The following is a 142,490-nucleotide window of genomic DNA, read 5'->3' as shown; positions in this document are numbered from 1 at the left end:
CAGGCTGTGAACAAGTCAAAGGAGTACATTGTAGGCCTGGTGGTGACAGGTGCCGTAGACAACATGATGGCCCTGTCCTCAGAGAGGCCCCCTCTGGTAGGAGAGGTTGGTGACTCATCTTTGAAAAGGATGAACATTAACAGAGACTAACGTACAGGACAAACCAAGGATCTATGCGTGCCCATCGAAGACTGCAAGAGAGTGGAGGACGGCCAAACGGGGCGCTTTCTAGCGGAGGAGGTAGATGTGGTTTGGGCCAGGCTTTGCTGGACAGAGTGGGAAAAGTAAGGAGAGGGCCTAGATGTAGAGGTCACAGGGCAGGATGGGGGAGGTGTCTGGTGGGGCCTGGGAGTGGGGATGGCTGGAGAAACTGACTTGGCCTCAGGGTAGGCGGAAGGGAGGAGGTGAATGGGGATGAGGACATTTTCCTAAAGGAAATCAGACCTGAATATTCATTGGAAGGACTGATGCTGAAGCTGAAGCTCCAATACTTTGGCCACCTGATGCAAAGAGCTGACTCATTAGAAAAGACCCTGATGCTGGCAAAGATTGAAGGCAGGAGAAGGGGAGGACAGAGGGCGAGATGGTTGGACGGCATCACCAACTCGATGGACATGAGTTTGAGCAAGCTCTGGGAGATGGTGAAGGACAGGGAAACCTGGCGTGCTGCAGTCCACGGGTTTGCAAAGATTTGGACATGACTGAGGGACTGAGCAAGACAAGAGGACATTGTAGGAGAGGGCAGGGGCTGCCCCCAGACCCAGCCCTGAGGCCTGGCCTCCAGGCCGTCCCTCCCACCCTGCCCCACTCCTGGCCTTCTCTCTCCCAAGCGAGGAGGGGACAGACTCACTCTGGAAGTTCTTGACAATGTGCTGAATGCAGAGCTCTGTGAGGAGGGGCACGATGGCCAGCGACCACTCAGCATCCTCAGCGATGATCCTGCGCATCCGCCGGACCACAGACCCAGAGCCTGGGCCCGTGGACTTGGCCAGGGGTGGGATAATCGGGGTAGGCTTTGAGGGCTGTGGGGCTGTGCTCGAAGTTTGGCCCGCAGTGGAAGACCGGTCCTGGGTGGAGGTTGAGGACCGGCTGGGGATCGACGGTGACTCTATTGTCTGGGTCTCCTGCATGCTGGGGGCTGGCAACATAGGGACAGCTGGCCCCTTCTTGATGGCCTCGTGACAGGGAGCTTCTCAGACAGGCAGATCCTGGGCGCTGGCGGGAACCTGGAGAAAGAGGAGCAGGGAGAGTTGTTATTTTGGGAGGTTTCAGTGGGCATTTACCAACAGACATAGCACAGGGTGGTTCTGAAGGGGCAGTCTCTGGACTAGAGCAGGTCCAGGTGCAAACCCCACCAGCTGGGTGGCCTTGGGCTGGTTATTGAAGCTTTTTGAGTTTCAGATGCTTCCCCTGTGAAATGAGGATAGCAGTTACCAATAAGATGATTGGGAAGAGTGACTAAAATAATGCATCCAAAGAGGCATAGCTTTCTGCGACACACGAAGCTGTAGCAAGCAGCAGAACCACATTTCAGACAATAATAGCTACGCAGTAATTACAAGCAATTGCTGTATGCTGTCCCTTTTTTAGTTTTTTATGTATATCAGCTCATTTGATTCTCAAAGAAGCCTTTTTGAAATAGGCGCTGATGGACTAATTTTTTTCTGATGTGAAACTGAAGCTCAGAGAGGTTAACTGAGTTGCCTAAAGTTACACAGCTTATATATAACAAAGGTGGATTAAAACTCAGGCTATTGGGACTTCCTTGGTGGTCCCATCGTTAAGAATCTGGCTGCCAATGCAAGGGATATGGGTTCTATTCTTGGTTGGGGAAGATCCCACATTCCACAGGGCAGCTAAGCCCGTGTGCCCACTCTCCACAGCTAGAGAAAGCCCCAAAGACCCCATACAGAAACAAAGACCCCATACAGCCAAAAATTGGTACATAAATAACAACAACAACAACAATTCAGTCTATCAAGTTCAGCCAAAAGGCTGAAGTATGATAAACATTTAGTTCAAAACAGCTCCTTGCCACTAAGCATTTTACAGAAAAACAACTGCCTAACCAGGAGGAGGGGATGAAGAACAGTACTGGCCAATTGAAGTATAGAAATAGAAATAGAATGGCTGCCAAAATGCAAGCCACATAGGCTATTTAAAAATTTCTCCTATAGACACTAAGAAAGGAAAGAGAAAACAAGTGAAATTAACTTTGTGTTTAACCCAGTATGTCCAAAACATTTAAACATGTACTCAATATAAAAATTGTTATATATATAATTATTAGGTATATGTATTTAAACCTTCAAAATCTGATGGCTAATGACTACTGTTTTGGGCAGTGCAGGCCAGAAGGGAAGGCTAGGGAAACCAGGCCCATACCCTGCCCAGGGCATCAGCACCTTCTCCTCTTCCCTCAGTGGGCTTTAGCTTGCCGCTCCCTCAATCTCCCCATCCCAGTCTTCCTATTTCTCCCAGGCTCCGGGCATTCCAGACAGCAGCAGCGGGAAAGTGTGGGAGGCTACAAGGCAGCTAAATCTGGGGCTGAAGACAGAGGATATATCCGGGTGTGCCGTCACCCTGTTTGTCCATTCCTGCACCCGTGCTGCAGTGTCCCCTCCCCAGGACCTCGGGAAGAATAGGGTCTGCTCAGCCCAGCACGGAGCTCCCCGACTCCATGCACTGGGTAGTGGCCGGTGGGCAGGAAGGAACACTGTGAACCAGCAAAGGTGTCCTTGGCAGATGGAGGGGACCAGATGGTGCTCCCCAGTCCTCCAGGCATCTCAAGGAGGAAGAGCCTGGCTATGTGAATGTGTGTGTGTGTGAGAGAGAGAGAGAGAGAGAGAGGAAGGGATGGGGAGAGAGAGAGAGAGAGAGAGGCAGGAGGGGGCAGTGTAAGGAAGATATCTATGTATTTTGGTGACACACTTATGCAAATCAAATGCAAATTGACAAACAGATTGGGTCCATGCATTGTGGGACAAGCAGCTGGCGCTTTTTGACTCATGGTCCCTCCGAGGGTGTGGCTGGGAGGGGATGCTGCTTGGAAGCCCTGGATGACTTTGCATTTCTGGCTCTGCCAGGCACTTGCTGTGTGACCTTGGCCAAGTTACTCGGTCTGAGTGCCAGTTTCCTTATCCATCAAAGGGCACAGTAATATCTTCCTCTGCAGGCTTTGCAGAGATTCCCCTGAGATAATACTTGAATCATATTCATTATATTTGACGAGTGGGACTTCCCTGATATTCCAGTGGTTAAGAATCCGCCTTGCAACGCAGAGGACACGGGTTCGATCCCTGGTCGGGGAACTAAGATCCCATGTGCTCTGGAGCAACTAAGCCCGTGAAACCACAAAAAAACAGAGTCTGTGTGCCGCAACGCAAGATCCTGCAGGAGGCAATGAAGGTACCGTGTTCTGAATAAATAAATAAACATTTTTTAAAGTATTTGGCAGGAGTACTGGAGTGGGTGTGTGGACGCAGGCATTCTGAGGGACAGCGGTTTGGGCTGGGGAGGTAAAGCCCTAGAGACTTGCTTCTGAGTACTAACCTGAGATGGTGTCTGAGTGAGGTGCTTCCCTTCATCCAGGGGACACGTGAGGGCAAGGTGGTGGTGGTGTTCAGGTGTGGACAGGACGGGGTGGGGGTGGAGGGCTGGCAGTCTGGGCCGGAGGAGGAGGGTAGGGACAACACACCAGCCCTGCTCACGCCAGCTCCGCGTCTGGACGCCTGGGGCTCCCTCCACAGTTCTGGTCTAACACATTCTGGGATTCCCCTTGGTCCCAGATGCAACCCTGGACAGCCTTTGGGCCATGCCTGTGGGAGCAGAACCTAGCGTGGTTCTCCAGGCCTTTCTCACAGAACTGCCTGGCTTCACCATCCTGCTCAGTGGTCCCTTCTTCTTCCCGGGAAGCCACATGTTGGGAGACCCCAACATGTGGCTTTTTGACACATGGTCCCTCCGAGGGTGTGGCTGGGAGGGGACCTTGCAGGGTACTCCCTGGAACAGGGTCGCCCTGTTCTCACCGTCTAATGCCTCACTGTCTTAGAACCTGGCTCCGCAGGTCTGGTCCTAACTGCCTGGCCACTCTTTGGAGCCCGCAGCCTTCTCTGGTAGGACGCTGCACGACCTGCCTGGGGCTTGGTCCAGGGCCCTGAGCCATCGCCTCAGAAGGAGGGGACAGGGTGGCCCTGCACGTGCTCCACGTGCTTGGCTGGTGTAAACAAGAGCCCCTACTGTCCCGCAACATTCACAGAGACCTCCATACCCCTAGGTCTGATGTCATTTTAAAGGCAAATGTTGATAATGTTAACCTCATAATAAGGTCAGATTGGTAGTTTTCACTTACTATGTCTTGATTTTTAAAAAAAACTCAACATCACAGAAATATTTTTGGCAAGCAAATTGTTACCAGACAGAGGATTCTTCTAAGAAGGCTTTTAGTTCCAATTTTTTTTAATATATATACCTAAAAGAATCAATCAAATATAAAACAGAGTATGTTTCGAAGGATAATGAGCATGATGAACTCTTTTCCTGCCAGTTACTAATGTTACAAAGATGGCATCAAGTCACGTGACCAAACCTGTTCTCCTCAACCACTGCTGGGCTGCTGCTCTCTCACTCTTCCCCAGCCTCTCGGACATTCTCCAAAGGCTTCCAACACAGGCTCCTCTGACTCTGCCCACCCCTCAGGGTTGCGCCTTGCCTGCCCTGTTTCTCTTCTTGCTGGGCTGCAGCTCCCCCGTCCCCTCTGAGCTCCAGACTCATGGCCACTGGCCACCTCGGGGCGCCTGTAGACTCAGGCTGCCCCCCAAGAGCACTCAGTGCCTCCATCAAGGCTCTCCTCCTCCTGGCTGCTTGCCTTGGCCAGAGGCACCAGGAGCCACCCAGGTGTGTGAGCCCGGAAGCTGGCGACTCAGCTTTCTCCTTCAGTACCCCCCCTACCTGGTCACTGCAATTTCCCCTCAGTCCTGACTCCCTCCCCCACGGTCCCTCCTCTCCCTTCCTGCTGTGGCCTCAGCTCAGGGCCTCATTGTCCATTGTCCTTGTAGCTGCAGCTGCGCCGCGCCTGAGTGTGTCATCCAGCACCCAGCCTTCTCACAGGTGTCCTGGCAGGCCTCTGGGTAAGCCCCTGGCTCCTCAACTCAGTGCAGAAGGCCCTCCATAGCTGGATGCTGTGTTTGAAATAAACCCCTCTCTGCATTGAATATGGCAGGCTAATCTGTGCCACCTAGCCTTTGCTCAAGCCACTCTTTTTGCCTGGAAGGCCTTTCCCGCAGTCTCTGCCTGGGGAAGCAGACCAGCACTGGTGTCCTGAGCCTGAACTCAAGCACCGTTCCCCCCTGGAGCCTTCGGCTTTCCTTGTCTCCCCTTTCCCTTTGTCAGATCCCTAGTACCTGTGTCACTTCAGAGGGCTAACAACCCTCTCCTCACACCCACACTGGACTGTGGGCTCCTCCAGGTGCGGGGACTATTTCTATTTTTTTCTTGGACTGCGCCGTGTGGCATGTGGGATCTTAGTTCCCCAGGTAGGGATGGACCCCAGGCCCCCTGCGTTGGGAGCGTGGAGTCTTAGCCACTGGACCGCCAGGGAAGTTCTCTTTCATACTAGTCTTTTTCTCTCTAATCCCTAACCTGGTGTCAGGTCTGCCAGGGAGGCAGCTGGCCTTCTGGGCTGCCCCACCTCCCTCTGATCACAGATTCTGGCCAATAGGAGTTCCCTGTATTGGTTCAGGGGTGCACCTGATATCAGCCAATCAGAGTCCTCCCTGGGATTTGTCCAAGTGGAGGTAGATAGAAGGACACATGTCCTTGAAGGATACAGATCCCCTGCTGCTGGAAGCTGTTTCCCATCACACGGAAAAGGTTGGTCTGCGGCAGCAGGAGGAAGTGCCGCCTGGCCGAGACCAGCAGAAGAGGGAGGGGGACAGAGGGCACCGGGCACCTCCTGTCCCCAGCCCTCATCGCTGAAGGCCCTCTGATCGCCTCCTTCAGTTCTGAGACTGACTTGATGGCCTTCTAGCAAGTCTCTCTTGCTGAAGCAAAAAACTGGGTTTCTGCCCCTTTGTGACCAAAAGGTCCGCACTATGTGGATAAGCTTACTGTTTTGTGAATGAAATTATGGGAGCAATCCCAAATCCGTAGATGAACTAGTTCAACAGGATGGCCAGAAGCTGCCTGGCTGTTCCTAATGTCTACCTCTGGTGGCCTGTTCCTCTCCTGACCACCTGAGCCTCCAAACCCACCTCCCATCTCTTTGCTGACAGCGTCATCAACATACAACGGCTCAGCACTTAAAAGTTACAAGCTTCTGGGACTTTCCTGTTGAGCCAGTGGTTAGGAATGTGTCCTGCAATGCAGGGGACATGGGTTCGACCTCTGGTCAGGGAACTAGGATCCCACATGCTGCGGAGCAGCTAAGCCCATGAGCTGGATGCAGCCAGACAAATAAATATTAAAAAAAAAAAAAAGTTACAAGCGCCTTTCAGAACGTTTCTCTTGTTAGAGTCTTATTCTACACTGGAGTCAGGGCGGGCTTCTCAACCCCATTTTATGGATGAAGAAGCTGAAGACCAGACCGGGAAATAACTGGCCCCTGGATATATAGGAGGGCTGGGGCCGGATCAGGAGCTTGGCTGCCCTAACCACAGTGCCCTGCTCTCCCAGCCACTTTTCCACCTTCCACTAGAAAAGAAAAAAGCCTGTTCTTGTTCCCAGGGAAGCAGGCATCCTGTCTTCACTGCAGAGAGGATGTGCGAGGGAGGGTCTCCCCAGGCTGGAAGAGCGACTAGGTCCGTGGCACCCCCATGATGGGGATTTCAGGCCCCTGACAAAAGACATGCCTGTCATAGTAAAAGGCATTTCCGCCCTAACGAAACGAAACCCTAACAGTCCGTACATGTGTGTACACATCCCTATGTGAACCCTGCACTGCTGCTTACTTATTTTGTGGCTGCACAGCGTGGCTTACGGGATCTTAGCTTCCTGACTGAGGGAGCCAAGGGGCTGAAGCCAGGCCACAGCTGTGAAAGGGTTGAGTTCTAACCAGTGGACTGCCAGGGAATTCCCGAGTGAGTGCCTCCTGTGCCATCATCAGGTATGCCCCTCGAAGGGCACACCCTGCCCTCAGATGGGGCAAGTGGGGGCAACCAGTGACCCTTCATCTCCTGACACCGGTAGGTCATGGACCTATGGGGCCTCACATGCTATGTCGCCAACATCAACCCAGCCACAACCCATGAGGAAAGGTGACTCCTCCTCCCCCTCCCCCAGTCCCAGCTGTGTCCTCAGGACCAGCATCCAGGTCCTAAAATAACATTCAGTTCTTAACTCACAGGGTGAAGTGTTAGGGTCTGCTCTCTACATGCCCAAACACAGGCAAGAGAGAGGGACGAGATGTCCTAGTTTGGGCAGAGTTGTCCTCATTTTTGATGGTGGACGAGTGTTCTGTGAACCACCTCCTTGTCTATACATAGCTCTGAGTTATTGTATTCTAGGCCAAGTGGCTGAGTGGTAAAGAACCTACATGCCAATGGAGAGGACACAGGTTAGATCCCTGGGTCAGGAAGATCCCCTGGAGAAGGGCATGGCAACCCACTCCAGTATTCCTGCCGGGAGAATTCCAGGGACAGAGGAGCCTGGTGGGCTACAGTGCATGGGGTCGCAAGGAGCTGGACGTGACTGAGCACGCACGCAGCAGCAGCAGGGCAGGCCCTCAGCAGGGTGTGCTCAGGAGGAGGCAGCATAACAGCCAGGCCAGGATTCGGGAGTTACGCCGCCTGAGGCCCAGTCTCCACTCTGTCCCCAGCATCTGGGAGAACCTGGCAAGCCATGCAATCCCATGAAGCCTCCATCTCTTCATTGTAATATGGGATAGTAACTGGGGTTCCTACTTCATAAGATTATCCAGAGGATTAAAGGAGCTAGTGTGTATGCATGCTTGCATGCCAAGTCGCTTCAGTTGTGCCTGACTCTTTGCAATCCCATGCACTGTAGCCTGCCAAGCTCTTCGGTCCATGGAATTCTCCAGGCAAGAACACTGGAGTGGGTTGCCATTTCCTCTTCCAGGGATCTTCCCAACCCAGAGACTGAACCTGCACCTCTTGTGTCTTTTGCGCTGGCTGCTGCTGCTGCTGCTAAGTCACTTCAGTCATGTCTGACTCTGTGCGACCCCAGAGACGGCAGCCCACCAGGCTCCCCCATCCCTGGGATTCTCCAGGCAAGAACACTGGAGTGGGGTGCCATTTCCTCTTCCAGGGATCTTCCCAACCCAGAGACTGAACCTGCACCTCTTGTGTCTTCTGCGCTGGCAGTCAGGTTCTTTACCGTTCCTGCCACCTGGGAAGCCCTAAAGTGAAAGTGTCAGTCGCTCAGTCATGACTGATTCTTGGTGAGCCCATGGGTGATAGCCCACCAGGCTCCCCCATCCCTGGGATTCTCCAGGCAAGAATACTGGAGTGGGTTGCCATGCCCTTCTCCAGGGGATCTTCCCGACCTAAGGACTGAGCCTATGTCTCCTGCATCTCCTGCATTGCAGGCAGCTTCCTTGCTGTCTGAGCCACCAGGAAACATGTGTGAGACATTCTGTATAGTGTTGGGCCCAGAGCCAACACTCAAGGTAAGTGTTAGATATCATGACAAAGATGTTAGATGCTGTACCTATATAAGCCTATGAAATCTTCAGACTTATTATTGACAAATATTGTTATTATGACACCATTATCCTCATTTCACAAACAGGAAAACAGAGGCTTAGAGAATTTAAGTAGCTTGCTAAGCATCACATAGTAAATGGAGAAGCTGAGCTCTGAACCAATGTCTGTCCAAAGCTGTCCCTCACTTCCCTGCACAAAAGCGGAGACAAATCACGGGATGTTGGGATTGCTTCCTAAATTGCCCAGACTCGGTTGTTATAGCACTTTTCCAGTGGGCCTCCCACTCTCTCCAGTGGGAGCCTGGGGTCACCCTCATTGGTGCTGACCTGAAAAGCCCAGGCTCCCTCACTCCCTGTCCCTTCCAGTCACAGGGCCCTTCTGCAGAACTGATGATCACTTCAGCTTTTGAGGCCCCACGAGGATCCAAGAGATACCGCAGAGCTGTGCTTTCCTGCCCCGTGGCCCACTTTGGGCCCTCCATGTTCCTTCCAGACCTAGGGTTCAGTGCTCAAGTCTCCCGCACCTTCCTTCCTCTCAGAAACATCTCAGACCTCCTCCATCTTTCTCAAGTGCCTAGTTAAATCCAAACACTTTGGGCAGAGGCTCCACCTGCCTGCCTAAATGGGAAAGTTGAAGATGCTAGGGGAGGGGAGTCCTCTCTCCTTTCTGCTCACCACACCCCTGGTCCTCACCTCTCTTTCTCTGAACTGAGAAGCAGAAGTGCCAGGCCTTCCTTAGGTTCTCTGAGGACCTCTGTGGCCTTGGACATCCCTTCTTGGGGGCTGGGCTTTGACGTCCCATATCCCCCAGCTTCTCTGATGGTGCTTCCTGCTTTCTCAGTCAGCTGTTCCTCGGGGCCCTGGCTTTTGTCTACATTTCCCCAGTCCCTATCTTGCCTACTGTGTCAGACTCCACCTCAGGCCAAGTCATTCCCATTTGGGAATTCAGAGTTTGCGGAATCACAAAAGAGGGGCAAAAAAGTCTCCCTGACAGAGTTCTGGCCTAGCACCCCTGGTCTTTTGCTGGTAAGACAGTCTGCACACTTATCACACCCCTGGGCCAGGCTCTCCTCCCAACTGCGCACTTAGGTCTGTGGTCTTAAAAAAAGAACTCCACCCTCATCCCTACCTTCGATTCAGACACCCCACCAGGGAAGCTCAGCTCCAAATGCTAGCAAGTCCCTCCCCCAACCCGCCTGGGGTGAAGGGGCCCTCCTTCTTGGTGACCAGGGATAACCAGCTTTGTCATGGGAGGGAGGGAGGTGTAGAAGTGTCTAGACCTGCGGGAAGGACTGCAGCCCCAGGAGCTGGGAATAGAGGTCTGTCTTTCCTGGAAGGCTGGGGCCCCGGAACTAGGGACTGCTCTCACCCATGACCGACTCTCATTCCACTTTCCCCTTCTCCATCTCGGGTGACCCTCCCCTGACAGAGCCAGTTTGCAGTGGCCGTAGGGAGGAAGGGGGCACGGTCAACTTCATATGGGGGTGGGGGCCTCCCATAGGTACAGGCCGGCCCTTCCTTCTCACGGGAGCCAAGGTCACCTGCAGACTTCAGCCGGGTGGGCTGACTCTGCGGGGTGCTCCCATGCCCTGTGGGGAGAGCGGGGGCAGAGAGCTCAGCCCGCTAGGGGAGACCGGGGTGTTCTCTCTCCAGAGGTTACCTCACCGCTCCCGAGACCTGGGCTCTCACCTTCCCGCAGGTTCCCACGAACGCAGGTTGTTAGGGACGCCGTGCGTCGCTAGGGGGCGGGCCCTCAAGGGCGGGTGCGCATGCGTTCTCCCTCAAGCTGGTTGCTATGTGTTGTGCGAGGGCAGGGCTGCCGGACTTCGACGGTTGTCGCCGCACGCCTTGGCCCAGGATCGATGCAAATACGTGTCCCCATCTAAGGCACTATTTGGAGCCCAGAGCGGACAGTGAGAACTCTGGCATCGGGACATGCTTTGTGCGTCGTGTGGACATGTTTAGGAGCAGTGGGTTTCTGCAGGGAAAGGCAGGGAGCTGCGGATGCGGCAGGGCTCCTGGACCACTACGGGGCTCTGCCTTCTCCGGCCTTTTGTGTGGAAATGGAGGTGGGGATGACGAGTGGGAAGACGGTCCAGGAAAAGCACCAGTGGCCATTCCCTTCCGGAAGAGGACGATGGAAGGGCACGTGCAGTTCTTGGAACTCCCCTGAGGCCCTCAGCTGACCACTGGCTGCAGCATACCTTTGGAGCCACCCTCAGCCTTTCTCCAGGTTGTCGGCAAGGCTGAGCTGGCACCAGGCAGGAAGACCCCAGGCCTCCACAGCGCTCCCTCCACAGCCCTAAGCCTGACACCAGGAATGACCAGCTTCTGTGAAATGACTAGCTTTCATAGAAAAGGAAATTGTCCTTCAGGAGGGGAAGAGCAACCAAGGGTGGTTGGAAGTTTCACTAGAAGCAGAACTTAAATTTCAGTTCTGATGATTACTAGCTGGGTTACCCTGGATAAGTTACCACCTTAGAAGCTCAGTTAACTCATCAACACCCCCCCCACCCCCAAACCCAGTATCCTCACTGTGGTGACTATGTGTTAAGATCCAGGCTTTTAGTCAGTGTACTGAACAGTGGCCCCTGCCACAGTAGCTAAGATCCACAGTTGCGACCTCTCAGGACTGCAAGCAGCCAGAGGCCAGGGGCTCCAGGCCCCTTTCAAGCCCTCATCAGTGATTTACCAACTAATCACCACTGCGTCAATTAGAATGAGCAATCACGCAAGAAATGCTGTCAGGAAGGCCTGCTCTGCTCTAAAATTTTGACTAAATGCCCCCAGAACTTCGCAGCCAGGGAGGCTCTGACTTGGGGATGGGTCCCCCGAGTTCCCCTTCCTTCATCCAGCAACAGAGATCTTCGAACAGAGGTGGAGCTCAGGTGTCTGGCTTGGTCCTGGGTGGATTCACTTTGGGAGAGAAAGACAACTGCCCTTCATTCCACACCTTCCTCCTGCTCTGAGCTGCCAATTTCAGCTTCAGCTCAGGTTTGGGGCAGGTGCTTTGCAAATTGTTTTAAAAGAGAAGGCTTGGGACTGCTCTGGTGGTACAGTGGGTGAGAATCCACCTGCCAATGTATGGATTGAACCCCTGGTTCGGGAAGGGTCTACACAACACAGAACTAAGCCTGTGTGCCACGAGTGAGCCCATGTGCTGCAACAATGAAGCCCTTGTGCCCCAGAGCCCGTGGTCCACAAGAGAAGCCACCGCAATGAGAAGTCCATGCACTGCAACAAAGAGTGGCCCCTACTCACCCCAACTAGAAAGCCTGCAGGCAGCAATGGCAACCCAGCACAACCAACAATAAATGAAACTTTTAAAAAAATGTGTTTAAAAAAAGAGTAGGCTTGCTTTGGCTCTGTTCCCTTCTGAACCCAAGACCTGCACCTGCCCCTCAGGCCTCTGCACTGACTCTGCCCTCAGATGTCCATGGAGCTTACACCCTCCCAACCCCAGTCTGCTCTCTCCATAGACCTCATCCCCATCTGATACCTTCTTCTTTCTCTTCATTGCTGTTTCCCCACGGGAAGAAAGCACCACAAGAGCAGGAAGTTCTGTTTGTTTCTTGCCATAGTCTCAGCAACTGATCAGCACTTGTTGGGTTATTTGTTTGGCTCTGCAAGGTCTTCGTTGCAGCATGCAGGTTCTTCAATTTATAGTGTGGCATGTGGGATCGTAGTTCCCTGATCAGGGATCAAACTCAAGCCCTTTGCATTGGGAGCTTGGAGTCTCAGCCCCATCAGGGAAGTCCCTGTTGGCTCATTTTATCAACAAATCATCGGAGCCTTCATGAAAATGAGAAGTTGTTAATGAAATAAGTAACACCACAGAGGGTCTGCCCAGCTCTCATGACTCTCCCAGGGCAGTTTTCAATCTTGGCTAGGGAGGCCTTCGTGGGTGCTCAGAACAGCTGGTACAGCGGGCTTGGCCAAGTGCTTGTGGTGGTGATGAGGGGAGTTCAGATCTGGATGCCAGGTGGCCTTTCAGTCCAGTGTGAAGGGTCAAATTGGGGATGGGGCACCCGTGTCAGGATGCTGAGACGGGAAAGGTTGCTTTTTTTAGGTGAAAGAATGTCCTGGAGCTTCCTGTGTGTGTGTGCTAAGTTGCTTCAGTCGTGTCTGGCTCTTTGCAACCCTATGGACCAGAGCCCGCCAGGCTCCTCTGCCCATGTGACTCTCCAGGCAAGAATACTAGAGTGGGGAGCCATTCCCTTCTCTAGAGGATGTTCCCGACCCAGGAATCAAACCTCGGTCTCTTACGTCTCCTGCGTTGGCAGGTGAGTTCTTTACCATCAGCCCTACCTGGGAAGCCCTCTGGAGCTTCCTATCTTGTGAAATACTTTTTAATGAACAATCGCAGCCAGAACAGCCATGTACGTCTTCACCTTCACCTCGCCGGGTCTATGTTCAGGCTCACTTCTGTCTTCCCCAGCCCCCACCTTCTCGCGTCTGTGCAGGTCCCAGCCCAGGGCACCCTCTTGGCTCAGCTGCTTGGCCTCCAGACTTGAGTCTTCTGCTGAGCCTCCGGGGAGGTTCTGCTGGCTCCTTCAGGGCTGCAGGCACTGCCCTGGCCGCAGTCTCTTCAGCGTGTGTGAGCCCCTGCGTGAGCCTGCTCAGAGCTGGTTGAGGGCATAGGCTCGGGCTGCACTGAGGGCAGCTTCCAGGTCAGCAGTGCTTCCAGTGCCCTGGGCCACCACTCGAGAGCCCCAGGCTTTGCCCCCCATGTGGCTGCACACGGCCAGCGCCCAGGCCTCTGCTGTGAAGGCTGGCGTGGCACTCTGGGGACAGAAACAGAGGGGGCAGTGAGGCAGAGCAGCCCTCCCTGCCCCTCCCACTCAGTGAACCCTGGAGAGTGGAGTCACAGTGAGCAGAGCCCTCTTGCAAGCTGGCACATGGTGGGGGTGGGTAAGTGGGTGTGGAGACAGGAGACGGATGGGCTGGGAATGCATGTATAGAGGTTGATGAATGGCTGCTACCTATTTGCAAGAAATATGTAGCCTGGAGGGTGGGGTGGTGGGAATTGAGGGAATCCTTTGAGGGTGGGGTGGGAGGGCGTGGGTTAGGGACAAGGAGGTGGCCCTGTCCCCATCCTGGGGTATCTTCAGAGATCACCTCTACCCAGTCGTGGCTCTCTTGTGTGGGAGGAATAAAAGACAAGGGATCAGCAAGCTGGACTAGGAGATGAGTGGGGTGGGGCTGCCCTCCCCACACTCACCTGGGCCACCTGACAGGCACACAGCACCTGTCCCAGAGGCTGGGGGCTGAGGAGCAGCACGGATGTGCTGGGCGCCTGCTTGCACAGCTGCCGGACCACCTTCACCAGCATCTGCATGGGGGAGGGCAAATGGCGACCTCAGAGCTCCCAGCTTCCTCCCCGCTGGGACTTTCCCCTCTCCACACCCTGGGCCCACCCCACGCCCAACGCTTACAGAGAGGGACTCTGTGGAAACTGTGTCCACAATCAGGGGCCCCTCCGTGTGCCGCTGGAGCAGCTCCTGGGTTTTCTGTGCAGCCTAGGAGGCAGGAAGAACAGCGCAGGGGTCGGGCTGGGAAGCAATCAGCGCCCACTTCTGAACTAAGCCCCAGTCCAGAAATCCCCTCCCACGCCCTCCGTCCCCCAGCAAAGGTGCCAGGGGTTCTGCCAAGAATGGCCGCCTTGTTCTGGGTCCCCTCTGTGTCCTTCCTCTCCTCCCTCCCTCCTCCCTTTCATTATAGCTCCAGGCCCCTACACATGGGCCGCTGAAGGTGAAGGGACTAAGCCTGCAGCACAGATGGGCGAGGGGGGCGGAGGGAGGAGGAGCCACAGCCAAGGAGCAATTAGGGCTGAATGGCGTAATCAAGTCAGCTTCCTGGAGGGAGAGTCTGAGCCAGGCTTGGGAGTTGGGGGAGAGACCCAATTTGGCAGAGAGAAGTGTGGGAATGACCTGGTGATGGCATCCAGGTGGCAGGAGAGGCAGCAACTGCCACCCACCCCCACTCCCCGCCAGGCCTGGGGTGTCTCAGCGTGCGTGCTAGAGCATCTCTGATGCTCGCCAGGTGTGCCTGCTATCTGCCCCGTGGGGTGCAGCCGCACCCCCTCTCACCTGCCCCATTTCCAGTTTCCGGACGGCAGTGTTGGCACGCCGCTGCAGCGCCTTCAGTGTGGCCTGAAGCTCCCGCCGCTGCCACTGGGGCATCGTGGCGGTGTCCACGGCCTGTGGTCAGAAGCAGCATCTCACTCCCTGGCCCCACTGAGTCATGGTCCCTGAGGCAGGGACCAGCAGGGCCAGGGAAGAGGTCACACCCCCCCACATGCCCGCCTGCAGACAAACAACAAACATCTGGGCTGGGGATGCTTGGGGGAGACGGGCAGGGTCGGGGAGGGGAACAGGGCCAGGCGGAGGGGGCAGCTCACGTCAGTGAGTCGCCCTATGTCCTTGGACAGCCGATGCGCCTCCGCCACATGCCGGCTGCCCTGACTCAGCCGAGCTGCAGCTGCTTCCACCTCCCGGGCCAGGCTCTGGCCCACCTCCCGGGCCTGTAGGGAGGGCACAGGGTGGTCAGGGCAGTGTGGCATACCTGCCCTCCGCAAGGCAGGGGTTCTTGACCTATTGCTGGGCAGGGACAAGTTAGAAACATTTAACAATCAAGACTCATCAAGGTATCGAATGATGACCACAGATGCCAGCTGCCAGCAGCCTGTATATGGCTTAGTGCACAGGTATGAATCCCGGTCTGCTGCTGGGCATTCCCCAGCCCGAGAGCATCAGCTGGGTGCTCCCTGAGCCATCCACACCCAGGGAAGCCTCCTGGCCCCGCTGGTGTGCTGACCTGCTGGGCCTGCTCCCCAGTGACTGCCAGCAGGCGGGTGATGCCCTTGACGAGCTGGCGCTCTCCGATGATGACCAGGTCTCCTATAGCCCCTGTGCGAAGCAGGTGTCTGGGGGCAGAGGGGGCGAGGAGGAAGTCTGCGTGATGATGGGAGACAGAAGAGCAGCTGGAGCTCCAAACCAGGGGCTGGTGGCTCCAGGGACGAGGGCAGGGAGGAGGTCCAGGGCCCCAGGCCGGGGTGGGCAGAGAGGAGTGACTCACGTCCCACAGCATAGCTCCACAGAGGTGTGCAGTGCGGCCCGGGAGGCGGGGTCCAGTGCATGGGCTACGGGCACGCCCACGGATACCACCCGCACAGGGTCTGGGTATACCTGACGGTGAGAGGCACAGGTCTGTTAACAGGCCTGTGAGTAGGGGGGGCGGTCACTCACACGGGGCTCCCCCAACTCACATCTCCACCAACGGGGCTCCCCCAACTCACCTCATCCAGGGAGCGCAGCCCAGGGACGTGGGCAGCGCGTGCCAGGGCCACCTCCTCCACGTACACGGCCTCATCCCGCCCCACGGCCTTCTGCACAGTGACCTCCACTGCCCGGAGCTGCTCTGGGGTCAATGGGGCCTGAGGGGTTGTGGGGGAAATAGACCGACAGGCAGTCAGCCCTGTGCCTGGGAGCGATGCATGAAGAAGCAGTCAGTTTTCACTGAACTAGCCCCAAACTGGTACACAACAGTCAGCAGTGCCTAGTACACGTACTCAATACGTTTGTGGAGCTGACAGTTCTTTTCCTTAGAAAGCTACCCAGGAACTGGCCTATTGGAAGCAGCAGGCCTTTCGTTAGACACTGAAAGTTGATAAAGAAATAGAAAACAGAGGCTCTGTACTTCAGGAGCTTACAACAGAGGGCGGCCGGGGAAGAGAAATACAGCATGGTGGACACGCAGGAGCAAGGAGGGAGTCATCAGGCAGAATGGGATTCAGTCAGTGCGCACTTCCTGCAGGATTTGACCCAGATGGACATGGGGACAGGATGACAGATAAGGAAGAGGGCAGCTCGGCTTGTGCAAGAGCAGCCTGGGCGACAGCAGGGACAAGGAAGCCGGGCGGCTGGAGGCCAAGAGAGGACTCCGGACACTGGCTTGCCTGACCCTCATTGGTACAGGAGCAGCCTGATGGGAAGGCCCTCTTACGGGTCAAACTCCCACACCACCAGACTCTAAGCCCGTCGCCTCGTGTGAAGGCTGCCTCTCCGTGCCCAGCTCACCTGTGTGGCCACATCGAAGCGCAGCCGTTCGGGATTGAGGTGGGAACCTCGCTGCTCTGTGCTGGGGCCCAGGGCCTCCCGCAGCGCCCAGTTGAGCAGGTGGATGGCCGTGTGCTTCTCCATGCAGCTTAGACGCCAGGCCTGAAATGCTTCTGTCACCCAGGGCCCTGGGTGCGGGTGGGGTGGGGAGAGAGGAGGGGCTGCAGGACGCGGAGGACAGACAGCGGGGGTGGGGTCCTCACCTCATCCACATGCAGCTGCACCTGGTCCCCCACCCTGAGGCGCTCCAGGGCCGCCACCTCATGCAGGATGAAGCCTCCACAGACCTGGGCCCGGGCCACTGGGAAGAGCACGTCCTGGGGAAGGGCAGGGCCGAGGCACTGAGTGCCTACCGCCTCTCCCTCCCCTGGCTCCTTCTGGCTCAGGAGAACTGGGGAAACTGTGTGTGTATGTGTGTGTGTGTCTGTGGCAGGTGTTGGGTGGGGGTGGTGGTCAGTGGGGGCTCACCTGCTGGCCCACCAGCACCAGGTAGCCTCGGTCGGAAGCCTGGCCTCCCTGTTCAGCGTAGAAGTTGGTTTTGTCCAAGAGGAGGCCACAGCGCTGGCCGTCCCCCACGGAGGCCACAGCTGTTCCATCTTCTGTATACAGCTGGAGCACCTGGGCCTCACAGGTGCCGAACTCTGCCAGGGCCGAGACTGCTTATCAGTGCCAGGCAGGGGCTTGGGCCTGCGCCTCCCTTGAAGCCAGTCTGCAGGGGCAGGGGGGCACTTCCAGCCGGGACCCACAGCGACCCCTGGCGGCTCCCCCGGGGAAGGCACAGGCCTGGTGGCTGCTCTGTCCTCCCAATCACGGTCAGGCAAGTCGGTGGCCACCCGCCTCAGCCCAGGCTCTCACCGTAACCGCCGCCAGGTCGCAGGGAGTAGCTGTACTTGGGGCTGTCATCGGTTGGGGGCACCCCTCGGCGCTGCAGCTCTCCCAGGGCGTGGACGTTGAGTCGCAGTCCCTGCTCCTGAACCGGCTCGGCCTGCAGTGCCCGGTGCTGTGGGACAGGCATGTGTGCAGGAGGGGTTGTGTGGAGACCTGCCTCCGCCACACAGCTTGTGCACCTCGCACCCCCTCTGGAATAAGCCCTCGGGCTGGGCTGGCTGCTGGAGGCCCTGGGCTGGCTGGTGAACCTTCCCTCATGTAGGGGTCTCAGGACCAGGAGCCACTGCGGCCCCCGATGGGCCCTCTGAGGACTCGCACCAGCCTCTCCCCTTCTGCCCCTCTGTGTGCCCCACTGCACTGGCCTTCCTCTCTGCGGGCTGCGGGTGGGGGCTGAGCGAGGGGACAGACCCTACCTCAGCCTCCTGTTTCCCTCTTCCCACAAGATCCCAGGACTGGGGGAGAGGCTGTGACCCAACAGAACCGGTGGGGCGGCCCAGCCAGTACCTGGGCCTCCTCCTGGGCTAGCCGCTCCAGTCCAGCAGTGTCCAGCTGCACCCCCTTCTCCTCCAGCATCAGCTCCACCAGGTCCAGGGGAAGCCCCAGGTTCCCAGACAGTGACAAGGACCAGGCCACTTCGGCTTTGAGGGAGGAAGACGACGGTCATCAGGGCTGGTGAGGGAGGGAGTGGGGAGAAGTACGGGCCAGGGCTTTTCTGCCCACAGAAGCCACCAGATGCCAAGCACACGGGCCCTCTCCCTGCGCTGGGCAGGCCCCAGAAGAGGGTCACCTTCAGGCTCCAAAGCAAGAGCTGGGGGTAGCCCAGGGTCCTCCCTTGGCAAATGTCATTTCGGAGGAGGGCAGTGCATCCGCGGCCTGCAGCCAGCCTTGGAAAGCAGAGACCAGAGGCGGGGCCAGCCTGGGCATAGTGAAGTGAGAAGCAGGGTGGTGGTGGAGAGGGCAGGTGAGAGAGATGTCGGGCTGGGGACATGAGGCCTGGGCTTGGCTCACTTAAGTGGGGCCCTCAAACAGCGGCCAGGCATCCTGCTCACCTGGGAATACATCAGAAGGCCCCAGGCGCTTCAGGGTCCTCTCGATGACCCGCCGACCGCGCTGCAGGGAGGCCAGGAAGGCCGCCTCATCTTCCGACACCAGGCTGGCTATCTGAACAGGGGCAGGGCAGGGCTGGAGCCGGGCCTCCTGAGAGGAAGAGCCTCTCCCCACCACTCTCGTCAGCCCTTCCCTCTCCCACCTGAGTCCAGTACCTGGGCTGAGCTCCTCCGCAATTCCGGGTAAGCATCTCCCTGGGGACAGTGCAGAGGCCCGAGGCAGGGTCAGAGGCAACAGGGCCCACTCTGTACCTCCACCCTGGCCCTCTCTGGGGACACCTGCCTTCGGGGCTCAGAGAGGCTGATGGATGGCGGAAGGTCCAAATGGGTAATCAGCTTTTTTAGGGAGGGGTGGGCGTGATACAGGCAGAAGGGGGTCCTGAGGTCAAAGGCTCAGCAGCCTAGGCAAGGAGGCTCCCTGCTTTCTGTAAGCTCGCTGAGAAGATGCTGGGTTAGACACTTAGGGTGGGGAACCAGGGTAGGGTCACTGTTTGGGTTCAGTGACAGGCTCTCCGAGTCTCCTGGGAGGCCCAGGGAAGCGACGAAGCTCTGCCCTTACCAGTGTCTCCACCACTACAGGCACCAGGCTGCCCAGGAAGCCAGGTGGTGCCTGCAACACCTCAGTAGAGAACCGCACAGCTCGACGGAGGATCCGACGAAGTACTAGCCTAGGAGGGGTCAGAGCCCAGATATGAGCCCCCAGAAGCCCTGGGTCAGCAGGGAGGGGAGAAGGGAGGGCAAGACGCAGAGTGTATGCTCCCTTCCTCCTCCGCCTGCCATCTCAACCCCACTCACCTCTCCATCCCCTCCCTCCTCTCCCCTGCAGCCCGCAGCAACCCCTGCCATTCACTGTAGCCCTTCTAGACTCATGGGGCGCCTGACATGTTCACTGTAGCCCTTCTAGACTCACGGGGCGCCTGACATCCCAGGGAAGACGCCGTCAGCGATGCAGACACTGAGTGTGCGGATGTGATCAGCCACCACGCGGTATGCTGTGTCTATACGCCCCTCATCTGCTGCCCCAACGCGGCCCGAGTAAGGGGGTGCCCCGCAACCCTGGAAGCAGGAGAAGAGACACGGCTGCTGGCCCTGCCATTCACATTAGTGAAGTCAAGAACCTGGGGGCCAGCCTTGACTTGGCTCTGCTCTCTGCATCTAATCCATCAGTAGAGGCTTTTGCATCTACTTTTCTCCACTTCCTCTGCTACGAGCCTAAGCCACACCTTGTCTAATTTGAACTATGAAACAGCCTCCCAATTTCTCAGCTTCTACTCCAATTGTCCTCCAGCGCATCCTCTGCACAGCAACAGGAATGTCTTTTAAAAGTGACGATCAGGGACTTTCCTGGTCAATATAGGGGCCTGGGTTCGATCCCTGGTTGAGGAACTAAGATCCCACATGCCACACTAAGTACATGCACCGCAACTACTGAGCATAGAGTGAGAAGCAGTATCAGGCTGTAAACGTGAACTGGAGCCTCACATTCTCGGCTGCTCACTGTCCCCGTGGGCGGGAATACTCTTGAGTTCTCAACAAAGGGAGAAAGCAGTGGTGGTGAGCCCTGAGGACCGCAGGTCAGAGTGGCTTCTGGAAGGGAAGAGGCGGGTTTACCTGGTGTATGGCGTCGAGCAGCGGTGAAAAGAGGTCGGTGTCGTAGGTGGAGAGCCTGCCTTGCAGCACGGCCACCAGCCTTTCCAGGCCCATTCCCGTGTCCACGTGCCGCTGGGGCAGGGGCTGCAGGCTTCCATCTGCCTCTCTGGCCAGGTGTATGGGAAAGGTGTGCAAGGTGAGGCCCGCCCCAGGATTGCAGGCATGATGCTCAAGTGGCATAAAGGGATGAGGAGGGGATTAGGGGGGCTGACAGTGAGAGGAACCAGTGGGCAGTATCATCTCACCCCCCTCATCCCCCAAAGCGGACAATGATAGCCTTGGGCCCTCTCCTTTCTCATAAAGGGTGACTGGGCCGTCGCCTGGACCCAGACCTCCACTTTCTGGGACACAATTCTTTGCTTTATAAAGAGGCATGTCAAAGCTGGTAAAAAAATCTTAAGAGATTATCAAATTCAACTCCATCTTATGATAAGAGAGCAGAGTCCAAAGACCCACAGTGTCTAGTTGCAATGTCATGGGCAAAGAAGAGGACTAAATTGGTTACTATCTGAAAAGAGTTTAGATATATGCCTGAAAGTGAAAGTGTCAGTCGCTCAGTCATGTCTGACTCTTTGTCACCCCATGGACTGTAGCCCGCCAGGCTCCTCTGTCCATAGAATTCTTCAGGCAAGAATACTGGAGTGGGTAGCCATTCCCTTCTCCAGGAGATCTTCCTGACTCAGGGAATGAACCCAGGTCTCCTGCATTATGGGCAGATTCTTTACAATCTCAGCCACCAGGAAAGCCCCCAGGAATATGCCTGGCACATTGCAAATGCTGTTTAAGTATCTGTTTTCATAACAAATGGATCAAAGTTTCCTGACAGCCAACTTTTTCACTTTCAGTCAGGGATTTCCCTCCTCCTCTAGCAACCCATTACCTGTTGTGTTGCATGAAGACCAGATTCCAAAGCTCCACCAGCTGGGGGGCTCCAGCCCCACCAGCCAGGTCATAGTGTATCTCAGTGCAGGGCCCACAAGGCCCAGTATCCCCCATCTCCCAGAAGTTCTCCTCGGGCCCAAAGGAGAGCACGCGACTGGCAGGCACCCTGAGAAGAAAGCCAGATGGATAGTGGGAGACAAAGGCAGAAGCCAGGGACTCCCCCACACCACCCCCGCTATCTGCCAGGAGAGCCCTTCCATTAAGCTCAGCAGGAGGAGGAACATGGCTGACCCTACAGTGTCACAGGATACGCTAAGACTCTGAGGTCCAGTGTTGGTTATTTTCCAGTTTTCTTGTGCTCCAGGAGTGGGACATAAGTGGGGGTGGACTCACCCTAAGTTGAGCCAGATGTCCCTGCTCTCCAAGTCTGGGCCCAGCCCAGCCTTGGGGTCACCACCAAAGTAGGAGACCCAGAGCCTGTCCTCAGGGATCCCATAGACCTGAGTCAGCAGCTCCCAGGCCATGCTGCAAGCCTCCTCCTGTAGTGGAAATCCAGTGGGAAGAGGAAGACGGGTGAGAAGGCCCCACTGACGTGCCCATCAAGCCACAAGAGTTCCACCCTCAGCTTAAGACAAGACCATTTCCACTGCCCGCCTGGTTTCCAGAACAAGCCATGACTCTTTCTGCTTCTGAGATTTTCCTGCATAGACAGTGTCCTTACTTCTAAATCCCATTTTCTTTCAGGTACCACCTTCTCCATGAAATCCCCTACCCACCTCAGCCTGAGAGGACTTTTAACTCCTGCATTTGGACAATTTATTTACAATAATTATTATTCAGCCATTAGGCAGGGGGCATAGTCCTGGTCCTCAAGGAGTTTACAGCCCAACCAAGGAAGCGAGACACATTTCTATTATATGTATCCATTGAGTACTGTGTCTGGTATAAGGCCCTGCTTAAGCCAACTCTAACAGTAGAGACAGGATTAACCTTGACTCCTTTCTTGGCTGACCACTGACCCTTTCCTAGCTCCAGGGCTTCCTGGGGACTCACCTTAAAATATTCACCCCCAAAGGCCCAATTGCCCAGCATCTCAAAGAAAGTATGATGGGAAAGGTCTCGGCCCACATCCTCCAGGTCGCTGTGGCGTCCTCCAGCCCTCACACATTTCTGGCTGTTGGCTACCCGCCGGAAGCCTGCCATCTCGCTTCGTGGATCCACAGTGCCCAGGAAGATTGGCTTGAACTAGAAACACAGGAAGGGAGAGAAAGACATCCTAATAGAAGGGAAACGTAGGGAGTGGGCATAGAAATGGTGATTCGGATTGAGGGCTGTCCATGGCCCCTGAGAGTACAGTGAAATCTTGGCCCGGGGGTGGGGGGATGGGGCGCAACTTGGGAGCACCCATCTCTGGTGGTGTCTGAGCAGACAAATAAGTCATGAAAAGACTCTGCTAGTAAAATGAGAACGAATGTGTTGGTGGCTAGAAACAGGGCAAGTCTACAGAGGGTAAGTGGTGCTCAAAGTCAAAAGCTCAGAGCACATAGGCTAGCACAGTAGCATGTACTCAACAAACATTTATTTTAATGAATGATACCTTTATTTTAAAAAAACTAATGAATGAAGCCAGACTTCCCCCACCAGTCTGCCCCCATGGGACTCCACACTCGCCATTCCTGGAACTAAAACTCAACCTTCACCCGCCATTCCTGGAACTAAAACTCAACCTTAACTCAGAAGTTTCCGATCAAGTTCTCCCCAAGCCCTAATTTGCACCCCAAACTCTGCCCAATCACGCACAAGCTCTCTTTCCCCGAAAGGCAGGAACTCCGCCCTTTGAGTCTCTTGCCCAATCCCGCAACGCCTTTCTCTAAGGAAAAAAACTGCAAAACTCCGCCCAGCCCTGCGTGGTTCAGCTTCTACCTGGTTCATGCCTGCATTGACGAAAAGCAAACTGGGGTCGCCGCGGGGCCTCACGGAAGCGGAGGGCACCAAGCGGTGGCCATGGCGGTCCCGAAAGAAGCTCAGGAAGGCGTCCCGCACGGCCGCGGCCTGGGTTGGAGGGGCCTCCGATGAGAGGGCCCGAAGGCCCCGCCATGAGGGCGACCTTCGAATGGCCCGCCGAAGTCGCCCAGCTGCGGCTGCCACCGACGCCGCCATCTTAACTGGGGGCAATACTTCACGAGGTCAAAGGGTATCGCAGGGATGGAAGTAACGAGAGAAGGCCCGGCGTTTCCTACAGCGACCCCTGGCGGCAGGAGGACTCAAGACCGCTTCTGGCTCACTGTAGAAGTGATTGGCAAGAAGGCGCCTGCAGGAGTCCACCTAACTACTAATAACACAAGCGGCCTGGCGCATTCAGTTCAGTCGCTCAGTCGTGTCCGACTCTTTGCGACCCCATGAATTGCAGCACGCCAGGCCTCCCTGTCCATCACCAACACAAAGTCATGTCTATCGAGTCGGTGATGCCATCCAGCCATCTCATCCTCTGTCGTCCTCTTCTCCTCCTGCTCCCAATCCCTCCCAGCATCAGAGTCTTTTCCAATGAGTCAACTCTTTGCATCAGGTGGCCAAAGTACTGGAGTTTCAGCTTTAGCATCATTCCTTCCAAAGAACACCCAGGGCTGATCTCCTTTAGAATGGACTGGTTGGTCTCCTTGCAGTCCAAGGGACTCTCAAGAGTCTTCTCCAACACCACAGTTCAAAAGCATCAATTCTTCGGGGCTCAGCTTTCTTCACAGTCCAACTCTTCACATCCATACATGACCACTGGAAAAACTAGCCTTGATAGATGGACCTTTGTTGGCAAAGTAATGTCTCTGCTTTTGAATATACTATCTAGGTTGGTCATAACTTTCCTTCCAAGGAGTAAGCATATTGTAATTTCATGGCTGCAAGTCACCATCTGCAGTGATTTTGGAGCCCCCCAAAATAAAGTCTGACACTGTTTCCACTGTTAACCCATCTATTTGCCATGAAGTGATGGGACCAGATGCCATGATCTTAGTTTTCTGAATGTTGAGCTTTAAGCCAACTTTTTCACTCTCCTCTTTCACTTTCATCAAGAGGCTTTTGAGTTCCTCTTCACTTTCTGCCGTAAGGGTGGTGTCATCTGCATATCTGAGGTTATTGAGATTTCTCTCGGCAATCTTGATTCCAGCTTGTGCTTCTTCTAGCCCAGCATTTCTCATGATGTACTCTACATATAAGTTCAATAAGCAGGGTGACAATATACAGCCTTGACGTACTCCTTTTCCTATTTGGAACCAGTCTGTTGTTCCATGTCCAGTTCTAACTGTTGCTTCCTGACCTGCAAATAGGTTTCTCAAGAGGCAGGTCAGGTGGTCTGGTATTCCCATCTCTTTCAGAATTTTCCACAGTTGATTGTGATCCACACAGTTAAAGGCTTTGGCATAGTCAATAAAGCAGAAATAGAAGTTTTTCTGGAACTCTCTTGCTTTTTCCATGATCCAGTGGATCTTGGCAATTTGATCTCTGGTTCCTCTGCCTTTTCTGAAACCAGCTTGTACATCAGGAAGTTCATGGTTCACGTATTGCTGAAGCCTGGCTTGGAGAATTTTGAGCATTGCTTTACTAGTGTGTGAGATGAGTGCAATTGTGTGGTAGTTTGAGCATTCTTTGGCATTGCCTTTCTTTGGGATTGGAATGAAAACTGACCTAGTAGGCCCTTAATTCTGGGATTCAACAAATATTCATCGAGAGCCTGTTGTGTGCCAGGCATTTTTTAGGCGCTTAAGGTACATCAGTAGTGAAACTGACAAAAATCCCTGCCCTCTGGGGACTTTCCTGGTGGTCCAGTGCTTAAGACTTTGTGCTTCCAATGTAGGGGGCTTGGGTTCTATCCCTGGTGAGAGAACTGAACTCCTACCTGCCATGCCCTGCAGCCAAGAAAAAAAAATTTGAATAGTCCCTACCCTCTAGAAATCTGTATCAAGTAATTCTCATGTTCATTGATTTTGCAGGGTCACAAATGGAGTTGCAGTGGACGGGTGTGGATTCCGTGTGGTGTAGGCATGTGCGCGTTCAGTCCACTGGATTGTGTCCGAACCTTTGTTGCCTCATGCAGTGTAGCCGGCCACCCTCCTCTGTTCATAGAATGTTCCAGGCAGGAATACTGGAGTGGGTTGCCATTTCCTCCTCCAGGGCATCTTCCTGACCCAGGGATCAACCCCCATCTCCTATGCCTCCTATATTGGCAAGTGGATTCTTTATTACTGAGCCACGTGGGAAGCCCTGATGTCTACCTGTGTGTATTTCCAGGCTGAGAGAAGAAGGCAGAGATGGCTAAGGGAGGTGAAAGCAACATTCATTCAACAGTCATGCAACAGATACTTGAAAGTAGAGTCGCTCAGTTGTGTCCGACTCTTCACGACCCCATGGACTGTAGCCTACTGGGCTCCTCAGTCCATGGGATTTTCCAGGAAAAAATACTGGAGTGGGTTGCCATTTCCTTCTCCAGGGGATCTTCCCAATCCAGGGATTGAACCCGGGTCTCCCGCATTGCAGGCAGACACTTTACCGTCTGAGCTACCAGGGAAGTCCTAAAAAATATTTGTTGATACCTAAATAGTATGTGTCAGGCACTGTGCTGGGAACTTCTCATTTTCCTTTGCCCTTGGCATTGGAAATGGCTATTTTGTTCTTAGGGGTTGAAGCAGAAGTTTAGTGGGGGCACAGAAGCCAAGCAGCAGCTGTTCCATTATTAATTGCTTAATAACATTTGGTCTTTTAATTTGCCTGGGGATTAGAGGGAATCCGGGTTGTCAGGGCTGATAGCTGCTGAGATTTCTCTTTCTCTCAGCCTCCCAGTGCCCTAGGCTTTTGTGTGTTTTTGCTTCAGGATAAGAGAGATACCCTCTCCACTTCCCTTTCTGTCTTTCTCTCCATGGTAACAACTTGGACTATGAGGCCAACACAGGCACTTGTAGGTGGAGCGAGGGTCTTCACCAGGCTTCTCTTGATACCCTCTGCTCTTGGTTTGGGAAATTAACCAGGTCAAGAGGAGAATTTGCCTCAGTTAAAGACTAAACAGCACTGAGGTTAATGTGATCATCTCCAAGGCTTCAGCTAACCAGTGGGTTCTTCTGGCCTCCATTCTTTGTGAGTTATGTTATTTAGGGACTTTGAAGAGAGTTAGCCTTGGGAAATGTGTGGTCTTTTTTTGGACTTGAGTTTCTATAGTGACAGTGAGTTCTCAGCTTTGTATTCTGACGGAACCCAAGACATCTATCCTGTTTCTTCCCTTGCCCCCTGTCTCCTTGCCCACGCAGATGAAAGGTGTTGTTTTGAAAGTGTGTTTTGCCTATGTTGTTTTTCCACTGTTTTTGGAACAGGAACCTAAAGCCAGATGGGGATTTCTGTGAGATTCATGGTCTTGAGACAAACCTGTGAAATTCTTCCTCAAATTGAAATGGGAGTATTTTGCTAGAGAAATCTAGCTAGGGCTTCTCCTCAGGACTGACGTCAACTTTTTTTTTTTTTCCCTTCAGAAAGTCTGCTTTATAGTAGGAACTCCTTATTTTTAGACTATTGTGGATCTAGAGTGGAGCCATGGATTTTTTTTTTTCCCAAACAGGTTTAATGAGATATAGTTCACATACCATACAATTCACCTACTTAAAGTGTACAATTCAAATAGCTTTTAGTACATTCACAGAGTTGTTAGCTGTTTATATTTTAGAATATCTAGATCATTTTCATCACTTCTGAAAGAAACCCCATACCTTTTTACCTGTTAACCCCCAATTACCCCATCCCTTCCAGCCCTAGGCAATCACTAATTACTTTCTGTCTCTAACGATTTGCCTATTCTGAACATTTCCTAGAAATTGAATCATACAAAATATATGGTCTTTGTGACTGTCTGCTTTCACTTAGCATGTTTTCAAGGCTTATCCATGTTGTAGTATGTATCATGGATTTTATTTTGGGTTGTTTCTCCCCGTCTTGTTGTTTGGTCCTTGCCATTGAAAATGCCTTTTTTGAGTACCATATCCTCTGGTAAATCAGTCTCTTTTTAATATTTCCCAGTCGAGCCACGTGGTTCTTGTAGGACTGGGCTCTGCTTACTCTGGTTTGCCACTGTCATCAGATGAGGAGGTTAAATTTATGGTCTGCAGTTTCTCAGGATAGATGAATACAGGAGAGAATGTGCCAGACTGGGAAGTTACTGGCCCGGGGAACTTCTCTCAGGAGTTCTCATCCACTGCCTTAATACTCAGAGGAATTTCACTTCAGGTTTAGAATACAAACGATGTCTGTTTCCTGGGAGCTCTTTAGCTGGGTTTGGGCAAGGTCTTCCCTGGGGAAGGGATTGCCCTATGTTGCTGTCTGACCTCGGCAAGGCCAAGGGCGCCTACTTTTGAACCTTCTCTTTCCGCCTTTTTCATGAGAAGCAATGCCCTTATTCTGGGGATGGAAACTGTCCTTCCCGATTTCCCCATTGACTCCAAGAGCAGGAACCTGAGGTCAGTGATGCATTCCATCCTAGACTGATGGTCAGAGGAGACAGGAGGGGATTTTCACCCTTACTAAGCAGAAGGAACTCGGCTCTGAGAACTTCCACTTGTAAACCGTAAAGGCTGTGTTTTAGTGTCTAGGTTAGAAGTTCAATTTATAAGAGGTGTTCCTATGTTGATTTTTTTTTTTTATGGCTTTGCCTTATCTGGATTGTGAAAGCTACACTGTCAAATGTTAATATGCGTAGGGATCTCCTGGGATCTTGTTCAACCTGTAGACGATGATTAGGTAGGTCTACGATGAGGTTGAAATTGTGTATTTCTGACAGGTTCCTAAGTAGTGCTGTTGCTACCCATGGTCTCCTGGACCACAGGTCGAGTAACAGGGGGGTGGTAGAGGACTTGTGGGAATAGCAAGGACAAAGACTTGCTTGGGACTGGGCGTTCTGGGGATCTTCCCTTTCTTCCAAAGTGGGGTGTGTGAGGCTGGCAGCTCTGTGTGCGCGTACTTGCTCGCTCCCTGCTGCCCTCCGGGAGTCCTAGCGGGGATGAAGTTGTGTCTGCCTGTTGCTAGGAGACGCGGAGGCGGCGCGGACCAGAGGCTGCGGATCCCAGCGGCCACTCAGAGCTCTGGGGAGCTGGCTAGGGCTGGGGTCGCTGATGGCGGGGCTGGAAGGGTCGGAGCCGCCTGGGATGGGGAATCCAAGCTTTAGTGGCGTCCAAATGCTCGCTTTTGTCCTTGTGTATTTTCAAATGGTTACGTTTTAGGTGGTAACGTAAGGACCTCCATAATCTCCGTGATTTTGCCTCTTGGCCAGCAAAATCTAAAAGACTGCCTGGCTCTTTGAAAAAAGTTTGCCGATCCCAGACATTTCTTACCCCAGTCTTGGAATCAGCCGCTTCCAAAAATCATAGTTACTTTTAGTGAGAAATGATAGTTCAGCACTACTAATTAGGTGCTGGGGATGCTCATTGCTACTGGGTTGGTCTTTGTTTCTAGGTTTTTATAGAGGACAGAGATGGGGAGAATATATATATATATATATATATATGTACAGATAAAATGTTCCGTGAGACAGTTTTTAAGCAGAGGAGCAACATCTAATTCACACTTAAAAAAAATTATCTGGATGTGTAGGGTCTTAGTTGGGGCACAAGACATCTTCATTGAGTCATGTGGGAACTTCGTGGTTTTGCTCAGACTCTGGTTGTGGCTCGGCTGGCTTAGTTGCCCTGCAGCATGTGGTATCTTAGTTTCCGCACCAGGAATCGAACCTGGGTCCCCTCTGCTGCAAGGTGGACTCTCAACAACTGGACCAGCAGGGAAGTCTCTGGTTTACACTTTTGAAAGATCCTTGTAATGGGAGAGAATGAACTGTGGGGGCAAGAGGGGAAGCAGGAATACCTGTGAGAACCTTGTTGTTCAGGAAAGAAGTGATGGACAGGAGCTCAGCAGTGGTTGGATTCAGGCTAAATGTGGAGATTTTACATATATATATGTATGTTGCTGTTTAGTCACTAAGTCATTGCCAGGCTCCTCCATCCATGAGATTTCCCAGGCAAGAATACTGGAGTGGGTTGCCATTTTCTTCTCCAGGGGATCTTCCCCATTGAGCCACCAGGGAAAGAAAAGACTAACTTCTAAGTTTCTGACCTGCCGCTAAGTAGCTAGTGTTGCCAATTCACTGACCTCCGAAAGCCTGAGGAAGAAGCAGGTCTGTGGAAGGGAAGTCAAGAGTTTGCTTTGGACATAATAAGTTTAAGTTTAGACATCCAAGTAGAGACGTCACTCAGTGGATATAAAAGTCAGAAGCGCAGAAGAAGATCAGGGCTGTGGCTATAGATTTGGGAGTCACTAGGAGAAGGAAATGGCAACCCACTCCAGTGTTCTTGTCTGGAGAATCCCAGGGATGGCGGAGCATGGTGGGTTGCCATCTATGGGGTTGCACAGAGTTGAACACGACTGAAGTGACTGAGCTAGTACACTGGTGCTCCTGGATAAGTGAAGATCACCTATTGGAAGCGCAGGATGGAAGAGAAGAGGGGAGAGTTATGTCCTGGCCTGGTATTCTGAGGTGCTGGAGGGAAACTTGAGAAAGTGATGAGAGTCAGGAGGAAAACTGGAAGAAGTGAGGTCATACCAAAGCCTGGAGAAGAGAAGATGATATTCCAGTAGGAGGGAGTGGCGGGTTGCATCAGGTGCTGCTGATGGCTGAGCAAGATGAGAGCAGGGACCTAATGAATGGACTGGGCAAAGTGGGAGAACTTTCAGTGGGATGGAGGGATGGAAAGGCCAATTGGAGTGAGTGAGAAGGGGAGATGAGAAGGCAGAGAAAGGAAATAGAGCCAACTTGGGAGTAAGTTTGCAGAAAAAGAGAAGCAGGAAAAAAAAGAGTCTGGAAGGGGCTATGGGCTCTAGGAAATGTATTTATTTTTAAGAACAGCAACATTGAGTCTTTGTATGCACATGGGTGTGATCCAGTACAGAGAAGAAACTGACAAAGCAAGAGAATGAGAGCATTATTGTAGTAGCCACGTTTTTAAGCACTTGAGGGGATTGAAAAGTTCAGTACAAAGTGTAGCCACAAGCAAGGACACTCCTTCCGTTACAGTAAGAGGAGGAATGTGGATACAAATGCAGTAGGTCAGCGGATCTAGGGCTGGGAAATCTAGAGAGGACTCATCCTCAGACGACTGTTTCCTCATCAGTATGCAGTGAGGTGAAGAGGTGAAATTGCCACCTGGAAAGAGAGAAGATTTACTAAGGAAGTGTGGTAGGATTAGATGGCAGTGTTGGCGGCTCATTTACGATTTGAGGTCTGTGATTTAAACTGAGACTGATCAGCACAATGGGATTTTCTCCATCCATGCTTAGCTGCTCAGGTGCATGCACAGAGCACGTAGATTGCTGGGTGTAGTTAGGGCTGGGATTCTGCCGTCTGAGTGTGATGGAGGGAGGGTGCTGGCATGAGTAAGGTCATTTGCAGGGAAATGGTTGCCTGAAACTTGGGCTGTATTTGCGCTCTAACGGCAATCCGTCTAGGCCCTTATCTCATCTAATAGTCTTAGTTAGTCTCATGTCTCAAAGCTTAAAACACAAACCTTAAACAAAAACATAATGATGTATATATGTGGCCCCCCACCCTCCCTCCTTTGGAAGCTCGATATTTTAAGGTGAAGAAAAGAGACAAGAGACCGTTAGCTTGCTGTTTTTCAGTCACTAAGTCATGTCCGACTCTTTGTGACCCGATGGTCTGCAACATGCCAGGCTCCTCTGTTCTCCACTATTTCCTGGAGTTTGCCCAAATTCATATCCATTGAGTCGGTGTCTATAATATTTTAAAATCATGTTAGATAGCCACAATAGAAGCCAGAAGACAGTGGAAAGGCATTTTTAAAGTACTTAAAAAACAAAACACCTTGTCAACCCGGAATTCCATATCCAACCAGTAAAAACCTTTTTTCTTTTTTTGACGGAACAGTACTTCAAATAAATATCTTCTAAGGATAAAGACAAAAAGAGAGTGTGGGAATTCCCTGGTGGTCCAGTAGTTAGGACTTGACACTTTAACAGTCAGACTTGATCCCTGGTCAAACTGAGATCCCCAAAGCCATGTGGTTTGGCCAAAGATAATACATAAATAAATAACTTGGTGGTCCAGTGGTTAAGAATCTGCCTGCCAATGCAGGGGACATGGGTTGCATTCCCGGTCCGGGAATATCCCACCTACTGAAGTCCACACTCCCTCGAGCCTGTGCTGCACAACAAGAGACGCCACTGCAACGAGAGTAGCAGAGAGTAGCCCCCAATCGCTGCATCTAGAGAAAGCCTGTGCACGATAATGAGGAGCCAGTGCAGCCATAAATCAATAAACATCATAAAAATAAGTAAATATGAGTGGCCCACTGTGCCCAGATCATGCTAGCCCTCTTCACAGGTGATTAGTACACACACCAGAATGAGGAGACTTGAAAGTGCCAGATGGATCAGACACTCAGCCTTTGCATCCTGTCTTCCAGGATCATGAGAAACAAATGTCTTTGAAGCATCTTTGATGAGCACAATAAGGTACCAAGGGGAGTGCGTGGCTGACATCACTGACTTAGGGTGGCAGATGCATGCCTGCAAATCCAACTGGAATGTTCACCTTGGCCAGACTTAGCATATACTCTCCCCTGGAAAGGGCTGAAGACACTCGCGTTCTTGGTCCTTGGTCTTCTCCTTTGCGGACCCCATGCTTCTAGACTCCATGCGTCTTCTGCTGACAGTTCTTTTCTTCATATGACACAATGAATTAGGTTGCGACATCTCGAGTCAGTTTTCCCATGGCTGTTTTCCATGACTTCCTATTTTTTAAAAAAATTATGTATTTTTGGCTGTGCTGGGTTTTTGTTGCTGCACAGGCCTTTCTCCAGTTGCAGCAAGCAGGGGTTACTCTCTAGTTTGGTGCTGAGGCTTCTCATTGAAGTGGCTTCTCTTGTTGCAGCGCGTCGGATCTAGGGCACACGGGGTTCAGTAGTTGTGGCTCCCAGGCCCTGGAGCACAGGCTCAGAAGTTGTGGCCCAGGGGCTTAGCTGCTCTGCAGCATGTGGGATCTTCCCTGACCAGGGATCAAACCCGTGTCTCCTTCACTGGCAGACAGATTCTTCACCACTGAGCTACCAGGGAAGCCCTTCCATGACTTCTTAGCCACACCTTTGCATGCCACTTGTAGCAAGAGTCAGAGGTACATAAAATGACCTGTGATTGGGGGCAGGAGGTGCTAAGAAAGCAGAAGAGGTGATGATAGAGGTAAACAGCCAGTTAAGCACTCAGACTTTAATTCAGACCCTTTTCAGGGTTTCTGGTCTCTGTGGGTCTGTTTGGGTTTTAATCCTGTGAGTTTTTCATGTCTCCCATTTACCCTTCCCAGCTGGACTTTGATAGCTCGGGGCATGGCATTTTTCTGTGCACTCTGTCCTACAGCGCATCCTTAAGCGGAAGCAGGACCTCTCATGTTGAGTCTTATGGGCTGTTCGCTCATCGTCTCAGCTGCAGCCCCTAGCAGAGCAGTCTTTACCTGATTGGCAGGTAGGAAAGAGCACAACATCACTATCTTGGGGTACTGAGGTATTGTAAGTGTTTGTCGAGACTCATGTCAAAGCATTTCATGGTGAACAGAAACAGACTCACAGATACAGAGAACAGACTTGCGGTTGCAAAGAGGGAGCGGGTTAGGGGAGGGGTGGGTTGGGGAGGTTGGAATTGGCAGAGGCCAACTACTGTATAGAGAATGGATAAACTACATGGTCCTACCGTATAGCACAAGGAGCTATATTCAGCATCCTGTGATAAACTGTCATGGAAAAGAATATGAAAAAGAATATATATACATACAACTGAATCACTTTGCTGTAGAGCAGAAATCAACACAACGTTGTATATCGATTTAACTATGCTTCAGTTAACAATTGTACAGTTTATAATTTAAAAAAAACTAAAGCAATTTAAATCTAGTTGATATGAATACTGAACTGTTGGGGTAAAGTGTTCTGATATCTGCAACTGACTGTGAAATGCATCAGAAATAGGATGAGGGAATTCCCTGGTGGTCCAGTGGTTAGGACTCCATGCTTTCACTGCTGAGGACATGGGTTCCATTGCTGGTCAGGGAAATAAGATCCAGTAAACTGTGAAGCCTGGCAAAAAATAAAAAAAGAATAAATTTAAAGGCATTTATTTTAGACAGTGGGGAAAAGGACTCAAAAGTTGCAGGTCATGTGTAACAGAGCACCATCAATAAGATACTGATTTTTTTAAAAAGCAGTATTTATTACAGGCTTCTCAGGTGATGGCTAGTGGTAAAGAACCTGCCTGCCAATGCAGGAGACATAGAGATGCAGGTTCGATCCCTGGGTTGAGAAGATCCCCTGGAGGAGGACACGACAACCTACTCCAGTATTCTTGCCTGGAGAATCCCATGGACGGAGGAGCCTGGCGGGCTGCAGTTCATGGGGTTGCAAAGAGTTGGACACAACTGAAGTGACTTAGCAGCAGAAGTATTTAATAACACATTTCTCTAATTTTAGAAGAAGAGCATGTATATTGCAAAGCCTCTGAAGATTAAGCAGTTTCATTTCAGCGTGGTTATGAATGATGGGGTAGTGTCATGGGCCCGAGATGCCTTGGTGCTCTGTGCAGAGGGAAGAGCAGGTAAGTCGTACAGGGAGCGTAGCAAGGAGCCCAGCCCTGTGGCTCGGCAGTGTGCCTGACTAGCCAACAGTGGTCACTGAGGGAAGTGTCTGGGCAGTTTTCCTAAGGGCTGCTCAATTAAGAATCCATTCTCAAGCCAGTCATCTGATGATGGGCACTTGGATTGCTTCCACGTCTTGGCTATTCTAAATATTGCTGCTATGAACATTGGGATGCATGTCTTTTTTTGAGTTAAAGTTTTGATTTTTTAGAAGATGTGGTACAGGGACTTCCCTGGTGGTCCAGCAGTTAAGATTCCTCGCTCCTAATGCAGGGGACCTGGGTTCAATCCTTGGTCAAGGAACTAGATCCCACATGTTGCAACTAAGAGTTCTCAGGCTGCAACTAAAAAAATCGCACATGCTTCAAGGAAGATTGAAGACCCCATGTGACACAGCTAAGACCCAGCACAAACAAGTAAATAAATAAGATGTGGTATGTGTACATGAAGAAAAGTTATGACCAACCTAGATAGCATATTCAAAAGCAGAGACATTACTTTGCCGACTAAGGTCCGTCTAGTCAAGGCTATGTTTTTTCCAGTGGTCATGTATGGATGTGAGAGTTGGACTATGAAGAAGGCTGAGCGTGGAAGAATTGATGCTTTTGAACTGTGGTGTTGGAGAAGACTCTTGAGAGTCCCTTGGGCTGCAAGGAGATCCAACCAGTCCATTCTGAAGGAGATCAACCCTGGGATTTCTTTGGAAGGACTGATGCTAAAGCTGAAGCTCCAATACTTTGGCCACCTCATGCGAAGAGTTGACTCACTGGAAAAGACTCTGATGCTGGGAGGGATTGGGGGCAAGAGGAGAAGGGGACGACAGAGGATGAGATGGCTGGATGGCATCACAGACTCGATGGACATGAGTCTGGGTGAACTCCGGGAGTTGGTGATGGACAGGGAGGCCTGGCATGCTGCGATTCATGGGGTCGCAAAGAGTGACTGAGCGACTGAACTGAACTGAATGTGTATATGAAATATTATCCATACAAATAATGAAAAATTGCCATTTGCAGTAACATAGGTAGTCCTTGAGAATATTATACTTAGTGAAGTTAAGTCAGACAAAGAAGGACAAATAATATGTGCTATCACTTATGTGGAACTAAAATATAATACAAATGACTCTATGTACAAAACAGACACAGACTTACAGAGAAAGCAAACTTAAATAATTACCTTTATAGTTACCAAATGAGAAAGCGAGGGAGGGATTAATAGGAGTATGGGCTTAAAAAAGCTATTATACATAAAATAGATAAACAATAAGGATTTACTGTATAGCACGGGAACTGTATTCAATGTCTTATAATAACCTATAGTGGAAAATAATCTAAAAAATACATGTATAACTGAATCACTTTGCTGTATGCCTGAAACTAGCACAATATTGTAAATCAACTGTACTTCAATTTTTTTAGAAAAAGAATCCATTCTCCTATCAGAGTTGACCAAGGCCAGGGGTTCGTGTGTAGTGTTTTTTCCTTCCTTGAGAGAACGTGGAATAAAGAAATTCTGTATGAAATGCTATGAGAAGATCTCCAAAATTGAAAAGAATAGTGTGAGTGTATGCTATTGCTGTGTACCACAGATGGGAAAGAAACACACATCTGTATTTGCTTGTAGTGCTCCGAAAGGGATATGAAAGGAAGAACAGTGGTTTTGTGGGAGCAGGTGAGGTGGGGCCCGTTTCAGTCATGGATACAGTGGGAAGGAGGCTTTCCTTGTCTTCTTTTAAAATTTATTTGTTTTTTCACTTTTGCATGTGCTAAGTCTTCATCTCTGCACTCAGCCTTTCTCTAGTTGCAACAAGCGGGGGCTACTCTCTAGTTGAGGTACAAAGGCTTCTCATTGCAGTGGATTCTCTTATTGAGGAGCACGGGCTCTAGAGTGTGGGCTTGGTAGTCGTGGTCCACAGGCTTAGTTGCCCTGTGACATGTGGAATCTTTTTGGACCAGGAATCGAACCCATGTCCCCTGCATTAGCAGGCAGATTCTTAACCGCTGGACAACCAGGAAAGCCCTTCTTTGTATACTTTTTCAAAGTTCTGGTTTTGCAAGCCATGTGTGGTTAGTTGCACAGTCGTGTCCGACTCTTTGTGACCCCATGGACTGCAGCCTGCCAGGCTCCTCTGTCCATGGGGATTCTCCAGACAAGAATACTGCAGTGGATTGCCATGCCGTCATCCGGGGTATCTTCCCAACCTAGGGATTGAACCCAGGTCCCCCGCATTGCAGGTGGATTCCTTCCCCATCTGAGCCACCAGGGAAGCCCAAGAATACTGGAGTGGGTAGCCTATCCTGACCCAGGAATTGAACTGGGGTCTCCCACTTTGCAGGTGGATTCTTTACCAGCTGAGCTATCTTTTTATGGTGTTTGCAAGTGGTGTAAGTGCATTTCCTACTGAAAAATTAATAACTAAAATGCAAAATAAGAAGCTATAAGATAATATGAGACAATTCAGTCCAGTTCCTTGGAACACATCAAAACAGGAAATTTTAAGGCATTGACATTCCCTGATTAATCGGAATGTCAAAGACCAGCGCTATGCTGTGAGAGTCGGGACTCTGTGTCTTAATAATGCACATGTGTCTTATCAGGCACATGACTCTGCCATCAAGGTGCTTTATTTTGATACTACTTTTACTTCTCTCTGCTTTTTTATTCTTATTTAAAATTTTTATTTTGGCTGCCAACTCACAGCTTGCAGGATCTCATTGCCCTGATCGGGGATTGAACCCTGGGCCACAGCAGTGAAAGCACTGAGTCCTATGCACTAGCCTGCCAGAAAACACCTCTGTTTGCTTTGTTTTGTGCTTTGTGTGTATTCTAAGGGCTTCCCAGGTGGCGGTAGTGGTAAAGAACCTGCCTGCCAATGCATGAGATGTAAGAGACACAGGTTCTATCTCTGGGTTGGGAAGATCCCCTGGAGGAGGGCATGGCAACCCACTGCAGTATTCTTGCCTGGAGAATCCCATGGAGAGAGGAGCCTGGCAGGCTACAGTCCATGGGGTCTCAAAGAGTCGGACACGACTGAAGTGACTTAGCATGCACGGACACGTTCGACAGTTAAGTTTGTCATCTTCTCTTTCCCCTTTCACAAACGTATTTGGGTACATCCTACCTATATGTGGGATTTGGGGATGCAGAAGTATGTTGCCTTCAAGAACACATCCCAAAAGACTGGCATCCTGTAATGGCTGCGACCCCACTCACTCACCAGAGCGTCTCAGTGCCCCGTGGCTTCCTTGCTTCTTGTCGTTCAGGCTTTTAGGGACAGAGTTGGTCACTCTGGCTTTGGTCTAGAGGCATATGATGAGAAGCCCTTTCTGCAATAAGTGTTTAATAAATTAGAACACAGGTTTCCATTATCCCTTCCCGAAATGGAGCCAGCCACTGTCTGTCTGTAAGGATGTCTGCAGAGTGAAAAAGTAAACACAGAATCAGGAATCTTATCGTTAATGCAATTTGCCTTTGCTCTCGGCTTCCTGTGCTCATCTTTGAGACGCCATTAAAAATGCATGCAGGATGTGAGTGAGATAAAGCATATCAAAATTCAAGCTGATTCCAGTTCACTGTGACACTCCATTTCTCTGGCCCTCTGGCTTCCAGCGGGCTTTAGCCCAGATCCTGGGGATGAGGGATGAGAGCCTCTGAGCAGTGAAAGGTACTGGCCTAAAGCTCATAAAGCTTAGTTCAAAGGAGAGTTGGGAATTCCCTGGTGGTTTGGGGATTCCCTGGTGGTCTAGTGGTTATTAGGACTTGATGCATTCACTTCGGGGGCCTGCAAGCCAAGCAGCATGACCAAAAAAGAAATAAAACAAAAGCAAAAACACCACCACCACCACCAAAGAAACCAAATGAGTGTCTTTGCCACTCGACCTGTGGAATCAATAACTTACTTCATATTAACAATGATAGCTGGCCCTTCTTGGGCATATGCTGTATACCAGGTAAGCTACTTTATGTGTAAAAACTTATTTAGTCCTCGTAACAGCCCAATGAAGTAAGTTACTATTGTTTTCCCATTTTACAGATGAAAAAAGTGAGAGAGGTTAAGTGATTTGCTTAAGATCACACACAGGGAATGGTCGATCAGGAATTTGAACCCACGCAACTGGGCTCCAAGGCCCATCTTATTAACCACGTCTGCTCACCTCCCATCTGATGTGTGTGTGTGTGTGTGTGTGTGTAGCACATATAATTCTAAACAGTTGCGGTGGTTGGTTTTCTAGCTCTCGGCAGATCAAGAATTAGGGCCACCAGAAGCATGTGTATAACATCGGGAGACAGACTGGGGACCTAGTAGGGTCTGAGGAACCAGTCGCCTCCAGCAGTCTGATCTCCACTAACGAGTCTTTCTCGCACATTTCAGCTGTCCTTTCAGGAACCACAAAGCACAATAGAGGAGCATGATTCCATTTACCAAGACGGTTGTGGCAGACGCCATCCCTAGCATTCAATTTCCCTTTCTCTTAGAAATGGAATCCCCAGGTTTTCGATGGACCACGCCACTGGGTCTCGTACTGCAAGGCTTGGCCATGTAGCCCTTGGACTAGGAGCAGAAGTGGGATGTACCAGATCAGCAAGCTCTGCCCTTTTGCTGCTCCTCCCATGGGCTGGGATACAGTCTCAGGGGACAGGGAATCACCCAGCGGTTACAGGGAAGGATGTAAAGAACTCGGGTCCCCGCCCCTGTGGAGTCACCAAGGGCATCCTGGAGGAATAAATAAAATACCAAAACAAAAATCTCTTAAATTTTGCTAAAATTTTGAATTTCAATTATAAATGAGAAGGCTTTGATTTATCCTGGATAAGTTAACACTGTCCTCTTTCAAATAATAGATAAATATGTTGAGTAGTAACTATTTGTCATGCTGTACTAAGTACCTGAATTTTAATCTAATCTCTCCCTAAAATAAAGGTATAACATTGCTTCCTGATGTTAATAGAGAGAGAATGAAATCCATAGCATAGCCTAGCAAGCGCCATGTCCTGAGCTCTGGACACGGGAGCTTGTCGCATGGGAGAGAAACCAGCTTTCTCGTTGAAGCTCTTAGTGCAGCAAACTCACAAGCTGATGAATACACCCAGGACATCAAGGAGAGGTTACATTATGTTTGCTGTATTTTGTTAGTAAGGCAAGGAAATATTCAGAGCATTTTAGAAATAATTCGATAACAAGTTTTGAGGCCTAATGGGAGCAACTTTAATTATTTGGAAACATCCCCAGAAATTTTCAAAATGCTGGCAGGAAAAAGAACACACTCCGCTTGGTTGATGTGATAAAGAGAGGATGTAAATTCAGTTCAGTTCCACAAATATTTATGGAAAAGCTACTTCATGCCAGGCAAGGCTGAGGGCGCCCTTGTCCTCAGGGAGCTGACACCTGGGCTTGGGGATCAGGGGCTCGAGAACAGGGACTGATGAGCAAGTGGATATAAAGGTGATCAAGCTGATGGGCACACACCCTGCCCTGACTTGAGCATCAGGGAAGGCTCTTAGGAGGAGCAATCAGGTTTGCTGGCTGCTGTTCCAGCTCTTGGCAGGGTTAAGTTTTCCTTAAAGAAACAAGTACTTGTGTCTTGTGGAGGTTGGACCTGAAAAGCTTGTTTAGAAACTTCTCTGCCTTGAGAGATGTGAGCCAAGAAACTGACACCTTGAGTTTCCCCCTTTCATCTTTTCTTCTTGTTCCAAGCTCCTCGTATCTTCGGGAGAGACTCCAGATAACCTTGGGTGGTCATGGTGCCCTCTTGGGATGTGGGTTAGAAAATACTCCCTAGAATATACTTTCCAGGAATCAGAGGGTTTCAGCTGAATGCCTTTTCTTTCATCTTTATTTTTTCAAATTTTATTTCTAAAAGAGCAAAGACATCCCTTTGCTGGCAAAGGTCCATAGAGTCAAAGCTGTGGTCTTTCTAGGAGTCAAGTAGAGATGTGAGAGTTGGACCATAAAGAAGGCTGAGTGCTGAAAAAATTGATGCTTTAGGACTGTGGTGCTGGAGAAGACTCTTGACAATCCCTTGGACTGTAAGGAGATCAAACCAGTCAATCCTAAAGGAAACCAACCCTGAATATTCATTGGAAGAACTGATGCTATTGCTGAAGCTCCAATACTTTGGCCACCTGATGGGAACAGCCGACTCACTGGAAAAGACGCTAATGCTGGGAAAGATTGAAGGTAAAAGAGAAGAGGGTGGCAGAGGATGAGATGGTTGGAATGGCATCACCAATTCAATGGACATGAACTTGGGCAAACTCTGGGAGACAGTGAGGGACAGGGAGGCCTGATGTGCTGCATTCCATGGGATCACAGAGTCAGAGATGACTTAGCTACTGAACAGCAACGTCTGTTTATTTTTGGCTGTGCTGGGTCTTCATTGCTGCGAGGGCTTTTCTCTAGCTTTGGTGAATGGGGGCCACACTCGCATTGCGATCCACGGGCTTCTTAATGCGATGGCCTCTCTTGTTGCAGAGCACGGGCTCTAATGCATGTGGGCTTTAGTAGTTGCAGCAGCTGGGCTCAGTAGTTGCAGCTCCCAGGCTCTAGGGCACAGGCTCAATAGTTGCAGCACCCAGACTTAGTCATTCTGCAGAACGTGGGATCTTCCCAGACCAAGGATCGAACCTGTGTCTCCTGCATTGGCAGGCAGATTTTTCACCACTGAGCCACCAGGGACGTCCTACTTTTTATTTTTTACTAAAATTTTTATATGGGAGTATAGTTGATTAACATCATTGTGTTACTTTCAGGAGTACAGCACAGTGATTCAGTTATACCTATACAAGTATCTGCTCTTTCTCAAATTCTTTTGTTTCATCTTTAAATAGTGGTAAAAGCAGAAGTAGCCAGGAGCCTGAGAAATTGAAACAGAGCCCACAGGGAGCAGGGTCAGCGCTCCCTCCCCCCGCCCCGCCCCGCCCCTCTCTTTCTCTCACTGTCTCTTCCTCGTCCTCAGTGACAGGCTGATGGATGATGGGCTAATTATCGAAGTCTGGCTGTCAGTTCTGTGGATGGTGATGTTACCCTTACCCTAGCAGGGGACTGTGAGGATGATAAATTGGAGGTATTAGATGGCACTTGGCAGACAGAGAGAGTCAGTAATTAAAGACTTTGGAGCAGGCTTGCAGAAATATTGATGCTTGACAGACAGTTGATGCTTTATTTTCCCCAGAGAGTAGAACTCCGGGAAAGAGTCCAGATTATGGTAGTTGGGGTGACTAGTAGAACACAGAGGAGAAGCAAGGAAAGATGAAGCAGGGAGGTCACGAGAACTCTTTACCCGAATGGTGATTTGAGGCTGGCTTCCTTGGAGTCTCACTCCAAACATTTTCCTTACCTCTTCAGTCCCCAGAGTTAAGACCTGGCTTTAATTTTAGCTGATTTTAGTCAAAGCCAAAATCCAGCAGTTTATGCTTATAGAGTTAAAAACATTGCCTTTAATTTTGTTAAGGAAAATTGTTTTCTTTCACACACGTGCATACACACACATAGACACGTATAAATGTATATACACATATGTATACACACACACATATATATACATGTGCTGTGCTGTGCTTAGTCTCTCAGTCCTGTCCGACTCTTTGTGACCCCATGTACTATAGCCCACCAGGCTCCTCTGTTCATGGGATTCTCCAGGCAAGAATACTGAAGTGGGTTGCCATGCCCTCCTCCAGGGGATTTTCCGAACCCAGGGATTGAACCCAGGTCTCCTGCATTGCAGCCAGATTCTTTACTGTCTGAGCCACCAGGGAAGCCCAATATGTATACATATCAGTATTTTATTTGATTTTTAACAAAGACTGATTGTATTTGTTTTTTATGCAAAACTTTGTGATCAGATTAAAAAAAAAAAACACTAATGATGGAATAAATAGAATACCGAAACAAAAATTTCTTGAATTTTGCTGAAATTTTGAATTTCAATTATAAATGAGAAGGCTATGATTTATCCGGGATGAGTTAACAGTGTCCTCTTTCAAATAATAGATAAATATGCTGAGTAGTAACTATTTGTCATGCTGTACTAAGTACCTGAATTTTAACCTAATCTCTCCCTAAATTAAAGGTATAAAATGCTTCCCGATGTTAACAGAGAATGAAATCCATAGCATAGCCTAGCAAGCACCGTGTCTTCTGCCTTTCCCTCCTTCATGCTCTGTTATTTTACTTGATTTGATTGTTTTCGAAGCACTTCTTTTTTTTTTTTTTTAAAAAAAACAAACTTCTTATTTTGTATGGGGCGTCTCTGGTGGCTCAGGTGGTAAAAAATCTGCTTGCATTGGAGGAGACCCTAGTTTGATCCCTGGGACAGGAAGATCCCCTGGAGAAGGGAATGGCTACCCACTCAGTATTCTTGCCGGGAAAATACCATGGACAGAGGAGCCTGGTAGGCTGCACTCCATGGGGTCACACAGACATGACTGAGAGACTAACAATACTATAGCCAGTTACTAATGTTGTGATGGTTTCAGGTGGACATCGAAGGGACTTAGCCCTACATATACATGGATCCATTCTCCCCCGAATTACCCTCCCATCCAGGCTGCCACTGAGAAGAGTTCCCTGTGCTATACAGTAGGTCCTGGTTGGTTATCCGTTTTAAATATAGCAGCGCATACAGGCAACTAAGTTCACACAACACTTATTTCTGTCTCTCATTTTCGTACTTATTTCTTTGTTGTTCAAAGAGGTCATTGAAGGGAATTCCTTTGCAATCCAGTGGTTAGGAGTTGACACTTCCATTGCTGTGGCCTGGGTTCAGTTCCTGGTTGGGGAGCCAAGATCCCACAAGCTGTGTAGTGCAGCCTTTGAAGATATAGACTCTAAACTGGTGGTTACCAGTAAGGAGGTAAAAGAGGGGCAATACAGGGGTGGGGAGTGGAAGGTACAAGGGGTATAAGATAGGCTCAAGGATGCATTGTGCAATGTGGAGAATATAGCCAGTATTTTGTAGTAACTGTAAGTTAACCTTTACAAATTGTGTCGACAATTAGAAAAAAAAAATTTAAGTCATTGAAATACAACATAGGGGTAGATAAGTCCACTGAGGTGAACTGCTGGGTAGATTTTTCTGGTGGTCACCGACTTTAAAAATATGTTTATTGTAAAATATACATAACATTTATTATTTTCGCCATTCTTAAGTGTAGTATATGATTCATTGGCATTAAGTTCAGTTACACTGCTGTGCAACCATCACCCCGTCTGTCTCCAGAACTTTTCCATCATCCTAAACTGAAACTCTGTACCCATTAAAAAACAACGCCCTGTCCCCGCCTCCAGCCCCTGGTGACCACCGTTCTTCCTTCTGTCTCTATACACTTGGCCACGCCAGGGACCTCCTGTATGGCTGTGGATGTTCAATATGAAGTGGACTGGCTGTGGTCCCGAGACCAGACACCACGTGTCACTCATCCCTTTTTATTCCGTGTAAGTTTATTAATGTCCACCTGTGTGATGGCAGTCCCCGGCTAGCCATGGTGCCTTGAAGACTGTTCTCATGGATTTTTCTCTTATTTTCTGTCATCCCCATGAGAAACTGCTAGGCAACTAATGTCTCAGTGTCAGACCACAACCTCCAGCGTGAGTAATAGAAGCTGCCAAGTTCACAGTTAACTTCCCGTGCCCGTCACAGTAATAAGTGGGTTCCTTCCCCCGAAGTGCATTCGGTTAAGTGCTCAGCGGTGGTGCAAACACCATCTTTTAGAATAAATCTAAGCCTTGTTTGAAGGATGCTGCTTCCAATCATGATGATTTCTGAACGTTTCTTCCTCTGCTCTGAAAGACTCTTCTGAATCTGAGGGCTTTGTATCCAAGAGTGTCTGTTTAAAATCAAAATGTGTTAAGTATGCAGTCCTGTCTCTTTCTGACCTGACCCCTTCCCTGAATCTGAATCCTGTCTAGATGAGGAAGGAACATCTGGAAGTCATCAAGGCCTGTTTCATCCAGGAGAAAGGCGCATCTAATTTAGAATATTTCTGGAAAATGAAAAAGCAGAATAGGAATTTGAAAAGATTGGAGTGTGTTGGAAGGACATGTCCATGCCTTACTCTAAAGCATAAACATCACAAGGTTGTTTGGTGTGAAGGAGCAGGAAGTCCTGCAGCCAAGGCCTTACTCTTGCCAAAGCCCCATTTCATGAACCAGTGAGGAGTGCAGGCATCAGAAAAAATGGACTATGGTTTGTTATAGGAGCTGGAGATGACTGAAGAGGAAGATATTTTGTACGGTAACAAGGACAAATAGCCTCCTAACCCCATGGATGTTTTGGAGGAATGGCTGAGGATGCACATGAAACTCACTGGATGAAATGATTGTTCTCGGTTCATCAGGCCCTCCCTGTACTTGGATTATACATCCACACTCTGTACCACAGGACTCTGTGTTGTCCCCCACTGGGTGTGGATGGAGTACACGTCCTCACTTTAGCGATTTTGAGTTTCCCCACATAATTTGCTCTCGTGCTTAGGCCATTTGATATGAGAAGAACATGTCTCGTGTGGACTTCCCTGTGGTCCAGTGGCCAGGACTCCAAGCTCCCAATGCAGGGCACCTGGGTTCAATCCCTAATCAGGGAACTAGATCCCACAAGCCACCACTAAGGGTGTGAGTGCTGCAGCTGAAGATTCTGCATGCCACAACGAAGATCTCGCACGCTGCAACCATGACCCAGTGCAGCCAAATAAATAAATTAAAAATAAGTATAAAAAAAGAAGAACATTCCTTGGGGAGCTATGAGCCCCAGGAGAATGAGACAAAGCCTGAGGAATGAAGCTGAATCTCACGGACACCCTGGAGCCAATCTGATCTGCAGCCTGAAGTAGATTGATGTTAGCTTACCTCTAGACTCACGAGTGATAAGAATATATGCCTGTCGTAGGTCACTGAGTTTGGGGGAAGTTTGTTACAGAGCAGTACTGTGGCAATAGCTGACTCATACAAAGACCAAAATGTGGAAGCAGAGAGAAAAAGGGCAAGTGAAGTAGGTGGCTGACATATGAGTAAGGAAGGAAGCGGTGGTGGGGTTTGAGGAGAGAGCGGGTAGGGAAAGCCCTCTGAGAAGAAGAATGAGGTGGACAGGAAGTAAAGGCGTACTGCAGCTGCAGTTCCCTCAGGTGCTGGGATACAGGCAGTGCAATAGGAGTGCGTGCACGCACGTGTGCCACATACACACACACACACACACACCCCGTGCCTCTGATGAGCACTGCACCTTTTTGCTGTCTTTGTTCATTGTTGCCAATGTCTGAGAGGTTTCCAGGGAGTACAGGTTTGATTCCTAACCTGTCTAGACTTCCAGTTTTGGGCTCTACCTAGGCTTGTATCAATGGAGCAACAAAAGAATCTAAAAAATACCAACTAGTGAATTAACAAAAAAGAAGCAGACTGGCAGATAGAGACAGCAAACTAGTGGTTACCAGTGGTGAGAGAGAGGGAGGTACAAACTGTTGGGTGTAAGATAAGCTACAAGGGTGTATTGTATACACAGTGGAGTATAGCCAGTATTAATGTAAGAACTCCAAATGGAGTGTAGCCTTTAAAAACTGTATAAAACATAAAACCAGCAAAAAAAAAAAAAGAGTAAAAATATAAGGACAGAACTTTCCTGAGTACGTTTTTTTTTGAAAATTATTTATATATTTGGTTGTGACAAGTCCTAGTTGAGATACTCAGGATCTTCGATCTTCACTGTGGAATGATGTTTTAGTTTCGGCATGCAAACTCTTAGCTGTGGCACGTGACGTCTTTAGTTTTGATATGTGAGATCGTTTCCTGACCAGGGATCAAACCCCGCACCCCTTGCATTGGGAGCTCAGAGTCTTAGCCGCTCTTCAACAGGGAAGCTCTTCAACAACTTGCAAAAGTGAAACTCGCATCTACTCTTTTCTCTCTTCGCCATTCTCTAACAGAACAGGCCAGATGCTGTTCAGCTCCTCTTGCTTCAGATTTGAGTTGGCGCTTCATAGTTAGAGAAAGCAGTCACAGAAGGAAGTGCTCTTAACAAAAGTGCACACTTATTGGCTTCTTACCATGTGCAGGGTGTGCTAAGTGCTTTACACGTGTTTATTCATTAATCCTCTCAATCACCTTGTGAGAGCACACACTAAGAAGGCTCCTGGGGACTTCCTGGTGGTCCCGTGGCTAAGACTCCACGATCCCAGTGTAGGGGACGTGGCTTCGATCCCAGGTCAGGGAACTAGATCCCACATACTGCAACAAAGATCCTAGATCCCACATGAGGCAACTAAGAACTGGAGCAGCCAAATAAATACATAAACACATTTTTTTTAAAAAAGAAGGTTCACAGTAGTGAGGGCCCCAGCTCTGAAACTAGAAAGACCTGGCTTAAACTCCAATTAGGAAATGGTACCCCACTCCAGTACTCTTGCCTGGAGAATCCCATGGAGGGAGGAGCCTGGTAGGCTACAGTCCAGGGGGTCGCAAAGAGTCAGACACGACTGAGCGACTTCACTTTCACTTTAGTGGGCTTCCCAGCTGGCGCTAGTGATAAGGAACCTGTCTGCCAATGTAGGAGACTTGAGACATGGATTCGATCCCTGGATCAGGAAGATCCCCTGGAGGAGGTCATGGCAACCCACGTTAATATTCTTGCCTGGAAAGTCCCATGGACAGAGGAGCCTGACAGGCCACAGTCCATAGGGTTGCAGAGTCTGACACAACTGCAGTGACTTAGCATGCGTGCAGTGGGACTAGTATTTTACCCCCCTGAGTCTGTTTTTCATCATCTGTGAAATGGGGATAATTCTTATAGCACTTTGCCATTGTGAGCATTAAATGGGATAATGACTGTAAAGAGATGGGCACATCATAGGTGCTCAGTTGGAGAAGGGACTGGGTTTTACTCACTTTCAAATCCCTGCCCCTAGCACAGCGCCTTGCACATGGGAGGTGCTTGGAAGCTATTTCCTGACCTGACCTGATGGGAAGTCCTTGAGGGTTTGGGAGCTGCTGGTGGTAGCAGGTTCTGAGGTACAAATGCTCCCTCCCAGCCACCTTTGCCAGGCCCCCTCTGTCTACCACTGAAAGTTTTCAAAGACAACGGTGCATCAGTAATCCACCCCACACCCATTTCCCCAGCGCCCTTTTTGTAGGAGGCTCTGTGATTTTTTTTCATGTCCTGGTTTACACTGCCCTCTGGTGTGTGTTTATGGGACATGCATGTCAGGTGGGTTTGTGGTGACTTTTTCCTATGGTCATGTATGGATGTGAGAGTTGGACTGTGAAGAAGGCTGAGCACAGAAGAATTGATGCGTTTGAACTGTGGTGTTGGAGAAGACTCTTGAAGGTCCCTTGGACTGCAAGGAGATCCAACCAGTCCATTCTGAAGGAGATCAACCCTGGGATTTCTTTGGAAGGAATGAAGCTGAAGCTGAAGCTCCAGTACTTTGGACACCTCATGCGAAGAGTTGACTCATTGGAAAAGACTCTGATGCTGGGAGAGATTGGGGGCGGGAGGAGAAGGGGACGACTCAGGATGAGATGGCTGGAAGGCATCACAGACTCAATGGACGTGAGTCTGAGTGAACTCCGGGAGATGGTGATGGACAGGGAGGCCTGGCGTGCTGCGATTCATGGGGTCGCAAAGAGTCGGACACGACTGAGCGACTGAACTGAACTGAATTGAACTTTCTTGACATTGGAGAAAAGAGGTTCCCATATATGCACTGTTTGCCATGCGGCTGGGGGGAGAGTTAATGTTTAAGGACCACCCCCCGCCCCGATTTAGATGGAAACTCTTGAGGTTTACCAGACACAAGAAGCATTTTACCATGTCCCTGACCGCTTGACTATCACACAATGCCCTCCTTCTAGAGTCAGGCTTCTTCCCTGTGTTCTGCTAAAGGCCCCAGAGGAACAGGGGTAGAGTTTATTTCATTCCCTCTCTGCTGTCTGGCTTCCTGTAATTCCCTAGGCACCTAGTTCTTGGGCTGCCCAGGTGGCACTAGTGGTAAAGAACCCGCCTGCCAATGCAGGAGATGTAAGAGATGAGGCTTCAATGCCTGGGTCAGGAAGATGCCCTGGAAGAGGGCATGGCAACCCACTCCAGTATTCTTGCCTGGAAAATCCCATGGACAGAGGAGTTGCGGCGGGCCACGGTCCATAGGGTTGCAAAGAGTCAGACATGACTGAAGCGACTTAGCATGCACCCACCTAGTTCTTATCATTGCCTCACTATTTGTTCTAAAGGGTCTGGATTCAGAGCAGGCCAAGCAAAAACCCGAACTGGCCCTCCCTAACCAGTGTCTGCAACACCTGCCTGGTTTACCTCTTCCTACCAACTGCCTCGCTCTGCTGTCCCTTCTCAGAGCCGAGCCCCCAGTCAGTGACTGTAAAGTGAGGTTCCACGGGGCAGAGGGGCTGGTGGGACTAAGGTCTAGCTCACCTTCCTTCCACCTTGCCATGTAACCTCCCAGAAGTATTTGCCTTTTATGGTTAGGTTGGATCATGAAAATGTTGATATACAACAACTTATGATCCACAAAAACATTAATTAAAAAAACCCTTATTTAGGCACTAGACCCTATATGTGCTAGTGATGGCCCTGCGATCCCACTCATTTGGGACCCCTCCTCCCTCCCCCAGCTCATTCAGACCCAGCTCATGGCACAGCAGGATCCCAGACTGCAGAGCTGCAAGGAGGGCCCTACAGCCCTCGAGAAGGTTGATTTCAGGGCCCAAGATGGGCCCGCTTTCTGCATCAACCCTCCGTTTCAATGTGGATTCTGCGGTGACCTCTGGGCCAGGCTTGGTCTGGGGGGATGCAGCCAAGAGAGAGGATGCTGATGAGAGCCCCCAGATAAGCCCATTTTGCTGGATGGCCCTCGCCCTCTGGGCTATACACACAGACTTTTCTGGGAGCTTCAGGAGGCCTTGGGCTTCTTGATACACCGGGCGTCCAAACCCTCACCTCTACTGCTGAATCTTGGCAGCCAGGCAGCTTCTGGAGCTCTGCTGCCCCCCAAAACTCCTTAGGATGACTCCCAAGCCCTGCCAGACCTCAGCCCAGGGTGGGAGGCATCTAAAACTTGCCCAGGGATGAACGCAAAGTGGCCCAGGAGGTTTTAAAGCTGCAGAGTAAGGGAGGGTTTAGGAGTTGCAGTGCGCAGGGCCCATCTAGGATGAGTTTTGGCTCTGCTGTCTGTCCTGATGTCTTGAAACTTGATGGTGCAGGTTAGAGACCTGGTCTCTTTCCAGAAGGATGAAAACAGAAGAGAGAGTAGCTCAGCTCAGGCCACTGAAATCCATAATCCATCCACCCATTTATTTGTTAAACTGATTATCGAGTGCCTGTATGTGCTAGGCACTGTGCTAAGTGCTTGGTGTATAGCAGTGAACAAAACACAAAAATCTCTGCCTTCATCACAGCATCTTAATGTTAGCTGGGCAACAATACTTTTAAATTTTTTTTCAAGGTTTCTAGAATGACCACTTTGTTTTAAAATCAGTAAAAATTTTATTAAAATAAAAACACAGTCTAACTTTTTTCCACTTCACCAAGGCAAAATTGCATCAGAATTTGAACTGAGGGACATAAACCAGAGTCGGAGAGAAGGTTTGCCTGCAAGATTGATTAGTTGCTAATAAGAATTAAGTAAGATAATTTAAGTTGGTATGATGGACAGAGTGGTAGATTTGGAGTGAGAAAACTTGGAAATGAATCTCAGTTTTCTGGGTGACCTTGAGCAAGCCCTTGCTCAAACTCAGCTTTCTATTTTGAAAAATGCAGCTGGCTGCTTAAGGAAGATAACATCCACCAGGGCGCCTGGCCCAGAAAAGAGGCTCTGAAGTGTTAGGTGATCTTGTCCAATCAATGCCAGTTATAAGACCGCATCTGCAAGCTTTTTTGGAGGGCTCATCATTCACTGCCACTAGAGGCTACAGTCCTGATAATGAAAATTGCCCGGAGAAGAACCACAGTTTAAAAAAAGTATTTGTTTACTTGGCTGCACCGGGTTTTAGTTGCCTCTCACAGGATAGTTCCCTGATCAGGGATGGACCCAGGCTCCCTGCATTGGGGAGCGCGGGAGTGAGTCAGCCATTCGACCACCAGGGAAGTACCCACAGTTCTTGAAAAAAAAAAAAAAAATTCAGAAACACAAAGCCACTTTTCCATTGGTCCTTGCCCACCACGCCCCGCCAGGGCTAGGGACTCTGGTTTTGCTCCTTTAAAAGACTCCATCACGTGCCCAGAGAGCCGGGGGAAGCCAAGAGGACCGGGAAGCACCGCCTGGCGGGAGGCGGCGGCGCGCGTTGCTGGGCTGGTGTCCTGGCAACCCCGGAACGCGCCTCCGCGGGTGAAGCAGGTGGCCGCGGCGTCCCTCTTGCCCTTGGCTCTCGGATCCTCGGCCTGCAGTTCGGCAGTTCGGCTGCCGGTTGGGGTTGGTGCGTTGATGTCGGCCGTATCATCCTTGGAGGCCTCGGAGCGTAGAGCCAGGCCTCCCCTGGGGGAAGGGGTGGACCACCCAGCGGAGGAAGGGAAGGAGCATCTCGGTGGGCGGGCGAGGGCCCAGGGAGCTCGGCGGGCATCCGAACCAGGAAACGCCCAATCAGAGAAAGCGAGGGAAGCTCTGATAAAGAGGCCAGCCCTGCCCTCTAGACTTTCGGTGGCCCCTGAAGTTTTGTTTCCTTTGATTGATGCTTTTTTTTTTTTTTTTTTTAAACAAAGGTCTTTTCTTTGTCTCCGGCTCGCTTTTTAATATTTAAATCAACATCTGCACAGCTGAGTCCATGGACCCTGGAAGCGGTCCTCGGGGCTCTCGTCTCCGCCTCCTCTACAGCAGAGACCTGAATAAGGTTCAAGAGAAAGGAGACTCTGACATCACCACTGGAGAGAAGAGATACAGTTGAGTTTAAAAAATCAGGAGGGCTGACTGGGATTTGGTTGCCCCAGCCAAGTACACTGAGCCAGAAGGCATCTTTTGACATTTAAAAGAAGGCTAGTTTGGGACCCTGTAATAGGGACTATTTGTATTGATACTGTCTGTATTAACCCAAGGTCTGCTAAGGCAGAGAGCAGCATCCAAGCAGGCGTTCTCATAAATGACCTCCCTGGATCTCCTAATATATCTCACGGAGAGGTATATTACAAAGAATGAAGGAGGACATAGGTTTGACCTGCCCAGTGCGTCAGTCAATAAATGATAAAGCTGGGATTTGACATGAGTCTTCCGGTCTCCAAACCCAGGCCCCCACTTCTTTTTTCTCTTTGCTCATATATCAGATTTGTGGCACTGTTCATTGGATGGGACAGCTCAGGTAGAAATTAGGAACACTTTGATGAAAGGTTTAGCTTAAACAGTGGATGGGAGCTCTGTGATTGATTTTTATGGCTGAAGAGAATGTTTAGGGGTATATTTGTCTTTAGAGAACAGTGCTTGTGGAATAGAACAGCCAGAGTCTCTCAGAAAACCCCCAAGTGAGTACATGTAAGTGGGTAGCCTTCAAAAAGAGATTGTAGTACATTCCATCTCTGCCCATTAGAGCTGGGTCTTTGGTCTTCTGTATTCCGGGTCTGTGATCTCTCCATTTACAAGTGCAGGGAGAGGGTGGCAGTATGATTTACTACCTGCCTACAACTGGGGCTCCCCTGGTGGCTTTGACAGTAAAGAATTTGCCCTCAATGACTGGGGTTCAGTCCCTAGGTCGGGAAGATCTCCTGGAGAGGAGCATGACAACACACTCCAGTATTCTTGCCTGGAGAATCCCATGGACAGAGGAGCTTGATGTGCTACAATCCATGGGGTCGCAAAGAGTCGGACACCACTGAGTGACTCAGACTTTCACCTTTTCTTACAAGCAGGGGCCAGTGGAGCAATAGAAATTAGAGCCACTAATTGCCCAATGTGGCTAGTTCAGCAAGGAGAAAAAGGTTCTGGGATTCTAGCTTTAAGCTCCAGAATGTTCCGCAGTTTTCAGATTGACCAGGCCTAAAGAAGGATGCTGCTATTTTAAGGGTGGGTAAAAGGGTTTCAGGTTTCTAGGTTAGGGCTCCTGGAAGAACAGCAGCCCCTGAGATTGCCACACCGCATGGCTTCCTTTTCTGCTGGAGAGTGGTATCCACTCAGGAGACCACATCTGAGCTCAGCTTCACATGGAGTCCACAGGTTTCAGTAAGGAAAGGAGCATGGATCCATGAACCAGCATAGGCCAAGTGCACAACTCTGGATGTGTATGCATTTTTCCAGCAGAGAGAACCCAGGACTTTCTTTATTTCTTGGGGGGAGTCTGTGATTCAAAAAAGGGTTAAAAACCACTGTCCTAGATCTTTCATTTGTTTGTTGAGCAGATAGACAGGGACTGGAAACCAAGTGTTTGGTTAAAGAGTATCCACAAGAAGCTAACTTGGCTTGCTGTGTTATTTTCTCCCCGCCAGACAGTGCTATTGTGTAACTCAGCTGGGATGACAAGCGTGTGAAAGTGCCTTGGTTATGTAAGGTGTTATTCCTGCCTAACGGAAATGGAAATAATTATTGTGAATTTCACAGATGGTACCAAAGAAACAGACTTTCTTCTGAAACAGACTTTTTTCCCCCTCGATTCCTTTCTAGTCATCAGAACTTTCTCTTAGGTTGGACCATCTTTTTTTTTTTTTTTGTCTTGAAGTGTTTTGACTTAGGATTTTCAAGTTCATGGCTCACTGGGTATCTTTTGCATTTGCGTAACAAGGAGCATGATAAATGGTGACCCTTTCAAGAAGAATGTTCCTTAACTTACCGTGTCTCGCCTCAGGCTACAGTGCTAGATAGAGAGGTGGGGCAGGCATTGTGAGCTGGGCACAACAGGTCACTGACTTGCTGAAAGTAACTTGATGTTACTCTACACAGCGGAGGCATCAATATCAGGATGGGAGGGTTCGGACTTGAGGGTTCGGTCTTGCATTTCCAGCGCTCTTCTCCCCCCTGGTGGCTTAGACGGTAAAGCGTCTGCCTGCAATCAGGGAGACCCGATTCCTGGGTCAGGAAGATCCCCTGGAGAAGGAAATGGCAATCCACTCCAGCACTCTTGCCTGGAAAATCCCATAGACGGAGGAGCCTGATAGGCTACAGTCCATGGGATCGCAAAGAGTCGGACACGACTGAGTGACTTCACTTCACTTCTCCCACCTGAGGAGATGTGGAGAGGCAGCCTGGGGTCAGGCTTAAGTGTCTCCAGATGATGTTTGAAGCTGAGTTTCTTCTAGGAATTTCCGGAAGCCAGCCAGGTTTGGAGAAAGTGCCAGTTGAGCAGGCAGACCCCTCTTCCAGCCCTTGCTGGTCCGTCTGCAGAGTCTGCTGTTAGGGCAGCTGCACGCTGCTTTCTAGAATGTTGCCATCACAAAACTTCTTAAGTAAACAGGGAAATAGGCTAAATTTGTAGATGTGATTTCACTGGCTAGCTGCTTAGGGTTGCATAATGTATTTACATTTTACCTCTGAAAAAAAAGAAACCCCAAAACTTGTGAGGGGGCCCCCTCTAATACCATCCTTAGCAAACAATCCTTGCTTTGGTGAATTCGCCAGTCCCCCTAGTGGCCGAATACAATATAGAATGTGAACTATTTAGAAAAGGCAGTCTCTGTTAAAACCTATGGGGCAAGTATTCTCATAAGTAAATGCTATGATAAGTAACTCAGAACTGACATGAGTCTCAACCCAGAAGACATCTCTGCTCTTAATCTTATTTTTTCCTTTACATATGTGGGTCCTTTCTGCATCTTTATATATACATTTCATACCTTTTTCGTATATTACTGAAAGTAGAACCTTGGAATGAAAGAGCAATTCTCATAGGTTTTGGAGGACATCAACGGCCAAATTACTCTTCAGTAAGATGGAAGTTTTTTCAGCAACAGTGTACAAGAATGTCATTCCTCCAAGCTGTGCCAGCCTTAGGTATTTGTAAATGGATAGAAATAATAATATCTTATTTTAAGTTCAGCTCTTTTACTAATATAAGGATGAATTTTTTTCCCCAAACATATATTGTCTATATATGCGTGTTTAGTGAATTACCTAATTATGTCTTTTGCTCATTTTTTTTCTTTGGGTATAAGATTTTCATCTTATAAATTTTTAAAAACTCATGTTTTGTCATGATTATTAGCTCTTTTTTTATCCTGTATGTTATGAATCTATTTATAGTTTGCTATGAAAGTTTCAAATGTGTATGTTTTCAAATCTACACATCTTTTCTTTTGCTTGTATTTTATACCTTTCTTAGAAATAACTTCCCCACTCTAACATTATTTAAACATTTACTTGTTATTTTTTCAGATACATCTTTAAATTTTTGCATTCAAATTTGTAATTCATTTGAAATTTATTTGGGGATAAGGGAGGTTTAATTTTATTTTCATTCCAAATGGTTAATTAGCTGTTCCAGAAATATTTTTTTGAATGATCCATTCTTTCTTCACTGAGATAAAATGCCACTATTATCACAGAAAATTTTATTCTAGCTACATTTGCTGTTTTGTTCTGTTGATTTATCTGTCGGGGTTTGTTTCAGTTCCATCATGATTATTGTAACATTAAATTACATTTTTTGGGGGGGGTTTTTTTTTTTGGCTGCACTGTGTAGTATGTGGGGATCTTGGTTCCCCAACCAAGGATCAAACCCATGCCCCTTGCAATGGAAGCTCAGAGTCTTAACTACTGGACTGCCAGGGAAGACTCTAAACTACATTTTAAGAGTTATACTCCATTGCTCTGTAACCTTGTACAAGTTATTTGATATTTCTGGTACTCAATTTCTTTATGGATAAGATTATTTCTGTTTTATTTGTAATTGTGGTCTCTTTTTCATTTCTTAAACTGTTTACTTATATTAAAATTTTTTCTTGAACTTTAGCTACATTTTTAATTTTTTCCATGAACCGCTAATTCTGATAATCATCTTTATTTCATTCGTTTCTGCTTTTATTTTATGATTTCTTTCCTTATCATTTTGAGGCGTTTGTCTTTTTCCCCTTGTATCTTGAATTGAAAGTTTAGGTCATTCGTTTTAGAATCTTTGTTTTCTGACACTATAGCCTATCACTTGTAAGATGGACATTTTTCACAGTTTGTGTCTCTGAAGTTGGATGGGTCTTACCAGTGCCATGGGCCCAGTAGCCCCTGTGAAGTAGTTGATATAAACTTTCCTGGATGAGCACTGAATAATGCAGAGGTGTGTCTGTGGTTTGGAAGAAAATTCCAGAGGCACTTAAGAAATGCTCCATCACCTACATTCTTGTTGCATTGCGAAAAATTTTGGTGGAAAATATGGACATCAGGGATTGAGGTGAAAAGTGATTCAATAATCAGACTTTTGAATGTGCATAAGGTTTAAGAATGCCTTGTGCTCAGTCGCTCAGTCTTGTCCAACTCCTTTCCTCTGTCCGTGGATTTTTCCAGGTAAGGATATGGAGTGGGTTGCCACTTCCTACTCCAGGGGATCTTCCTGACCTAGGGATCAAACCCGAGTCTCTTGCGTATCCTGCAATGACAGGCAATTCTTTACCACTAGCACCACCTGGAAAGCCCCACAAGTGCCTTTAGCCATTTAATTTTGCTTTTATTTTCCTTCTTTAAATATGCACAGGATTAAAATCTATATCTAAGTAAGTCTAAAAGGATTCTTCAATAAATATAAAAGTCCAAAATGATAAAGCATGTGTCATAATTTAATTGGCAGCCTCTGTTCTTTGTGGTCCGTAAAATAATAATGTTTTTACAACTGACGGTGTCTTACATTCAGTAAAATACAGTGTATGCATTTAAGGCTCTAGGTTCTAATTACTGCTTTAGTTGAATCCACAAGTTTTGATATATTGTATTTATGTTATTGATCATTAAGTACCTCATGAGTCACATTATGCTTTCTTCTATTATGTGAAATGTTTGGAGATGTGGTTTGAGTTTCCAAGCTTATGGGTGTTTTTTGGCCGTCTTTTTATTATTGATTTTTAATAGTATTGCGTGTGGTCAGAGAGTGTGGTCTGTATTATGTTCTTGATACCACACTTAGGCTCCATATCTGGGGCTGCTGGAGACCTGTGCTCTTTCTTCACAGCTCTGCCCTTCACTGGGTTCCACTCCATCCCAATTACTCACTCCTCAAGCAACCAGTTGGCCCTCGTGTATGGAGGGCTGCCCTAGGCTGCATGCCTTGCTGTGCTTAGTTGCTCACTCATGTCCGACTCTTTGCGACCCAGTGGACTGCAGCCCGCCAGGCTCCTCTGTTTGTTGGGATTCTCCAGGCAAGAATACTGGAATGGGCTGCCATGCCCTCCTCCAAGGCATGGCTCAGGGCCTTGTGCCAAACACAGCTCTTCCCACACTTGGCTGGCTCTGAGAATCACCCGAGGTGCTTCTTAAACATACAGACTTCTGGGTTGCCGCCTCGCCCCCGCCATAAGTTGGCTTGGAACCCTGGAATCTGCATGTTGAACAAGTGTTCCAAGGTGATTCTCATCACTGGACACATGTGGAGAATCAGGAAGAGGGGCAGGATAGAATGAGTGCATTGATGGACCTGGGCTTGAAGAGGAGGAATTTCACTGCCAAACATGAGCCTAAGAACTACTGAGGGAGTGAGGCTTCTTCAAAATGTGGATTCCCAGGCTTCACTGACCAAGATTCCAGTTTGATGGGTCTGCAATGAGATTTGGGAATCGGTATTTTTGAATTATTTCTTATTTTTAATGTTTTATGTTGTTTTTTCTTCCACCACCTCCATTTAACTTTTTTAAAAAATTTTATATTGGAGTGTAGTTGATGAACAATGTTGTATTAGTTTCAGGTGTACAGCAAAGTGATTCAGTTATACACAGACATGTATTTACTCTTTTTAAAATTCTTTTCCCATTTCGGTTATTACAGAGTATTGAGCAGAGTTCCCTGTACTTTACAGTAGGTCCTTGTTGGTTATCTGTCTTAGCACCTCCCTTTTCCCATTTATTCTGGTAAGCTGTATTTTTTTCTTTAAAAAAAAAACTTTAAATTTTATATTGCAGTATAGCCAATTAACAGTGTGATAGTTCCAGGTGGACAGCAAAGGGACTCAGCCATGCAAATATATGCATCTATTCTAAACCCGCCTCCCATCCCAGGCTGCCACATATCATTGAGCAGTGTTCCCTGTGCTATGCAGTAGGTCCTTGTTGGTTATCCATTTTAAATATAGCAGTGTGTACATCCCAAACTCCCTAATGATCCCGTCCCCCATTTTGCCCCGCTGCTGCTGCTGCTGCGTCGCTTCAGTCGTGTCTGACTCTGTAAGACCTCATAGACAGCAGCCCACCAGGCTCCCCCGTCCCTGGGATTCTCCAGGCAGGAACACTGGAGTGGGTTGCCATTTCCTTCTCCAATGCATAAAAGTGAAAAGTGAAAGTGAAGTCGCTCAGTCCTGTACGACTCTTAGCGACCCCATGGACTGCAGTCTACCAGGCTCCTCTGTCCATGGGATTTTCCAGCTAGCAACCATAAATTTGTTCTCTAAGTATGTAAGTCTGTTTCTGTTTTGTAAATAAGTTCATTTGTATCATTCTTTTTTTAGATTCCACTTTTTTATAAGGGATGTCTGACTTCACTCATATGACAATCTCCAGGCCCATCCATGTTGCTGCAAATGATGTTATTTCATTTTTTCTAATGGCTTGAGTAATACTCCGTTGTATATATGTATCACATCTTTATCCTGGGAATCTGTATTTTTAACAGGCCTCTCAGGTAATGCTGATGCAATAGTTTTTATCCTGAGAAATCCCAGGATGAGGGTATTGTGAGAGGACAGATTTTATAGAATTTAAACTTTAAACTTTGTAGAGTCACAGGCAAAGTCCTCCTAAGAGTAAAGTGTTTGGTAATAGAGTTGGGTCTTGACAAGTGTGGGAAGGATATGATTCACTTGATAGATGAATTTGAGAGGGAGTTGACAGGAAATGAATAAAACCTGGCTAAGGTAGTCCCACTGATGGATGATGGGAATTTGCAGAGGTGCCCAGTAGATGCCACACACATGTGAATCATGAAATGGTAGGTGGAACAGCAGTCATTCTAAAAATGAACTCCAGCATCAGAGAAGTCTGACTCTTATTTCGGAGAATTTTCTTATAGCTTTTTTAAAAAGAAATTATTTACCATCTGGGGAACAAGATCAAGTGGGAGGTAGTTTCATGAATGTAATCCAGTGGTGATATCTATGTGTTACAGGTACCAAGCGCAATGATCTTGTGGAATCTAAGGGATGCTTTGCCAACGTAACATCACCTGGCAGAAGGGTCAGCCCCTCATCTACTGAAACAGGTCTACGTGTCAGTGGGCCTCTCAGCCCTGGCAGAGGCTTTGTGCACCTAGAGTAAGTAAGGGTCCAGGGAAGAGCCGTAGACATTGGGGTCAATTCTAACCTGGGGACCAACAGTCTGACAGGGAGTGTGACATGTTTACAAGAGCATGGGTTCCGGAGCCAGACTGGGTTCAGATCTCAGTCTGTCACTCGGTAGCTGTGTGAATTTGGGCAAATCACTTCACCTCCCTGGGCCTCAGCTTTCTTATCTGCAAAATGGGGGGAGGTGGTGGTAATACTTCAGGAGACTGTTGTGAGGATGAAATGTGGTAATTCATGTAAAGTGATTAGAAGACTCCTTGGCATGAAACACAGGCTGTGCAAGGGCTCGCTATTATGAAGGTGAAATTAAACTATGTAATTTTGGGAGTGCAAATATACACACACAGGTGGCAAATCTTTTACAAAATATTTGTTTATGTCATTTTTGCTTTTGGCTGCATTGTGTCTTAGTTGTGGCACATGGATGTTCCTTGTGGCGTGTGGGCTTAGTTGCCCCAGGGCAAGTGGGATCTTAGTTTCCTGACCAGGGATCAAACCTGTGTTCCCTGCATTGGAAGGCAGGTTCTTAATCCCTGGACCGCCAAGGAAGTCCTGGTGGTACACTCTTAAAGAACAGCAAAGAAATGGTTACCATAACAGTCAGAGTCGGGATTGTGGTTACCTCTCTGGGAAAGGGACACAGATGGTTTCCAGGGAGTGAGAGGAAAGGGCTGGCCATGCGTTATTTCTTTTCTTGGATGTCGGCTTTAGAAGTATTTGTAAAACTGCACTGTTTTATATGCTTTCCTCTGTTTGATTTCTTACGATAAAAAGTCTTAAAAAGCTTTCTCTAACAGTTTCTGTTGTAATGAAAGTAATTTAGTGGTTTCCATGGTGGCTCAGTGGTGAAGAATCCTCCTGTCAACGCAAGGGACATGGGTTCAATCCCTGGTCCAGGAAGATCCTCCATACCAGGAGCGACTAAACCCTTACATTACAACTACTGAGTCCACGTGCTCTAGAGCCTGGGAACTGCAAGTACTGAGCCCCTAAGCCTGTGCTGTGCAACAAGAGAAGTCACATCAATGAAGAAGCCACAGCTAGAGAAAAGGCTGTGTAGCAGTGAATACCCAGCACAGCCATAAATACATAATTAAATTAAAAAATAAAGTCATTTAAGTTCATTATAGGGATTTTGAAAATATAAAAAACAGTATAAAAAACAACCACCATGGTAATCTCATCTCTTAGAGAATTGGTATTAACTTTTTTTATATGCATGAAAGAAAAATCTATTTCTTATGCATGGAAATATGCAATTATTTTTCACAATTAAGATCATATTATACTACTTTTTTGCAAAACGTGCTTTTTCTAACTTTACCCACTCTTTCACAGTCACCTGTTTATCTGTCCATGTCGTCTTCCCCTTGACCCTAAGCTCCTGAGAGGAGGGACTGTTTGGATCCCCAGTGTCTAGACCAATGCTTTCCACAGAATGTACTCAGATATGTGTTTGTTGAGTGAAAGTAGGTGGATAGTCTTCAAGTTCTTTTGGAACATTTCCTTTATCTTGGCAATGTTTTCTATGCAGTTAATTCAGCAAACACAAATATATAAAAGTATTTAGGAGAGACATATATCACCCAGTGTCAAAGTTATACATTTGGAACTGGGAGGGTGGACTCTGAGTTGTTGGCTTTCTTGCTTTATTTGCACACTATGGAAGTTCAAAGACATTAGTATGGGTATGTTTACTTAAAACTGAAATTGGGCTATGCAAGACTGTGAGTTATGGACCCAGGGTTCTTTATGATTTTTAGGCAACATAGTCTAGAGTTAGCCTGCAGATTCAGCTCGGCCCCTCTCTAGGGTGTGGGTTGTTAGTTTCTTTGAGGGGTCATTTCTTTGCAAATGGAAATGATTCTACTGGCCCCACCTATAATAACAGGATTTTTTGTTAGGAGCAAACAAAATGATCAACATGAAGTTGGTTTGAAATGATTCCAATATCAAGGTGGCATAATATTTTGAAAAAAGATCCTATGACTTGATAACAGATAACTCTACCTGAAAGTATTGTCCAAGGCCATCTATCAAATGCTAGGCCACTAAGACCAGAAGTGATGGCTTTTTCTGTTGACGCCCACAACAGCTCATTACAGGAATTTTTAACTGCCAGGAAGTTCTGTACTAAACATAGTGCTCTGTTATTATAGCCATTTCAGTCAAGTCTTATTTTTGATTATTTCTTTCTCTTTTCTTTATACTGATTGATTTTTTATTTCCATTTAATGATTTTATTGGACATGCAATTTTTTGGTAGCAGTTTTAGTTGAAGCATAATTCATATACCATGTAATTCAGTTTAATAATGCAACCATTATCACAATCAATTTTAGGACATTTTTATTGCCTCCTTAAAGAAATCTGTCGCCCTCATGTCCCCTATCCCTCCAGCCCTGGATAACCATTAATTTTATCTCTATGGATTTACCTGTTCTGGATATTTCATATAAATGGAATCACCAATATATGGTCTTTGGTGTCTGGCTTCTTTTATTCAGCCTAACGTTTAGGTGTATGCCAGGAGTGTAATTGCTGGGTTATATGATAATTCTGTATTTAACTTTTGGACACCAAACTGCCTTTAGGCATGCATCTTTTGAATATATTTCAGTTCCCTCAAATTATGAATCAATAAATTATATGCTCATGGGCTTTTATTGAAGAGTAGTCCTAGTTTTCATATGTGAGGGCAATTCTAGTGTAAGAGATGTAAGATCAGGTTGTAGCTTCCAATTTAAGCACATCGACATTTTCATCCTTCTGCTTCCTTTCCAGCCCTGCTGCGGAGTTGGATCTGAAATCCTCCTCCTCACATTCTGATCACTCCTCTGAAACTTCACTGCCTGGAGTCCAAGAGGATAAATATCCCGAGGAATTCAGCCTGCTAAAGCTGCAGACAAGTGAGTAGGTTATAGGTCCTCTCCATGTGCCTCCATGCCCAGGGTCTTTGCAGAAGGCTGCCATACTGTTGGGTGCCATTTGCTGAAGACCCACTAGGTGCCTGGCATTCAACATACTTCATCTCTAATTCTCACAGCTCTGTGGGGCAGCTACTGTTATATGTTTTACAAAATTAAAATGCCTTATAAACATAAAAGTACTATAATAAAATATTAAAATAATAAAGAAGCATGTAGAATATGAAAACCCCTTCCCCAATATTTTCCAATCATCCCCTTATTCTGCTCCATAGCTGTGAAGAATTTGATATCTGTTCTTCGAGAATTTTGAAATGTAAATGTATATGTATTTGAAATGTATATGTATAAATATATATATATTTATGGATTATAATATACCACCATATTTTCACTGATAGAAAACAGTACAAAATTATTTTCAAAGTATTGTTTTCACTCAAAGTACAATAGATCATGGATTCTTTCTGTGTCAATACATATAGACCTATATGGCTAATACAGACCTCCCCGTTTTACACAGAAGGAAACTGAGGCTGGAGAGATTCAGTCACCCACAGAAGCACACATAGTTAGGAAGTGAAGGGATGGGGTTAGAACTCAAACACGCCTGCCTCCATAGCCTCTGGTCCTTCACGGCCACCAAGGAGACAAGAGTTTCTTAAGCAACCCTGGAGCTGTCAGATCTTTCACCGTTCAAAATCACTTGAGCAGTTTTATAGGAAAAGGGTCGGACGAAGAAACAGACTAAGGTCTCAGAGCAGCCCTTCTCCTCGGTCCTAATCACGCTGCATCTCTCTGTGTTTCTGTAGCCTGGCATGTGCCAGTGTTGGCTGCCAACACCATATGCCATCTGGTTAAGATGCCATGGGTGTTCCAGCCCTTCCCCTGACGGGCTTTCTATTCCTACACATTTATTAGAGTGAAGATTGGCTCACAGATGCTTATAAAACTGTCTCTGAGCTTCCTCACCCATACATCACTTCAAACCATAAAACTGGCCTTATTTTTGAGAGGGAGAGTAAAAAGGAAAAAGAGAAGAGCGCTCTTAGATAGCTTTCTTTCTACTTCCCTTCTTTTGTGCCTAGTCCCATAGAGGTTGACACTGCCCTTGATGTAGAATTACGGAACTACACACATGGATACAGGTCGTATAGCCAGACAGTGCTGGGGGTGGGGGTGGGGCTTCACACCATTTCGTTATCCAGCTACACTGTGAGGCCGGAGCAGTGCTGATCGAAGCATTTCTGATGTCTTGCAGAAGATGGGCAGCGTCCTGAGTGGACATTTTATCCAAGGTTTAGCAGCAACGTCCACACCTACCATGTTGGAAAGCAGTGTTTCTTTAACGGGGTCTTCCTCGGCAATAGGAGGTCTCTATCAGAGAGGATAGTGGACAAGAGCCTTGGGAGAAAGAAATGTGGTAACGTTTTCCTCCTGAATCTTCATTGTGCAATGCCCCAGGATACTCGTGAGTTGTCATTCCAGTGGCCTAGCCTTGTGTGGCTGGGGCAGACCTAGGGGGTCACTGTGTCATCCAGGTGCAGCCAGGAAAATAGGAAAGACAAGGGGATGGTTGGCAGGCTGCACTTTTTGGCAAAGAACTCACACCATATGCTGATCCACATTTTTGTTTCTCTCTGAGTTTCATAAAATGCTAATGTGATATTTGAGTCATCAGATAAGTTCTCTCGGATACTTATTAATAGAAATCTCCATTGAAGTCCGAGGAAAATAATTCATGTTTCAATTAGATGCTGCTTGTCATACGCATTTAAATCGTACTTTCGATTCTTTACAAGGAAAACATCCTGTAACCCTTAGCTTCAGTTTGTGTTGTTGTTTTGTAGCTGATTTAAAGAAAGGTAGATGTGATGAGGAAGTATGTATATATATCTCCTCAGCTTGTGACTTGGTGAGTTCTCTGTTCCAACTTAGCCATCATAAGTTTATTGAAAGACCCTAAAGAGTTTCTGAATAGCAAGGGACCATTTATGGTACACGCTTCTATAGAAATACCTGTATAGGAGTCAGCAAGTGCTTCAGGGAAGAGTAAGATTGCTATAATAGGAATACAGGGCTTCCCTGGTAGCTCAGCTGGTAAAGAATCTGTGTGCAATACAGGAGACCCCAGTTCAATTCCTGGGAAGATCCGCTGGAGAAGGGCTAGGCTACCCACTCCAGTATTCTTGGCCTTCCCTGGTGGCTCAGCTGGTAAAGAACCCGCCTGCAGTCTGGGAGACCTGGGTTTGATCCCTGGGTTGGGAAGAGCCCCTGGAGAAGGGAAAGGCTATCCACTCCAGTATACAAAGAGAAATAAATAGAAACTTCTAGTTTTATTTATTTATTTATTTATCTATTTTTGAGTTTTAAAATAGACTTTTAAACTCACAGCAGAGACAAGTAGTTTTGAAAACCAAGGCTTTTCCTTGGGTAGTTGTTATTTAGTTGCTAAGTCATGTCAAACTCTTGTCCGACCCTATGGGCTGTAGCTCTCCAGGCTCCTCTGTCCGTGGGATTTTTTAGGCACGAATACTGGAGTGGGTTGCCATTTCCTCCTCCAGGGGATCTTCCTGACCCAGAGATCGAACCCATGTCTCCTGCATTGACAGGTGGATTCTTTACCGCTGAGCCACCAGGGCAGCCCTTGCATGGATAGAGAATACACCACAAGCCAGACTAGAGGAGGTGAGAAAGTAGTCATTGATACGGGGACTCTAAGGAGTCCTGTGTCCTACCCGACTCCTGAGATCAAAATCTAGTGGCTGAGGGGACATGAGTCTAGCTGGGGCTTCTGCCTCACAGGGTGGCTGGGGGAAGACCTTGAGCTTCCAGATGAAGTGGCATATCATCTGACTGTGCGCAGAGAGCGATGGTAACTCTGGGCAATGTTTGGGGAGAAAGCCTCCTGAGGATCTTATCCACCCAGGAGATGTGGACGAATAGCAGCGTTCCTGTGCCTTGTAAAGACTGTGGAGCTTAGGACAGAGAGAAAGAGAGTGATAGCGAGCACGCGAGCAAGCCAGGGGAGCTGGTTGTACGGCTGGAATGCTGGCAGGCCACCATAGGGTACACTGTTGATCACCAAGCCGGGGGTCATATGGGAATAAATGTGTGTTTCACCTGATGCATGCCAGACAGGGATGGCTTCAGAGGATCAGACTGCTGCTGCTGCTGCTGCTGCTGCTGCTGCTGCTGCGTCGCTTCAGTCGTGTCCAACTCTGTGCGACCCCATAGACGGCAGCCCACCAGGCTCCCCCGTCCCTGGGATTCTCCAGACAAGAACACTGGAGTGGGTTGCCATTTCCTTCTCCAATGCATGAAAGTGAAAAGTGAAAGTGAAGTTGCTCAGTCGTGTCCCATGGACTGCAGCCTACCAGGCTCCTCCGTCCATGGGATTTTCCAGGCAAGAGTACTGGAGTGGGGTGTCATTGCCTTCTCCAGAGAATCAGACTAGATGGCCCATTTTAGTAGACAACAGAAATAGATACCAGCTCTCAGAGAGCAGCAGGTACCCATGTGGTTTGCAGATGGTGACCCAGGACCCAAAGCCTTCTCATAGATCCTGATGTCATGTAAGCCTGCTGTGCACACTCTGACTTCTCACTCCTGAGAGGCAGCCCTAGGGAGGAGAGCCAAGTATTTATTTAATTGGTTTAAATCTGGAACAGCTGAGAAAAACCAAGAAGGGATTAAGTTTAGCTGTCTATTACTTAGGCATGCTTTTGGCTACAAGTAAGAGAAAAATCAAATTATCAGAGACTTAAATTGTAAGATATTTATTAAGTAATTAACAAGAAGCTTTGGTATCTAGTGACCTATATGGTCTGGTTGCCCAGTGATCTCATCAAAGACACAGGCTCATTTTGGGTTTTTTGATGTATTACCATTCTTCGTAATGTTGGATTTTTGTGTCTAGATGCTGGTCCCCTTATGGTTATAAGATAACTGTTGTAGTTCTAAGCATCATATTTGTATTCAAGACATAAAAAAGGAAAATCTCCTGTTGCCTTCCCCTTTTAGAAGGAAGGAAAGTTTTCCCATATGGTCCTTGGGAGACTTCCTTGTCTCACTGGCCAGAACGGGGACAACTTCAAGTATATATTAAAAGTAAATGAGGAGGACTTCCTTGGTGGCTTAGTGGTAAAGAATCCGCCTACTAATGCAGAAGACATGGATTCCATCCCTGGCCTGGAAAGATCCCACATGCTGCGGAGCAACTAAGCAACTAAGCCTGTGTGCCACAGCTGTTGAGCTGTAGAGCCCAGGAGCTGAAACAACAGAAGCCCAAGCACGGCAACTAGAGAAAAGCCTGCACAGCAACCAAGACCCAGCACAGCCAAAAAGCAAAGAAAACGAGGGACTTTCCCCCTGTTCCCAAAGCGGGAGCCCGGGTTCGATCCCTGATCAGGAAGCTAGATCACACATGCTGCAAAAACGAGTGAAGATTCCCAAGTGCCATGGCCAAGACCTGGCCCAGCCAAATAAATACAAAGATTAAAAAAAACTTAAAAAGAAAAATTTAAAAAGGGTCCTGTCTGTTGGGTGTGAGCAAAGAAGGAGGTTGTGTCCCCAGCTGCATGGCCCTGCTTCTAGTCCCAAGGCAGTCTTGCAGGCCAGGATTACTTTCTTGGGAGAGGCATCTGGCATTGGAGGTGCATGTTAAATGGCCATCCTGTGCTAGCCTGACTCCATGGGAACTCAAGTGGTTTGTTTCTTGTTCCTGGGGCATTGGAAGGGGCTGGGTAGGGTGTCAGAGCCTGGGCTGAATAAGCAGTGTTTACTCAGCATCAGTAGACTTTTTCCTGACTCCTCTTCACCATGAAGGCCACCTCCCACTGCTGCACAGCCTCATTCTTTTTTTTTTAAATCAATTTATTTTTGGCTGTGCTGGGTCTTTATTGCTGCATGAGCTTATCCCTAGTTTCAGTGAGAAGGGGCTACTCTCTAGTTGCAGAGCACAGGCTTCTCATTCTGGTGGCTTCCCTTATGGAGTGTGGGCTCTAGGGCTTAAACAGTTGTAGTTCGTGGGCTCAGTAGTTGCGGCCCCCGGCTCTAGAGCACAGACTCGATAGTTGTGGCACACAGGCTTAGTTGCTCCACAGCATGTGGAATCTTCCTGGACCACAGATCGAACCCGTGTTCCCGCATTGGTAGGCAGATTTTATCCACTGCGCCACCAGGGAAACCCCCTGTCCCAGTCTTTGAGACAGAAGGAGGAGCCAGGATCCTTATTAGCTGAGATCCAATCAGAGAGGCAGAGCCCCAATTCAAATGGCCTCTAATCCCTGAGGAATTCAGGGATTCAAAGTGCACTAATGCCTAGGAAAGAAAAGATTTCAAGTCAGAGTTTATGCTCCTCATTGCAGATAACTTTTGATTCACCGTTCATTTTAAACCAAACCATCCCATCCAAACCTAAGTTATTGTTCTTTCTCAGGGTAAAGTAATCATAACACCTTTAAAAAAATATCTCAAACATAGGCTCACACTTGAAAAAAGTTTTTTAATTTGTTTCTTAAATTTATTTTTTACTTTTATTTCAAGCTCACACTTTTCGTCTCCTCAAGGTGAAACAATCATAAACAGAACATTTAAGAAACCTATATGTACCTAATGATAAAACACTAAATTATCCTATTTCCACTGTCATGTCAATACTTAGAACAAATCTGGGGACCATCTTCAGCTCTTTTTATGATTTCATTTTTAAACACCATTCGCAGTTCTTGACCCCAGGAATGGCATCCCAAAGTTAACTCCAGGAGATAATCCATATATGTATCCAGAACAGAGTAAAGGCTTTCATAAAGCAGGATCAACTCTCCCGCCAGTGAATTTTTCATTGTAAGTATATGTTAATAGTAGCATTATTTAGTGAACTTTAAAGGAATCATATTTCTCTCTGTTACATATAAATTATATTTTTCAAGGGGCAAATCTCAACAGGACATGGTGAAGATTTCTAAAAAAGTCCACATCTATTTCCTTAGTGTATGTATATTGCATGTGTATAACTGAGATCATACACAGGATCTTGACTACAAAAAGGTGGTTGCTAATTTTGTTCCTATTATTACTACTACAAATATGAAGGCTTAAATTTTCATTCTGAATCACATTGTTGGTTAGGAGGGTTGACTTACACTCGAAACTAAGCATCGACGAGAAAGGGAGGGTCACTAAATTAAAAGAAAAATAGTTGGTGTGGTACATTAAAAATATTTTAGAAAATTAATCACTTTCCAAAGAAAACAAAACCACTAATTTCAAAACATACATGCGCCCTAATGTTTATAGCAGCATTATTTACAATAGCCAAGATATGGAAACAACCTCAGCAGATGAATAGATAAACAAGATGTGTGTGTGTATGTGTGCGTGTGTATATATATATATATCTTCCCTGGTGGCTCAGATGGTAAAGTGTCTGCCTATAATGCAGGAGACCTGGGTTCAATCCCTGGGTCAAGAAGATCTCCTGGAGAAGGAAATGGCAACCCACTCCAGTATTCTTGCCTGGAAAATCCCATGGGCGGAGGAACCTGGTTAGGCTATGGTCCATGGGGTTTCAAAGAGTCGGACACGACTGAGCGACTTCACTCACTTCACTCATACATATATATATAACACACACACATATATATGTTATATATATTATACAATGGAGTATTACTCCACCATAAAAGGTAAAATGTTGTCATTTGCAACAACATGGATAGACTTGGAGGTATTATGCTTAGTGAAATAAGTCAAACAGAGAAAGACAAATACTATATGATATCACTTATGTACAGAATCTAAAAAGTAAAACAAACTAAAAAGTAAATAGAACAAAACAGAAACAGACTCACAGATATAGAGAAGAAACTAATGGTAACTAGTGGGGAGAGGGGGTTGGGGAGGGGCAAGATAGAGGTGGGGACTGAGAGGTACAAACTACTATGTTTGAATTAAATAAGCCACAAGGATATAAACTACAGGGAGTATAACCAATATTTTATAATAACTACAAATGGAGTATAACCTTTAAAAATCATATATCACTTATGTATCCACTTTAAACATATTGTAAATCAACTGTATACCTCAATAAAAATTAATCATGTTTGTTTTAATGATGTTTACAAAAAGCGATAAAAAAAATACGAAGAACTATGGCCATTAATGGTTTTGAAGCCCATACATGGCAATTAAAACAAGAAAATAAGACATTGTATTGAACACAATGAAGTATTGATATCTTTGCCATAGAAGCCATACCAATCTGATGGTTGTCTTTTCTGATTTTCAGAGTGCCTTATGAAAAGAAATTTGATACATTTATTCCACTTGAGCCTCTTCCACAAATCCCCAAGTGAGTTATCTCAACATATTTCATATTATCCTACCTTTATGAAACAATCAATTATTTCTTTTCTCCTATGGAGGAGCTCATAGACACCTGAGGCATAGGGACCTTTTGAATCCTGGCAGCTGGGTAAGGTGGTTTGCATGGAGGGTTTCTGGTTTTGAAGGTCAAGTGTCTATGGAGTCTAGCCGCTGGGCTGCTTACATCTTCAACAGATATGATTGACAGACCGCCAGATGCCACGTGTTATTGTAGGCATGCACCATGAGGGGTTTTATGTGGAGAAACAGTCAGGGTCCTTGCTTTCCAAAACACAAGAGTTTGTTGGGAAAGAAAGACATATACTTAAATAAGTGCAGCCAGGGAGGATGGTTAGAGTTTGAAGAGGCAGAGAGTAAACTAGTATTTCTGTATTTCAGGAAAGTATCAGTCCTCTGATCTTTTCTTTTCTTTTTAAAGAATATTCATTTTTATTTATTTGGCTGTGCTGAATCTTTTAATTACAGCACGCGGGATCTTTAGTTGCTACATGCTAACTCTTAGTTCCAGCTTGTGAAATCTAGTTCCCTGACCAGGGATTGAACCTGGGTCCACCTGCATTGGGAATGTGAAGTCCCAGCTGCTGGACTACCAGGAAAGTTCTCATTCTTCTGATCTAATAGTTTAGCTTTGCTCCATTCTGAACCAAAATATTTTGATATGTAAGTTATCTTTATTTTTTTAAAAGAATTCTGTCATTCCCACTGATAGTTCCCTTTTGACTAAAGAATTCCTTAATAGGGAGATTTTCTAGATAGGGAACTTTTTGGCTTTTATTTTGTAATTCATTCTTACTTGTATTACCTTGTGATCAGAAAGTATTTTTATTATTTTTATTTTATGGAACTTATCAAAATTTTCTTGTGAGCTAATATACATTCAGTTTTGGGACTCTTTCCATATGCATTTGAAAGCACATTCTAGGGACTTTCCTGGTGGTCCACTGGTTAAGAATCCACCTTGCAGTGTAGAAGATGTGTGTTTGATGTCTGGTTGGGGAACTAAGATCCCATGTAATGTGGAGCAGCTAAGCCCAAGAGCTGCTACTAAGACTCAATTCAGCCAAATATGTATATATATGAAAGTGCATTCTATTTTATCAGGATGCATATTAGATACATACCCAAAAGATTTATCTTATTGTTTATTGTTTAGTCCCTATTTTTTCTTACCCAGTTTTGTCCGCTTGACTGCTCATTTGGTCCACTTGTACCAAGAGTTGGTGTGTTAAAGTGTCCAAATATTAGTGTGTTTCTGTCTTTATTACTAGTAGCTTTTAACATTGCAAAAATATCTTTCTTTTTTCTCATTTAATGCATTTTGTCTTGTGTTATACCTAGCCAGATATTAAGATTACAACTCTTACTTTGTTTTGTTTGCATTTGACTAATATGCTTTTGCCCATGCTTAGACTTTCAAATTACTGTGTTTTACATCTTTCTCTCAGAAATAGAACTGGATTTTTCTCTGTGAGTCAATTTGAAAAGTAGTTTCTCTAAGAGGTGATTTAGGGTCACTTGCATTTATTGATTTGACAGATTTGATTTAAATTCTGTCAGAATAGTTTGTTACATGTGTTATGTATATTATATTTACCCTGAGTCTTTCACCATTTTATTTCAACAAAAGTTGAGAAATTATTTCTTTGGATGTTTAGGAATGCTGGTGTTTTTTATTCTATTGGTTCTTTATGCTGATATCTTCCTATATTGCTTTTTGCCCTTATTTTTTTAGCTGGGCTTCTAGTGGGTTGGCCAAAAAGTTTGTTTGGATTTTTACACAAGATGTTATGAAAAACCTGAGCAAACTTTTTGGCCAACCCAATATTATTGTGTTGTCAGCTTTAAATGATATCCCATCTATTCCTCCACGTGGTGATCCTCTGTCTTCTTACAGGCACTTCCTTACCTTCAGTTTTCAGGGTATTTTCTCAATCACAATGCATTTCTCCCCCTAAATATGAAAATTCTAGTGGCCAAAAGATGAAAGCATTCTTCATCTTCCTGCTCTGACTCATCCCAGGAGCCAGACTTCCCAAGACCTCTTGGATCACACACAGCACAGCCCAACATATGCCCTTTCAAATCTCAACAGACCTGGGAGGATGCCAGGTGTCTGTATTAGCTGAGGTCCCAGCAGAAAGCAGAAGGCATACTTTGCTGGGATTCTGAAGACAGTTTAATGAAAGGACTGTTTACCAATGAGTGAGCAGGTTGAGGGAACTCACATGGGAGGGTGAAGCACCCAGGGACTCCCACCAGTGGGAAGCTCTTAATAATGTCTAGGTCTGAACAGCAGGAGAAGAGCTCATGGTTCACAGGGCAGTGAGAGAATGGAGAAGGGCTATTGTAAAGGAGCTGTGGCCGTGGAGAATACAGCCACTCCAGAACTGGGGTACCTCAGGAGACAGGGTGGGAGTCAAGGAGCTCAATAAGACACATCTCAGTCTCTGTCTTTGCACCTTCTGATCTCCTGTGGGTGCTTCCCACTAGCCAAGCCCAACTCAAAAGTGGGGGCAGGGAGGAGTCAAGGTGATGCAGGGTACAGGGCTCAGATTCCTGGGCAGAGAGGGACACAAAAGAGACATGGGTTTGGGGCAGGGACAATGATGACAACTAATATGATGGGTTTAAAAAAAATATTTATTTATTTGGCTGCATCGGGTCTTAGTTGTGGCATGCAAGATCTTTTATTGCGGAGCTCAAGCTTCTCTCTAGTTATGGCACGTGGCTTCCAGAGCATGCAGGCTCAGTAGTTGCGGCTCGCTAGCTTAGTTGCAAGGCATATGGGATCTTAGTTCTCTGACCTGGATTAGCCTGCATCCCATGTATTGGAAGACAGATTCTTAACCGCTGGACCACCAGGGAAGTCCCAATACCGTGCTTTATGTTGACACCTGTTCTCCAGAATTGGAGGCCTTCTTACTTTTGGAGAATGGAGTACCTTGTCTCCTGAAGGTGTTTGCAAATTTTGCATCAGGCAGACTGAAATGGTGTTGTTCTCTTCCCACAGCTTGCCTTTCTGGGTGAAGGAAAAGGCCAACATGCTGAAGAGCGAGATAAGAGAAGTCGAAGAGCTTGACGATTGGCAGCCAGCAGTCTCCTTGCTACACAGTTTTCTACCTGCTGGTGGGTCAAAGGACTTTCAAAGAATAGCATAACAACTGGAGGCAAGCCCGGAAGAGCAGGCTTTTGAGAGGCTTCACAATGGAGAGGAGAGAGGCAGAGCCTCTCCCAGAGTGGATGGTATCCTTTGCCCCGAGGTGGCCCCTGGGCGGATGTCACGGCTGTGGGTCGCTGTCAAGTGTCTGTTCGAGAACTGTTAGTCTTGCGATGGAGCACAGCCTTTAACTCTGTGCCTCTATCCACAGGTTCTTTGGACTTTCCAAGACAGTCCTGAACAGGTCCAGGAAGCAGGCCCTGACTGGCCCCTAGAGAGCCTTTTCCTGTTGAGTGCTCCTGTTAGTGCAACTGTTCTAAATCAAATGTTTGACTTGGACGCAAAATCACGGTGTTTTGCCTTTTTAAACGTTGTTATTATTTTTTGGCCATGCCATGCCATTCGTGGGATCTTAGTTCCTCGACCAAGGACTGAACTCCAGCCCTCAGCAGTGAAAGCTCGGAGTTCTAACCACTGCACCACCAGGGAATTCCCTTCACTTGTATTTTGAAAACTTTACTGATAGAAAAGTTTTCAGAATCGTACAACAAACATATACATATTCTTCACTTAGAATCTACAGTAGTTAAGGTTTGTCCAAAGGTATACACATTCTTTTTCTCATATTATTCCTATTGTTATTTTGCTCAGTTATCTGAGGGTGAGTAACAGGCGTCATAACTCTTTACTCCTACATACCTATTATACTTCAGTATGGTCAATGGTAATTGACTTCTTCATGCTTCTCCTAAGGTCAAGGGTAATCTGGTGGTTCACAAGAACCAGCTCACTGTGCAGGGGTGACGTCTGGGAGTAGCCTCCGAGTGCAGGGCACCCAAGTCCTGGGCCAAGCCCCTGAGAAGAGCAGGGCTGCCGCCTCCATGGAGTCTTTGGACTCATCCTTTCTCCCTCTGGTCCCCTGCCTTGGCCCCTCTCCCATCTTTTTGTCCTGGGACCTTTCTCCCCATCTGGGCCTGAAATGCACTAAAGGAACCCCCTGGCCCTGCATCCCTTGTAGTTAGAAGTTCAGATGCTGATTTAGTGCGTCTACTGGCCAAGTTTGAGCGGACTCGAACTTGGGAAAGACTGGGAGCCCACTTGAGATGTCTCGTGTTCTCCCAACACCAGGGAATCCCACAGGGGTTATGGCCTGAGCCTTCCCGGGGGGTGGGGTGGCCACTACTGACTTGAGGCTCCCAAATCTGGACTTTGTAAGAAATCCATGAAAACTAAACATTTTGTGGTGCACATGGAGAGACCCAGCCTCATATCAAATAAGAAGCCCCAAATCCCAATGGCTTGTTTCTGAAGGAATATTTCTGAGTCCAGCAAATACAGAGAGGGTGTGGGGGCAGCTTCTAGTGGTGACGGTGTGAGCATGGGTGTGACCATCTGGCTAGAAATATGTTCTATTGGCTGAGAGGAGCGTGGGCTGGAGGAAAAAGCTAAGGTTCTCTTGGAAAGAGAGGACAGATGGAAGGCATGGGGCATAATTATACTAAAAACTGCTTACTGTCTATTCGAAATTCAAATTTAACTGGGAACTCTGTATTTTTATTTGCTCTATCTGGAAACAAAGAGCAGAGGTGGCACATAGGAGAGGAACTGGAGGGCTGCCGAGGAGATGAAAATGGCAAGACTCTGGGATGACTTGGATACGAGTGGGAGGAAAGTATGACGGAAAGGAAAGTGGCAACAGGTAGATGGTGGTGCTGTTGCCAGGGCAACATGTGGTGTTCTGACCATAGAGTGTCTTCACTCACCTAGAGAGAGATGCTCTCTTGACGGACATGGTCCCATGGATGCATTACTTGGTGAGCATTGTGCAGATTAGATTTTAGCCTCTATTTGTCCCTTATGCAATGAACCACTAACACAACCATACATGCCAGCCCTGTGCTATCCCCTGAAATAAGGAATACTGGGAAAGTATAGGTTTTCTAGAGGGAGCTCAATTTTTTTTTTTTTGGCTCCACCATGCAGCTTGTGGGATCTCAGTTCCTGGATTGAACCCAGGCCCTCGGCAGTGAAAGCGTGGAGTCCTAACCACTGGACCACCAGGGCTTTCACAGGAGCTCAGTTTTTGGAAGTTGAATTTGAGAAACCTGTGACACGCTCAAGTGGAACTGTTCAGGATGTAATTGGGCATATGAGTTTGGGATCTGGTATATGAATGTGGAAAAAAAACCCAGTCTCCTGTTAGAAAGGTAAATCTGAAGCCTATGCCTTGTGGATGCAGGGTTAGATGTAAATTATCTGATTGGAATATTGATCCCAAACTGGGAAATAAGCTCGAAAAGACTCGTGAACCTCTGGGGGCTGAGAATGAGAGTATTCTCTTTGGGAATACTTCCCCACCCCAGGGCACCCCATAAATAACAATCATGAGTGTCTGAGAAAAAAATTACAAGCTACAACTGATACACCACAAGGGAGTATTGGTAGGTGAAACTCAAGCCAGTTTAGATGATTAACCATGGTTAACATTATGGTATGGATTACTAGCATTTAGGGTGCATGGAATTCCATTTTGTAGTAAGTAGACACCCAGGGAGGAGCTTATGGGTGGCAATCTGGTAGATGGAGGGCAGGGCTGGAGGACCTGTCTTGAAATTATATTTGCAAAGCATCAGAGTATTTCTACTTAAATTCCATATCTTTATTTGGGGAGATGATGAAGATGATGAGGATGGCTACCCCTAGCCTCTTGACATGCCTTCGTGTTGTCACAGGCTTTTGACCCTAATTTTAGCCCTTTCTTGCACAGTTTCTTGATGGTAAAAAAAAGGGTATTAGAATTTCACTGGGACATACATGCATTCAAGGGTGTGTTGGGGAACTTTTAATAGGGCTTCACTGTCCTGGTGGGCAGGTTGTACAACACATGTCCCTAAGGGGGTGCAATTTGTGTCACAGACATGGGCGATCTAATTTTCTTATAGTAAGTGTCCTGTTCTCCAAACATCAGTAGTTTTTTTTTTTTTTTCAGTAGTTTGTTGACAGTTTTCCACCAGGTGTCAATTAAAGTGCCTGCAGGAAGGGGCACCTTCTTCTAGTTGGTAAAAAGCTGACATAGAGGGTAAAGGTGGCCCTGAGTGGAAAGGAAGAAGGTTCTTGGGATGTTAGATCTGAAACGGCTTTTGAGAGAGGATAGGTTCAACTCTGGATATGCTAGGAATCTGGCTTATAAATAACAGAAACCCAACTATAACTGGCTAAAGCCAAAAGGGTTAGAACTCAAGAACAGGGATGTACCGTGGACTAAGGAACAGGTTGCATCCAGGAACAGTGGCCCAGCCAAGACTGACCTCTGTCTTTCTATACTCTCCTCTCTGCTTCTCTCAATACACCTGGGATCCACTTTCCCCCCTTGTCAGTCTACATTGTACAAAACATGGTGGCAGACAACTCCAGGGTGTCGTGTTAGAGGTTCATCGGCCAGCAGCGACCTGGCTCTTCTAGGTTCCAGTGTTGAAATTCCTTGGGGAGGAGATTTAACTGGCTCAGCTTTGATCAAACCAATCGGCCAGTGTGTCTGTGTGAGAGAGAGACAAACTGTAACCACTGCAACTGAGTGGATATTGGGGCTGGGGTGGGCAGGAAGTAATGGTCATGAATCCTACAGAAGAGCCCTGCAAACAGAGGTCCAGAGACAGAAAATGGTTTGTCACCAGTCACACAGCCAGCTGACAGCAGAGACAGGAGTGGACTGACATCTTACACCACAAACAGCAAAGTCTGTGTGTTCTTCATAATCTGACACTGTGTCCTCTTAACAAAGTAGTGATTTTATTAATACAATTTCCCATTTCATGGCAAAAAATATACATATAATCAGAAAGTTCTATAGCTTTTTCAGAAGAGGCAAAGGGAAAAATGAAGAAATATAAAGAGAAACTCGTTAAATACTTAAGGTGTATCCCAGTCCCCTGAATATTTTCGTCCCTTCCAGGACTAGCTCCAAAGAGATGTTTTTGAATGGAGAAGGAAACCAAGTGAGTTGGAATCCCAGTTTGGCAATCCCTATCTCAGTGGGTTTTTGGCCTCAACTAATTTGCCCTTCAGATTTATGAGGTATAAATTGTTAACTTCACTTTTCAAATCAGGATACTGAGATTCAGTATGATTATTACTCAAGCTGATGAGGGAGCCAAGATTTCAACCCCCATCAAGTTTGCCTAATACTAGCACCTATCAACAGTAGCTCTCTGCTATTAATATTAAGCCATGTAGACTGAAGTGCAATAAATGGAAAACTCTGACATGACTGTTTCTGGGACAATCTCTGATCACTTGAGCTTGCGCTTCTCGTAGTAACAGTTGCCATTTTTGTGAGCACTTCTTAGGTATCAGATACTACGATGGATTTACGATCTCATTTAACCCTTGTTAGTTGCTCAGTCCGGAGAAGGCAATGGTACCCCACTCCAGTACTCTTGCCTGGAAAATCCCATGGATGGAGGAGCCTGGTGGGCTGCAGTCCATGGGGTCGCTAAGAGTCGTACACGACTGAGCAACTTCATTTTCACTTTTCACCTTCATGCACTGGAGAAGGAAATGGCAACTCACTCCAGTATTCTTGCCTGGAGAATCCCAGTGACGGGGGAGCCTGGCAGGCTGCCGTCTATGGGGTCGCACAGAGTCGGACACGACTGAAGCGACTTAGCAGTAGCAGCAGCAATTGCTCAGTCGTCTGCCACTCTGAGACCCCATGGACTATACCCCGCCAGGCTCCTCTGTCTACGGAATTCTCCAGGCAAGAATACTGGAGTGGGTGGCCATTTCCTTCTCCAGAGGATCTTTTCCACTCAGAGATCGAAGCCGGGTCTCCCGAATTGCAGGCAGATTCTTTTACCACCTGAGCCTCCAGGGAAACCCCTATTCAATCCTTAGGACAACCGTATGAAGTTGGTACTATTATTATCTCTATTTTGCAGGTTAGGAAATTTAGGCTTAAATAAGCTATTGCCTTTCCCTGAATATTTTCTGAACAAATTCCTGTTCGTTAAATGCTTAATAAAGTGCTAAGTTAATAAATTATCAATGCTATTTTTAGACCAGCCGAGCTTAAACCCTACAGAAGCGACGTTCCTATTCTTTGCCACAACGTGACGTCACGACCAATCCCAGGACTACATTCCCAGCCAGGAGCCTCCGCCGACATCTCGCGAAAGCCGCGGTTTCTTCCAACCTATTTTGGGCATGCGCGCGGCTTCGAGTACCTTGGCTAGAGTGGTTTGATGATTTTCTGTCAGTCTCCCTAGAGTAGAGTTTTACCATCGAGGCACTTATTTCCTTCCAGTCACTCCAGTTCTCGCGAGACTTGCTACTCCTGTTCTTTCCCCACCCCGCCCCCGCGCTTGCGCAGAGCTCTTCAAAGCAGAAGGTCGCGCTTGGAGGAAGTGGCGGCTTTGGGTCCCGTGGCCGCCGCGCCGTTACTACTTCTCGGAAGCTCCGCTCGGCCGCTTGCCGAGACACCCCGCCGCCAAGATGCCTCGAATTATGATTAAGGGGGGCGTGTGGAGGAATACCGAGGTAAGTCCCCTTTTCCCGCCGTCTGCCCTCCGCCCCTCCGGCTGCGGGTGCGCACGCGCGCAGAGGTCCGGGAGGCGGAGAGGATGCCTTCGGGGTCTGCGTGGGGGGTGGTGCGGGGCCTTTACCCTGTGCCTGGACCTCAGTTATCTGAGCATCTCAAGGACAGGGACCGTGATTTAACCGCTTGATTACCTGCTGGGCACTCGTTAGGCCCTCAGTGAACATTTGTTGAGCTGACGCGTCCTCCGCCGTGGTGGAACTCACAGTAGGAGGGGGACACAGGACAATTGCGATAGTCGGTCTTCTAAGCCCCGCCCCCCGCACCCCACCGTTCCTCATCCCAGGCTCCGCGACTCTCTACTGTTCAAAAATGAAGAGGTGCTGTGGCCACAACTTTGTTCTTTCCTTGAGTTCCTTGCTGAGGGGAAGCAGTTTGAGTGCCAGGACCTAAGTACCCGGTTGTGTCCGCGTCCCCGCGGTCATGTTACCACGGCGTAACTTGTCCGCCCTCCCGTCACCCAAGGCCTGTCTCTTCCGCTTCATCTTGGGTAGAAGCCAGATAGGCCTACCATAGTCTCTTTGCTTCCAGAAATGTAGTGGATCGTGCCATTGATGAACCAAAGAACAGTAGAAGAGTAAAATAGAAACAAGGTTTTAGTGCAGTTTCTATTTATAGTGCCCTGAACTTGTCAGTTTCCCCAGAACACTCTGTCTTTTTACATCTTGCACCTTCTTGAAATATCCTCCTACTGCTTGGCATCTTTCTGACCTTCCTTCAAAAACAGTTCAGAAACTCTTCTGAAATTGGTCCAGAAGACCAATTTGCCTGGTCATCCGGTAAAAAGTAGTTGCACCTGCAGTGGTCCCTGGACACCTCTTTCATCCATTTGTTATGGTTTGCTTTTTTTTTTTTTGCAAGCATCACATCCTGTGTGATGCTGGGATTATTAACCTCTCAGAGACTCAGGTTTCTAATGGGGATGATAATAATATACTTATCTCTCGGAATTAAATGAGTCACTACATTTGGAATATTTAGAACAGAGTCTGGCACATAGTAATCTTTCAGAAAGTACTAGCTGCTGTTTCTTTTCCCCAGTAGACAGCACTGCAAGTGGGCAGGATCAGATCTTGCTATCTTTTAGAACTCCGGACAGTGCCAAACAAAGTTTGCTTGGGAAATTTTGCTGAATGGATCTAGTAGGGTGGGTAACTGTAGTATATACTTAGTTGAAGATGTGATTAAGTATAGCAGTACTGCAACAAAGTTACAAATTAAGTCAGTGAGAACCTTGCCTCTCAGCTTGCACAGAGGGGATCAGGCTCTTTCAGTTGGAGAAGAGATGACTTCTGAGGGAGAGACAGATGTACCAAATCAAGTAACAGCAGGATTCTGATGCTGTGGCCAAAGCCCTGCAGTCCTTGAGTCTCAGATGTTAGGGGTGTGCAGTGGCGAGGAGTGGCTAACATGAGGCATACAGCTCAAGTTCATTGTGGGGAAAAAAGCCTAAAAGTAAAATGCCCTGAGTGCATTCATCTATGGCTCTGATATCCCTGGTGTCTTTGGTTTAGCCTGACAGGCTCCCTTGGGATTGGTGAATTCCTTATTGGAATGGGTGCCTTGGTGAAATAGTATCTAGAGACTGGGGGGAAATTAGAGACAGAGTTGATTGGTGACTTAGGGGAGATGTACTTAATTCTTAGGTTAGACCTGAGATATGGATTCTTAGGTCAGAGTGGGGGCTGTGGGACTGGAGAGAAAATGCTGTTCATAAACTGGGAAGCCTCAATTGGAAATTGGATTCACTTGAATCTTGACTTTTTGAGGGCTGGATGTGTCCTGTTTTATCTTGTTTTCTCAAGTATTGATATACAAGACCTGATAAAAGGCTGGTGTTTGGGCAGTATTTTTTGTGAATCAGTAAATCAGTGAGCCATAATCTTTTTAAGAGACTAACAAACACACATTGGAGAATTCTTTTTAAAATCTCTGTCAAGTAGGATTTCTCACATTGGGCTGTACCCACTCCCAATTTTTGGACGGGATTGTGGGAGGGGTTGTGTGTAAGGGAGGGTAGGATATCCTTCTAAGGGAGTTCTTAATTTCTTTCATTTTGTTGATTCTGGGTTGCTGTTTTTTTAAAATTTTTATTATTGTAATGAAGTTTTATACTTTTGTTTTAAATTTAGGATATACGTGCATGTTTATATCTCTTTCTCCCTAGTATAACCCAGTTAGAGTTAATTTAAATCTTGTCTTTTCTCACTTGGAGTTTAGTGAATGAATACATTGTTTTTCCTTTGAAAAAAATTTAGGATGAAATTCTGAAAGCAGCGGTGATGAAATATGGGAAAAACCAGTGGTCTAGGATTGCCTCACTGCTGCATAGAAAGTCAGCAAAGCAGTGCAAAGCCAGATGGTATGTATCAGCTAATGAGTGGAAAACACAAAATGACCTTCATTATGATGAGGAAAATGTCATTTCTTTGAACCTTACCAAAGAAAAGCAGGCACTGTGATGTAACAGAAAGTAGGGAGTGGGAGTTGGGAATTTCAGTGTAAGAATTAGCTGTCTTTTGCTTCCTACGTGGTCTTAGGCAAGCCACTTTTTGTCCCCTCTCTCCTGCCATTATTGTCTTCCAGTGGTATGACTCTTGGCCCTAACTCATGGAGATGTGAGGCTCAAATTAGTTAATGTTGTTTGAGAATGCTTTGTGAAACATGAAATAAAACTAATTTTGGGTACAGATGGACCCCAGCTTATAAAAGGATTGTATTCCAAAAGTTTGTAAGTTTATTGTCTTAGAACTTACTTTCCCAAAGAAATAAACAAGAAGTGTTGGTTATTTTTCTAGGCTAGCTTTCAGTAGTTGAGTTTCCTCATTAATGGTTGAAACATTACATATTTGGTTTCTCAGAATATAATATACCCCAACATTACATCTGTGGTTAAAGGGCAGTGGACACATTAAGTTCTTTACATGTGTTTTTGGCATGAGTGATCTGGCCCTAGCGCTGACCCATGTGGTACTAGGATCATATTTTGGATTGTATAAGGTGACCTAATTTCCTGGGCACCTGCGTAGGGGAAAGGATCAGAACGTAGAGATTGGCCCACAATGAGGAAGATGGTCCTCAGCCTGTGTAAGTGGTTCTGATTTCTGCTTCTCTTAAGTGGAGCTAAGCTCCTACCCCCATGTTTGGTAAGGCTTATATATTGTTTGTACGCTTCTCCAGCTAAGTAGACTGGATGGAAAAGTTGGGTCAGGTGGGGCATTAGGAAAGACAGCTATGACAATAGCGGTTTTACTTAAACTCACCATACAAAAACATACAGTGTTGAAGAGTGTATAGTCAAATGCTTCAGAAATAAGCAAAGGTGTTGTGAGGAAATCAAAACGTGAGAAAGTACTATAAAAACTGGAAGCACTATGAAAATATGAGGTAGTTTTATCTTATATGCAAATAATTTCAATACCTCTAATAAAGTGTAAGGTGAATGACAGCAGTTGATAGTTGAGAAGGAAGGCATATTGTCATGTTTCAGTCAGGTTACCTTTTTCAAGCATTACTAACCTTGCATAGTTAATTAATAGAATTAATAGTTAATATAGTAGAATTTAGTGAAATAGGGTATTTGGAATGAAATAAGTTTAACCAAATAGGGGATATTCTGTTGTAAAAAGAATAGCTTTTGTGATTGACGGATGAGAGTTAGCTTGCATTTTTCGAATGCTAGAAGTTAGTATGTCTAAAATGTAAATATTCATGCTGGATGACTGATTAAGGTATGAGATGATGTCTTTTAAATAGGTATGAGTGGCTGGATCCAAGCATTAAGAAAACAGAATGGTCCAGAGAAGAAGAGGAAAAACTCTTGCACTTGGCCAAGTTGATGCCAACTCAGTGGAGGACCATCGCTCCAATCATTGGCAGAACAGCTGCCCAGTGTTTGGAACACTATGAATTTCTTCTGTAAGTGAACCTCCAAAAATGGTACTGAAATGTGTGTATATCTTTTGAATGAGGCTGAATAAACTTTTAGCATTTTCTATCTTTAAACACTAGTTGAAGATCTGAATAAAGCCAGAGGAGCTAAAGCTATTGGATAGTATATTCCAGATCTCATGTGGTTGATCAAGATTATGTCTCCAGTGATATACTTTTTAAAAGGATAATTTAAACATATTACACAAATCATACATGTTCATAGAAAATAGGGGAAAAAAATAAAAAAGCAAATAAAAATCACCCATAATTACACTGCTGAGAGTTACCAGTTGGAACATGTTAGTTGTTCCACTAAAAGCTTTTCTGTGTAGCTCTGCTGCATTTGTGATTTAGGAAGCATCTTTGAAACAGCTAGTTCATGATGAATGGAACCACTGAAATTAGAAATTTAAAACCATCTCTTTTAGGTGAAGCAATAGTAAGAAATGCTTTATTTTGTTATCCCCGTCCATTGGGTTTTTGAAAGAAAGAGTGCTAGCACTAGGGAACCTGGTATTTCTAAGACTGAATGGTGTGGTGGTGTGATTATAATTACTCTGGGTTCATTTCTAGGGATAAAGCTGCCCAGAGAGACAATGAAGAGGAAACAACAGATGATCCACGAAAGCTTAAGCCTGGAGAAATAGATCCAAATCCAGAAACAAAGCCAGCACGGCCTGACCCGATTGACATGGATGAGGGCAAGTGTACTTTTGTGAGGAATTTATTTCTTTGGTAACTATAGACTCCTCAGGCTTTCTTTTACCTTTGAGTTCTTTTCCAAACTTCTCCGACTTTTTAGAACTGAGGTTCTCTCTGCAGTTGTTACTCTCAGTCTCCTTCCAAATGCGTCCACCCTTCTGTTGTAGGGTAATTGCTCTTTTTGGATGCTGTCCCTTCATCTTTTAATGTTTCAGTTCACTTAGCTAAGCAGTGTGGTATTCCTGGACATTTCCTGGTGTCTAGAGGTAAGCTCTTTAGGACTTTGTTGTCATTCCTCTTCTGAGGGATGAGAAGTCTGGATTTGGGGATCCAGTGCTCCTATTAGCTACTTTTTTGACTTTGGACAAGTAGTTTGAGTTTTGTGAAAAGGCAGCACTGTAGTACCATGATGATGCCTTTTTGAGACATTGAATCAGGAATCAGAGGAACTAGACTTTAGCTTAGTGCCATATCTGCCAAGTATTAAGCTCTTTGACTTTGGGTGAGTCATATAATCTCTCTGAACTTTGGTTCTGTTTCCTGTCAGATGTAGAGTAATAGTGTCTGTCTTACTTCCCAGGGTTGTTGTGAGTGTTCAGTGAATATTTGTCGAGTTTTTAATTTAAAAACTTGAAGGTGGTGGTTCCCAGAGGCAGACTGGGGCTGGGCTGGCTGCATCACTGTCAGATGGTGAACATTAAAAAATACAGGTACCAGGGCCTCCCCAGGAGCTCTGACTCAGTAAACTGGGGAAGGGGAATGGAGGGTAGGGTAATCCTGGAATCCGAGATTTTCTTTTTTTTAAAGTTCCCTTGTGATTTCATTGGACGCCTTTGTATGGGAATTGCTCCAAGGTATCAGTAATGAACTCTATTCTACTCTGGAGAACTGTGGAAAATGTACTGGAGAAGAGAAATAGTTCTGAGGGAGAAAAATCAAGGAAGAATGATAATGAAGATTATCAGTCCCCTTAAAATTAAATTACAGCTTTTATAATATTTCACAATTTGTGCTGTGCCAGATAGTTGATGATAATAAAGGACATGATAATTATAGCCATTGTTCAATGAATATTTGCTGGATGCTTTACCTATTCATTTTGGTTAGTTCTTCTCAACATCTCTGTGAAGTAGGAATTGTTATTCCCATTTTGTAAATGGTGAGATGTTGTTATCTCAGAGTCACATAACCAGTGAGTCATGGGCATGATTTTTAGCTTAGATACCTCTGACTTCAAAACCCAAGCTGTTTCCTTTATGCTGCACCATTTAGTGATTGTATTGATGGGTTTTCTCATCTAAGCACTAGGCTACATCTCTTACCTTGCTTCTGTTGGAGAAGAAGTTAATTTTCTCTTAATTTTTGCAGATGAATTGGAGATGCTTTCTGAAGCTAGAGCCCGCCTGGCTAATACTCAGGGAAAGAAAGCCAAGAGGAAAGCAAGAGAGAAACAGCTGGAAGAAGCAAGGTATGGTTGTTTCCATCCATAGTTGACCAGTTAGTCTGTGTATCCTTAGGTCCAGTAAGACTTCATCAACCCTGTTTGGTGAATGACAATTGGAGTTCTCATTCCAGTTTTGGTAATAGTGCTTAACTTCCTTATTACTTTGGAAGAGTCTTTTATATATATTTCTAACCGTTTCAGAGTAGTTATAGAAAAAATACACTTTAAAAAAATCAGTCTTTTTTAATTTTGACTGCTCGGGCCTTCGTAGCCGCGAGGGCTTTTCTCTAATGGTGAGCGGGGGCCACTCCAGCTGCAGCGCACAGGCTTCTCACTGCAGTGGCTTCTCTTGTTGGGAGCACAGGCTCCAGGGCCTGCGGGCTTCGGTAGCTGTGCTCCCAGGCTCTCAAGCACAGGCTCAGTGCTTGTGGCGCCTGGGCTTCGTTGCTCCGTGGCATGTGGGGTCCTGCCAGACCAGGGATCATACCTGTGTCTCCTGCATTGGCAGGCAGGTTCTTTACTACTGAGCCGCCAGGGAAGCCCCAAAATACATGTTTGAAAAAAATTTTGTAAGACGTGGCAGAAGTAATGCCAAGGTATAGACATACATGTAAGTCTTGCTGTGGTGTATTCTGTTAGCATAGGAGAGCTTCATTTGTTGTAGCCATCTTGGTGTCAGATGGCGGGAGGTCACACTGGGCTCTATGACTTTGGCATGACTGCCATTAGTTAACTCTCGTTTATTAGTGTTGGGAAGTGGGAAGCCCGTCTGAACATGGAGGGAGTAAATGAGCCTTGAACCACGTTTTAGGCTGTCATAGAAATTTTTATTTAAAAAATGAGTGAAATTAAATACTGCCCTCTGTTCAAGGTTTTCTCCACTTTCCTCTTCTTTTTGGTTAGATCCATTATTGACTTCATTCCTAATGGCCTAGAAGCCAAGATAAAGTGGGTAAAGGGAAAAACCTGAACTGTAAGAAAGCTTATTAAATTTTGGAATTCAGGCATTAAAGTAATCTCCCCAGCCTCCATAACTGCCGTTTTGGTCCTTAAGCTGGGAAGTATTTCCTGACCTGATGACTAGCATTGTACTGATGGTTTCCTCAGCAATGACAGTGAAGTATCAGGTCCTGGGATGAAGGATTCTTTCCTGCCAGAGGATGCTTTTTGGCATAGCTGACCAAGCACTAGCCCAGAGTAGTGATTTGTGATGGGAGGATGATTGGCCTGGGACAGTAAACAGAAACTAAGAGGAGGTGCTAAGTTTTCTGCCCATCTTAGTCACCTTTCTATTTTGCTTACATTTAGGGTTGAGTAATGTGAGTAAGGTTACAAAAAATTGATTTTCCGTTTTTGTCCATGGTGGTTTGGGAACTAAGTTTTTTGAGCCTTTTCACCTTGTGAGTTTGACCACCATGTGAGTTGGATCACCTTGTGAATTGTCCACTGGACAACCAGCAAAAGGCGCCCCCCACCCCCATCCACTCTCGTGACTGCTTGTTTACTTGTTAGTGACTAGCTGCTGTTGCTGCTAAGTCGCTTCAGTCGTGTCCAACTCTGCGAACCCATAGATGGCAGCCCACCAGGCTCTGCTGTCCCTGGGATTCTCCAGGCAAGAGCGCTGGAGTGGGTTGCCATTGCCTTCTTCAGTGCATGAAAGTGAAAAAAGAAAGTGAAGTCACTCAGTCGTGTCCGACTCTTAGCGACCCCATGGACCACAGCCTATCAGGCTCCTCCGTCCATGGGATTTTCCAGGCAAGAGTACTGGAGTGGGTTGCCATTGCCTTCTCCTATTAGTGACTAGCAGACAGGGTTATTGTAGGGAAGTCTGTTCTCCCCTTTCCTCCCCGAGAAATGTGAAGTCTTTGATAGTGTTCTTTGTGGGGGCAGTCTTGGGTGTGGCCATAGTTGCCTGGGGATGAGGGGATTTTGACCAGACTTGCTTTGACATAGTTTTCCCTGGGTGCACCCAGCTGTTAGACTCTATTGACTGCCAGCTTATTGCTGTATTGTTTCCAGCAATGTCTTGAGGCATAAGTTGCTCCACAGACTGATCCAAGTAAACTTTGGCTCCTTTGAAGGGATGGTTTCTGAGGTCATTGTTTGATATTTGTTCTCATCCCAGGAAGGCTTCTCCCACTTTTCGAAAGGGATTGATTCTGGAAGACTGTAGTAGGCCTGCAGTTTAGCTGTATCTCCAAAGAATCTATCAGATATCAGTTGCCTTTTCATCACAACTCCTACTGTTTTTGAGAGTGCCCTGAGGCCTGAGCCTCTGCATTTCCTGTTGCAAGTGAAAGTCAGCTTCTTTGGGGAGAGCTTGAAATTCTCTCTTCTGTCCCATAAGCTCTGATGTACTTGTTCCTGCATGACACCCCACTTTAGAAGCTGAGTGCTCAGTGTCAAGGGTGGGGTGGGCAGCCACCCCAGATCTCCTTGGCTTGCCTCCCTTGTCTTGGAACCCTCATGCCACAGGCCCAGGCAAGGACTCTTGGGGCTCCAGTATTCTCAGCAGCGCTGTGCCCAAGGTAGAGCCGCTGGGCAGAAGGAAGCCTTTCCTTCTCAATGACTGTGTCTGGACTTAGCCTCTGCAGTGGTTCCCTGGAGGCAGGGAACACTTAGTGACTGAACAACAACAATTTATTAGGTATGCAGAAATGGTACTTGATTTAATTTATGATTCTTTAATTTTTAAAGTACACTTTGTCATTTTCAGTTCAGTTCAGTCGCTCAGTCATGTCTGACTCTGCGATCCCATGAACCACAGCACGGCAGGCCTCCCTGTCCATCACAAACTCTGAGAGTCCACCCAAACCCATGTCCATTGAGTTGGTGATGCCATCCAGCCATCTCATCCTCTGTTGTTCCCTTCTCCTCCTGCTCCCAATCTTTCCCAGCATCAGAGTCTTTTAAAATGAGTCAGCTCTTTGCCTCAGGTGGCCAAAGTATTGGAGTCTTCAGCCTCAACATCAGTCCTTCTAATGAACACCCAGGACTGATCTCCTTTAGGATGGACTGGTTTGATCTCCTTGCAGTCCAAGAGACTCTCAAGAGTCTTCTCCAACACCACAGTTCAAAAGCATTAATTCCTTGGTGCTCAGCTTTCTTTATAGTCCAACTCTCACATCCATACATGACCACTGGAAAAACCATAGCCTTGACTAGATGGACCTTTGTGGACAAAGTCATGTCTCTGCTTTTTAATATGCTGTCTAGGTTGGTCATAACTTTCCTTCCAAGGAGTAAGCGTCTTTTAATTTCATGGCTGCAATCATCATCTGCAGTGATTTGGGAGGCCAAAAAAATAAAGTCAGCCACTGTTCCCCGTCTATTTGCCATGAAGTGATGGGACCGGATGCCATGATCTTTGTTTTCTGAATGTTGAGCTTTAAGCCAACTTTTTCACTCTCCTCTTTCACTTTCATCAAGAGGCTCTTTAGTTCTTCTTCACATTCTGCCATAAGGGTGGTGTCATCTGCATATCTGAGGTTATTGATATTTCTCCTGGCAATCTTGATTCCAGCTTGTGCTTCCTCCAGCCCAGCATTTCTCATGATGTACTCTGCATAGAAGTTAAATAAGCAGGGTGACAATATACACCCTTGACGTACTCCTTTTCCTGTTTGGAACCAGTCTGTTGTTCATGTCCAGTTCTAACTGTTGCTTCCTGACCTGCATATAGGTTTCTCAAGAGGCAGGTCAGGTGGTCTGGTATTCCCATCTCTTTTAGGATTTTCCACAGTTTATTGTGATCCACATAGTCAGAGGCTTTGGCATAGTCAATAAAGCAGAAATAGATGTTCTTCTGGAACTCTTGCTATTTTGATGATCCAGCGGATGTTGGCAATTTGATCTCTGGTTCCTCTGCCTTTTCTAAAACCAGCTTGAGCATCTGGAAGTTCACGGTTCACGTATTGCTGAAGCCTGGCTTGGAGAATTTTGAGCATTACTTTACTAGTGTGTGAGATGAGTGCAGTTGTGCAGTAGTTTGAGCATTTGTTATTTTAGCTGTTTGCATTTTTTCCTTAGTGAACTGTCTTTCCTTCTGCTTTTTTCCCTTGAGATGCATTTTAAAAAAACTTGCCTGGATTTATAGCTAACCATTCCTAATACTAATTGCAAATTGTTTTCATACTCTTTACTTTTTGATACTGTTTTATGATTTTAAAAATGGTGCTACAGAGATATAAAATTTAAAATTGAAAGCTGTTGATTTTTGTTTTTTTTGCCCATTTCATTGATATTAAGTGAGTATATTCTCATCCAGAGATTAGATACATATTTATTTGTAGTTCCTTCTGGTTTTTCTCTTTGCTCTAGTATATATGTGTACCTTTAAATCAGAACTGGAGTTGATTTTGGTGCATGGTGTGAGGTGAGGATTTAAGTAAATATTTCTTTCCCAAATGACCGGACAGCTTTCTTAGCTCTGTTGGATGAGACATCCCTTCCCTATGGTATATGATTTTCAAGGTGATCTTTTGTTCTTTTGCTTCAGGCGTCTTGCTGCCCTCCAAAAGAGAAGAGAACTTCGAGCAGCCGGCATAGAAATTCAGAAGAAAAGAAAAAAGAAAAGAGGAGTTGATTATAATGCTGAAATTCCTTTTGAAAAAAAGCCGGCTCTTGGTTTCTATGATACTTCTGAGGAAAACTACCAGACTCTTGATGCTGATTTCAGAAAGTTAAGACAGCAGGATCTTGATGGGGAGCTGAGATCGTAAGTTGCCTTTCTGGATTTTTCTTCCTTTCTGGTTTTCTAAATGGAAAAGTATAGTAGGAATTTTATGGAGGGCCAGATATTATCCTTGTCAGAGCCAGATTTTTCTTAGTCAGCACAATGTGGCTTACATAATGCTTTTACTTATTTAATGGATTCACCTTTCTGAGAAAACCAGTGACCCTGGCTGTAATGTTTTTAGCACAGAATACTGTTTGCATTTCTTGAAATGTCAGCATTTGGCTGTTAGTAAATTTGGAAACAGGTTAGTTATTTCACTAATGGCCTGAAGGAATATGTCCGAAATCTGGTCTGGTTTTTTTTCCCCTTAGTGAAAATTTTATCTTGTTTTTCTTAAAATGAAATTAAAAGGAAGAAATGACCATTACCAGTTCATTCTTAAATCTTTTCATCTAATGAGGATCAGTGTGTATTTTTATCAGATGTCTTAGGATGCAAAGGATTTTTCTTATTTATAGGGATTTTTAGAGTTTCTTTAAATCTTATATCTGAATGTTGTGGAAAAAACCTTTTATGCTTATCAAAGATTTTTAGTTTTCCACTCCCCCGGTGGCCTTCTATATTTCTGTTGACATGAATTGTTAGTAAACAACAGATGTCAGCCAGTGTGGATCAGCATTTTCTTGAATGTACTCCGTTGCATTTGTTTTTCAGATTAGACCCTTGTTTTAGGTAGCCTCTACAGATAAAAAGATTGAAGAAAAAAAAGTCATTTGGATGGAGTAGACTAGATAGAGGAGAAGGGTGACATGCAGAGGGGAAGGAAGCATTCCTGGTCCTTTAGAAAATGACCTTGAGCCTGGCACAAGACCCTAACACCTCTCTGATGTCATTTGTGAGAACTTAACTATCCTTTAAAAAAAAAATGATGTCAAACAATTGAAGATTAGTTTTAAAGGAAAATTTAAAACCAATGTTTTAATTCTGTTCCCTTTGTTTGTTTCCCTTTTTGTATACTTTATCATTTTCCTAGTACAAACACATATTTTTGTATGAAGGTAGTCATGATATAGTAGTTTTATGGTTTTCTTTTCATGGTATATGTAACATTTTGCTGATCATCATAGTCTTTATAGTTACATAGTTTTACTATTTAGTACTTAAATTACTTAGTGTATCTTATTTTCTTAATAATTCTATTGCTATTCTATATTCCTATTGAACATAGTAGTAAGTAATGTATAGGAAAAGGAAACAGCTTAATGTATATAGTTTTGTCTTTTTATTAGTACTTTTCTTAAGAACAGATTATGTTGTTCAGAGTATATGACTATTTGTATGGCTTTTAACATTATTGCCTATGAGTAACTTTGAAAAATTTGTTCTCCACCTTGATCCATGACAGTGAAAAAGAAGGACGAGATAGAAAAAAAGACAAACAGCATTTGAAAAGGAAAAAAGAATCTGATTTACCATCAGCTATTCTTCAAACTAGTGGTGTTTCTGAATTTACTAAAAAGAGGAGCAAGCTAGTACTTCCTGCCCCTCAGGTAATCTGATGAAAGTAGTTTTTTCACTGTGTGAACTCACATGCATTTATACCTTTTTTCAGCAAATGTTTGCGGGTCTATGTGCCAGGTTTTCTTTTAGGTACTTGGTACTCCTAAGAAATATTAGGCCTTGAACTTCTCATATGATGGTTTAGTAATTAATTGTCAGTTCTTAGCAATTTGTCAGTAGACTGGGGCTCCAGGCCTCATTTTTTTGTAGCTGGTAATGGTGGTATTTGGCCTTGTGGACTTCAGGTGACTGCCTTTTAGGGAATGTTTGGTTGTGTCATTGTTCTGTTTTTGAGACAGTAACTGTGAGAATCAATGTGGGAGTTGTGGAGAAGAAACAATTCATTCAGCTCATTGTAGGCTCTCTTCCTATGGCTGAATTGTGGTTGGTTAGAAACATGGGGATTTTGAATAAGCTTCTCTTGCATTTTGATGAGTACAGCTCTGTAGAATTGGACAGTTTAATGGAGCAGAGGGAGGGATTTAGGAGGTTTGAACATCTTTAGCCAAATGAATGCCCTGGCGGCATTAATATAAAATTCTTGGGTATAAACATAAAATAGTTCTGTCAGATGCTATCATTTGTAGTGGTGATATTTCTTAAATTGGAATTTTGCCTGTAACCTTTTTTTTTCAGTTCTTAGGATATTTGTTTTGGTGAAATTACAAAAATAACACCTTTTGATTTTCTTAGGGATTTTTGTGGCTCAATGGACTCTGTGATATTTTAATTCATTTTTAGTATGCGCCCCCCAATTGATAAATGGTTTTGTACCAACACTGTTAATTTATAATCTTGATTTATTAATATATTGTTTTGAGAGAATTTCAGTATGGAAGTAGAAGAATACAGTTTGATATTATATCATGTATGGAATTTCCCCCCTACTTTATATAGGAACACTTTAAAAAACTAGTAATATTATGGAAATTTTCAAACCCACAAAGTAAAGAGTATACAGTGAACCTCTGTGTACTCAGCAGTTCATCTTTCTAGAATATGGACGTTTTAAGCTGTGTTATTCTCTGGTTAAATATTGCTACTATGATAACTGTTATCTTCAGATTTCAGACGCAGAACTCCAAGAAGTTGTAAAAGTAGGCCAAGCAAGTGAAATTGCACGTCAGACTGCTGAGGAATCTGGCATAACAAACTCTGCTTCCAGTACTCTCTTGTCTGAGTACAATGTCACCAACAACAGCATTGCTCTGAGAACACCACGAACGCCAGCTTCCCAGGACAGAATTCTGCAGGTAGGCTGCCATGTGGTAGAATGAGCCTTTCACTTTGCTTCCTGTCCTTAAAAGTAGTATAAAGGAGAAGACTAAATGGTTTGGTTTTGTGTCTCTTAGCATAAGCAGTTTGAAACAGTCCTGAATGCATAGCTGCTGGAGATTTCCATGGTAGGGAAGCTAAATCTTGTCAGTAAAGCACAGCATTTAAAAATTACACATTGCCTAGCAGTCCTGGAAAAAAAAATACGTGTGTAGTTAGTAATTTTATTTATTTGGCTGTACTTGGGTCCTAGATGCAGCCCACAGGAGCTTTCATTACAGCACACCGATTCTCTAGTTATGTCTCATGGGTTCTGCAGTTGGGGTGAGCGGGCTTGCTTGCTCTCTGGCACATGGGATCCTAGTTCCCCCAACCAGGGATTAAACCTGTGTACTCTGCATTGCAAGGTGGATTCTTACCCACTGTGCTGCCAGGAGAGTTCCCTGTATTCAGTAATTTTTTTTTTACAGTGATTTTCAAAACTTCCTTGTGATTCTGTACTTAGCATGGCATAGACGGCCTTCAGTACTATTCCCCTCTCGCTCCTTAACATATAGGGTGTACAGCTCTGTGTGTTCCTAGGGTGTTACCATGCTAGGTAACAGACAGACCTAACTTTCACTTTTCACTTTCATACATTGGAGAAGGAAATGGCAACCCGCTCCGGTGTTCTTGCCTGGAGAATCCTGGGGATGGGGAAGCCTGGTGGGCTGCCGTCTCTGGTGTCGCACAGAGTTGGACACGACTGCAGTGACTTAGCAGCAGCAACAGCAACAGAATACTATTGAATCTTTCAGCACTCCTTACATCTCAGTTTTCTAAGAGTCAAATATAATCTTACGGTTTTGATTTAGGAGTCAAACAGTCCTATATAAGACTATGTAAAAAAGTGCCCCTCATTGTCTGCTTTCTAGAGTTATCAGTGACAACTCTTTGTTTTCACCACTGTAATGCTAAGACACTTGTTTCATGTTGGTTTTATTTTCAGTTTAAAGCATTTTTTTTTTCCACGTAGAATTTGAGCATTTGGCTCTCTGATGCCCTCTGCCTCTACTGTGTATCCACTCTTTCCATTTTCCCATCTTCCATTGTAGTTAATCATAATTTTGGTTAGCTCTATATTTATGGTTTACCTTATGCCTATGTGGGGCTTCCCTGGTGGCTCATATGGTAAAGAATCTTCCTGCAATGCAGGAGACTCAGATTCCGTACCTGGGCCAGGAAGATCCCCTGGAGGAGGGCATAGCAACCCACTCCAGGATTCTTGCCTGGAGAATCCCATGGACAGAGAAGTCTGGCAGGCTACAGTCCATGGGGTTGCAGAGTCAGATATGACTGAGCAACTTTGACACTCACTTGTGACTATGTAAACTGCATTCACTGCTGACCTGGAAAGTACCTTATAATTATTCTACTGCATAGTATTTTGTTTTTCTTTGGATTAATACTTGTTTTACTTAGTTGCTAACATTTTTGATGACTTGGCACAAATTCATTTCTGGATCTGGACTTTATTAACTGTCAGTCTCCTGTAATCTGGTAAAATTTTAGGTATTCTTATCTTTTTCAGCGCTTGAAGTCTTTCCCAGAATTTCTGAATGTTCTAGCCTGGACTGATTGCTCCTTAGATCTTGTTTATGGCTCATCCTCTTGCTCCCCCTTCACTGTCACCCTGGAAAGTTTTCCCTTGGGTCTCCTCTTTCCTGGCTCCCATGTCTCTCGCTTTCTTGGTTGGCTCCCTCTTAGTGAGGCATATCTGTCGGTAGCTTTCTGAGGAAGGTTTCGTGGGAGATACAGTTTTTAAGTCTTGAATATCTGTAAATTACTGTTTTACTCTCTTAATTTGATTGATCGTACAACTGGGTATAGAATTCCAGATTCAAAGGATTTTTGTTCATAGCTTTGAAGGCAGTGTTCCAGGGTCTTCTGACTTGTGCTGTTAAGGTTAATAGGAAACCTGGTTTTTTCCTTCCTTTGGAAGCTTATATGACCTCTTTTTCACATGCATATTTCTTGATGTGGGTTTATTTTTAACCACTGTACTAGGTACTTGATGAGTCTTTTCATTCTGTAGACTCATGACCTTCAACTCTGGGAAGTTATTCTGAAAATTAGAAAAATTTCCTCCCCTTCATTGCTTTGTTTCGCTATTCCTCTCTGATTTTCTGTCTTAATTGACTTTTTTGATTCATTGCTAGGAGATTTTCTGAATTTTACTTTCATACAGTTTTTAAATTTCTACTGTCGTATTTTAAATTTCTGAACTCTCTCTTTTTTAATTAGACTTGTGTGCATGCTCAGTCTCTTCAGTTGTGTCTGACTCTTTGCAGCCCCATGGACTGTAGCCCACCAGGCTCCTCTGTCCATGGAATTTACCAGACAGGAATACTGGAGTGGGTTGCCATTTCCTTCTCCAGGGAATCTTCTCAACCCAGGGATAGAACCCATGTCTCCTGCATTGCAGGCAGTTTCTCTACTGTCTGAGGCACCAAGGAAGCATGTGTGTGTGTGTGTGTGTGTGTGTGTGTGTGTGTGTGTGTGTGTGTGTGTGTGTGTGTATTTTTTTTTTAAGATGCAATTGATCCTTTTATAACGTACAGTTCAGTGGTTGGAGTATCAAAGTTGGATTGTAAGAAGAGCATGTGAGATGAGAATTATGGTTGTGACTCTGTGGAAAATGTAGCTTGCCACAGACCCTGAATTGGGGATTAGGAGTTGTGGGTGCTGTGTTAGTAATGAGTGCAGGGTTATAGTAGAGGGACTGTAAAGAGAGCATGTCAGTCCAACCTGAAGAGGTCAAGCAAGACTTCAGAAAGTAATCTGTCTTCTTAAGTTTTCTAATGTAGTAGATAGACCTGTTGGTAATATTTTAACCTCACAATGGAAGAAGCTGAGACTCAGAGAGTCTAATGGAAATTGGATAAAGCATTCATGATAAAGCCAGACTGGGTGTTCTAATGTTTAGCCCAAGCTCATGTTGGGAAAGTTGAAGTCTTGGTTCTTCATGTAAAGAGGCTTGGCATGGGTAATAGGAAAAGTTCTTGGGTAATGGTAATTTCATATGTGAGGCCACAATCACATATACATTTCTTGACATGTAAAACTATTTCAAAACTTCTGACATGTTAATGTCAGAAAGAATGGAAGCATTGAATTCCTCCATGGTTCAATATTCATTTTCTCTCGGTTTTCATTGAGAAAATATGTAAGAATTCTGCCTTCTTTTTGTGTAGTAGGACTATAAGAGAGGGGTTTGCTGTCCTGTCTAAATTGTTGAAACATGCTTGTTTACTATCTTGTTAATCAGGAAGCCCAAAACCTCATGGCTCTGACCAACGTGGACACCCCATTAAAAGGTGGACTCAACACCCCTTTGCATGAGAGCGACTTCTCAGGTGTGACACCACAGCGGCAGGTTGTACAGACTCCAAACACAGTTCTTTCTACCCCATTCAGGTATTGTAAATAAACAACTAATTTTTGCTTTAGAAAAACCTGAATCCGAGGACTTGGACAATGTGTTTGCTTTAGAAATGTTCATGGAAAATGGAAATTAGTGTTTAACTTGCTTTTAGAGTTCCCCTCATTCATAGAAGCAAATAACATTATAGTATTTAGGAACTTGTCAAATACTACATGAACCCTCCTTCTTTTTCAGAGTTTCTGGTGCTGTCAGCTTGTTTGTGAATACTTTTAATCTGATTTAAGAAGTAGATCTATCCATTATTAATGATGATTTGGTGACTTTTATAAAAATTGTAATCCCTTTTATGCATGTATTACTGTTGCTTGTTCCCCAACATTTTATTATGAAACAATAACAATAAATGTGTAACATTTAGAGAGGTTGAAAGAATGGTAAAACAAACATCCATATACTCACTACTTGATTCCATGGTTTATGTTTTATTGTGTTTGCTTTATCATGTATCCATCCAGCCATCAGCCTATCTTATATTTAAATACATTTCAAAGCAAGTTGCAAGGTATCAGTACATTTCACCCTAAACACTTCTTTGTCATATAAATCATTGACTAGAGTTCAGTATTTGTTTATACTTCTTTTTTTTTTAACTTCTTTTGTTTTAAGCTACTGTTTTTTAAAGAATTTTTAAGATACAAATATTATAGAAACAACTTGTATTAAAATAGAATTTGAGCTTTTAAGGTTAGAAATAGTTGGGGTTTACTATTAATTTTAAAATTTGTCCTCTTACTGGTTAAGTATGTGAAACATTTCTGACTGTTAGAGTTGTGCATGACAGCAGGATCAAGAACTTTGGCAGCGAAAACCTTATGTGACATAACACTTGTGCAAGGCTTGCAAGAGAGCCTAATCCCTCTTTCTCCCATGTATGTCTTGTTTCTTAACTAGATTGTGAGCTCCTTGGGGGCAGGAATCACGTCTTATATGGTAGCACCTCACCTCACCTCTGGGAACAGCTCTCTGGCAGCATCACCTGTCTGGAACACAGCCAGGATTCAGGAAGTAATCAAAAAAACAAAAGTCTTTGAACATATAAAAAGAAAATTATTTATTTTTGGCTGCATTGGGTCTTCATTGATATACGAGGGCTTTCTCTAGTTGCAGCAATTGGGGCTACTCTCTAATTGTGGTGCACGGGCTTCTCACTGTGGTAGCTTCTCTTGTTGTGTACGGGCTCAGTGGCCCCAAGGCATGTGGGATTCTCCTGGACCAAGGATGGACCAGGGATCGCACCTGTGTCCCCTGCTTTGGCAAGCAGATTCTGAACCATTGGAATACCAGAGAAGTCCAAAGCTTTGGACATTTAAACTGTATGGTATGAAGTTTATGGCTTTTATTTCTGAGAGTTTCTTAGACCTAACTCAGAACAATTCATATTTAGATATGATCCTAAAAGTCTGGTGTTTGGTTTCCAAACAAACTTGAGGTATGCATACCTGTGATGAGAATGTGATGGCCAACAGCTATAGGCAGGGAGGAAACAAATGATCAATTGAAGATACTGAACTCAATAAGAGTCGTTTAGGGTCTTAAGTGTGGTGGCCAACCTCCCTGACTACTGTGTGTTCTTGCCACCCTGATGTGTTAAGAAAAGGTTGAAAAATGTTTTATGGACCTAGTTAATAAGGTAAAAATATACTAGCTATCATGACTTTATTTGAAGTCATTAAAATAAATACACTGTGTATTTAAGCTGAACCTTTATTTTAACCGAGAGGTCTAACTTAAAACTAGATAGGGAGACAGAATTTTAGGAATCTTTATTTCTTTTCTTGTAAAATAATTTATGTGAAAAATATTTGGAAGCACAATTCAAATAAAGTTGGCACTTTCATTAACTAGAATTTCTGTCTTTCTAGGACTCCTTCTCATGGATCTGAAGGGCTGACTCCCCGGAGTGGGACGACTCCCAAACCAGTTATTAATTCCACCCCGGGCAGAACTCCTCTTCGAGACAAGTTAAACATTAATCCTGAGGATGGAATGGCAGACTACAGTGATCCCTCTTATGTGAAGCAGATGGTATGTGTCAATTCTTTTAGTACTTTTTAAAAAAAGTTAAAATCTCAAGGGTACCAAAATAAAATTTTCCCCTTGTCAGTGCATATTTCATATGTCTTCAGATTCTGTACACCTGCAGACACTAGAAAAGGAACATGATTTGTAGGACTTGAGAAGGGAAACCTTTTGGTAGGCTAACTTTTTCTTATTCTTAATTTATTTTTCAGTATTGATTATGCTGATAGTAATTCTCCTTGTATCTTTTGTGACTTTTAATTTTTATTATTTACTAATTAATAGTTTAGCTTCTTGAATGGTACACTGATTTTTTTTCTATTTTTGTAAAATAAGGTATGAATTTCAAATGCCTTATAAATTAGATTTTGAACTTTGATTCCTGTTTGCCTCTGTACTTTTAGAAGGACAAAGTATCAGAGCCAAGTTAATTTGATGGTCATTGTGGGCCTTAGTGAAGTTTTTTTCTTGGATGTTTTGCAAGATTATATAGAAAGCTAATTATAAAAGTTACAGTTTAATTTTTGATCATGTTATTGCTTTTATTACGTTACTGTTAAGCCTTCTTATTTATGCCATGGAAGATCATTGTGAGATTTTTAAAAATGAATTAAAAGACGCTTACTCCTTGGAAGGAAAGTTATGACCAGCCTAGATAGCATATTCAAAAGCAGAGACATTACTTTGCTGACTAAGGTCCGTCTAGTCAAGGCTATGGTTTTTCCAGTAGTCATGTATGGATGTGAGAGCTGGACTGTGAAGAAAGCTGAGCACCAAAGAATTGATGCTTTTGAACTGTGGTGTTGGAGAGGACTCTTGAGAGTCCCTTGGACTGCAAGGAGATCCAACCAGTCCATTCGAAAGGAGATCAGTCCTGGGTGTTCTTTGGACGGAATGATGCTAAAGCTGAAACTCCAGTACTTTGGCCACCTCATGTGAAGAGTTGACTCATTGGAAAAGACTCTGATGCTGGGAGGGATTGGGGGCAGGAGGTGAGAAGGGGATGACAGAGGATGAGATGGCTGGATGGCATCACCGACTCACTGGACGTGAGTTTGAGTGAACTCTGGGAGTTGGTGATGGACAGGGAAGCCTGGCGTGCTGCAATCCATGGGGGTCACAAAGAGTTAGACACGACTGAGCAACTAAACTGAATGGTGGTTTGCTTCTAGTTTACAAATTAATTCTAACTTCATGTATAGATTTGGTTAGTTGAGAATTTTTTTAAATGTCCGGATTGATATCATGTAATCCTGACTCTGAATGGCTACATAGGAATTAAACAAGTGAAGAATCTAATGTGTATAAAAGCACAGATCTGGACACTTGATGGGATTGAAAGTTGAGTAAAGATGTCCCTTGTCTTAAAGAATAGTTTATACTCTGGAGAGATTGGCAGTACTAAACCAAATCCAAAAATAATTGTAATATAAGAACAAAATAAAGCCCTTTGAGTAAAACCAACATGTTTAGGGTGGCGGAAGAAAGAAAGAAATCACATTTGCTGGGTGGGTACTAGGAAAGCCTTCCTTGAAGGAGGTATGCTCAGAAGTAGGGTTGGGGGCTGTCCCACGTGGAGGTCACAACATGAGTAAGCATGGAGCATGTTCTGGATGTAGCAGCTCACCTGGTCTTCCTGTCTTGCATATATGTGACGGACCAGTGGGGAATGAGACAGACAGGTGAGCAGAGGATGGACTGGGGAAGACTTTGGGTACTAGGCACTTTGAGGAAGTATAAGCTGTTTTCTTTGGCTTCCATATGACCTGTTTTGCATGAAAAAGAATCATACACATGAATTCAGCTGTCTTTTCAGATTAGGTTTTATTTCTCCAAGGACAAGTTTACTTTTGAACTTTTCTTTCATTTCCTATTAAATTTCAGAAATCCTTAAAAGGAAATCCTAAAGGACTTCTTATTTTTTTTGCCCTTCAGAGGTATAATTCTCAAACCTGCTATTAGACTATCCCAGAGTAAATTCATTGACCACAAATCTAAGTTTTTATGATTGGTCTTAATGTAGGGAAGAAGTAGAGATAGAAATTAAACAAAATTTTGTCTCAACCCTTAAGTTAGGGATCATTTTTCTAGAATTTAGGCTAATTGTGTTTTAGAAACTCTTATACAATATTAGTTGAGTATTTTAATGTGTATAAATTGAGAAAGACTAATTTTTTTACAGGAAAGAGAATCTCGTGAACACCTCCGTTTAGGATTGTTGGGTCTTCCAGCTCCTAAGAATGACTTTGAAATTGTTCTACCAGAAAATGCCGAGAAGGAACTGGAAGAGCGTGAAATAGATGATACTTACATTGAAGACGCTGCTGATGTGGATGCACGGAAGCAGGTGGGTGACGGCTGTTAACATGTCTCTACTTAGTGTGTTTTTCAGTACTGAAAAAAATTGCGCTAAAGGAAAGTACTTAGATCAGTCTTGATAGGTGTTCTTAAAATGTATAATCATATAGGTCGCAATTTAAATATCCTCTGTCAAATTCATTCAGTTCAGTTCAGTCGCTCATTATGCTCCTTTAAAATATGTGTAAGTGGTCTTTTAGACATTGCTTTCATTCTTGCCAAGAAAAGATGTTATTGATCAGTCTTAAAACAAGTACATCTTATTGATTGATTTTGTTGGTTGATTGATTTGTTTCTTTGTCAGTGTAAACTAATGGGAAGTTGCGGGTAACACAGGGAGCTCAACATGGTGTTCTGTGACAACCTAGAGGGGTGGGATGGGCGGGGGTGGGGGGGAGGTTGGGGGGAGGTTCAAGAGGGAGGGAACATATGTATATTTATGGCTGATTAGGTTAACTGTCCCAGGTCTTGTGTCTTGAAAGTGGTAAAACTTGAACTAAAACTGAGATCATGTGATCCACTTCAGGACTTTCTGTTGCAGCCCATTTTGGGATATTTTTAGAAATCGAATCATTTCTAGGGATTAGAGTGATGGAAGGCATGCTTTAGAGAGAAAGCACATGAATGTGCTTTTTGGTGGGGGATATATAATAATACTTTATGAATTTAGTTCTCTTCGTTATTTTGAGCTACGTTTTTTCTAAAAAATGGTTTAAAGTTTTCTTGTGTTAACCCACATTATTCATAATTTAAGAGTCATAAAACAGCACCCTTGCTGGCTGGCCTTTTAAATAAAAAATCAGTAGCTTCTTAGGTGGAAGGGAAAGGTTGTATTGCAGGAGGGATAATTGGAAGCATCCCCTCTAAGTTTAGGATTTGGTCTTTTAGACAAGAAAAGAATGATTATCTGATTAAGGGAGCCATGCAAGTCTGGAGAATGCTCCTAGTAGCTGTTGGAAGTTCTTAGTTTGTGTTGTAACATGAGAATGAATAGACTGGCTAATTTCAGTGGCGTTCTGTTGCCTTTCTACAAACTTACACAGATTACTACAGCTTTAGCTCTTGAACATACATGTTCTTATAGACGAAAGTGTTTTCACCTTTACTGAAATGTGTCAGATACTGTATAGCTGTAAAAATGGTTATAAAAATAAATTTTCTAGGCCATACGAGATGCAGAGCGTGTAAAGGAAATGAAACGAATGCACAAAGCTGTCCAGAAGGATCTGCCAAGACCATCAGAAGTAAGTATTAGAATTTCTGCCTTAGGAAGTTTTAAGTTTCTTTTTGTGTGATTGATGTTTTTTATATTATTCATAAAGTCTATAAAACAACATTTCATCTACTTTTTGGAATATAGTAAAGCAGTTCCCAGATCCAATCTTTGAAATGCTTCACTGGTACAAATAAGAATTTTGAAAGAAAAAAGAAAATAATTTCTTTTGAAAACGTTAAACTGCTTTAGGTATACCTCGGAGATGTTGCAGGTTGGTTCCAGGCCGCTGCAGTGAAATGCATGTCACTCAGTGAAGCGCGAATTGTTCTGTTTGCTTGTGCATATAGAAGTTACGTTTATACTAAACTGTAGTTTTAAGTGTGCAGTAATGGTATGTCTAAAAAAAGTACATACCTTAATGTACTTAATGTACATACCTTGATTAAAAGCTACTTTATAGCTAAAAAAGTGCTAGTTATCATCTAAGCTTCTGACCCTGAGTCATAATCTTTTTGCAGTAGTAGCATTAATGATCACAGCTCACCATAGCAGATAGAGTAGTAGTGAAAAAAATGTTTGAAATATTGCAAGAATTGCCAGTGTGACATAAACAAAATGAGCAAATGTTGTTGAAAAAAATGGTGCCAATAGATTTGCTCAATTCAGGGTTGCCATGAACCTTCAGTTTTTGAAAAACAACAACAACAACAACAACAACAACAAAAAACGCCTTGTCTGCAAATTGCAGTTAAGTGAAGCACGGTAAAACAAGGTGTGCCTGTGTTTAATTCATTGCTAGCAGAAGTAGGAACATTAGTGTGTTGTAGTGCTATGTTTAATAATTGTACTTGTTTTAAAATTTTAGGTAAATGAAACAATTCTAAGACCCTTAAATGTAGAACCACCTCTAACAGATTTACAGAAAAGTGAAGAACTGATCAAAAAGGAAATGATCACAATGCTTCATTACGACCTTCTACATCACCCTTATGAGCCATCTGGAAATAAAAAAGGAAAAACTGTAGGATTTGGTACCAATAATGCAGAGCACATTGCCTATCTGGAACATAACCCTTATGAAAAATTCTCCAAGGAAGAGCTGAAAAAGGTATCATTGAATATTTTTGTCTCAAGATTTAAGTATTTGTTAGATACTGTGTATCATGGACAAACATGAACATGTTTTCCCATATGGATGTTCATAAACAACAGAAATATATGGTTAAGAGAGAAATTTTCATGTTAAATGTTATGCATTCATCCTCCCCCCTCTCTCTGCAGAGTTCAGTGATAGACCTTTATCAGATAGACACTGGCTTTGATGGCAGGGTGTTTTTGTCTCATGGGTGTGTGCCTCATTGATAGGTTGTTACAGTTGCCATTTTCTGGGTTTAATTCTGTTGTCTCTGAATAGGGTGGGTTTGCCTTTAGTACTTAAACCTCACTTACTTAGAATACTATGAAAAAACAAGAATGTATTAAAATATTTACAGATTAAACCTTTCATCTATTCACAGAAAGGAAATACCATTTACTGCATGTATTTCCCTGACGTGGTTTCCCCCTACCCTCGTGGATAAGGAAATAAATGTTTTCTCATATAATATAACGTCTGTCCTACCTCTTCCTCCATATGCATTTTATTCTTTCTGCTTTGACAGAGCAAAGAGCTGTGATGGTGACTAGAAATCTGTACAGTGACACAGGAAAAGAGAGTTGGTGTCATGGCTAGAAGAGGAGGGTCTTTTGCTGAAGTCTTCTTCCTTTAGTCTTTCATTCTGAGGGGCAGTGAAGTACCTGCCCATTAGAATGGGCTGACTTAGGAGGAAACCAGATTCTTCTGTCTCTTTTCTCTCTTGTGTTCGCCTTCTCTCTTTCTTACTTTCCCTTTTTCATACTGTATAAGTGATACATGTTTATTATAGAATTTTTGGAAAATAGAGGAAGAAGGGCTTAGATTTCTGTTTCAGTTTGCTTCTGAGTAACTTTGAGTTGCTGTCTTCTAGTAAGTGCCATGGAAGCTACCCTCTGTTGAGAATTAGATAATGACCTCATTGCTGAACAGTTTCCTCTTGTTAGAGTGAAAATATGAAAAGATGGATTTGAGGAAATCAGTCTTCCTAAATTTATTGTATATATGGAAACCTGAAACAAAGATCACATTGTTACTAATAGAAGTTCTATAAGGGACAGATTCTAATGCATGCTTTGAAAATAATAATTGTAAGTAGTGCTTTAGAATTTTATATGAAACCATTACAAAGTAGTTCATCCTCCTGTATTTTATTACCTGTTTATAGTCCCCTGTGTTCTGAAAAATTTGAAGCAACTATTTACTTAGCAGATTCTTTAGGCACAGTTTCAGTGGAACTTAGCTACCCTTTCTCCTAATTATTATAAGAGTTAAATTTGTCAAATTTTACCATGTGCAGTTTCAGAGTGAAATACCATTTCACTGATAATAAAGTGCCCAGTTGTCATTAAGTGTGTTAAAATTGGTTTGTTTCCATTATTTCCCCTAAGAGGTATCATTTAAAAGGATCCATTCTTTATATTCTGCAGACATGATTCCCCCCCTTTTTTTTTGTTTAAATTTTTTCATATGCTTGTTATTTATCTTGATTTTTCTTATGTTTTGGTCTGTGTTTATTTTCTGATGTTCCTGGAATGATTGAGAGCTTTCTATAAAGCACAAAAAGTAATTGTTGGTTTTTCATGAGCCATGAAGCAAAGGGCTGGAAAGAGTTCGTGTGGTATGCTGATGGAGTCTGTGAGTCTGGTGCTGGGCTGGCTTTTTGTGTCTTGCTGTATCACTTAATCCTCATAACAAACATGTTAGGTATTATCTCCCCTCTCCAGATGAGAAACGGGCTCACAGAAGTTCAGCAAGTTCAAATAGCTATTTAAATGCTAAAGCTGTGATTGGACTCCACTTGTCCAATTCCATCCTCATTCTATCATCTTAAACCGTATCTTTTCTAGTGACCAGCAACTGGTCTGTGATCTGTCATTATTTGATCTGTGCTTCCAGTCCTATTCTCTGGTAATGTCAGGGACATTCTTTCAGATGAAAAAAAAGGCATGTGTCAAAAAAAAACACAAAAAACCCCGCCTAATTCGCCTTTACCGCACTGGGAAGTTGGAAGCGTCGGGGTTGGTGGTGAGTGGAAGGAGCATCCTCCATGCAGTGGTCCCATTTGGTGTGGGTGTGAGCCTGTCTCTTCTGCTTCCTAGTGTTGTGTTTTTGAACAAATTGTTTAACCTCTCTGAGCCTTTGCTTCATGAACTGTAATGAGGTTAATGAACTTGATGAACTTGATGAACTTTAGTGAGGTTACTGTTGACTGCTTTGTAAGAGTGGTATGCTGTTTGGAGATAAAATAGGTAAAACTTTTCAGTCCAGTTCCCGGCACCTGAGAAATGGTAGCTGCTGTTTTAATGAGTGAAGGCAAAGAATGTTTATATTATTGGGGGTAATACATGGATGCCTGACTCTTCAGATCAATTTGCATTGATTTCTAGACTTAATTTGTTTCACTTAGATATTTATAACCCCCTTCCAAAAAACAGTCAACCAAAGCTCAGTGCTTTTGCTCAGGGAGGGAAAGGCCAGTCTTTTAAAACTTTCTATTGATGGCAGGTGTCTCTAGTACTCAAGCTTACTGAAATTATTATTGTGAACAGGCTCAGGATGTTCTGGTACAGGAGATGGAAGTGGTCAAACAAGGTATGAGCCATGGAGAACTCTCAAGTGAAGCTTATAACCAGGTGTGGGAAGAGTGCTACAGTCAAGTTTTGTATCTTCCTGGGCAGAGCCGCTACACCCGGGCCAACCTTGCTAGCAAAAAAGACAGAATTGAGTCGCTGGAAAAGAGGCTTGAGGTTGGTATCTTTTTAATATTTAACCTTAAATGTGTACTTTGATTGAAATGATGAATCAAACTCATACCTCTGATGAATGAAACTCATACAACTTGAGAAAAATAGATGTAATTGTTTTTGAATTTCTTGAGAAGAAACTGCACTGCACTGAAGTGTTTGATCTGCATTGGTTTTTCAGAATGGCTGGGCTTTGTGATAAAGAGAGCTCTAAGTTGACCACAGGTCAGTCAGAACCTCTTACATGTGGGAGCAAGGAGCCAAAAAGTGAATACTGGTCACTCAGACCAGTGTAGATGAGTGCTGAAATAGCAATTTTCTCTAAGGAGGGAGATCAGTGTACCAGGGAGCTTTCTTTCTGTAACCAAGAGGGGACACTTAAAAAACATAAGTACCTTTCTGCTCACTCTCTGATTCTTGTGAGTTTGCGACAGGAAGAGCACTGAGCTGGATTACCTAGACAGTGGCTTCCATGATTTTTCACATCTGTGAAAATGTTGAAAGGTACTCGATGGGAATTTCATAGCGTGTGGTTTCTTAATATAGTCTGCATGTTTTGAATTCCAGAATCTGTGTAGGAATTTTGCCAGTGGTATGTAAATTGTGGTTCATGGACTGCTAGGCTGCCTTGTGAATTCTTAATAGTGGTCTTCAGGGATGTTTCTGAGGCCAAGATATCTTGGGATGGGAAGTAGAAAGAGGTGCTTCAGGCAGTCACATGCAGAAAGTGGCTTCAAGTTCCTCTTATGTGATTACCAATTTCTCTTTGCAGAAGGTAGATTTGAATATATTTTATTTAGGGTTAAAATAAAAAAATAGTGAAGTCATTTGGAGTGGTTGGGGCTGTGTGAAGCTAGGGAAATGAGCTGGAAAAAGCAGTAAACTTCAGTTAATTTTTAATTTTACCTTTAAGGTCATATGTCTAGGCACCTAATGGTAATGCTTGTGAACTTCTTTTATCATTTGGTGGGAAATCAGTTTCTTCCTGAAGTGATTTTCATCTTGGGTGAAATTTTAACGTTCCGTTGCTACTGGTTACTCTAGCTGTGTTACTGACTTCCAGCAGGGTGTGCTGTTGCTCCGTGTTTTAATTCACAAAGTCAGGGAAAGTAAAAAGAACATCAGTGGTTAAATTTAAGTTATATTTTCTGTTGTGTAGGCTTCGTTTCTGATAAGTGGTAGTTAGCAGTGTAATTCTGTTCTAAGGTCAGCATCATAATTGATTGGAAAGCTATTTGGAAAGCTTCCTTGTAACCTTTATATATAAATGCTTAGGTCTCTCACTTGGTTTGAAAATCTCATTTGAGGTGGGCAAACTCTTTATTGCTCAAATGGTAAGGACATTTTGTGCTGTTTAAAATATAAAAAAAGTTTTTCCCCCAAATCTCATTTACTTTGTTGAGGCACTAACTTTCATGACAGCAAATAAATGTGTCACAAAGTGAGTGGTGCCATAAAGTACAGTAATTTTTATTTCTATGTTGAATTGGTCTTGTGAGTTTTGAAGGGAAAAATACAGAGAGAACCACTGCTGTTCTTTTGGAGATTTATTTGGGTCGTTTATGAGCAACCATTAGAAACATGTGGTTCTCTTTGTTCAGTTCAGTACCAGGAACCGAAATCTTCCGTTGAACTATTTTTGCTGAAGGATTGGTGATTTTGGAAGAATATTCATAAAACAGTCTGAAGTAATTTTTCTTTTCTTGACTCCTGGATAACTTGCTTTAATGTTTACTCAGCCGTAATCAAATCCTTTAATTTAGTAAACTCTGCTTATTTCAAATGAAAGTTCATTAAGTCTTTAAAAAGAAGAAAAGAGACTCAAAAACACAAATAAACAAATCCCCCATTTTATTTGTATCCATCCCTAATTCAGAACTAGATTTGTCTTAGCTTATTTTAGTTTTTGAAGACACAGTTCTCCTGATTTGAAATACATAAATATTTTATTTCAATTGTGGTAATTCTTTCATCATTTTAGTTGATTGCTAAATTATAAACATTATTCAAAGTTTGTTGTGGGGAAGGAACTCTAGTTGTATTATATAAACTTAAGGCTGTACTTAAATTATCCTTCCACTCTTCGGTTCAGGGAGATGTGCCTGGCTGTGCTGAGCACAGTACATGACTGCCAGTGGGCTTGAGTTCTGCTGCCATGAACTCTGGAACAGTGAATCTAAATTAGGACCCTCTCACACCGTATCAAGCAAGATGAAATCCAGCTTTGTCATGCTTGGTGTCTCCTATATGGATTAAAAAAGCATGCCCTGAGGTTTATATTGGAGCTAGTCTTCAAGCCATTACTCATGATTAGTATTTGAAACTTAGAACTTAAATTAAAATCCTTAAGATTCTCATTTAAAACTAGTTAGAACCATCTCAGATTTTATGTAGAATGTTTTGGCTGGTACAAGGAGTCCGTTAAATAAATAGAATCAGAAGAGAGTCACAGGTCAGAAGCAAGTGGGAAAGACTAACCAAGTCCACATACTTTATTCTGCTTAGGAGATAGAATTAATTTTGGAACTTTACCAGACATCTATGTGTAAAATATGGCAGCACCTGCAAGCAGAAATGACAGCTAATATCAGAAAAGGAAAGTTATGAAAACACAGCATGTTGAGGCCATTTAAGTATGGTGGCAAAAGGCCATGTTATTTGAATAGCTTCTGAAGGCATTATAGGTGTATTCGGTAGGAGTAGCATGTTTGCTGTTCATGGGGATACTCCAGTTAAAAGAGAAACTTAATTTCTGTTCAGTGTCATGTTTCTATAAAACAGAAAAAGAAGGATGGCCAGTGTAGAAGAATTTTCATCAAACGGTTGAAAGTAGAAGAACTTCAGGCCTTTATTTACTCACACATTCAGTGTGTGTTACTGAGCATCTGCTGTGTGCCAGCCCCTGCTCTAGGCCCTGGGGATACAGCAGGGAGCCAGGCGGATGAGCTTTCTGCTCCTCTAGACTTCATGTATCCGGAAAACACTTAACGTGGAGAACCTTATTTTCCGATGATGCCAGATAAATGAGTCATTACTGTATTTGGGAAGTGCAAATAGAATTTGAAGTGTTCTAATTTGTTTCCACTTTAAGTGGAAATAAGAAATCGTCTGAAGACGTAATTATTTTGAGTGAAATAATTTCCAGTAGGTGCAAAAGTGAAATGAGAAGTCTGAATTTAGGCCTGCCATTAAATTTAATAGTATTTGAAATTGTATCTAAACTGCTGTGTTGAGGAAGTTTGGCTGAAAAGTAGATTTTGTCGTGTTAGCTGTAAAAATGGAAAGGCTTTCCTTAGAGGTGGAAACTAGGTCCAGAAGTAATACTTCTCCCTGTATTTTACTGGCGCAGCTAATTTAGTCAAGAAATACTATGTGACATTGACTTCTTGGAAATAAAGTAACTTAAAGAACACAGATAACACATTTAAAATCCGTCTCAGTGTGTTTGTAGAACTCGTCTGGGGACCCCTGACTTTCCCGGATGGTTATATTTCAGCAAAATTAGCTGCACAATGGATCCTGTTGTCTCAGTGATCGTCATTTATTTTTACATAAGATAAAACTTCCCTTAGAACCTAGGGTAAGGATTAAGCTGGTGTGCAGTTGAGGGTGGAGGGATGGTATGTTGTTGTATCTCAGCAGGTTTACACTTAGGCTCTTGTGTGGGTGGGAGGGGGTATGTGGGGTGGTGTGCGGTGACAGGCGAGAAGTCCTCAGTACTTGGAACATTCTCAGTTCTCAAGTTCTCCTCTCTGCCATCAGCCTTAAAGGCATTAACAGATTTCTTGGTTGTTTCTAGCGGCAACCTGGAAGCTAGACCAGAGATCTCCTGTGATAACAACGGTGTTGCTTTCATTATTCCTCAGCATTGAGTTGAATTTGTTTCTTGTAGTTGTTGGGTTTCATTTCCTAACTTATGCAAATGTAAAATGCTCTTGGCATTGCTTTATTGGTACTTTTCTGTTCTTGGAAGTGTGTTTAGTAAGGTTTTGCCTTATTGCTTTAGCTTGCTTTTTAGGGAGGCAGTCTGATGGTTGCTAACTGATAGATGCTGACTAATAATCACTTAATTGGACCTGGATCTCATCAATATTGAGATGGCTCACTGCTAAAACAATGCTAATGAGCAGTATAGAGATTAAAGGAGTATCACTCATGGGCTCTTGTTTGCAAACATTTCGATGGTTGAAATCACATCTTTACCACTATAGGATCATGTTGACTAGGAAGTGGAGCTGCCATTAACTTTATATTTATTTTAGGTATTCTGAAACCTGCTTTTCCAGTGGTATAAGGTTATTATCTGGGTCCCTGAGCAAGAATTTCAGTGAGGGATGCTCTTAATGTTTCTGAACCTCACTGTAACAGACTTTAACTGAGGACAGTATTGGAGACCCAAGGATAATGTGTTTATTTTGGAATTACTTAAGCTTGGTAACCTTAACAAACTTAGTGAGTTTGAGAGTAACAATTACACTTTTATAAGTCCCATACAGCTCCCTTTTGTAATGACCCGAGGAAACACTTATGGTTCCACTGATTCATCTCCTGGGGACCATCAGTTTTCCATTGGTCTCTGGCCAGTCTTTTTTAGACAGTTTCTCTTCTATGCATTTAAAAAATAACATTTGTAGGCGTCTTTTCTAAAAATAATACCAGTACTTTGTAGAAAATTTTAAATTAAAGAGAAAAGCCTACCATTCAAGTGTAATCACATTAAACATCTTGGGGTGTGTATATATAAGATTAAATATGATAGAAAAAGATTTAATATATGTACAGCCACACATATCAGTGTGTGGATAAAGGTCTTTAAAACTAAATTGGGATCACCATGTACTACTCCATTCATTTTCTAGTATAATATTATAATTACCATTCAAAAAAACAAAACCCTGATCACTTATACTCTTTTAAAGCCTGTGGCAAAAGATTAGCTTTGGTGAAATCTCTAATAATTCTAGTTATATCCTGCCCAGCTTCTCAAAAAGTTGTTAAAATAAATTTTTTTTCCCCATAAAATTTTTCTGAGAGATGTTTTTCCTATAGTTTTGTAGCTTGTTAAGAATAAAAGAATTCGGAATTAAAAAATGTAAGCTGGGGAGATTGAAAGCTTTTCTCCAGTGTCAAATAAAATTTTTACAAGTAGCTATATACAGGTTAATGTCTAAATCAGGGAAGGAATGATGGGCAAGTTCATTAATTGAGATCTTGTTTATGTGTGTGTGGAATAATTTTTCAGGGAACTGTCTGGTGGCGTGAAGCCATGTAGCGCCGCAGCTGGCATTTCTTCAGGCAAGTTTGCATTTCACGGACTGAGGCAGAGAGGACATCTGCTAGAGCTGCAGTGTACCCTAGTGTTGGGCTTTCAAGTAGACACAATGGCAGAACTTCATCTCTTGGTGACTGTGTAGCCTAGGGCAAGTTACTTAACCTCTCCTGGTCTCAGATGTTTCTAACTTGTAAAGTTTGGGTGATAGTTTTTATCTCATGGAAGTGAGAGCTTGAAATAATGTAAGATGAAATAAGATAGGGGGTGCCTTACAGTTGGTAAGTTTTAGTGGATAGGAATCCTCTCCCAGGTCTCTCAGGGTCGTATCACTCTTATGTAGTCGCTGCCTTGTTTGGACTCTTCTGTGACCTCATGGACTGTAGTCCGCCAGGTTCCTCTGTCCATGGACTTCTCAGGCAGGAACACTGGAGTGGGTTGCCATTTCCTCCTCCAGGGGATCTTCCTGATGGATTGAACCCAGGTCTCCTGCATGGCAGGTGGATTCTTAACTGCTGAGCCACCAGGTAAAGTGGCTCATTATCACTCTTAGTGTTAGCTTAATTAGACTTGATGGTATAAGGTACCAAGAAATAACTTTACCTTGAGTAAGAGGGTGGCTAAGTTTTTGCTCTATAAGTTTTGATGAATGTCTGAAATACGAGACATGGGTCAACTTGAGGAGAGAGATTTGAATAATACTCAAAGGCTCACATTTTGTTTCGTACAAATGAATTTTACAAAATTGTGGATTTTAACGTTTCATTTGTTTATTTTGGCATGTTGAGACAGTTGACATACTTCTATTTTAATGTTTCCATTATATTGATGTTTCATGGTTTGTGGTGTATAGTCTTAACAAAACAAAATAGTTATCCTTTGGAGTAGACACTGAATTCGAAATTTAAAAAAACTTTTATTATGGGAATTTTTAAATATACCCTAAAGTAGACTGGTGTAATGAGTCCTAGTGTGTTATCACCCAGCTGTGACAGCCATCAGCTCATAGCCACTCTTATTTCATATCATTTCCCCTTCCCCGCTATTTGAAACAAGTTCCAGACATCATATCGTAAAACAGAATTATGATGCATGAAATTCGTCAGCTTGGTCCCCCTATACATTTACATGTAGATATATTTTCATTCATCTCTTCTTGAATTGAATTTTACACTTTTGTTTTGGATGTAGTCAGCTTTTATTATATTCAGTGTTGTCCTACTTTAAAATCCTAATAGTTATAGTGAACTTTATTTAAAATCAAAAGAAATTTTGTGCTGATACATATTTAAGCACAAACTTCCGTTATAACCATATTTGGGAGGCTTGTCTGGTGACAAGTGAACAAAGTATTTAATCTTAATTCCATTATTAAGTTTGTTAGTTGTTTTAAGAAGACTTTAAATTATGTCTCTAAGTGCAGTTAAGGATTTGAAAAACATTTTTTGACAACTTTTGATAAATGAACTATAAATGCAGTGGTTTGAAATCAGTTTTTGGAAGAACTTTTGGTAAATCACCTGTAAGAAGTAGTATAAGCTCCCTAAACCAATACTTTTTTGTTGAAAATAAGTTGTCCTTCAGGGCAGTTGCTAGCGTTTAGTTGTATTTTTATTTTTATTTTTATTTTTTTCCTTTATCTTAATCAATCTTTTTTTTTTTTTTTAATTTTAAAATCTTTAATTCTTACATGCGTTCCCAAACATGAACCCCCCTCCCACGTCCCTCCCCATAACATCTCCCTGGGTCATCCCCATGCACCAGCTCCAAGCATGCTGTATCCTGCATCAGACATAGACTGGCGATTCAATTCTTACATGATAGTATACATGTTAGAATGTCATTCTCCCAAATCATCCCACCCTCTCCCTCTCCCTCTGAGTCCAAAAGTCCATTATACACATCTGTGTCTCCTTCCCTGTCTTGCATACAGGGTCGTCATTGCCATCTTCCTAAATTCCATATATATGTGTTAGTATACTGTATTGGTGTTTTTCTTTCTGGCTTACTTCACTCTGTATAATTGGCTTCAGTTTCATCCATCTCATCAGAACTGATTCAAATGAATTCTTTTTAATGGCTGAGTAATACTCCATTGTGTATATGTACCACAGCTTTCTTATCCATTCATCTGCTGATGGACATCTAGGTTGTTTCCATGTCCTAGCTAAGTTGTATTTTTAAAAAGGGCTTAAAATATGAATCTAGTTAAGTCAGAGCCTGGTTCTTCTTGATTCTATTTTTTAAAAAAGTTTTTATGCTCTGTTGGACTTTAATGTTGTTTCTGTGTATGCATGTGGGGTGAGGGAGCTGGGGCTGATGCAAGTTAGATGTGTTCCATGTATGCATGTATGGTTCAAGCTTGAGATTTACTGGCTAGAAAAAGGCCAGACTTCATAGGTTAGTTTTTTTCCCTCCTAAAATGTATTGAGTAGTCATAGGTCAAGCATTTTACCAGCTATGTGGATATGGTCCTTTACATTTTAATGATCAGATGGCAGATGTAAGATAAGCTAGAATTGAATATTAAAAGCTATATTCCTTTCTTTACATTTAAGGTATATGTTTCTTCTTTATATTTTTGTACTAACATAATAGTTATTGGGGGTTCTATGGTGGCTCAGACAGTAAAGAATCTGCCTGCACTGCAGGAGACCTGGGTTCCATCTCTTGGTTGGGAAGATCCCTGGAGAAAGGAATGGCTACCCACTCCAGCATTTTTGCCTGGAGAATTCCATGGACAAAGGAGCCTGAAGGGTACAGTCCATAGGGCTGCAAACTGATGCGACTGATACTTTCATATAGTTAATTGACTTAATTTTTTTTTCTGTACTTTAATTTTTTGTAAAATTTATTTCCATATTTGCTTGAAATCTTAGCACAGTATTTGAGCCTAAAGATTTTAATAAAGCTTGAGCTAAATTAAATAAAATTGTTCATATTAAATGGAAACTTTGCAGTTTTAAAATCTGGTGTTTTGGGAATAATAAATGACTCAACTGTGTGAGGTGAAGTAATTCCCAGATATAAGTCATACTAAATGTGCCTTGATGACTGACTAAACACTTTCTGAGCCTAAGTGTTATGTTGTTACACCAAATTGGAAATTGAATTTCCATGGTGTGCAGTGTATAGCTAATTGAATTATCTTAGCCAATGAAAATGATAATTTGTGTGACTAATTTTTTAAAAAAGCACTGCATATATTAATTTGAAATTCTTTACTGTTAAGGTTTTCAGAATGTGTATTTGAATCCACATGTGACTAGAATGTCTAATGTTCCTATTGTTGGAACACACTGAATTATAGTATCAGGAACTTAATGCAACTAACTTACGGATTTAGTTCACTTATTATTGGAAATAAGGACATTTTGGTAGGCCTGGTTAAGAGAAAACAGCTGACACCTAGCTTAGATAATGACAGTGGCTGAAACAGAATTCTCCATCCTAATTGCCTCCTACAAACTAAGGGCTTTAAAAATGCAGTAGTCTGAGACCATGTAAATAAGAGTCTCTGCACGGATAGATTTTAAAAACTCTACAGTTAACTTCTTAAATTTACAAACATATGTCACTCAGTCATGTCCGACTCTTTGCAGTCACATGGATTATACAGTCCATGGAATTCTCCAGGCCTGAATACTAGAGTGGGTAGTCTTTCTCTTCTTCAGGGGATCTTCCTAACCCAGGGATCAAACCCAGGTCTCCTGCTTTGTAGGCAGATTTCTTCACCAGCTGAGCCACCCGTGAAGCCCAAGAATACTGGAGTGGGTAGCCTATCCCTTCCCCAGGGGATCTTCCCGGCCCAGGAATTGAACTGGGGTCTCCTGCATTGCCAGCAGATTCTTAACCAGCTGAGCTACCAGGGAAGCCCCTTTTAAGTTTAGCTGGGGTTGAAGAGCATTGGCTTAAAAAGATATACTCCAGTACCTGTTACTTGGTGTGGTGGTCCTAAAGAGGCAGACTGCTCACTTAAGAAACAGCTGTCTTTTCCTTGCTTTATTCCCAGGAAGAGATCTCTGTCATTTTTAAAATTAAAGTTGAAATTTAAAAGATTTCAAATTGTCATCCATAGTCCCTTGGTCCATTAGAGAGGAGAGCAAAATGGTTAACCTCTTAGTACCTATAATAATTATAATCAGAGCTAACATTTGTTGACTGCTTGCTTTGTGCCAGATATTACTGGGTGGCTAAGGGCTTTTCTGTACTTTATGTAGTAACTTTTAGTGATAACTGCCATTTTATTGATGGAGAAATGGAAATACAGAGATTAAATAACCTACATCAACTCAAAACAGCTGAGTGACTCACTTCACTCCACGGCACTACTGATTTGTTCGAGTATTTCCTGACTCTTAGTAGATGTATCTTTGCTGTGGAACTCACTTTAATTTGTTATCTATTGGAGGAAAATGACTCTTTTATAAAGGACATTATTTATTAATGGTTTTAATCTTTAAGTGCATTGCAGAGGAATAAGAACTTATTTTAACTTTTATAAAATGTTGAAGATAGGAGGCTTTAAATGAGCTTTATGTTAATTAACTTTAGATCTATCTCATGTTCTTAAGGAACCCATACAACATGTCCCTTCCCTGCCACTCCCTCTGCCCTGGGCTTATTTGACTTTGGCTTCAATAAAGTAACCTGGAGATGGATAGGTATGAAGTATTACTTTTCCAGTAGAAGTGTACTTTATATTTTGGGGAACATGGCATTTTTTGATGTTCTTAAATATTCTTTTTTTTTTTTACTTCTTTTTTTAAAAATTTATTTTATTTTATTTATTTATTTATATTTTTACTTTATTTTACTTTACAATACTGTATTGGTTTTGCCATACTGTTCTTACATATTCTAAAACAAGCATTGAGATTGACATGTTTATTTTTATATCAGACATAATGCTTTGACGTGAATGTTTAATGGAAAGCTATATATTTGTTTTGGTGATTATATTGTTTCTAAATATTTAAGGAAACATCCTATGAACAGTTTTCTTATCAATATTGTATATTTGACAACATTTTCCCATGGTACCATTTCTACTTATTTACCCCCCCTCCACCCTCACATTTAATATTTCAGAAAAAAATTGTCACTGTCTCCCTTGTTACAGGTACTCTCAATTATATTATTATGAATTACAGAGTATCATTTGGGTATATGTTATCCTGAAACTACTTAGCTTTGATTGCTTTTAGAAGTCACTTGATGGAATCAGTTTGGAGGGTGGTAGGAGAGGAAAGAAGTTGCAGGGAAAAATGGACACAAAGAAATTGACACAGATTTAATAATTATTCTTGAGACTTTGACCTCACAATTACAAGCGTTGTTTGTTGGAAACAAGTATTTGCAGATCATGGTGAAGTGGGATGTAGAATGTACACCCAGAGAAGGCGTTATACTGATGGAATTCTGCATCCCAGCCTGCTGCCTCTCAACTTTTCCTTGTACCCTCTAAACTGAGGCTTTCTGTGTAGCAGCTCTAGAATTTTGTTGAAACCTTCTGCTAAGTATCCCTCTCCAGTTCTTTTTGAATCTATACATTTAAAATTTTTTTCACCTAATTTTAGAACCATCTGAGAGGCAACCCACTTGTGCTCAGTGTACATATTTAATAGGAAAATTGTTATTTCTCTTAATTTTATGGAGTCTTTTTGCTCCTCAAAAGTTAAAAACATTTTTGTTGTTGTTGCCTAATGTGATATTCTCTCCTTTATAGGTTTTATGCCGAGTTTACGATTATAACTTTATAAAAATAATCTAGTAATTTTGTACTTTTGAGGGGATTGTTTTGATCACAGCTGTGGTATATTAATTGAGTATTATTCAGTTATTTTAAATGTGCTTGATGTATAATATATAGAAGTGCATTTTTAAGATACGGGTGGTGAAGATATATCACTGTCAGCCCCCAAAACTGCCAGCCCCAGGATTAATGATAGCAGGAGTTATTTTTGGAGGTAGAAATTAGTTTTCCCCATACTGTGAAATTCAAGCCTGCTTTGAGTTTGGATCATGGGTGAAGTTATTATGAATAACTTATTTGGGACTAAACTGTAAAACTGTTCAAGTGTAAGAGAAACCCTTCTTAAGCCTAATTTTGTATTATGGTAGTTGAAGTATAAGAATAATGTACTCTTTTTTTTCCTTTTCCATTGTGGTTTGTTACAGGATATTAAATATAGCTCCCTGTGCTATAGAGTATGATCTTGTTGTTTGTCCCTTCTATACATAATATTTTGTATCTGCTAATCCCAAACTCCCAGTCCATCCTTCTCCTACCCCCTCCCCCTTGGCAACCACAAGTCTGTTCTCTATGTCTGTGAGTCTGTTTCTGTTTCATAGGTAAGTTCATTTGTGTCATATTTTAGATTTCACATAAAAGTGGTATCATATGGTATCTGTCTTTATCCTTCAGACTTAACATTGCTTACTGTGATAATCACTAGGTCCATGTGTGTTGCTGCAGATGGCATTACTTCACTCTTTTCAGTGGCTGAGTGGTATTGGATCATGTGTGTGTGTGTGTGTGTGTGTGTGTGTGTGTGTGTATAGATACAGATATATGATATCTTCTTTATCCGTTGATGTGTCAGTGGACATTTAGGTTGCCCCCATGTCTTGGTTATTGTGAATTGTGCTGCTGTGAACGTAAGGGTGCGTGTAGCTTTTTGAGTTAGGATTTTGTCACAATGTATGCCTAGGAGTGGGTTGCTAGATCATATGGCGGCTCTGTTTTTAGTTTTTTGAAGAACCTTCATGCTGTTTTCCATAGCGCTGCATCAGTTCACATTCCCATGAACAGTGTAGGAGGAGGGTTCTCTTTCTCTGCACGCTCTTCAGCATGTTATTCGTAGACATTTTAGTGATGGCCGTTTTGACCAGCTGGTACCTCATTGTAGGTTTGATTTGCATTTCTTTAATGATTAGTGATGATGAGTGTTTTTATGTGCCTCTTAGCCACCTGTAAGTCTGTTTTGGAGTCTGTTGGGGTCTTCTGCTCATTTTTTAATTTTTTATTTTATTTTGCTATTAAGTTATGTGAGCTGCTTGCATATTTTGGAAATTAAGCCCTTGACAGTTACATCATTTGCAAATATTTTCTACCAGTCCTTAGTGTGTCTTTTCATTTTGCTTATGGTTTCTTTTGCTCTATAAAGGCTTCAAAGTTTGATTTGGTCCCATTTGCTTATTTTTGCTTTTGTCTCTATTGCCTTGGGAGACTGACCTAAGAAAACATTGGTATGATTTATGTCAGAGAATGTTTTACTTGTGTTCTCTTCTAGGAGTTTTATGGTATCATGTCTTATCTTTAAGTCTTTTAAATTATTTTGAGCTTATTTTTGTATAAGGCATGAGGGTGTTTTCTGACTTCACTCAGAAAATGTACTTGTGGCTGACGTACTTGTGGCTGTCCAACTTTCCCAAGACCGCTTGCTAAAGCAACTGTCTTTGCCTTATTGTATATTCTTGCCACCTTTGTCGACGATTAATTGTAGGCGTATGGGTTTATTTCTGGGCTCTCTGTTCTGTTTCATTGATCCATTTGTGTGTTTTTGTGCCAATACCAATGCTGTTTTGGTTATTGTAGCTTTCTAATATTGTCCGAAGTCTGGGAGGGTTATGCCTCCAGCTTTGTTCTTTATCCTCAGGATTGCTTTGGCATTCTGGGTCTGGCATATATGGTTCCATATAGATTTTATGATTCTTTGCTCTGTGTGCATGCTAAGTTGCTTCCGTCATGTCTGACTCTTTGCAGCTCTATGGACTGTAGCCCTCCAGGCTCCTGGGAAGGCCAGGTGGCTTTGCTCTGGTTGTGTGAAAAATGTCACAGGTGATAAGATGGGGATTGCATCTGCTGTACTTTTGCTTTGAGGCGGTAGGTGAGCAGTTGTGCCTTTTTTGTCCTGTTATTGAGAATGCTTTTCTCATGATGTGATCTCCCCCTGGCCCCCAGATAAACAGGGGTCACATGACGACAGAAGCCAAGCGAGCTGCGAAGATGGAAAAGAAGATGAAAATCTTGCTTGGGGGTTACCAGTCTCGTGCGATGGGGCTCATGAAACAGCTGAATGACTTATGGGACCAGATTGAGCAGGCTTACTTGGAGTTACGCACTTTTGAAGAACTCAAGAAACATGAAGATTCTGCTATTCCCCGGAGGCTAGAGGTGCCATTATCGCCTTGCAGTCCTGCTTAGAAAGAGAACTCTGAAGGATAGTCAGCGTTTCCCTCTTTTCCCTCTTGTGCAGGCTGTTGTTTGCATTTGACATTGTCTGGCTTTTTTTCAATGAAAGCCTAAAATTTTTGACTTTCTTATCTAGAATGGCCTGTGTGTAGATGGATAGGCCAGGCCATTGTGGATACAGAGACTATTCCTTTACTAATTTTTTGTTTTCCACGTAGATACACTATGAAATAGAATATATAACCCTATAATTTCCCCTCCTGAAACTTAATTGCATCCCATTCATACAGCTCTCTGAGGTAATTAAACCAGTGATGTCTTTTTGTTTTGTAATTTAGAAAGCTGAAAATATAATATAGCTAGTCATCCCAGAGCATCAAATTCCTTTGGCCAGATTTGGTTTAACTTTATTTGCCAAATGTGCGTGAAAAGTCCATGCCCAGATAAATGGCAGCCAGGGCTTATTTAAGTGCATGGTGGGTGTTCATAGGACAGTGATGGCTTATTTATACAAATGCTGGTACATGTATGACCAAATCAAAGAGTGGCCACAGCACCGGTCTTATAGCAAAAGTAGTTGCTATTTTTATTTCTCTTAGGGGAATACTTAACTCTTGAGCGTGTTGACCTAACTCAGCTGTTTGTAAGATTATAAAGTACCATAAGATATTTTTAATTTTCAGTGTGCTTACCTGTGAAATAATTAATGTTTTTATTTCTTCAAGTGTCTAAAAGAAGATGTTCAGCGACAGCAGGAAAGAGAAAAGGAACTTCAGCATAGATATGCTGATTTGCTGTTGGAGAAAGAGACTTTAAAGGCCAAATTCTGAAGCATATTCTCTCACAAGCTGAATTAATTGCTGGTGTTCAGACCCTGGAAGGCTGAAACTGCTGTTTATCTTCATTGACAAATTTGCCCGCCATCTGTGGTTTTTCGATTATTTTCAATGATACCAATCTTACGCATTTATGTGTAAAGACTTTAACTCCACAGGACATTTTAGGGTTTAAATTATTAAGACGATCATTCTTTTAGCAGTGTCTTATTTACAAATTTTTTTAGTTTTGGCCTTTAATTTTAAAAGCCTGATTTTAAAGTGCTGCCTGTGAGTAAACTCTTGAATAAAAACAAAATATAAAAAATTGAGAATGTAGCCTTTTGTTTGAAATAGATACTTAGAGTGCCCAGAAACCAGCAGATACATACTGTGTGTCATAATTAATGAGTAACTTTTGGATAATAAAAATGGCAATTCAGTATCTTTAATTTAAAACCTTAAGAGGCAGTCCTTTTGTGACTTTGTTAGTTTTTACCATTTTTGCATCGAATGATCATTTCTCTATACACTGACAAGAAAGGTTAACTTTTTAATACCTCAGTTTTGTTTTTTTTCCCCAGTATAACTATCGGCAGGTCTCTTCTCTGCCCAGCTACTTACACAGATAGGACTAGATTAGGACTCAAAAGATTTAATTTTTCTTGACTTGTTATTGTCTTGTAAATAGTTTTTTGACAAAGGCATTTTAAAGATTAATTCCAACCATACTATCAAATTTTATTAAAGCTCAGTGTTTAACAAGTTAATCACACAAGTGTAGAATTTGGGGAGTGTGTAGAGGTAGAAAGATCTAACTATAATAATTCATATGAAATCATTATTTGGCTACAAGTTCAAAATAAGCCAGTGATATCTTGGACTCACCAAAAAAGTTTGCTTAATCTTAGACTGCTAGGGATTAAAGGGAGCAGATGAAGGATTCATTCATGTATGCATTCATTCATCAGATGTTGTTCACTGTCTAGCCAGTGTCAGTCCTGGAGACAGAACAGCGACTAAAATAGACAGCCTTCCGGTTTTGTGGAGTTTATAGTCTTTTGAGGATGACTGACAGTGAAAATTCAGGGAAGAAGAATGACTTCGTACACACCAGGACTTATTTAAGTTTTAGAGATGACATGTTATTAAGACAAAGTTCTTGCTCTCGCAGAGGTGATGTTAATGGCAATAAGTACCAAACAGGGGCAAGTATCAAATCATGAACTTTAGATTCAATGGAGAGAGTTAAAATAGGGTAACGGGACATAGTGACTGAGTGGCTACTCTAGGAAGATCAAATTAGCTATATTTGGCATCTTAAAAGGAGCCATCTTTGTGAGGTTCCAGGGAAGAGCAATACCAGCAGAGTGAAGCACCAGCACAAAGTGCCTTTGGTGTATTTGAGGAGCAGAAAGGAAGACAGTGTGACTTGAGTGTTAACAATGGCATTTGTATGGGATACCTGGCTGGATAGGGCCACTCAGGAGGCAGTGGTAAGGAACTTGGATCTTACTCTGTGATGAGAAGCTAGGAGAAGATTCTATACAAAGGAATGACACAATCAGATTTATTCTGTGGATATACGGTATGTCTCACCAGGCTGGAGGTAAGGAAGCTGGTTATATATAGGAGCCTGGTGCAGTAATCCAGGCAAACAACAATAGGGACTCAAACGAGGGTGGAGCCAGTCCTGATGGAGATAGGTTGGAAGAATCTGAGCAGTAGTGATTCTGTAGTCTTTATAAATATATTTGTATTTTCCTCATACCTAGTCACTTTTTTGACTTTTTTAGTCACCTCATATTCTAGTAGTTTTTTCAGTAACTGCACATTTTTTTTTTAGGAAATATTTTGACATCCTGTATGGATAATGATAATGTTGTTTTTTCTAATAGTTCTAATTTTTATTGCATGTTTTGGTGGCTGAATTATCATGATGATGGTGGTAGACATTCTTATTATATTTCTGGTTTTAATGGGTATGTCCATGGTGTTTTACCTTTAGGTTGGCTGTTTTGAGTCAGATATTATTTTCTTTAGAAAGGAAATATCCTCTTTTTAGATTTTAAAGAATTAGAAATAGCTCTGAAATTTTGTCAAATATGCATTTTGGGTATCTCTCAAGATGATCATACAGTTTAGTTTTTTTTTTTCTATTTGATTTGTTGATGATGCTTTGATAGATTTTCTAACCATCTTCGAACTCCTGAAATTAGTGAAGTAAAGATTTTTTTTTTTAAGATTAGTTTACTTCTTATGTGAGCTTGAGTTACTTGGTTTAAAAATAACTGATCAAATAATATTAATATTTACTTTGTTCTCAAAATATAAAGTAATGCACATACTTGTACTCTAAAAAATGACCAAAAATTGCATCATTTCGAAGCTGGCAGTTCAGCTCTGTCAGCTGCTCGTGGTCTTGGCCCATAGCAGTACAGCTTTAGCTGCTCATTGTAAGCAGACGTGCCGTGGTCTTTGTCAGTGTCCCGTAATGCCTGGGATTCTTTACCAGCACCCTCTGGGGGCCATGTTGGGTCGCTGTTTAACATGCACTTCTATTGTATTCTCTTAAACATGTGATCATTCGGTGGTGGTGGTAAAACTAGTGATCAAAAGCATGTTCACGTTTCAGTAACTTTGGGACAGAATAAAGTGATGAAGACCTAAAAGAAACCACCCCTATGAGTGAGAGCCCTCTTTGAAATATTAGAAATAATGGTGAGATAAGAAAAAGCAGTCTTAAAGAAAAAAAAAATACACTACAGTGATTGTAGGCTTACACTCTCCGATCATGCATCCTCTATCTTTACGTTAGTTTCCCTGGGAAGACTAGTTTTGAAATATGGGATGACCTTCAGAATCCATTTCTTCTAAAATGTGACTGCCCTGTTGCGACTACAGAATTTGATTGGCTAATATTTTATTTAGGAAAATTGCCTTTTTACATGAGAGTTTGGGCTTTTGGGCTAGCGTCTAGGTTTTGAGTTAGGCATTTTGCTAGCTCTATAAAGTGAATAGGATACCTGTATATATTTTACTGTATGTTAAGCCGTTACATTATAGCATGAGAGTGATTTGTTTCATGAAAAATTGAAGGACTGTGCTTATAAAACTTTTGAGTTCAGACTTTTTTTTAGGAAATAAATTCTTGATAACTCCAGTTTCTTTTGTGGCTATTAGTATGTTTTTAAATTTTAAAAAGTTTTTTGTTTTAAAATGTATTTCTTTTGCATTTATTAATCTACTAAATTTAAGTATTTTATACTTTCCCAGAAAACTTTTTATTTTGTTGAAATTTAACACATTCAATACTTTTAATAGAGAATAAAAAAGTCTCTTTTCTATTAAACGTGATACTTGTAAGAAATTTATCTTTTCTTAGTTCTACCATTTTCTTTTCCTTGTTAGACTTTCTAAAGGTGTCTCTTTTCTCTTAAAAAAGAAAACTGGATTTGTTTTATCAATTATGACTTTGTTTTAAAATGTATTACTTTCTCATTTTGTGTTTATTATTTCCTTTGTTTGCTCTAGATTTTTTTTCCTTGTAGCTTTTTAAGTCTGGTACTTTTTTGTTTATATACAGTTGAATATGTTCAAGGCTTTTCCTTATCTCCAACTTCAAGTATGTTCACATTTCAGCTATAATAACGTGTCTTGTTTGCTAAGTAGTTTATCTTTGTGTTTTGGTTTAATAGCTAAGAATATTTTAAATTTCTGTGTGATTTGCCTTTAAAAAAAATTTTTTTTTTTTGCTACTTGTAGAATATTTACCTTGACAGTAAATAACGGCTTATTTGGTTTCTTTTTTAAAGAATTTATTGAGGTTTGGGGGCCTAGCATTTTTGAAGAGTGTTCTGTGGGTGTCTTGAATGAAAGTTTATTCAATTTGTGTGTGACAGAGGTGAATGTGTATCTGTTCAACTACTTTAATCCAATTTTCATTTTCTATTTTTTTAATAAACTACCATAGACTAATAATATTGTCTTAGAGTCTCCTATTATAGTTATTTCTCTGTTTCATCTTGTCTAGCTTTTGCTTTGCGTATTTTGATACTGTTACTTAGTATATAGATACCTGTGTCTGTTAGGTACAATTCATAAGGAAGACTTACTAATGTTATTCTTTGTGTCCTGCTGAAGCTTTTTGCCTCAAATTTTATTTTCTTTGATATTAGAATATTTGTCCTCTTTGTTTATATTTGCTTGATAAACCTCTTATATTTAGCTTGCATATAATTTCTAGTTGTGTCTTAAACAGCATGTCTTATTGGATTTTATATTTGAACTCATTTGGAGAGTCTGCATTTTAATAGGGAATCTAATCCATTTGCCTTTATGTTAATTACTGACTTTGGTGTTCTGTGATCCTATTTTGTGCTTTCTCACTGATTCCTTTAATTTCCTAAATGAACTGTAATTTCCTGGTTTTAATTTTCTTAGCAATTTAAAAAATATATATCCTCAAAAAGAAAAAAAAGAAAGAATTTACATCCTCTTGTAAATTTTACCGATGAATGTGTTATCATTTAAGGTTCAGGATCATTCAGAAGAAGGAAATACCAGTAATTTGAACAGGGAACATTCAATATGAAGAATTACTAACTACAGGTGGCTCAGTGGTGAAGAATCCACTTGCCAATGCAGGAGACGTGGGTTCAATCCCTGGGTCTAGAAGATCCCTTGGAGGAGGAAATGGCTGTCCACTTCAGTAATTTTGCCTAGAATGTCCCATGGATGGAGAAACCCAGCAGGCTCCAGTCCAAGGGGTTGCAAAGAGTTGACACGACTGAACACAGTCTGCAGCACAGCTAACGGGATCACCCGCTAAGAGGGGCTGATATCTCTAAAGAATACCTGAACAGCAGATGTAGGGAGCAGCCACTACTTGTAGACTGAGAGAGCCCCCGAGGAAGGAACAGACTTTTGAAAGAGCCCTTTCCCGCCTACCCCAAAGCTGAGATTCATATCTCATTGAAGACAGTGTGGTGTGGCTCACTGGGTGGAGAAATTTGCTTGAAGTTGCCACAGTTTAAAATGGCAGGCAGGGTGTTGGGGAAACTCGGTAGGAAGTCACTTGCTGGGATGCCTGTGATGATTGGAGGGAGGCCGCCTCTTGAGTGGCTGGCTGAATTCTGGAGAGTGTGTGCCACTGGCCAAGAAGCCTCCTGCTGGCAAGAAAGCCACATGCTGACAATGATGTGTGAGGAACAAGGAGGAAAAGCAGCAGAACCGGGGTGAAGCCACTTGCACTTAGAGCGCCCGCCAGTGCCTTCTGCTGACAGTGCTAATGTGTCGCCGCTGAAGGAGGAATATTTATAGGCCGCAACTTGGTATCACATGCAGTGCAAAAGCGTGGATTTGGAGCTGGCTCAATAGCCCATTGTTTTCCAGGCTTTTCTACTCAAGCCTGTATTTATCTTAGCAGCTGAGTAAAGAGTGAAGCTGTTGTCTGAACCACTTTTAATTCCATTAACAACACCTTTATATCTCTGGGGAATCTCCAGTGTATGTGACCTATTTCACTAGTCAGAGCTATTTTATTTCATCTTGTTGTCCCTGATAGGAATCTTTAGACTTGAATCCAAGATTTTCATCTCTGTCTGGCCCCTTGCGTTTAGGGCATTTGTTCAGTGTTACCTTGATTCTTTCTTCCTTCTTCACTTCTGCATTCTTTTTTGTCCTCTCTACTCCTCATTTGCAAATCTAGACAGCATATTAAAAAGCAGAGACATTACTTTGCCAACAAAGGTTCATCTAGTCAAAGCTATGGTTTTTCGCATAGTCATATATGGATGTGAGAGTTGGACCATAAAGCTGAGTGCTGAAGAATTGATGCTTTTGAACTGTGGTGTTGGAGAAGACTTGAGAGTCCAAGGAGATCAAACCAGTCAGTCCTAAAGGAAATCAGTCCTGAAAATTCATTACAAGGACTGATGCTGAAGCTGAAGCTCCAGTACTTTGGCCACCTGATGTGAAGAACTGACTCGTTTATAAAGACCTTGATCCTGGGAAGGATTGAAGGCAGGAGGAGAAAGGGACAACAGAGGATGAGATGGTTGGATGGCATCACTGACTCGATGGACGTGAGTTTGAACTGCAGGAGTTGGTGATGGACAGGGAGGCCTGGCGTGCTGCAGTCCGTGGGGTCACAAAGAATTGGACACGACTTAACTGAACTCTACATTTGCACCTGGAAATGAAGCCAAGAGAGGAGTTCAGACAATATCCTAAAATTTTTGGTTTTATCAGTAATAGATGCATATGTTTAGAATATCATATTCTGGAATGGTGGATTATTTTTTATATTTTTGAATTGTTTTACTCTCCACATAAAAATGTAGCAGCCCCAAGCCTCTGAAAAACACTTTCAAAATGACGAGATGACAAGCTATCCCAATGGACTCCAGAATATGAGTGGGTGGAGATAAACCACCAGGAGGCAAATGACATGTTTGCTTTTGTGTATGTGCAGGGAAAATAAAAGGGAGGCAGTGGGGCATCTGACAGACCTAAGAAGAGGAGAACCCCAAAGTAGCCAACAGGTATTCAAGGAATGAGTGGTGGATCAATCTGAGATTGACGGCTGAAATTGGGAGGTGTTTTGCCCACTCTGGGGTAGTGGGTGAGTGAGAGAGTAAAAGTTTAAAGACAAATTGGCAACCTAAATGATTGATGTGTTAATATTTTTTAAGATAGGCCTAAATGCCAAAGAATTGATGCTTTTGAACTATGGCATTGGAGAAGACTCTTGAGAGTCCCTTGGACTGCAAGGAGATCCAACCAGTCCATCCTAAAGGAGATCAGTCCTGGGTGTTCATTGGAAGGACTGATGCTAAAGCTGAAACTCCAATACACCTCATGCGAAGAGTTGACTCATTGGAAAAGACCCTGATGCTTGGAGGGATTGAGGGCAGGAGGAGAAGGAGATGACAGAGGATGAGATGGCTGGATGGCATCACTGACTCGATGGACTAGAGTCTGAGTGAACTCCAGGAGTTGATGATGGACAGGGAGGCCTGGCGTGCTGTGATTCATGGGGTTGCAAAGAGTCGGACACAACTGAGCGACTGAAGTGAAATGAAATGTTTCAAAAGTCTGTTTCAAGGCAAGATTTTTTTCCTTTGGGTATGGGGGAGTAGGGGAGGAGTACAATAACTTATTATGGGGCTTCCCAGGTGGTGCTAGTGGTAAAGAACCCGACTGCCAATCCAGGAAAGACATAAGAGATTTCAAGCCCTGGGTTGGGAAGATCCTCTGGAGGAGGGCATGGCATTCTACTCCAGTATTCTTGCCTGGAGAATGCCATGGACAGTAACTTATTGTACATGGGTATTAAAATTACCAGCCTTGGGTCTTCCCTGGTGGTCCAGTGGTTAAGACTTGCCCTTCCAGTGTAGAGGGTACAGGTTTGATCCCTGGTCGGGGAGCTAAGATTCTACATGCTTGATGGCCAAAAAACCAAAACATAAAACAGAAACAATACTGGAACAAATTCCCTGAAGACTTTAAAAATGGTCCACATTAAACAAAATCTTTAAAAAATTATAATACCAGCTCTAATATATTTGTTAACCTACCCTGTGCTGTCTAGCATGGTAGCCACTAGCCAAATGTGACCGTTGAGCATTTGAGATGTGCCTGGTTTAAATCGAGCTGTGCTCTAAGTAACTTACTGGATTTTGGACACTTAGTATGGAAAAAATATAAACTATCTCAACTTTTAAATATTGCTTACATGTTGAAATGAGAATATTTTTGATCGAGTGGGTTAAATAAAACATTATTAGAATTGAGTCCACCTGTTTTTACTTTTTAAAATGTGGCTAGTAGAAAATTTAAAATTACATGTGTGGCTTGCATTATATTTCTGCTGCTAAGCACTGTTCTAATTCTTTTGTTATTGATTTATAATTTAATTCCATTGTGGTTTGAGAACATACTCTGAATGATTTCAATCCTTTTAGATTTATTAAAGCTTGTTTTATAGCCCACCACATGGTCTGGGTGAACGTTCCCTGTTCACTTGAAAATAATGTGTATTCTGCAGGCTGTAATGTTCTATAAATGCCATTTAGGTCACATTCATCGGTGGAGCTCAAGTTTCCTAAATCCTTAATTGCTTTTTTCTCTCCACTTCTTCTATAAGTTGCTGAGAGAGATATATTAAAATCGCCAACTATAATTGTGGGCTTGCATATATGCCTCCTTTTAGTTGCATTCGCTTGCTTTTTTCTGCATTCACATTTAGGATTATTATGTCTTGCTGAATTGTCTCTTGAATTGTCATTGTGAAATGTCCTTTACCTGGGGCAACGTTGTCCTGGAGCCTGTTTTGTCTGATACTGTGTCATCGTGTGTCTTTTCCTGTCTTTTTGCCTTTAACCTCTCTATCCTTACAGTTAGGGTAGTTTCCGTCATGTTGGTTGTGGCCGGCATGTCTCTCAGACATCTTGAGACTCCACAGGTCACTGAGGTTCTGTTCTTTTTAAAAACTTACTTCTTTTCTTCTCTGTTCTTCCTCTTGTTTAAATCCTATTGCTGTTTTTCAGGTTCACTGATTTTTTTCCTGCATTATCTACTTTTTTTTCTTTATTAATATTCCTTTCCAGTTACTTTTCATTTCAGATATTTCATTTGTCTTTAGTGGTTTCATTTTGTTCTTTTTTATGTCCTTTCTCTCACAGTATTTGTATTTTCCTTTACATTCTTTAGCATAAAGAGCATGTTTATCATAGCTTTTAGTTTAACATTTTTTAATATGTATGATTCTCACTGAAGTGTAGTTGATTTACTATGTTAGTTTCAGCTGTACAACATAGAGAGTCAGTATTTTTGTAGCTTATACTCCACTGAAAATTTATAATAGCTTTTTTTGTGTGTTGGGAGATGCATCATGAATTTATTACTTTTTATTGAAGGATAATTGATTTACAATGTTGTGTTAATTTTTGCTCTACAGCAAAGTGACTCAGTTATACATTCTTTTTTTATATTCCTTTCCATTATGGTTTATCTCAGGACACTGAATATAGTTTCCTGCTCCATACACTAGGACCTTGTCCGTCCATTCTGTATGGAATTGTTTACTATAAATAGCTTTCAGAATGTCCTTATCTGCTAATTCCATCATTTGTCATTTCTGGGTCGACTTCAACTCAATGATTTTTCTCTTAGAAGGTCATTTTTCCAGTTCTTTGCAGGGCTAGTACCTACAAAGGATGGCATACATTTTGAATGTTATATTGTTGGCTTTTGCTTGGTTTATTTTAGCCTTTATTCTAGCAGATAGTTAATTTACTTTCAGATCAGTTTAATCCTTTGAGGCTTATTTTTAAAGCAGACTATGGCCCATACCTGTTTTTGTAAATAAAATTTTATTGGAACACATCAATCTACCTTTTGAAAATTATGTATATTTATTTATTTATTTTGGCTGTGCTGGGTCTTTGTTGCTACGTCCGGGCTTTCTCTAGTTGCGGCAAGTCGGGCTACGCTAGTTGTGGTGCGTTGGCTTCTCGTTGTGGCGGCTTCTCTTGCCGCAGAGCATGATCTCTAGGACATATCGGCTCAGCTGTGGTGCACAAGTTTAGTTGCCCCACAGCGTGTGAAATCTTCCTGAACCAGGGGTCAAACCCATGTGCCCTGCATTGGCAGGAGTTGAATCTACCTTTTTGATTCATGAATAATTCTAGAGGTTCTTTCTATATCTTGGGAGTATATCTTGTACTGATACCCTTTGAAATCAAGTTCATGGAAAAGCAGTTGTCATCCTTTTCTGCCAGATATCACTTGATGTTCCGTCTCTGCCCAACCCCGCTCCCCTGAGAATGTTTGGTTGAATGTACTCGAAGATTGTCATGCAGTAATGAAGTGGTTAAAAAGCAGAAGCTGGACCAGATTTTAAAAGCCATGCATGTGGCTTGCCTCTAGGAGGTGTGTGATGGATTATTGGAAGACTAAACATATAATTTAAATCTTTACTCATGCCCCCAGGAGAAGGGCATGGCAACCCACTTCAGTATTCTTGCCTGGAGAATTCCATGGACAGAGGAGCCTGACAGGCTACAGTCTATGGGGTCACAAAGAGTCAGACATGACTGAGTGACTAACAAACATATAATTTACTCTCTGCTTCCAGAGTAGCCACTGCAGAGAAACTTAATATTTGACTGAGAGTAGAACTGTTCAGAATATGTGGGTGTGGACTTTCCCAGTGGTCCAGTGGTTGGGAGTCTGCCTGCCAATGCAGGGGATATAGGTTCAGTCTCTGGTCCGGGAAGATCCCACATGCCATGGAGCAGCTAAGCCTCCATGTCCTGTAGCCCGCGCTCCACAACAAGACAGGCCACTGCAACGAGAAGCCCATGCTCAATGAAGAGGAGCCCCCGCTGTCTGTAACTAGAGAAGTCCGTGCACAGCCACGGAGACCCGGCACAGCGAAAACTGAACAAGTGCATTTAAAAACCTGAAAACAAAAAAATGTGGGTGATGGTTATTCAATTAGCCCAAAAGAGAACTTCAAACAAAAGTGGTCAGGCTTGCCAACTGTAGTTCTGTGATTAAGACTTTGAGGAAGGAGAGGTGAAGAAAACCTGTCCAGGTGTAGGACTTGCTTGCTTGAGAAATCTAGACTAGAAGTTGTTAACCTCTGTAGAGGTGTCCAGTATCTGTCCCCAAAGTTCAGAATCAATTGATAAGATTGTGGGGGAGGAGAGTGGCAGCCATGTTTAATTTGGCTTTGGTCTGGCAGGAGTGAGCTGTTTCTCTGCTTGGTGGGTTAGGCAGAACCTACATGGATGAACTTACTTTGATGGCGCTTTAGAGAATTGAGCTTGGAGGGAAGATGGGGATCTTAGCAGTGATGAGCTTGCAGATACAAACAGGCAGTAAACTAGAGGGCTTTGCGGGTATTTAACTTGGCAGAAGCCATCATTTTCAGAAGAGGGTGGGATGGAACTAGAGAATGAGTCTAGGGGAATCATGACTTATTAGACTCTTGTGTAGACTTATTTTCCTAGTCACCTGTTTGGTTTTATTTTCCGCTGTTGCCTTGATGGTTGATCAAGTATTGGGTTGACCAAAAGATTCATTCATTTTTTCCCCATAATATCTTATGGAAAAACCCAAAAGAACTTTTGGGCCAACCCAATATTTTGGTCTTGCCTTTAATAGGAATCAGTCCTGAAGTGACATGCGGTTATGGTTGGTTAAGGAAGTGGTGGCATACCTCTTCCAAATTCCAACTGACTCTGTCAGGGCCCATGGAGTGTGGTCTGAAATTTGAGCTGGTTGGCTCAGCATGCCAGGGCCCAAATGCCATCTAGTGGTTAAATGGAGGAGTTGCTTTTAACTGCTGCTGCTGCTAAGTCGCTTCAGTCGTGTCCGACTCTGCGACCCCATAGACGGCAGCCCACCAGGCTCCGCCGTCCCTGGGATTCTCCAGGCAAGAACACTGGAGTGGGTTGCCATTTCCTTCTCCAATGCATGAAAGTGAAAATGAAAGTGAAGTCACTGAGTCGTGTCCAACTCAGGGACCATCAAATCTGAGAAACAGAACCTGTTCATTCTCAGATGTCATCATGATTTTCAAGCACACTTGCTTCTTTGAGAATCCTTGCTTTCAACTAGCCTGTATGTGCTCTGTTCCATCCGACTCTTTGTGACCCTATGGACCATGGCTAGTCAGGCTCCTTTGTCAATGGGATTCTCCAGGCAAAAATACTGGAGTGGGTTGCCATGCCCTCCTTCAGGGGATCTTCAGGACCCAGGGATTGAACCTATGTCTTCTGCACTGCTGAACTTGGAACTAGATGGATTCCAAAATAATATTAGGTCCAAACATTCCTATTGGGACTTCCTAGTAACTCAGTGGTAAAGGATTCACCTTCAATACAGAAGACACAGGAGACGTGGGTTTGATCCCTGGGTGGGGAAGATCCCCTGGAGAAGAAAATGGCAACCCACTCCAGTATTCTTGCCTGGAGAATCCCACGGACAAGGGAACCTGGTGGGCTACAATCCATGGGGGTCCCAAAAGAGTAGGACAAGACTTAGTGACTAAACAACAATATCCCTAGCAGATAATGAGGAAATGATAGCAACAGTTTTGCTTAATGACAAAACCACAGCAAGCAGGTAGAGAAAAAAACCTAAACAAAACCAGTGGTCTTTGAGAAATAGGTTCATCCACCCTGAGACTGAAATCTCCCTCAATAGACTGAGCTACTGTAGGAAGCTCCCTGAGCATGGATGAGGAAGTGAAGATTGACGACTCTAACTACCTGTGATGTGGCTGACTGTGGAACAGTTTCATAAACATCAGGATATGTGTGAGGCCTTTCCCCAAGTATTTGCCTAAGAAGTCACGCCCCTTTTCCAACAATGCTGCCACTGCTTTAAAAAAGTTCTTTGGAACTGCTTATTGGGATTATTTTGAAACCTCTATTGGTGCTTGGGAAAGACTGACTTGGAGACAGTTCATGTAATGGGGTTGGAAAGGACAGACGCAAAGGCAGAAAGATTGATGAGAAGATATTGATTGCAGGAGTCCAAGAACAGGTGATGAGGTATGAGCTGTAGGCACAGAAGAGAGTGGATCCAAGAGGCTTTGAGAAGTCAGAACTGAAAAGTGTAATGCTTGGATACGGAGGCGAAAAATGGTGGTGGGCCAGTTGTCTCTGAGAGGGACAAGTTGTCTCTGATGACATGGTGAATGAATTTTCTCCAATTTTTGAAGAAGAGATGAAAGGGTTGCTTCTGGTGGAGACGTCAAGCGGGCATTGGGTCTGGAGGTTAAGAAGGAGATTGTTATTGGAGACCGATCGTTACTTATTCATGGAACAAACATCATAAAATACCTGTAGTAACAGCTGGCGGTTAGCACCTGTCGTGCTGTAGACAGTGCTGAACCCCTCTGTGCGCTAACTTATCCTCACAAAACTGCAAAGTGGGCGTGTTCTCATTACCTGCACTTTGTAGATGGAGATAAATGGTTTGAAAGGGCAGATTGTACCGATCTTCATCCCTAGTTAAGTCTGAATTAAGTGAATGATAGTAGGGAGCAAGAAGAAATAAATGAAAACATCAATGTTATTATCGATGAAACCAGAATGCAATATGGAGATTTGTGCTGACCCTCAGGCCTCAGAGCAGCGTCCCTCGTGGGCTGGTCTGAATTTGTGGAGCAGTCGCATTCTCCCAGACTGCTGCCTCCCACTGTTCTCCCAGGGCTCTGGTCCTAATATGTTTGGTCCTCTATGATGGCTTCTGACAACTTTGAAAAGGTCTTTTGATCTCTGGTTGCTGAAGGTGAGTTTACAAAGCAGGATTGAATTCCTTGGAGACAGGCTCCAAGCTGATCATTTCAAGAGAAACAAGCCCTTGGCAGGCAGGAGTGGGCTGGGAGTCAGGGTTCTGGCGGCCAACTGCCAGATGTTCGGAGTGGACCTCAGGAGCTTCGAGGCTTAGAGGCTCACTGCAAAGTGTGATCTCTGCACCCGCATCTGCAGTACTACCAGCACCCCCTCCCCCTGCTGCTAAGTGTGAACCTGCATTTTAACAGGACTCCCCTGTGGTGACCTGCGTGCATATTAAAGTTTGGGAAGCGCTGCTGGAACCGTACCCAGGGGCTGCCTTATACATGAAGGAGAAGCTTGTTTTTCTCCTGGTTGCCCCCTGGTCTCGGGAAACGTTGATTAATATTCTCCTCCCTGCAGAGGCCTTCCTGCTCTAAAGGCTGCCAACCAGCCTTTCCTTCGATCACTCATTATATCAACAATTTGTCCATTATTTGGGAGCCGGGGAAAAAAAAAAACCTTCTGAAAACATGCCCTGAAGCTCATGGGGCATATGTGATAACTTACTTAAACCAACCTGATACTTATTTCATTTCCCTGCATCGTCCACTCCAAAGAGTTTTTTTAAAAGTAATTTCTGAAACCTTTGGATAGGCCATTTGTTTCGTTCTAAGGCTTTCTCCCCAGAGAGATCTGTGATTATAACTGGAGTGAGAGAACTCTGTTATTAGAAATAATATTTGGTCCTGGAAGCCCCTAGAGGACTTGGGTGGAAGGGGGAATGGTAGCAAGGGCAGAGGGAGTTAGAGGTGAGGATGGGGAGAACAGGGCTCTTGCTGTATCCTTAGTTCCCAAGTTGGTACTTTGAGAAAGAGGTGCACAAATCCAAGGAAGAATGAAGGTTCAGAACTGTGCGGGCTTTCCTACAACCATGCTGTCTGACATGGACACTCGCTACATACAGCAGTTAAAACGAACATTTTGATCAAATTTACATGAATCTAAGCGAAATTATGAGAATTTACATTCACTTACCCTAGCTACATTTCAGGTGTTCAATAGCTACATTTCCACCATCAGGAGAGTTCTGTTGTGCTGTGCTATGCTTGAAAATCATGTGGAGTTGAAAGGCATGTCAGCTGCTAAGATGTAGTAATTTATTTTTAATTCACAACTGAATTGCACAGGAAGGGGCCTGAGGGTATGCATGGTTTTCCCTAAGCCTAGGTGGTTATACCTTTTGACTCTGTGATGCTTTAAAAGATAGAAAGTAAAGCAAGGGTTGGACTTCCTAGTGGTCCAGTGGTTAAGACTGGGTGGGTTCGATCCCTGATCAGGGAACTAAAATGTCACATGTTGTGCAGTGCAGCCAAAAAAAAAAAAAAAAAAGGCAAAAAAGAAAGTGAACAAAGATATCTGTGCCCATTTCCTCTTGAAGTGGCAAGAAGCTGTGGGCCATGTACTGAGTCTGGAACCAGAAGACCCAGTATCGCTGTCTGCTCTGCGTCACACTGGACGGGTGCTAACACCAGTGGTCTCTTTATGCAAGGATGGTGTCTGTCTCTGACTGGCACTGTGCTCGTGTGTTGGAAAGGGCGACAGTGCAATTCTGAATTGCATATGGGACGTAGAAGACGGAACGCTTCATGACTGCTCATTTAGTTAAAGCAGCAACAAAATTAAACAACAATGTCGACAGCAAAAAATACACTCATCTCCCTGCACTGCCCCTAATGTGTGTATTTATCCCTTTAGAAGAGGACTCGGGTGAACATGGCATCAGTGAGCTTTTTTAGTGGTATCAAAATATGATGCCATAGAAGTTTAGTATTGCTAAACTTAAAAGTATTGCTTTTTAACAGGTCTGAAATAAACCCTGATGCCGGCTGTTTTGCATAACAACACCTTAGTTTGGCAATTCAGCAAAATGATATTTTAAGACACAATGGTATTTGCATTCTTGTATAGCTCAACATTTAATGTAAGGGTTTGCACATATAAAATGTGTCTGATTTCCTGCCTAAAATTCAAAGCACCTTGTCTTGTGGTTTTTCTCTGTCACTAAGGGGAAGTTTTTTTTCTTGTAACTTGTTAGTCAGCACTGTTGATTGGTTCTCCTTGTGAATAAGTAAAACAGTGTCTAAGAAATAATCCTATGTCTGTGGGCTGGCCTTTTTAATATACATAACACAAAATTTATCATTTCAACCCTTTTCAGGTGTACAGTTCAGCAGTGTCTGCTATGTATTCATGTTGTGCAGTATGCAAGATGAACTTTTGGAAAAAATCCTCACTTTACTTTTTTTTTAAGTATGTATTTTTGGCTGTTCTTGTCTTCGTTGCCACATGTGGGCTTTCCCTAGTTGTGGCGAGCAGGGCCATTCGCTAGATGCAGCGCGTGGGCTTCCCATTGTGGTGGCTTCTCCTGCTGTGGAGCACAGGCTTTAGGGTGCCCAGGCTTCAGCAGCTGTAGTGCTCGGGTTCAGTTGCTCTGCATGTGGAATCTTTCTGGACCAGGGATCAAACCTGTGTCCCCTGCATTGGCAGGCAAATTCTTATCCACTGTACCATCAGGGAAGTTCGATGAGCTTCTTCATTTTGCAAAACTGTAGCTCTAAACCCAGTAAACAACAACTCCCCAATCCCCACTCCTCCCAGCCCCTGGAAACAATGATTCCTCGATTAATCTGGACACTTTGATGCCTGGGTAAGTGGAATCATATGGTATTTGCCTTTTGGTGACTGGCATATTTCACTTTACAAAATGTCTTCAAGGTTCATACAATAGCATGTGTCAGAATTTTCTTCCTTTTTCAAGGCTGAGTAATATTCCACCAGGAGTAGTTTTTGTCTAGTTTTGAACTTTGCATTGCTTTTCAGTCTCTGTTTATGCTGTTACTTTCTCGTTTCAATGCATTGTGATTAGAGAGTTATCTGTACTCATTCTGCTGTTTGAAATGTATTGAGTTTTGTTTGTTTTTGTGACCTTACATCTGGTCATTTAAAAAATTAATGTACATTGGCTTTTAATAGCGTATCTCAGTGTACTTCAAACTCAGCTGAGCTCACATTTTGTAGATGCTGTGAACACAGGTACATACTTCTGAGTGACACTGAAGTAGATGAGAAAAGGGATGTGCAAGTCAGTGAAAGGTTAGGATTTCAGCACGTCTAAGAGGCAGTCACGACCCAGCCTCCGTCTGTGCCTGCTCAGTTCCCAGTCTGACATCTGCTTCACCCCCTTAGGCCTGGGGAGGTGGAGGTCACCTCCGGAGGACAGTGTCTTCCCATACCCTTCTAAGTAAGCCCTGCAAATACCGATCCATCTGAAACCCTGGATGTTTTCCTGAAGCACATAAAGGAGAGAGTGATTGTTCACTGTAGTTGAGTCAGTGTGGAATTTACAGCTCTGGTACACTTTGAAAGGTTAGAATATGCTTATAAACCTTCATTTCCCTACATTTCCTCAAATGCGCGATCAGGGTACAAATGACCTTGTCCCTGAGCTGGGGAGAAGCAGAAGACCAGCTCTGAAGCTGCCTTCCTACAGGGAAACTCCTGTCTTCCTAGGAGATTTATATGACAACGCAAGGGAAATCCACTACGTATTGCTTAAGTCCCTAGACGTCCATCCAGGGATTCGATCCATCCTGGCAACACCTACACCTGGGGGTATGGTGCTGCCCCGCACCCAGCGTGGAGGGCCCTCCCCTGCTCACCCTGCTGCAGGCTGGTCTTCCCTCCAGCTTCCTACCAGGCTCCGTCCAAACCCAGCCAGGCCGGCTCCAGCCCACCCTGCCCATTCAGCCCTCCTGTGTCACCCGCGGTGCCGATGTGTGCTTGGTCTCATGTATTTTCCACCTCCTTCCAGATCTCTTTCTGTGTCTTGTTTTTGCCCCTTAGCCAGAATCTAGACTTCTTGAACCATGTCTTCTGCCCAGACTCAATCTGTCTCTCTCTGTGTTTCTCTCTTCTCCTCTCATCTCTGGATGCCTGTGGACCACAAACCCCAGCTCCTTACGCCTGGCACCCACACTGGCAGGATGAGCCTTCACTCTGAAAATGACCGCCTGACAGCCGGGTATGGGAAAGGAGAGGCATTGGGGAGGACCTTCCAGGGAACAGGATCACACCCTGTTCTCAGAATCAGAAGTTCTGGGTTTAAGTCTTGCCTCTGTTGTATTTAGGCTGTGTGACTTAGGCAAGTTACTTGATAGCTCTGAGCTTAACTTCTGTTGTTGAAAGGCAGCTGTGCCTGCTCTCCTGAAGGACCACATCGAGAGTCAGGTTGGTGTGGTTGGTGAGCTGCCCAGTGCCCACACCTGCAAAGCTTTCCTGCTCCCTGGGCTCTTCATGACCTCTTGACTGGAGCTTATGGAGAAGGAACCTAGAGAGAGCCTCACACTAGATTCGGAGCTGCAGCGAGGTCTGTGGAGGGGGAGGCGCTCACTGGGAAGGCCCAGAGCGCCTGCGGACCCACCATCCCCGGTGACTTGACCCACATGTCCTTGGCATCGGCTTCTATCTGAGTCAGTGGATGTGCTGATTAGTTGTACTTGGTGAGCCAGAGGCGCAACCAAAATATGTTGCACTGTGGGATTTAAACAAATTAACAGAGCACTGTGGTGATGAGTGTGGAAACACATTTCAGTTTGGGTTTTCAACCATTAACACATATGTTCTGAAAGCCAGTCTGGGAAAATGCGCTTCTGTCGATGGCATGGAAGCTAGGTGCCGTCCCTCCTCCTTAGTGCTGATGAGGGAGACAGGAGGGTGGCGCCTGTCGTCCCCTGGGGGGCAGGCAGTGGGGTGGAAAGAGCTCTGGATTCATGAAGGCTTGACCTCAAAGGAGCTGTGTGACCTTGGGCAAGTTACTTACCTTCTCGGAGCTTCAGTCTCTCACCTGCAAAGTGGGGGAGCTCCTTTACAGGGTCTTGTGAAGTTTAAATCAAAATATCTGGGACCTCACCCGGTACACAGTGGGCCTCCAGTCAGTGGGAGGTTTTACTGTCATTTCACACAGTCGGGAATGGGATACAAAACAAAATCACTGTTAACTCTGGGGTTTTCTGTTACAGCTGAACTTAATCCTGGCTAATGCACTTGTCTTACAAATGAATTCCCCACATTGCTTAGAAAAGGAATCCAAAGTTACAAACCCCTAACTTCCTACACATGGCCTAGCCTCTAAGCCTGTTTTGCATTTTTCCAAAATAACTACCACTCTCTCAGTGAACATTCTCGGCGCTCTTTAACAGTCAGTTTTCAAAGCTCTTATAAAAAAAGCTATGTCTCTCAGTTTTGGCCAGAGGGGCAGAAGCAGAAATGTCAGAGACATGTTCTTAAAATGAGAGGGGGTGTCCATCACTCTTTCTGCACTGTTTATACTTACATTTATGGTGCCAAATGTGTAGTTTTCTCCCTGCCAAGCCAGCCAGTTCTCTAATTCTCCAGACACCCACTGGGTGTCCTACAGTTTAGCTCAGTTCTGACACTGTGACTATTTGGAGTTGTTATTTGTATTCAAAAATACAGGACCTCCCTGGTGGTCCAGTGGTTAAGACTCTGCCCTTCCAGTGTGAGAGGCATGGGTTCGATCGCTGGTTGGGTAACTAAGAGCCCACATGCTGTGCAGAATGGGCAAGAAAATACTAAAGAATTAAACAGTGTATCAGTGCGGATGGTGGGTTGTAATATTTATGTTTGACATATGCAAATATTAGATCAATCAATGTTTAATATGTAAAAAGTTTTTGTTAAGTCACTGCAGTTGTGTCCAACTCTTTGCGGCCCTACGGACTGTAGCTTGCCAGGCTCCTCTGTCCAAAGGATTCTCCAGGCAAGAATATTGGAGTGGGTTATCATTTCCTCTTCCAGAGGATCTTCCTGACCCAGGGATCAAACCCATGTCTCTTATGTCTCCTGCATTGGCAGGGGCCTCTTTACCACTAGTGCCCCCTGGGAAGCCTGTGATTCACTATGGGTATCAAATATGCTGAGTGAGGAGAGGTGCTCGAAATAGTTGAGAAATCAGGGGAAACTGGGCTGTCGCAGGACAACTGGCCATCTCATTAATGAGCAAAGGTCAAAGGATGAATCTTAGGGAGCAGTTCTTTTCCCAGAGGCTAGAAAAGACCAATCGTGGGATAGGGTGGAGGCGAAAGGAAACACTGGTGGGAGATAAGGACCACTGGAGGAGCCTAAGGATGACCTGATACATTCTTCAAAAATGTGCATATCATTAGTAAAAGTGCAATACTAATGTATGTGCAATTTGTCATTGGCTTTGAAAATGTATAATACGGTAAATCTTTTCATGCCGTTACTTTTTCCTGTACTGTTATTATTTTTAATATTCATTTATTTATTTAGCTGCATAGGGTCTTAGCTGTGGCACCTGGGCTTTTCTAGGTGCAGCATGAGGCTTCTCTCTAGTTGTGGCACATCGGTTTTAGGGCGTAAGCTGAGTAGTTGTGGTTCGTGGGCTTCGTTGCTCTGTGACATGTGGGATCTTAGTTCCCTGACCAGGGATCGAACCCGCGTCCCCTGCCTTGGAAGGTGGACTCTTACTTACTGGACCTCCAGGAAACCCCTGTGCTGTTATTTTTGGTGGCTGCGATCCTGTCTCCTAGAGGCCCTTCTGTGTGTCTCCTTGCCTTGTGTCCCTCCCCAACACCATTCACAAAAATAAATTCCAGATGCCATAAGAAGTTACCCTGAAAACTATTAGAAAAAAATAGGAAATTATCTTCAAGAACTTAGGTACGGAAGCTGCTTTTAGTTACTGCCCCACTGTCCAACCATGAAGAGAAAGGACAATTTGATGTCATTTTCAGGGTGGCCAGAGATGACACATAAAGCTGAAAAGACTAGGAAGAAATTTGTAAGCTACATATAAAGCAAAGGAGGGTAACCAGACTTCATAAAGAACTCCTCCAATTAAAGTAAAGAAAAAGACAAATGACTTAATAGAAAAAACGATACGAACTGGTTACAGAGGAAGCCCTCTCACTGGCTAATACACAGGAAAGATGCCTAACCACACCAGTGATTAGGGAAATTAAAACAACACTGGGATACCACTTTCACTCGTTAGACTGAAAAGATTAGTCTAATCATATCAAGTATTGAGGATACAATGAAAAATAATAATCTCAGACACTGATGGAGGGAGAGGCTCAACAGAACCTGGTAAAATAGAAAATGTGTATCTTGCTGCTCAAGAATTCTATATCTACATTTATACCCAGGGGAAACTCTTCAGCTTGTGTACAGGGGAGCAACCTGAATGTCTATGAGTAGGGAAAATGCATGGGATGTGGGAAGGTCTCAAGAGGAATTGCTGTGCAACAACTGAAAGAAGTTACTGAGAAAAATGGGATGCAGAATCATTTAGCAAGACGGCATTTGTGAAAATCTAACCCACTTGTTTGGAGAGGGCTATGACTCAGAGGTTAAAGCGTCTGCCTGGAATGCGGGAGACCCGGGTTCGATCCCTGGTTGGGAAGATCCCCTGGAGAAGGAAATGGCAACCCACTCCAGTACTCTTGCCTGGAGAATCCCATGGAGGGAGGAGCCTGGTAGGCTACTAGTCCATGGGGTTGCAAAGAGTCGGACACGACTGGACGACTTCACTTCACTCATGGCACCCCACTCCAGTACTCTTGCCTGGAAAATCCCATGGACGGAGGAGCCTGGCAGGCTGCAATCTATGGGGTCGCGAAGAGTCGGACACGACTGAGCGACTTCACTTTTGCTTTTCACTTTCATGCATTGGAGAAGGAAATGGCAACCCACTCCAGTGTTCTTGCCTGGAGAATCCCAGGGACGGGGGAGCCTGGTGGGCTGCTGTCTATGGGGTCGCACAGAGTCGGACATGACTGAAGTGACTTAGCAGCAGCAACCCACTTGTTTATTGGGTAGGACTAGGAGTTGTTACGCACAGACACACACATACACATGGTAGAAAAAAATGCAATTCAGTTAGTAAATTTGTTATCTTCTGACCAAATTATACTTTAAAAAACAGAGTCATGGATACAGAAAACAAATTAGTGGTTGACAGAGGGGAGAGGGGTAGGGAGTAGGGTGAAATAAATGAAGGGGATTCAAAGATACAGATTTTCCATTATAAAATAAACACATTGGGCGTCTCTGATGGTTCATTTGTAAAGAGTCTGCCTGCGATGCAGGAGATGCAGGTTTCATCCCTGATCTGGGAGGATCCTGCATGCCTTGGAGCAACTAAGCCTGTGCGCCACAACTATTGAGCCTGTGTTTTAGAGCCAGGGAGCCACAACTACTAAAGCCTGCTCGCCCTGGAGCCTGTGCTCCCCAACAAGAGAAGCCACCGCAGTGAGATGCCTGAGCACCGCACCTGGAGAATAGCCTCCACTTGCTGCAACTAGAGAAAGCCCACACAGCAAAGACCCAGCACAGCCAAAAATAAATAGATTAATAGATTTAAAAATTTAATAATAAAAAATACGTTGCTGACATGTAATGTGCAACATAGGGAATATAGTCAATATAGTCTATTATAATAACATGGTGACAGATGGTAACTAGACTTATCATGTGGATCATTTTGTAATGTATCAAATCACAATGATGTGTGCCTGAAACAGATGCATGGAAAAAGAAGATGTGGTATATATATACAATGGAATATTACTCACTCATAAAAAGAACGAAATTCTGCCAGTTGCAGCAACGCTGATGAACCTAGAGAATATTGTGCTTAGGGAAGTAAGTCAGAGAAAAACAAATACTGTATGATATCACTTATATGTGGAATCTAAAGAATCATACAAGCAAATGTATACAGCAGAACAGAAACAGACTCAGATACAGAAAACAAACTCATGGTCTCCAATGGGGAAAGGAAAGTGGAGAGGGGCAAAATAGGGGTAGGGTATTAAGAGGTACAAACTACTATGGATAAAATAAAAAAGCAACAAGGACATATTATATAGTACAGAGAATTATAGTCATTATCTTACAATAACTTTGAACAGAGAATAATCTATAAAAATACGGAGTGACTGCTGTACACTTGAAAGTAATGTTGTAGGTCAACTATCCTTCAAAAAAATTGTGTATTTCCTGCTTGAGGAAATGAACAGCTAGGGCCATCATTTCAGGTGCAGACACTGCAGTTGGACAGAGCACTTGGGCAGGGCTCCTCCCGGGATGGGTCAGACTGCATTGGGTGGACAAGGGCCCGGAGCCCATAGCCCAGCATCAGGGCTGCAGCAGACCAGTAAAGGGAACGGTCTGGGAGAGGGGCAGTGGGCAGGTGCTGGGGTCCTCGAGGGAAGCGCAGGGCAGGCATGAAGTTGGAGGGGCATGACCTTCACGTCAGCTCCCCTTCTGGACTTTGTTAGTGGTGGAACTCCTGGGTAGACACCCAGGCCGGGGGACAGGAGGCTCCTGCAGTCCTTGCACCAGAGGGGGCATTTTCTAGGTGTCTGCGGGGCTCAGGTGCGCCAAAACTTACCTGGGGGAAACCTCTCTGCCACTGGCCCTGATAAGGGAGATGAGCTGCTTTGCAGCTTGGTTTTCTGACACGTTGCCTTTGGCTCCCTCTGACTGGCATCACTACCTCCTTTCCTCTTCCTGACAGTCTCCCGGAGACCCTCCAAGGTCATCCTTTCCTGGAGCATTTCTATTACCAAAGGAGACAGTGGGGCAGCAGGAGAGGGCAGTGCTTTAACCCAGAGAATGCAATAAAAACCAGGCTGTCAGGAACTTGCAGACCGTCACTTCATTTCAGCTCTGCAACAACCCTGGAAGGTTCCCGCCCCCTTCTGCCCCTTCTGCCCCGCCCGCTGTCCCGCCCCTCGCCAAACTAACAGATGGGGAAGTGGAGGTTTGGGGGCTTAGAAGGTGCAGTCACTGGGTCAAGGGCACAGAACTCGCGCCTCTCAGTGGGGCTGCCCTTGAAAGCACTATGGGTAGAGCCTCAACCCCCCACCTTTCTTCAAGACGGCATCCCTTCCTCTCCCTGCCCTGCGCCTCCCTCAGGCCCCTGGCCTCCAGAGCCCACCCGGGAGCCAGGCCCCTTGCCCCTTGCCCAGGCGCCTGGGCTGCGGTGGGTGGCGGAGGAAGGGCTTTCTGGTCCCGGCTGCCCTTCTGTGGCTTGAACAGGAAAGAGACAAAGGTCCCATTTTCGGGCCGCTGTCTGTTTCCATGTCTCTAGTTGCTCAACCACCAGGAGGAAAAGCATTTGAGGTATTTCCATGGGAAATGGTAGCCAACAAAAGCGCCGTTGGGTGGTATTCTAGTTAATTGCAGGAAGGCGGGCAGCCCTCCAGGATATTACCTTTCTTGGGCTGGAAAGTGTTTCTTTGAAAAACGTTTTGGTTCAGCCGAGGCCTCCTAAGTTTTCTCAGATTTGCTTGTTCATAACTACGAAGTCACCAAGTCGGTCCTTGGCGGGGCCTGGGAGGGGGTGAGGCGGGAGGGAACCATTCCGATGACAACTCTTTGCTAAATGATGGCTGGAAAACACTGGATTCTATTTCCCAGCCGGTATAAATTCCTAACGGGGGCCATTCCCCCGAGGCCTGCCTCCCCCAGACGGAAACAGAATCTGCAACCCTGAATGAAACGTCTCTGCCCCTTCGAAGGGGAGAGGGCAGGAAATGAGGAGAGGTGATCACTCTTCTTAAACACACTTAAAAAAAAAATAATGAAAAGAAAAGCATTTGCAAAGGTGCATGAAGCCAAGTGTGTTACTCCTGACACGTTGGGTTTACATGTGCTTTTGCTGTTTCAGAATGTTTCCAATTCACCGCAGCCCCAGGAGGTGAGCAAGGCCTCCATCAATCCTTGCACCTGAGAGAAGAGGGCTCTGCAGTTAATGACACACAGCCCAGGTCAGCCTGCTGGTGACAGAGAGC

The 142,490-nt window shown here is 44.3% G+C and overlaps 4 protein-coding genes across 6 annotated transcripts in view; 2 read left to right on the top strand and 2 right to left on the bottom strand.

Annotated features, from left to right (window-relative positions):
• TCTE1 (t-complex-associated-testis-expressed 1) overlaps window positions 1–1,521 on the bottom strand; it is a 7,083-nt gene extending 5,562 nt beyond the window's left edge. Inside the window, exon 1 of the mRNA XM_018039274.1 lies at window positions 851–1,521. Coding sequence (XP_017894763.1) covers window positions 851–1,148 — 298 coding nt within the window. The 5' untranslated portion in view covers window positions 1,149–1,521. The remainder of the gene's footprint in view (window positions 1–850) is intronic.
• Window positions 12,457–23,491, bottom strand: AARS2 (alanyl-tRNA synthetase 2, mitochondrial). Of its 2 annotated transcripts, XM_018039246.1 has the most exons (22): window positions 23,226–23,490; window positions 22,356–22,547; window positions 21,696–21,841; window positions 21,301–21,468; window positions 20,382–20,526; window positions 19,681–19,826; window positions 19,330–19,438; window positions 18,927–18,965; window positions 18,714–18,825; window positions 18,169–18,302; window positions 17,632–17,776; window positions 17,245–17,417; window positions 16,980–17,093; window positions 16,738–16,878; window positions 15,957–16,094; window positions 15,737–15,846; window positions 15,476–15,584; window positions 15,060–15,182; window positions 14,749–14,859; window positions 14,095–14,178; window positions 13,881–13,991; window positions 12,457–13,443 (listed from the first exon to the last, which is right to left on the bottom strand). In XM_018039246.1, the coding sequence occupies exons 1-22, from the start codon at window positions 23,460–23,462 to the stop codon at window positions 13,279–13,281; spliced, it is 2,952 nt and encodes a 983-aa protein (XP_017894735.1). In that variant the 5' UTR covers window positions 23,463–23,490; the 3' UTR covers window positions 12,457–13,278. The 2 variants fall into 2 exon arrangements, with proteins under 2 accessions (XP_017894735.1, XP_017894734.1); XM_018039245.1 differs by having other exon boundaries at window positions 13,881–14,178; window positions 23,226–23,491.
• On the top strand, window positions 50,244–72,206 carry SPATS1 (spermatogenesis associated serine rich 1). Of its 2 annotated transcripts, XM_018039325.1 has the most exons (8): window positions 50,244–50,425; window positions 50,709–50,885; window positions 58,216–58,360; window positions 61,175–61,299; window positions 62,579–62,740; window positions 67,044–67,164; window positions 68,612–68,674; window positions 71,720–72,206. In XM_018039325.1, the coding sequence occupies exons 2-8, from the start codon at window positions 50,771–50,773 to the stop codon at window positions 71,865–71,867; spliced, it is 879 nt and encodes a 292-aa protein (XP_017894814.1). In that variant the 5' UTR covers window positions 50,244–50,425; window positions 50,709–50,770; the 3' UTR covers window positions 71,868–72,206. The 2 variants fall into 2 exon arrangements, with proteins under 2 accessions (XP_017894814.1, XP_013829226.1); XM_013973772.2 differs by lacking the exon at window positions 62,579–62,740.
• On the top strand, window positions 77,228–122,269 carry CDC5L (cell division cycle 5 like). Its single transcript, XM_005696360.3, has 16 exons — window positions 77,228–77,401; window positions 79,718–79,821; window positions 81,216–81,377; window positions 81,966–82,093; window positions 83,463–83,562; window positions 88,037–88,255; window positions 89,622–89,766; window positions 90,841–91,029; window positions 94,359–94,507; window positions 96,398–96,560; window positions 98,737–98,901; window positions 100,076–100,156; window positions 100,994–101,236; window positions 103,813–104,010; window positions 117,243–117,455; window positions 118,199–122,269. Exons 1-16 carry the CDS (start codon window positions 77,357–77,359, stop codon window positions 118,301–118,303), a joined length of 2,409 nt encoding a protein of 802 aa, XP_005696417.1. The 5' UTR covers window positions 77,228–77,356; the 3' UTR covers window positions 118,304–122,269.

This window comes from Capra hircus, chromosome 23 (genome assembly GCF_001704415.2).
Source record: "Capra hircus breed San Clemente chromosome 23, ASM170441v1, whole genome shotgun sequence".
In the NCBI taxonomy this organism is placed as follows: Eukaryota; Metazoa; Chordata; class Mammalia; order Artiodactyla; family Bovidae; genus Capra; species Capra hircus.
Note: the sequence above shows the minus strand (reverse complement) of the source record. Positions and strands in the feature narration are given on the sequence as shown.

Excerpts from the sequence above, each read along its gene's own strand:
- AARS2 (XM_018039245.1), bottom strand. The coding sequence starts at position 23,462 with ATGGCGGCGTCGGTGGCAGCCGCAGCTGGGCGACTTCGGCGGGCCATT. Across the intron at positions 19,439-19,680 it reads CCTGGGATGTCAGGCGCCCC|GCTAGTACTTCGTCGGATCC; the intron begins GTGAGTCTAGAA and ends GACCCCTCCTAG. Across the intron at positions 13,444-13,880 it reads GTGCCTGTCAGGTGGCCCAG|AGTGCCACGCCAGCCTTCAC; the intron begins GTGAGTGTGGGG and ends TTCTGTCCCCAG.
- SPATS1 (XM_018039325.1), top strand. The coding sequence starts at position 50,771 with ATGGACCCTGGAAGCGGTCCTCGGGGCTCTCGTCTCCGCCTCCTCTAC. Across the intron at positions 58,361-61,174 it reads AGAGGCTTTGTGCACCTAGA|CCCTGCTGCGGAGTTGGATC; the intron begins GTAAGTAAGGGT and ends CTTCCTTTCCAG. Across the intron at positions 61,300-62,578 it reads CCTGCTAAAGCTGCAGACAA|AAGATGGGCAGCGTCCTGAG; the intron begins GTGAGTAGGTTA and ends GATGTCTTGCAG.
- CDC5L (XM_005696360.3), top strand. The coding sequence starts at position 77,357 with ATGCCTCGAATTATGATTAAGGGGGGCGTGTGGAGGAATACCGAG. Across the intron at positions 79,822-81,215 it reads AAGCAGTGCAAAGCCAGATG|GTATGAGTGGCTGGATCCAA; the intron begins GTATGTATCAGC and ends TCTTTTAAATAG. Across the intron at positions 117,456-118,198 it reads CTATTCCCCGGAGGCTAGAG|TGTCTAAAAGAAGATGTTCA; the intron begins GTGCCATTATCG and ends TATTTCTTCAAG.